The sequence below is a fragment of the Cupressus sempervirens genome, chromosome 2, assembly GCF_028749045.1.
Source record: "Cupressus sempervirens isolate cs-2001-9-10 chromosome 2, ASM2874904v1, whole genome shotgun sequence".
Classification (NCBI taxonomy): domain Eukaryota; kingdom Viridiplantae; phylum Streptophyta; class Pinopsida; order Cupressales; family Cupressaceae; genus Cupressus; species Cupressus sempervirens.
In genome coordinates, this window is record NC_143119.1 from 46,253,558 (window position 1) to 46,397,736 (window position 144,179).

At 34.1% G+C, this 144,179-nt stretch overlaps 1 pseudogene; it reads right to left on the minus strand.

The window, feature by feature from the left end:
- Window positions 1–11,146: 11,146 nt before the first annotated feature.
- Window positions 11,147–120,383, minus strand: LOC149570995 (poly [ADP-ribose] polymerase 2-like; annotated as a pseudogene).
- Between the last annotated feature and the right edge of the window lie 23,796 nt (window positions 120,384–144,179).

The window sequence follows — 144,179 nt, forward strand, 5'->3', positions numbered from 1 at the left end:
AATCTTCTGCAAATATTACATCCCTACTGAGTTCAATGTTTCTCTGACCAAGTATGTAAACTCTATATGCTTTAGCTATTTTGCTATACCTGAAAAAAGTACTTTTTCTCCTAAAGGGTTCTAACTTAGTTCTTTTTTCTTTTGGAACATGTATGTATACTGGGCACCCAAATATCTTAAGATGACTTATATTTGATTTAATCTTAGAAATAACTTCTTCAGGAGTCTTATCTCTAAAGTGGGAGTGAGGACTTCTATTTTGAATATAGACAACAGTGCAGGAGGCTTCTGTCAAAAGATAATATTCTAAATTTTGATCAAATATCATAGTTGTTGCTACTTCTATAATTGTTTTATTCTTCCTTTCTCATACCCAATTTTGCTGTGGGTTATAAGGAACAATATACTCCCTCTTAATTCCTACTTCTTTACACAAATCTAAAGTATATTCCCCTCCATTATCAGTTGTAAGATTTTGAATTGTGTGTCCTGATAGGTTTTTAGTTAAGGATTTGAATTCTTTAAATCTCTTAAAAATTTCTTCTGATTCTTTACATTTTAAGTAGTAAATCCATTTTTTCCTAGAGAAAACATCTATAAAAAGCATTTAGTACTAGAATCCTCTAAGAGAAGGAATAGACATCCTAGAGTGCATCCCTTGTTAGGATAAACCACGGACAGAAATAAAAAACTACATGGAAATATAACCAATAACAGAAAATAATAGAACACACAGAAATGAACACAAGGCACCAAGATTTAACGTGGTTCACCCAATCCCTGGGCTACGTCCACCAAACAGCAAGTCCGATCTTATTACAATCCAGTGATTACAACCTGATTACAATCTGTAATCCCTTACAGCTCAATACCGCCGCAAGAACCAATTTCGTATCACAACATTATGAAAAATACCCAACCCTAAGCCCTTTTTATACAAGTATTAAACCACTTTAGGGTTATAACATGTCAGCCATATGTCGGCCATAATATGTCAGCTACCATGTCGGCTACTTCCCAAAAAAAAAAATTCGGGCCGATGCCCTGAACCCCACTATTTATGAAGTATGTATAGTACTTTCCTGATCAGTCACCACAATCTAATAATCTCCCACTTGGGGACTGATCAAGCTCCACACTAAACAACAATATCCCACTTGGAGACTGATCCTGTAGCAATACCACTACCACATGGGGCTCCCACTAGATCAAACCATCCTAGACTCTACTGTTCTTTTATTCATGTTCAGTCTAAAAGACCAACCGAAGCTAAAGAGGAGTTCAGCTTCTCCCTAGTTACAACCTTTGTCAACATATCTGCTGGATTGTCATTGGTATGTATCTTCTCTAGCTTTAACTATCCATCCTCCAAAATTGACCGAATGAAATGGTACCGCAACTGTATGTGTTTGGTCTTAGAATGCAGAGCTGAATTCTTAGCAAGATGAATGGCACTCTGACTATCTGTGAATAAATAATTATCCTTCTAAGGATGTCCCAATTCTTCCAAGAAGAACTGAAGCCATATCATCTCTTTGGCTGCCTCTGTAGCAGCAACATACTCTGCCTCTGTAGTGGAGAGAGCATTAATCTTCTGTAACCTAGAAACCCAGCTCACGGTTGCCCCACCAACAGTAAAGACATAACCTATAGTACTCCGCCTAGTATCAATATCCCCAGCCAAATATGAGTCAACATAGCCCTGTAAATCAGTAGTAGAGCCCCCAAAGTGTAAACACTTATTGGATGTTCCTCTCAAATACCTAAGAATTCACTTAACAGCATTCCAATGCTCAAATCCTGGATGACTCATATACCTGCTAACGACTCCCACTGCATGTGCAATATCTGGCCTAGTGCATACCATAGTATACATCAAGCTTCCTATAGCTGAAGCATAGGGTACCTTGGACATCTTATCCTCCTCTTCTTGTGTCTTGAAACACATTTCCTTAGTCAATTTCAAATGACCAGGTAAAGGTGTGCTGACAGCTTTAGCATTCTCCATAGAGAAACGTTGCAACACCTTCACAACATAATTAGCTTGAGATAGCGTCGATGTTCTGTTCTTCCTATCTCTGCAAATCTTCATACCAAGGATTTGTTTTTCTGCCCCCAAATCCTTCATAGCAAATGCATGTGGTAATTGGCATTTCAGCCCCTTAATATGATCCATGTTAGACCCAGCTACAAGCATATCATCAACATATAAACATAAAATAATGTAGCTATCATCATCCAACCTCTTAAAATAAACATAGTAATCTGAATGATGCCTATTATATCCATGCTCATGCATAAAACTGTCAAATTTTAGATACCATTGCCGAGGTGCTTGCTTCAAGCCATATAAACTTTTCTTCAATTTGCACACTAAGTTCTCCTTACCTTTGACCTCAAAACCCTGTGGCTGAGCCATATATATTTCTTCATCCAAATCACCATGAAGAAAGGTTGTTTTAACATCCATCTGCTCTAAATGCAAATCTTCAGTAGCCACAAGACTTAAAATAGTACGAATAGAAGTCATTTTAACAACAGCAGAAAATATCTCATCAAAATCAATTCCCTTTTTCTTTGCAAATCCTTTTACAACTAACCGAGCCTTAAATCTTTTCTTACCTCCTTCCTCTTCTTTCAACCTGTAAACCCATTTATTCTGTAAAGCCTTTTTACCTGCAGGCAACTTGCACAAATCCCATGTCTTATTTTTCAACAAAGAGTCCATTTCATCTTTCATTGCAGACTCCCACTTAACCATGAGACTTTCCTGCAGAGGATAACTGAAAGACAACCTCGCTCTGATACCACTTGTTAGGATAAACCACAGACAGAAATAAAAAACTACATGCAAATATAACCAATAACAGAAAATAATAGAACACACAGAAATGAACACAAGGCACCAAGATTTAACGTGGTTCACCCAATCCTTGGGCTACGTCCACCAAACAGCAAGTTTGATCTTATTACAATTCAGTGATTACAACCTAATTACAATCTGTAATCCCTTACAGCTCAATACCACCGCAAGAACCAATTTTGTATCACAACATTATGAAAAATACCCAACCCTAAGCCCTTTTTATACAAGTATTAAACCGCTTTAGGGTTATAACATGTCGGTCATATGTCGGCTACCATGTCAGCTACTTCCCAAAAAAAAAAATTCGGGCCGATGCCCCGGACCCCACTATTTATGAAGTATGTACAGTACTTTCCTGATCAGTCACCACAATCTAACATCCTTTGCATATGTTCGAATGATTTTACTCAATTTAGTTAAACTAGTAACCATCTTTTCCATAGTCAATAAGGCTTTAAAGTTTAGATATCCTAACCTTTTATGCTACATTTTGTTTTTATCTGTAGTTTCATGAATTAAGGCTGGAATAAATTCTATATTTAATCTATATAAGCATCCCTTTCTTTGACCAATCAACTTTGATTTCTTAAATGAAGAGCTCTTAGACCAGTTCTTTTGATAAGACACAACCCCTTCTAGGTCGGCCCTCCATGAAACAATCCTATTCCACTACAAATTGACAAACTTTTCATTTAACTAATAGTTAATTAATAATCAACTACAATAATAAATTACAAGGCATATAAAAATGCCTAGCAAATTGCGGATCAGTATAGGGAGAAGTATTCATCATAAGGACATATGTAAGGTAACTTACATGCTTATTTGATCTATCTAATCTAGAATATCAGAACATCTATATGATCAAGTTATGAGGATTTAACAATTGAAAATGATAACAATTAAAAGAGGCCACTTTGGGCTAGGAAAATGTGAGAAGACAACGATGTTGAACCTGATGAAGTAATTAGAGAAAGCAAGAGTACAAGAAACTAGTCATGTTAGGTAGCTCTATTAATTGAACTTATCAAAACAAAACCTTCAAATGTTGAAGAAACTTTATCAAGAAAATCTTAGAAAAAAACAATGATTGAAGAATATAATTCAATACTAAAAATTGATTTATGGGATATTGTACCTAGACCTAAAAACAAATCAATTATTTCTTCTAAGTGGCTTTTCAAAATCAAGCATGCACCTTATGATAGCATTAAAAAATACAAAGCCAGATTTGTAGGACATGTTTTCTCATTGAAAGAAGGTATCGATCATGAAGAAACATTTCCCCAGTTGTTAGATACACATCTGTTAGGACTATCTTGGCAATCGCAACATCCAAAGAATGGAAAGTTCATCAAATGGATGTTAAAACAACATTCATAAATGGTGAAATTGAAGAAGAAGTTTATATTGAGCAAACAAAAGGGTTCTTCACTCATGACAGAAAATCTCATATGTGTGAGTTAAAAAAAGCATTGTATGGTCTTAAACAGGCTCCAAAAGCATGGTATGAAAGAATAGACAACTATCTAAGAAAGTTAGGGTACTCTAAGAATGAAGTTGATCCTACTTATACTTTAAGATAGATGGTGATGACATGATTATTCTTGTATTATATGTTAATGATTTTTTGATATCAGGTGAAGAACATCTTATAAAGAAGTACAAACAAGAATTAACAACAGAGTTTGATATGAAAGATCTAGGTCTTCTCCACTACTTCCTAGGACTAGTAGTCTAGCAAAAAGCGAGCTACATTTTTCTAAATCAGAGAAAATATACTATTGATATTTTGACAAAATTTGAAATTATGGATTGTAACCCAGTTACTGCTCCTATAGAAGTCAGAGTTCACAAGATGAAGTATGATATGATTAACTCTGAATCTACGAATCCAACTCACTATAGGAAGATTATTGGATCTTTATTGTATTTGGTGTATACTCGTCCAGGCATATGTTATGCTACTAACACCTTAAGCTAGTTAATGTGTGCACCAAAGAAGATACATATAATGATAGGAAAATATATCTTAAGATATCTAAAAGACACTATTGGCATGGGAATCAAATATGATTGTGTAGAAATCAATCTTCATGGATATTTAGATTTTGATTGGGTAGGCAGCTTTACTAAACGTAAAAGTGCTTTTGGGTATTGCTTCATTATTGTATTTGGGATGATTTCTTGGTTTTGCAGAAAACAATCTTGAGTTGCATTAAGCTCTACTAAAGTAGAATATATAGCCTCTTCCTTGGGAGCCAAAGAAGTTGTATGGTTATGAAAGTTACTAGTTGATTTTTCTAAAAGGGCTTTGAAGCCCACTGCGATTCATTGCAACAATTAGAGTTGTATCAAGTTTTTTGCTAATCAAATTTTTCACAATCGGTCTACGCATATTGAAATTTTGTGTCATTACATTAGAGATATGGAAGATCAAGGTGTTATCAAACTAGAGTACATCAGTATTAATGAGCAAACAACAGATGTTTTTACCAAGCCTCTTTCTAAAGTGAAGTTGGAATACTTTAAAAGAAAACTTGGTATGATTAAATTGTAATATTTAAATATTGAATTTAATTTTTAATTTATGTGTTTATGCTTCTATGGTTGTTTAATTACATCAGAAATGTAATGAAAGGTGATGATCTTTGATGGACATGTATATTCAAAAGGTAATCTTTGTAAGGTGACAATCTTGCAAATGATAGGCCTATTATTATGACAATTTGTTCTAGATATGTTGGAAGTCATTGATAACAAATGCATTATGATTACTCTAGATTTTTTTTAGACAATTAAATATCATAATATATGTTATGATAGTGTTCATAGCATGGTGATTTTAATTATTTGACAAGTCACTATTTTAGAGTGTTAAAGTCAAATAATGTGTTATATACAAACATTCTATATTCTGGTATCTATTAAGGAATCTATTACTTCTCCCTTGCTAACAAGGAATGTTGAAGTAAAGCATCAGTCAAAGTAATATTGAACATTTGAATCTAGTTTTATGAATTATATTTCAGGTAAGAATAACAAATATATATACCTTTATACATACACAATATACACATATGTGCTTATATGCATATGTGTGTGTGTGTGTAATTAATATTACTGCCACCCATTCATATCAGGATCCATTTTTTATTGAGTCTAGTACTATCACTGATTCATATCGAGTTCAATGTGTATTGGGCATGTGAGTGCCATCGGTCATTAACTTGCAATTGCATTATTACTAAAAGGAAATCAAGTAGTTATGCCCACATAGGGTCATGAACCTATGCAGCCTTTGGCCATGTAGGTGACATGACTCTTCATTGTATATATATATATATATATATATATATATATATATATATGATTGCATCGATGGGGACTAATCATATATCAATCACAAGTCAAAGATGCAGTCCCAGCAATCTCTATCTCTTGCAGGTTATTGAAGTCAAGTTTATCAATCCTTTATTCAAGTAGAAGATTCTCCTATCAAGTTGAAGATCTGCAATGCACAATTTGAGATCAAGCAAGTAATATGATTTATCATAGTCTAAAATTATAGTTTATTTCTATCAGAGATCCTATGCATTAACAGTGATTAATTAATAGAAGTGATTAGAGATGATTAAAGTCAAGAAGGCCATTATAATTGAATGTGTTTGTTGGGAGGAAACTCATCATCCCAATTAATAGTATATAAGAAGGCACTCATTGCCATTTTTCAAAGAGGAGGAAGACTAAGGAGATCAATAGTTAAAAATGTCAATGAAGCGTTGTAGATCAAATGGTCAATGAAGAAATGCAGTTGTGAGGTTGCGATGGCATGAAACAGTTAAGTTTAGCAGTTATTGCAATATCGTAGGTAAACAAGTATTGAAGATATCTTAAGTTCTAAACGTGCAAATGGTGATCATAGCAGTTAAGGAACAAGGGTCATCATAACATTGCATGGAGTTAAAGATAACTCGAAGTTAAGTCTACGAAGTTTTGAAAAGCTTTTTTTGCATCTTTGCTAGGTTAATGCTATGGTTAAGATTTGAGGCTGTGAGTTTGTGAACAAAGGAAATGTTACAGTTAAGGGCTAGGTGCACCTTCGTAAGGTTTCAGTGGTAGTTAAGTTAAATGGTTGTGAAGCTGTGAAACAATGATAGCAGTCATCAAGTGTAGTAGTCGCAACGTTGCACAATTAAGAAGGATGTCTGTCTGGCAGTTACAGAGAGGCAACACGATTAAGGATAAAGACATCACAGCATCGTATAATTAAACAACAGTTAGAGCTTCATCATTATGATGGCGTGAGGCAATTCTTTTTATGATTTTTGTAGGGTTGCAATGATTTGTGAGATAAAGTAATTTCCAGCTGCGAAGCAACAATAAGACATTAAATAAGGTAGTTGCAATTTCACATGGCCGAACAGTTAATGAGGGAAATGGGTTGCAAAGTCATGAACTAATGCAGGTTTAGGTCAACATAAGTGATAGAAGGCTGGGTGATTTGGAAGGATGTTTAAAGGTTATAATGCCACATGGCAGGATTGACTATTGAATTTTGTTGAATAATGACATAGCTGATTTGGCATGGTTGTCAACATGAAACAATAGTTCTTTGATGGCAAACAAGTCCTTTGAATGCATGCAACCTCCTTTTGGTGTTCTCTATGCCTGGTAAATGCAAAAGACACCTCATCCCCACCATGGTGATCTACCTACCTAGCTAGAGCAATTATGGCCATCATTTTTGTCTCTTCGAAGCTAGAATTTGCATGGAAGATGAGATTTTTTGCATGTGGATGCGCACCTGATCAAATCTTCTTGGATTAGTAATAATTATTCTCTACAACTTAAAGGCAGCAGTTGAGTTTTGGCCTTCGATAGACATTTTCTCAATTATGCTTAAGTTATAAAAATAAATTTTGCAAGCTTTTCAATAGTTAGTCTTTTTGTTGGTTCTATATCAGATGTATTGCATACTCTAGTATTATAATTCCCTTTGCCTCTAAGTGAATATAATTCTCGGTTGTATCTCTTTCTTCCATCAATATTTTGTGCAATATCTTCTTACCTTATGTTGATGTATTGCTTCCATTCTTTGATTGTATGATTGTATCTACTTGGCCTTTGAATGATATAGAGTGAAGCTCTTCCTTATAGCATTCTTTTGGTTTCTGATCTACATATGATGAGATTCAATCTCTGTATGTTGAGATTATGTTGATGAACTGTGCATTTCTAAGTAGAGATAAGATTGAACATACTATTTCCTATATCACCCCTCTAGATTAGATTACGTAGTTTTCTTTTCATGCATGCCCTTCTCCCTTTTTGTCTCAAGTAGTAAGGAAGCACCCTAATAGTAAGGAAGCCAACCTTCTCTGGAGACTCAATCTCATTGTTCAAGTCCTAGAACATGGAGATTGTTTACATGTTTCACAAGGTTGCCTTTAGGTCAAACTTCAGGTAAGGATGCAAACTTTTGTGACAATAGTTTTTGGCACGCCCTATGGGACTACATTCAAGCTTTAAGAAGTCTACTGGTTTGATGGTGCCAAGAAAGGACTTCAACTTATACTGAGTAAACAGTGTTGTTCTTAGCATTTAAGGCCTTCAACAGGCTCACATTCAAGCACTTGGTGACTCCATCTTTGTATCTTGGTTTCCAAACCAAAATTCCTATAATTCATGCCCAAGGCTCAAACAAGGCCATCTTCTAGAGGTACTTTTCATTATACTAAACTTTCATTTTCAAATCCTAGAAGAAAACTAAGTAGACTCTATATACCACCAGTTAGGAGTTTAGAAGTAGCACATACACTTTTTAAATCACTTTCTACTCCGTTTATTGGTAGATTACAACCTAAGGTACCATCTTTTCATTTGAATGGATTGTTATTCCATATGCCCCTCCATAGGAATCAAGTGTTTGCTACCTTTAATGGTGGTAGTCCTACGATTTTGACCCAAATACATGATATCCCAATGTTTTCTATTAAGAGCCTACCTAATTTTAATGGTGAATCTTCCATTTCTCCTACAAAGCATATTCAAGAACTTTCAAACATCTGCAATATACATGGTATTACAGAGGATGATGTTGCTGTTAGACTTTTAGCTTCATCATTAAAGGGAAAAATCTTATAGTGGTATAGGGGATTGTCACATAACTCTTATCACTAACTGGGATGAATTAGGGGAAAGATTATGCAAATATTTTGAAAATAAAAGTGATCACCTATCACTTTTAGAGAAACTAACTACCATTAAGAGAGCACCCCATGAGTAAATGACAGACTTTAATTATAGATTCCAAAAGACATGGGATAGAATACCTACTGTAGTAAAACCTTCCCCTGGTAATGCTTTCTAACATTACCTTAGAGCTTTCAATAGTGATATTGCTAATACCTTACAGGCCATGTGAGGGGATACCTTACCAGCTGCATATGAAATTTCCATAAGGGCAGAAAATATCTTAATTCTAGGAGGAAAGTTAGCTTCAAGGCCTCCAATGTCTTTCTTTCCTGACATGCCTACTCATAGGTCTAGAATAGCTCCTATTCCTACCACATCTACATGTCAACCTCTTATTGTTGCCCCCTCAACTCCCACATTGTCAAGTGGGATAGATAAGATCGAGGCCATGATGCAGATGATGATGCAAAATATAAACAAAAAGTTTCAAGATCATAGCTCTAATATAGAAAGGAAGCTGCAAGACCAAAGTTCCAATCTAGAAAAGAAGATGGAAGACAACTTCACAGTGGTGCAAAAGATGAGCAACAAGATGGTGGCCTTAGAAAGGAAACAAACTCAAAACAATAGGCCCTTTTGACCTCATTATCAAAACTCCACATATAATAGGCCACTAAATCAAGGTCAGGGTTATGTTCCACACAACCAAAATAGCACAAATACAACAAGGGCATTAGTTCCTCAAAACAAGTTTTCTTAAGAGTAAGACTTTTTTCCTTGCAATTATTCGTATGAATATTGTATGTGTTATAAGGCATAACCATCCCAAACATTAGTTACAGAAGATCAAGCAAAAGGACAACAATATAGTGCCACCCAACCTACAGATGGTCCTTATCAACAACAGGGTGATTGTTCTTTTATGAACCATTAGCTAGAGGAACATTGCCACGCCAACCATGATAAATATGTTGCTATGGCTCATAATACCAGAAGAAAAATAAGAGCTATTGAGAATGCTAAACCTCCACCAAATCAAGCTTCAACTTCAGAAGTTTCTCCTAAGGTCCAGTTACAAATGCACAATCAAGTGTTGCTCCCCAATAGAAGCAAGACATAAACATCAAGAAGACTACTGAACCTCATGCTGCTCAAATTCAGTCATCAGTTTCCAGGGCTCCAGTCAAAGCAGTTGGCACCCCTCTCAACTACGTAGATCAAATGAAGAGGACTAGTGTTAATATTCCTTTATTGGATGTTACCACTATGCCATCATAGTTGGAGCTACTACAACAAGAATTGAAAAGTATTGAGGTGTCAAATCAATCAGCCAAAGAGGATGGTGCAACAAGTCGGGTGCAGCTAACAAAGGAAGGAGATACAAGTAAGAAAAACATGCCTCCTTCCTTTTATGTCTCTTTGATTATAGGGGACAAACTAGTTCATAATTGCATGATTGATTTTGGAGCTAATAGTTCTGTGATGCCTAAATGTATTGCTAACCTCCTTGGTATTGAGTATAAGCCAGTTAAATGGTAGCTCTGTTAAAATAGTGGGAATCCTAAAAGATGTGGAAATGGCATTGCACGATGTTGTGAAGTTTTCACATCATCGCCCCAAAATTTTTGGTGACCCACTTTTTTTTATCGCCTTGGCAATAATTTTTTGAAGTTGTCCAAAAATTTCTGATTTCTAAAAAATTTACGCCTTGGACACCTTCGGATCAAGAGGGAGGAGGTTAAATTTATTTTTCACCTACTCATAGCTCAATTTTCCAGAACTGGCAATTTTATCCTTAGGCTGAACAAATTTTAAAGATGACATTTTTTTTGATGGTTAGAACAATATTCAACAGGATAAATCAAAAAACCCCACCTCAAAATCCCTATGAGGTAGAATAGTAGAAAGGATCACTATAATCTCCCCAACCAATCTGCAAATAGCACTATTACCCCGGATGAGAACATCTTCTGACACTTTATGCGAGTCCAGATGAACACCCACACTATCTAGCAAATACTCTATGAATGGTTCAATGCGGTAAAAATTATATGAGGAAGCATCAACATACTCCCTCGCACACTACAACTGATCCTTCTGTAAAGGTGGCACAACCAACTGTACTACATTATCATATGTGTGAGAAGAATCAATATGGAGACTCGACTCCACTGGTATCTCACACTCATCAGGACCAGGTACTCCCAAATCTTGAACATGTGTGTCAACCCCAACAACATGTTCCTCAGTAATAACTATAGGACTGTACTCACCACCAACCACCTCAATATATAAATGAACTGGGACTAGGGCTAGTGTAGACCGCAAATGCTCCAACTCCACGGTCACCTCCTCTAACTGGAACTGTGACTCCTGTAGATCTCACTGTGTGACCTCCAAAGCCTCAGTAGTTGTTGTGAGCTCCTGGGTAAGCTTACTCACCTCCTCCTCACGATCCAAGAGTGTCTCATAGGTTGTACTCCCCCACTCAACCAGGTGATCATGGTCGGCTACCAACTATAAGTAATCCTATCTCAAAACCCTAACAACTTCATGCAAGGCATGAAACTCTGCCAAATAAAGGTAACCACTGCTGGACTCATCTATCATAGAAGCACCCCAGTGAGTAACAGCCAACAACTGATGAGTGGTATCAAAATGCTCAAGAGCAGTAGTGATATCTCTCTTGCCAACTCTCAACTGGCCGATCACATGGTGACTCTACACTATGGGCCTCATATGAACCGTCTCGAATATGTTTTCCACACTATGAGAGAAAGCTAAACTAAACAAACTCCCATCTGAGTACACCTCCACACTCTGAACACAAGCATCAGACTCATCCTCATCTAACTCTGAAGAAGCTGTTGCTGCAACTATCTCATCATCACAATCTCCAGCTCCCTCATCCTTTGCAACTAACTGAGAGTCCAGATCCTGACAAATATCATCAGGGGTCACTGACAAAGTAACTCCCTCAACTAACAAGGTAGCCCTGGCTAAAAAAAACTCTTAGCACTCAGACTCTACCTCATCCTCATTCATCTTTAGCTGGTTCCTCAAACTATATAAACCATGTAGAGTATCTCTAGCTTCATCCTTGAAGTCCTCCTGAAGTATTGTGTGTCCAACATCTTCCTCCAAGCTGGTCTGATTTTTGTCCTCCCTAGATTCGGCTATATGTTGGTCACCAATTTCTGCAAACTCCTTGTAGAGGTTTCTAGATACCTCACTTGTAGAGACCTCTTGTTCCTCTTTCTCTTTGTTCTATGATGTAGTCCTCTTAAACATAGAAACCATCAATTCATTCTTCCTTTTCTGACTTTCATCCAACATTTTCAAATTTTTTTAAAGCTTCTTCATATCCTTGTCCCACTGCTTCTGGGTACTTGAAGTAAACATGATTAACTAATTGATTTAATGTCCAATCGACCCAGCAGGATGGCAGGTCAATAGCTTTGATACCACTATAATGTCCCTACTCAAATTTGATCTCAAAATGCTGATAAAGGCTCAAGAAATTTCATCAAACAACTCATATGCAAAGGTCATATGACTGATATAGTATTTTAGTTTTCTTTAATGACTCTTTCTTCAATTTGCATCAATGAGAATCTTTTGCAAGAAGACTCAAAATTGACTACACAATGACCTAACATGAATATGCAACTTATTTTGACAATATTCAATACATATATGTAACTAAAAACTACTTGCAATATGTTGTTACAACAAATAGTAATTATGAAAAACACTTTGGATGCAACCTATGATGGCATTAATGCACTTATAGCCAAGTGATATTAACACAAACACTTGGTATGCATAATTATAACATTATTTATGCCAAAAAGAGAACCTACAGCCAATTGACATTTTGTCAAACAATTGACATGCAAACTAATAAGCTAATCATGAATGATAAATACATATTCAATTACAACTATATCAGACCAGCAACTTATGTCTCCTTTGTTGCACATAAAATGTCAACTACAATGCTAGTATGAAATGGCCAAGACTCTTGGCTTACATCCGCAAGAATAATGCTTAAATTTGTTACAAACTTTCACCTATAACCTTACCTTCTAATATGCATCTAAATGATAAGAACAATGCATAAAATATCCAAAGAAACTTGATTGTAGATGGTTGTAGTAATTTTCTACAACAACAAATCTACCTGCTGAGAATGAAGCCCAAGATGCCTATTTATTCTTTTTTTCCACTTTCTCCAGAAACTTTCAGAACATTATTTTATTTATTAAGTGACTTTATAAAATATTTTATAGTTCAAGTCACTTTATTAAATTAATTAAATATAAAGTTACCTTTTAATATTTGTTTATTTGATAACTTTATAAATAATGAACTTAATACCACTTATTTATTTAATTAAAATAATTAATTAGTCATCCTCATAGCATATTCATTATTTTGGAAAACTTAATTAATTAAATTAATTAAATCAAATTACCTCCAAAAAAGGGGACATGACAAGGTATGACCTTAAACTTATTGGAAAGGACGCAACAACTTGATCACAAGGTACATTTTTGGAACTGCATGAGTTATTAAGAAAAATAATCTACGAAAACATAAAAAAATTTAATTTAAAATATTAAACATACCTCAAGAGATTTTTAATTAATCTTCATCATATTATTATAATAAATACTTACATACGTACATATAAATATAAAAATGAAATGACACCAATAAAATATAATAACGTAATTTAATAATGTCACCCCATTAATATACTTACATGAACATATATAAGTATATATTATAATAATAACATTTGAAACTATAGTCTTTCCAACTCTTCCTTCCAACCTTTTTTTTTTTCCCTCTCTTTTCTTTATCGATTTACACACTTGGTAATTCGTTATGATAAATGTTCTATAACCAACGAAAGCCAAGAAGGCACGGCTCTCCTTTAAACTGAAGTCATGTACGAAGTTCGACACCTTTTATATATACTCGTCTACCTTTTCATATTAACACATTCAACATTTGCATCTGCATTATCATTAACCTTCCATTAATATTGCATTCTTTTTTCTTTTAACATCTCCAGCATTTGATTCCACATAATTCCTTAAGAAAAAGTTTCTTTTTATTTAATTCTAGTCTTTGCATTCACTACAAGATTAATTCTACCGTAAGAACTCGGCCCTTGGAGTAAATTTGCATTGATATGTCTGCAACAAAAGAAGAGTAAATCCCAATTCAAATTTCAAGGACTCAAGCATATCCAGTGTTTACATCAGGTCATGTTATGACATGTCAGTATTATTTTATTACTTCCAAAGTAGCCAATTAGGCATCTAAGATTTTAGCATTTCAAATTTATTTATTTTCAAGATTCAATATGAGTTGCTTCTTACTCAATTTCATTATTATTAATCCTTTTTTCTTAAACTTCCATATGTCAATTGGATACAACTCATATGTAAGTGTCTTAAAGAACATTTAAAATCTAAACTAGAAACACTATTGAATGAGTAATACTCATTTCAAGAATATGCTTTATGATGTTGCAATTTGTGATAAAAGATATTAAGAGCAGGGTGCTCATAACATTTCCAAAATGGCTGGGATTCAATGTAGCCATGAAATGGTGAAGAAGTGTAAAAAAGGCAGAGTGCTCATAATCTTTCAAGCACCTGCGAATCACCGGCTATGAAGCCACCTATGGTGAAGAGGTGGAATGAACTTGCAAGGAAAAAGAAAAGATATTAGACATGAATAACTTAATTAATGAAATACTTAATAGCTCATGCCTATTCATAAAATGGAACCTATTGTCAAGTTGAGTGGTGGTGATCGGGTTGGTGAACCGCAAAGTAGTTTACAAGCATGTTTTCCATCTAATGATCACTTGATGTCAGTAGCGCAAGTTATGTAAGCATTTTCATTTCATAATTGAGCGGACATTCGAAACACCATGATGCTTAGGTGGTTGGACTGAAGAACATCCCAAGCTCGATCCCGAGGTAGGGAGGGTCATTCTAATTTAGTTGAATGTGTGGGGATAAGCATGGTCTTAGGTTGGGAGCTTAAGCATATGTCAATTCTTCTCCTTTCACCAATGTCGAGGCTTGCATAACCAGCTAAAGATCCTCTGATGATACTTGTATGTTCCTTTCTTTCTTGTTAAGCATTTACTTTACTGTTAATCAGTTGATCATATATACAGTTATGATAGTTAGTTGTTAATCTATTTATTTCAGCTGATCATGAATTATAGTTATGAATAGTTAGTCGTTGATCTAGTTACTCAATTGAATATGATTGCAGTTATTTTATGTTGATCATGTATACAGTTATGATAGTTAGTCGTTAACCTATTTATTTCAGCTAATCATGAATTATAGATATGAATAGGTAGTTGTTAATCTATTTATTTCAGCTGATCCTGAATTACAGTTATGAATAGTCCATCGTTGATCTTGAATATGATTACAGTTAATTTGAGTTAAATGTTGAAAGCAGTTAATATCATGGGAAAAGGATTCAGTTATCTACATATTATGATGGGATTTTTTACTTAAAACCATTTATGAATTAGATATGAAAATTAGTTTGTCACAAGAAGACTCATGCCGAATGAGAGAGCCAAATCTAAACAGCCTACACATATTATTATCACCTAAAGAAAATTAAAAAGCTGCAATTATAAGTATCTCAAGGTCATCAAAGTTTGAACATCAATATTTTTGTTATTATCGTGCAATCCTTTATCAATCCGATGAACTTTCCAAATGTTTGCCCCAAATATTAGACTTCATGGTAGTCTTCAACTTAAATTTGCTCAAACCTCCAAATCATCTCCATACCTAATAGTAAGACTCAGAATTGAATTAAATACATACATATACATATATATTAGTGTCCCTATCAAAGTAATGAGAATCAGAATTGGATCAAAATCAGCAAGGCTGAATCAAATCACGAATCGGCCATGAATTGATAAATTAATAAAACCCTAGAAATTTAGTGAGTAACTTATTTCATAAACCCTTTATCACTGATTTGATTCATCGATTCACAAAAATCATTGGGCTTGAATTGAATTTTCGAATCACGTGAATCGTTGTGATTCTTTTTATTGTGACTCTTTGTGTCTCTGTGTGTATAAATTATTTGTCCACCAGAGTTTAGGCTTAATTCATAAATTACCAAATGGACATTTATATCCACATTAATGCCCTTTGCAATGGAAACAAATAACTTCTTATATCTAGTCCCACACAAATATTTCCGATGGCATTTTCTCAAAAATTCATAGAAACAATAAATTTCAGCAAACTTACAATATCAGGCTTCGAAAAGCCAGCATAATTTTTTTCCTTTCCAGACCAAGTCAATTCAAATCTTTTTCTCTGTTGTTTTGTATTCTCCACTAAACTTAATCTCAGAGATTACTATTAGCTCCATCCGTGGAAGTATAGAAGACTATGAGTTTATTAGGATTAAACACGAAAATTGCCTTTTGTAAAGTCTTTTATCCACAATATTTCAAATAAGATCAATACAAGAATTTCATGACCCATCTCAATTTTGAAAATACCTTTATAAAGCCTTGACAAATTTTGCAAGATCTTCCATTTTTTACAATATCTTGAAGCTCCAAGATCTTCACAAATTGTCCTTTAAAGCACAAATGTAAACTCTAAAATAAATTCACCTATGGATGGAATTGGGTTTCTGTCCAATTTTGGAGTACTCCCAAGGGTTTCCATCCTCAAGCTTCCTAAAAAATTAGTAGCTCTCAAAGCTATTCTAATAGAATAATTAACCATATATAATAATAATGAGTCCCTCCCTTTTCTTTCAAAGCCAATTGTGGAACTCTTTACATTCCATCAACTTGTCTCTTGGCATTCCATTTCTCTATCTTTTAATTTGAATAAAGTGACTTTTTATTTTATAATTCTGCTTGACACAAAAAACCACCATAATTGCTCCATTTAATAATTAATTTTCATTATATTTGAACGCTTAGTTTTTAATTTTTAAATGATTTTTAATGTCTCAAAAAGGGAATATTACATGTATAGAAAGTCATTAAAATGTGTTACCAAACAGCTCCAAAACATTCTCTGAATGGCATGCAAAGCTCAACACACCACAACACGTTCCTCCTTGATCCCTTAAGTCTTAGCTTATATTTTGTCTAGGCTAAAAGAACTCAAATTTAGACATCGCAAAAACTTGAGTTGTCCAAAAATATACACACAACAATATCACAAATATGAGAACGAATCTTAAGCTGCAAAGAAAACCATCAAAAGATACCTAAATTGAAATACTACACAAACCATCTAACCATGTTCACCAAACCATACAACTTGAAATCCTAATGTGCAGCAATGCAAAGGCTTGCAATCCATCCCTGATAGCCAACCTCACTGGCAGTGTGAGGCCTCGCCCCGACCCTCCATAGCCCTAGTTGTTATTTTATCATTTTGATACTCATGACTCGAGATGGTCGAGACATTATCAGATACTTGAACATATCATATTATTTCATGTTGTGTGATGTTGTTTTCAGATATTGATGTTCGTCATTTAATGCTTTATGTATATGTATGTGATGAATTAAGTAAAATGTAGGATTAACACATTGATTTTGGAATCTTTATGATTAAGGATATAAGTAGGATGCAAGAAACCCTAATTTATGTATGTTTCAATTTATGTAAATTTTTGATATGTATGTATGTACATGTGATTTTTTGGGACTACTGATGTGCGCAATGAGTGTGCAGATGTTTTAGTCGAGGAAATTGACGGAGGAACAAAACTGATCTCCATGTCCTAATTTTGGAAACCTTGTTGTTCGTAATTGAAGTATTGTATTGTGAGATGTATGTATGTATCTCTTTCCGTGTTTAGTAAATGTGAATGTCTCGTCATTATGTTCTTTTGGTGTCGCTTGAAACTCGTGAATTGTTTATGTTCTTTGCGTGCTAGCTAGGGTTGTTGTGTAGCCTTTGGACCTAAGTTAATTTTAGTCAATGTCAGTTTGCTAGTTGGGTTCTTAGTCAAGTTTAGTCACCCTTAATCCAGATTAGTGCTTAATCTGCTTTTTAAGAGTTGTTAGTGGGTCCTAATTATTTCCTAGCCTTTGTGTGGCTCTAAACCTATTCATAAGGCTTTAAAACATGAGATAATTATACCCAAGGGGTATGGGTATGGGTTAGGGGTCTTTTCCAACCCCTAAGCCCCTTTTATTGACTTTTGAGGTCACTCAAAAAGTCTCTTTTTGCCTTTGTGCGAAAATTGACCATGGTTATCTTGAGTTACCTCACCTCACCTCCATTTAGGGTTTCACCATAGTGTAGGTTGAGTCAGGAGTTTCTAGAATTGTAAGTGGGTGGGTGTAGTTATTGCTCCTTTTGGGTGGTTGAGTTGGAGGCTTATTTAGAGGCCTTCATTAGACTAGTTGAGGTTGTTACCCAATCTCTACATTTAGAGAGGAATGCTTGAAGGTTGAAGGAAGGAAAGGGATACTCTACTCAAACTTGTTCATTGCCATTACATCTTTTTGAAGGTAAGAAATTCTCATCTCCCCTATTTAGTTTTTATGTTTTGTTTCATGTTCATGTTACCTTGTTGTTTTTTCACTGTTTGTATGGATGTGGGTATCTTGGAAAGATTTGATAACCATGTTATTTTGGTTGTTTTTCCTTTCTTGTTTATGTTTGAAATTTTGATTTTTCCTTGCATGGGTGTTTTGGTATTACTCACCCTTGGAGAGGGCAGAAGTGACCAATTTTGGGAAAGGTCTATTTAGTTGGACTCCAACCAGTGTAGAGTCTCTTCTTAGGATGAGAAGAGGGATAAAGGGAAGGGTGTTATGGGCCCCTACCCGTCAGCACAAACCTGGTATGAGTATGGCATGTTTAAATAGAAGAACGAAAGTTCTTGGTTATTAGCCCCGATTGGGCATCTGAATTGGTGTTGTGCTTGACTTCTCCTGTTGGAAGAATCCACCTTTCCCTAGTCTTGATTCATTGTGAATCCTATTGTGTAAACCATGTATGATTATGCTTGTTTGATTTTCTTTTTGTTCTACTTGGTTATCACCCGATCAGTTATTGGTTTCCTCCATGGTTCTTGAAAAGAGATTCAGAAAACATTACAAATTCCTTGATTTTGATCATGAGGAAAAATTTGATTTAATTGTTGTAATTTGGGATTGAGATCCTATTGTAAATTGTATTTTAAACCTTATTGTAAATGGAAACGAAGCCGAGTTTTCTTCCTGGTTCTTTCCCGGCTGAGCCCTTGAATCAGGTTGTTAATGAAATAAGTGATTTAGTAATTTTTGCTTCTCTTGGAGTTTTCGTATTTATTTCGTCATATGAATGTATATCAAAGACAAGATGAAATGAGGATGTTCAATTATGCAAGATTCAAATTGTAAATGTATGGTATCTCCTTTGGGTTTGATATGATTTATTCCATGGTTGTTGTGTTGAAAGTAAATTTGCAAGAAATTTGTGTGCTAGATACTCCCTTCAAATGAATAGAACATAATCATCCTGATCTCCTTATTTTCTCAATTGCCATAAGAGTAGTTTAGTCACTATGTTATTCAAATTATGTGCTCCATCAGTTACAATAGACAGATAAATGAATATGTAGATGGATATACAAGGTAATTTGGGTTTCATTGAAATGCATGGCCATTTGAGGTTCATGGAAATAATAAATCAGAAATTCATAAGAGAATGCATACACCTATTGTTGTAATATAGTTGCAAAGAAATATACAATGAGTTTCAAGAGAGAGAGAGAAGACAAATTGTCAAATATCCACCTACAGGATGCTGGAGTTTGTATGAGAGAATGTAATAATTCTTGATTTGAAATAGAGAATATTCTAAAAATCTGTTTGTGTTTAAATTAAAAAAAAATTAAAAGTAAATGATATCAAGTAAAATGCCTAAGTTATAAAACCTTTATAGCTTAAATATCTTAAGTATCCTATCCTTCACCAAATAATTTTTTTTTGCATTTACTACTTCCTTCTTGGCACGAGCTCTTTAGGAAGGATACAATTTGTTTTTGCTAAGTAGATTTTAGCTTGTTTAGGGTGACATCATCCTAGTTTCCTCATTAAATTTATAGCCCTTGCTATCCTAAGAAGAGACCTTTTGGGTTAATGCATTGTCAGAGAGAATTTGTTCAAAACTTTCTCCCACCCTTTTTAAACATTGGTCGCCACATCTCTGTTAGATTTGGGTCAGTGCTAGGTACTCTTGGGCAGAGCGCCTCTTACTGGACAGAGCATTTGGAAAAAGCGCATGGGGAAGTAGGTTTAGCTTAGTCTTGCTTCTTATGTTTTTTTTAATCCTTGCACTCCACCTGGGTCGCATGTTTGGGGAGGAAGCTTGTCATGTACTTTCTTGGGCAGAGCATTGTCCCAAGTGCAGCGCTTGGGAAGCGCTCCTGCCCTTTGGAGTTTGACATGGGGTGTAGGGGGGAATAGGGATAGGTTAGATGTTTAGGATAGTTTTTAATTTAGTATTAGTTTGTTAAGTTTTGTTTTTGTTTGTTAAAAATTTTAATTAGTTAGTTCAAAATGTTATTATTTTGTTAGTATAGTATTGCTAAAAGGATTAGTTTACTTTTAGAAATTAGTTTAATGCATCTATGTTATAAGTTAGTTAATAGTTTAGTTGGAAATGTATTTTAAGTTATTTGTATAATTTGTAGATTTATAATGTAATATGTAGTTAAGTTTCATAGATTTAGTTGATAGTTAAATTAGTATTATTAGTTAGAAAATGTTTTATTGAAGTTATTTGAATTCTTACATTTATTTTATGAAGAAAAGTTTTTTTTTTTTTTTTTTTTTTTTAATTGTTTAGATGGGTTACTTTTATTAAGTATTAAATTTAGTTAGTTTTTTTTTCAATTCTTCAATTTTAGATTTAGTTAGTTAGTTTTAAATTAAAATTAATTACTAGTTAGTTAATTCATTATATGACAAGTTAAGAGTCGCAATTATAACGTTTAATTTTATTATTGATATTAGAGTCTTAATATGTTCTAAATTAAAATTCATGCACGCAATCTTAGTATAAATTAGATAATGATAAAATAGTTGGTAGATGTATCATTAAGTCTGGCAAGTGATTAGTCGATAAATATTAATTTATTTAGTACGTTCGTTTATTGATTTAATATCAAAAGATTAGATTAGAAGTTTTGCGAGAAATGTTAATATTGATTGTTTAAATTTTGATCATAATTATGTAAATTGAGTTTTGATGACTATTAGTTATAATTAAATGTATGATTGATTCACTAAGAAAATTAAGATAGTATTCAATTGGAGTTAGTTTAGTTTTAAATCAATTTAATTGTTTTACTATCTTATAAAGTTTTAAATTAATGGTTGGTTAATTAATTGACTTTATTAAAATGATAATCAGAATGATTGCTTTAAAAATTATAGCTAATAATGTTTTAGTTTTGTTAAAGTATTGTTAAAAATTGTAGATAACGTGTCATGAAATATTTTTATTATCTTAATTTAAATTCATACGGTCATTATATTAGAAATGTCTTATTTGATTTTTTATAAAATTACGATTGGAATAAAATTAAGTATAGTTTATATAGGTGTATGGGTAGATGCGATATGTCTTTTAATGAGTTCTTGTTTTTGATAATTCAAATGAATTTAAGAGAAGTCAGCTTTAAATTATTTAAGGATAGATATTAGATTTAGATAGTTTAGGTTTTCAGATTTGTTTTAATTGTTTCTTATTGTTGAAGATTAATGTAGAGAACCTGTACTAAAACTTTTATCTATCATTTCAACTTAGAGCACTTTAATTTTTAAAAACACAAAAAAAAAAATATTTGTGTGTTTTTTCCCTCGTAGGTTTGGGCATGACATTTTGGTATCAGAGCCAGTGTTTCAACACTAGGAACCTTAAACCCTTATGCTTTTGAAACTTAAATCTAAACATTAAATTGTGTAGGATGCCTCTTGTTACTCGAAGCAACCCACGAGGCAGAGGTCGTAGGGAGAGAGGTGGTAGAGCGGGACAGGGGGATGGACCACCTCCACCACCACCACCACCACCTCCACCTCCGCCACCACCTAACCCGAATCAGGACATTATTGATGCACTTCAGACTTTGATCGGTGTAGTTCAGCAGAGGGTGGTATTGATAGTTCAGCCAATTCAGCATATTCCAGTAGTGGAAGCAGAGGGACTCGGAGGAGGCAGGCCTAGAGGCAGAGAAATGACTAGGAGTCCCCCACCGAGATAGTTAGAGGGTCTGGGTGAGCACGAGGAAGAGTCAATACACCAGAGAGGACCCCCATTTGATAGACCTCCTAACATGTAGGAGATGATATCAGGGAATTGATTCGACTTGGGCCACCATTATTTACGGGTTCCACTGAGGGAATAGTAGCAGAGGCATGGTTGCAGAGCCTACAGTGGTGCTTTGAATTACAACCCTATGGGAGTAATCTAAAGGCATGCCTAGTAGTTCATCAGTTGAGGGGGATGCCTCCAATTGGTGGCATTAGGAGGAGATCATAGGTGGAGTGATGATGGATACCCTCACATGGGAATCATTCTTAGAAATATTTTGAGAGAGGTACTTGTCAGAGCATTTTCGACAGAAACAGATAGAGGAGTTTCATTCTCTTTATCAGAGAGGTTTTATAGTGACTCATTATGAGAGTAGGTTTCTCGAGCTCCTTCCTTATGTGGAATACATGAAGGACGAGAAACTACGGGTACATTGTTTTATCATGGGTTTGAATTTCTCACTTTAGGGTCCAGTTCGGATGGCCTTCCCTACCACCTTCAGACAGGTTGTGGAGATAGCACTAGTGGCAGATGATACTTGAGGCAGACAGGAATCACAGGATCGGTCTCAGAACTGAAACTCTACCCGACAGAAACCCCCTTGGAAAGGGAATCAAAATTATACACCAGCATCCTCTAAGGGCCAACAGTCTCAGCAGCAGCAACAGGAAGCCTCACAGGGTTATCAGGGCTCTAAACCTAGGCAGTGGCAGTTACAGTAGGACCAGAAAGTACATACACCACAGTCACAAGCAGTACAGACTCAGCAGTCTTCCAGGGGTGGATACAGTGGGTCTAGCAGGTCAGGGGGCCCACAGTAATCAGGATCACAGGATACATGATCCTATACCCGAGGGCCATGCTATACGTGTGGTGGCATGGGTCATATAGCTAGAGAGTGTCCGTAGGGATAGTCATCTAGTGGTCAGAGAGGGGTTCTTTCAGAGCCGACAGTGGGAGACATGGGCAGGTCTCACAGAGTTTCTACAGCGGTTGACAACCGCCAGATTGAGCATCAGGGTACAGTTATTGAGGCTTCAGGTGGAGTTGGCCAGCCAGTTAGTGCTAGAGACTATCCTTATTATTTCCCAACAGACCCTAGCTTCTCGAGGTCAAGAGCTGGACCAAGTTAGGGTCTAGGGGGAATGTTGCGATGAGGTCATGATTTCTTGGGAGGATGCAGCATGGATGTGATCTCTATACCCTTGTCTTTTGATGAACTCCAGGAGGAAGTTCATGCCTAGTGGGGGAGGATATGAGGCCTCGCCCTGACCCTCTATAGCCCTAGTTGTTATTTTATCATTTTGATACTCACGACTCAAGATGGTCGAGACACTATCAGATACTTGAACATATCATATTATTTCATGTTGTGTGATGTTGTTTTTAGATATTGATGTCCGTCATTTAATGCTTTATGTATATGTATGTGATGAATTAAGTAAAATGTAGGATTAACACATTGATTTTGGAATCTTTATGATTAAGGATATAAGTAGGATGCAAGAAACCTTGATTTATGTATGTTTCAATTTATGTAAATTTTTGATACGTATGTATGTACATGTGATTTTTTGGGACTACTGATGTGCGCAATGAGTGTGCAGATGTTTTAGTCGAGGAAACTGACGGAGGAACAGAATTGATCTTCATGTCCTAATTTTGGAAACCTTGTTGTTCGTAATTGAAGTATTGTATTGTGAGATGTATGTATGTATCTCTTTCCGTGTTTAGTAAATGTGAATGTCTCATAATTATGTTCTTTTGGTGTCGCTTGACACTCATGAATTGTTTATGTTCTTTGTGTGCTAGCTAGGGTTGCTGTGTAGCCTTTGGACCTAAGTCAATTTTAGTCAATGTCAGTTTTCTAATTCGGTTCTTAGTCAAGTTTAGTCACCCTTAATCCGGATTAGTGCTTAATCTGCTTTTTAAGAGTTGTTAGTGGGTCCTAATTATTTCCTAGCCTTTGTGTGGCTCTAAACCTATTCATAAGGCTTTAAAACATGAGATAATTATACCCAAGGGGTATGGGTATGGGTTAGGGGTCTTTTCCAACCCCTAAGCCCCTTTTATTGACTTTTGAGGTCACTCAAAAAGTCTCTTTTTGCCTTTGTGCGAAAATTGACCATGGTTATCTTGAGTTACCTCACCTCACCTCCATTTAGGGTTTCACCATAGTGTAGGTTGAGTTAGGAGTTTCTAGAATTGTAAGTGGGTGGGTGTAGTTATTGCTCCTTTTGGGTGGTTGAGTTGGAGGCTTATTTAGAGGCCTTCATTAGACTAGTTGAGGTTGTTACCCAATCTCTACATTTAGAGAGGAATGCTTGAAGGTTGAAGGAAGGAAAGGGATACTCTACTCAAACTTGTTCATTGCCATTACCTCTTTGTGAAGGTAGGAAATTCTCATCTCCCCTATTCAATTTTTATGTTTTGTTTCATGTTCATGTTACCTTGTTGTTGTTTCACTGTTTGTATGGATGTGGGTATGTTGGGAAGATTTGATAACAATGTTATTTTGGTTGTTTTTCCTTTCTTGTTTATGTTTGAAATTTTGAGTTTTCCTTGCATAGGTGTTTTGGTATTACTCACCCTTGGAGATGGCAGAAGTGACCAATTTTGGGAAAGGTCTGTTTAGTTGGACTCCAACCAGTGTAGAGTCTCTTCTTAGGATGAGAAGAGGGATAAAGGGTAGGGTGTTATGGGCCCCTACCCATCAGCACAAACCTGGTATGAGTATGGCATGTTTAAATAGAAGAACAGAAGTTCTTGGTTATTAGCCCCGATTGGGCATCTGAATTGGTGTTGTGCTTGACTTCTCCTGTTGGAAGAATCCACCTTTCCCTAGTCTTGATTCATTGTGAATCCTATTGTGTAAACCATGTATGATTATGCTTGTTTGATTTTCTTTTTGTTCTACTTGGTTATCACCCGATCAGTTATTGGTTTCCTCCATGGTTCTTGAAAAGAGATTCAGAAAACATTACAAATTCCTTGATTTTGATCATGAGGAAAAATTTGATTTAATTGTTGTAATTTGGGATTGAGATCCTATTGTAAATTGTATTTTAAACCTTATTGTAAATGGAAATGAAGCCGGGTTTTCTTCCTGGTTCTTTCCCGGCTGAGCCCTTGAATCAGGTTGTTAATGAAATAAGTGATTGAGTAATTTTTGCTTCTCTTGGAGTTTTCGTATTTATTTCGTCATATGAATTTATATCAAAGACAAGATGAAATGAGGATGTTCAATTATGCAAGATTCAAATTGTAAATGTATGGTATCTCCTTTGGGTTTGATATGATTTAGTCCATGGTTGTTGTGTTGAAAGTAAATTTGCAAGAAATTTGTGTGCTAGATACTCCCTTCAAATGAATAGAACATCATCATCCTGATCTCCTTATTTTCTCAATTGCCATAAGAGTAGTTTAGTCACTATGTTATTCAAATTATGTGCTCCATCAGTTACAATAGACAGATAAATGAATATGTAGATGAATATACGAGGTAATTTGGGTTTCATTGAAATGCATGGAAATTTGAGATTCATGGAAATAATAAATTAGAAATTCATAAGAGAATGCATACACCTATTGTTGTAATATAGTTGCAAAGAAATATACAATGAGTTTCAAGAGAGAGGGAGAAGACAAATTGTCAAATATCCACCTACAGGATGCTGGAGTTTGTATGAGAGAATGTAATAATTCTTGATTTGAAACAGAGAATATTCTATAAATTTGTTTGTGTTTAAATTAAAAAAAATTAAAAGTAAATGATATCAAGTAAAATGCCTAAGTTATAAAACCTTTATAGCTTAAATATATTAAGTATCCTATCCTTCACCAAATAAACTTTTTTTGCATTTATTACTTCCTTCTTGGCACGAGCTCTTTAGGAAGGATACGATTTGTTTTTGCTAAGTAGATTTTAGCTTGTTTAGGGTGACATCATCCTAGCTTCCTCATTAAATTCGTAGCCCTTGCTATCCTAAGAAGTGACCTTTTGGGTTAATGCATTGTCAGAGAGAATTTGTTCAAAACTTTCTCCCACCCTTTTTAAACATTGGTCGCCACATCTCTGTTAGATTTGGGTTAGTGCTAGGTACTCTTGGGCAGAGCGCCTCTTACTGGATAGAGTGTTTGGAAAAAGTGCATGGGGAAGTAGGTTTAGCTTAGTCTTGCTTCTTATGTTTTTTTTAATCCTTGCACTCCACCTGGGTCACATGTTTGGGGAGGAAGCTTGCCATGTACTTTCTTGGGCAGAGCGCTGTCCCAAGTGTAGCGCTTGGGAAGCGCTCCTGCCCTTTGGAGTTTGACATGGGGTGTAGGGGGGAATAGGGATAGGTTAGATGTTTAGGATAGTTTTTAATTTAGTATTAGTTTGTTAAGTTTTGTTTTGGTTTGTTAAAATTTTTAATTAGTTAGATCAAAATGTTATTATTTTGTTAGTATAGTATTGCTAAAAGGATTAGTTTATTTTTAGAAATTAGTTTAATGCATCTATGTTATAAGTTAGTTAATAGTTTAGTTGGAAATGTATTTTAAGTTATTTGTATAATTTGTAGATTTATAATGTAATATGTAGTTAAGTTTCATAGATTTAGTTGATAGTTAAATTAGTATTATTAGTTAGAAAATGTTTTATTGAAGTTATTTGAATTGTTACATTTATTTTATGAAGAAAAGTTTTTTTTTTTTTTTTTTTTAAAATTGTTTAGATGGGTTACTTTTATTAAGTATTAAATTTAGTTAGTTTGTTTTTCAATTCTTCAATTTTAGATTTAGTTAGTTAGTTTTAAATTAAAATTAATTACTAGTTAGTTAATTCATTATATGACAAGTTAAGAGTCGCAATTATAACGTTTAATTTTATTATTGATATTAGTGTCTTAATATGTTCTAAATTAAAATTCATGCACGCAATCTTAGTATAAATTAGATAATGATAAAATAGTTGGTAGATGTATCATTAAGTCTGGCAAGTGATTAGTCGATAAATATTAATTTATTTAGTACGTTCGTTTATTGATTTAATATCAAAAGATTAGATTAGAAGTTTTGCGAGAAATGTTAATATTGATTGTTTAAATTTTGATCATAATTATGTAAATTGAGTTTTGATGACTATTAGTTATAATTAAATGTATGATTGATTAACTAATAAAATTAAGATAGTATTCAATTGGAGTTAGTTTAGTTTTAAATCAATTTAATTGTTTTACTATCTTATAAAGTTTTAAATTAATGGTTGTTTAATTAATTGACTTTATTAAAATGATAATCAAAATGATTGCTTTAAAAATTATAGCTAATAATGTTTTAGTTTTGTTAAAGTATTGTTAAAAATTGTAGATAAAGTGTCATGAAATATTTTTATTATCTTAATTTAAATTCATACGGTCATTATATTAGAAATGTTTTATTTGATTTTTTATAAAATTACGATTGGAATAAAATTAAGTATAGTTTATATAGGTGTATGGGTAGATGCGATATGTCTTTTAATGAGTTCTTGTTTTCGATAATTCGAATGAATTTAAGAGAAGTCAGTTTTAAATTATTTAAGGATAGATATTAGATTTAGATAGTTTAGGTTTTCAAATTTGTTTTACTTATTTCTTATTGTTGAAGGTTAATGTAGAGAACCTGTACTAAAACTTTTATCTATCATTTCAACTTAGAGCACTTTAATTTTTAAAAACACACAAAAAAAAGATTTGTCTGTTTTTGCCCTCATAGGTTTGGGCATGACAGGCAGCAAAGAGCACATCATTATTTCTTCAAAAGGAAAATTGAGAAACTAGAAGCATGATAGTGCAATATTCATAGCCCAAAACCAATATGATTAGAACCACAGGTAGCTATCATCTAATGGGGAGGAATGCAAAGCATTCTTCAATAAGATCTTCAAATAATCTTTCTACATATTCCATCTTCCAAATATAACTAATACTATTTTAGAATCATCATCTGAGCACTCAATGCCAAAAACTTATTGGCCTTGAAGCACTCATCACAGCAAATCAATCATCTGATACTCTTTTCTGCATTTTTTTCTTCAAATCTTCATCAATCAATGACCCTTCAAATCTTATTCATTTATCAATACCTATATTCCATGATGTTTTGAGGACGATAGGGGATGAATTTTTGGACTGTTTCCCAAGGGACCAAAAATAGGGTGCAGCAAGGGACCGCAATATGTGTGTGTGTGTGTGTAATGTCCCCTTTTTGGGACATCAAAAAAGCTAAAGACATATTATATATAATATTAAAATTGACTTGCAGAACATGGACCCAAAATATAAAAGGTCAATTTAATATTATAAAGTGGGCTAAAAAGGACAGAGAGAGATAAGACGAAAGGCCAAGATGGGAGTTGAAGAGTCACAGCTGTGAAGATAAAAGGAGATGAGACTCATTCATTTGGCTATGCTTGGTTTATTAATAAGACTTCAGTTTCTCTCTTGCGAGAGTATTCAGAAAGCTTCAACTTTCAGCTAGCATGAGGGTGTAGCCCCTCGTGCTGGCAGACAGTGGATGCAACCCCTTTTGTCTGTGGAGACATCACTTTAGGTGTCTCGTATGCGCTTACAAGTTCTTCTCTAAGTGTTCCAATCTAACTATAAAATCTTTGTTCAAAGATTGGATTTGAATGTTGGTTATTGTATTGCTGTTGTATAATGCAGTAACGTTGTTTTAAGGACTTTTATGAGAGCTTTCTAGTCCTATATTGTAGGTCTGTAATGCATTTTTATATGCTTGAATCTTGTGTATCATTTTGAGAAAGAACGGTCTAATATCTTTTGGGGTTTCTGCTAGCTTTTATTACGTTTTTGCAATACATCTACATTTGTTTAGTTTTGAACATACTTTGAGGAAAGACAAGTAAATATCTGGTTTGGGATATATATATATATATATTTATTTATTTATTTATTTATTTATTTAATTTATTTTTTTTATTTTTTATTTTTTGAAATGTATTAAAATATTTTATATAGCATATAGCATATAATGACAACAATTATGGTGAAATTTAAAAATGTCTTGTCTAAGAGACAAATTAAGCTTGCAACTCTAACATTTGAAACATAGAATGAATGAATGAACTTGATGCTAGCTTAGACCCATTACTTAATGTCAAAGACCACATCAATTTTTTTCCACTTTTTTTCCATAAAAAAATTAACTTGTGTTGGTTTTCAATGTATTCCATAGCATTTTGGGGATGGGGAGGTGGCGGTGGCTCCAGCAAGGAAGGGCGGTGGGGGGGAGTAAGGGATAAAAATTAATTACTTTACTATTATTGTTAATGTAGTTTCAGTTGGTCTCAAACACAATTAGTGCAAGCATCCATAACCTTTGTAGTCAATATTGCACATAGTCACTGATTCGCTACAAACCCACTACATGACAGACATTATCAAAGAACCCAAAATCTTATATTTTTATTCGTGTAGAGGATTGAATGCTTCACAAAAATGTAGTTCACTTATTATATTTTAAACTATAATATTTTTATCGTGGTTAATTTGTTTCTTGTCTCGTGTTCTTAATTTAGACATCAATAATGATGAAGTGCACTACACTATATCTTCCATTCAATGAATTTCAATTTTCTTACATCATTTATTCAATTTGGTCATTATTGTTTAATCAAAAACAATAAAAAATAAACAATTTGAAAATTAAAAGAAAACCAACACAACAAAAGGTGATCTCTATCAACCTACCATTTCCACCTTCCACTTCAATTTAAGAGGTGTGTCAATAAAAAAGTCATTTTTCATCATGTAAAGGTATTAGTACAAATACCATATGAACTACAGTATATACTTAAAATTTGCAAACATCAAATTTGAATACTTGCACATTTTCTTGAAGCCAAAATCATGAGGAATCACTGTATAAAATTCACTGTGAGATGACGAAATGTAATTAAAAATATGTTATTATATTGTGTTTGCAACTAATGATAATAGAAATATGCTCACAATATAAATTAACTAATAAAACTCATCTTATGGGGAATAAACTTTCAAACGAAGAACATGAAACATGATATCCAATAGACGAACAAAAGTACAAGACCATAAAATTGCTTAGGAAACCTTTTAATAAGTATTAGGAATAACAAAAATCTGAGGCAAGAGCCAACAATGCAATGGTACTAGTCAATTTGAGCTTAACACATAATGATACTTAATTTCAAGAAATAATAAAAAGTAATGTAGGCTTTGGCTCATTTCCTATTAAAAAAACAAAAAACAACAAAAATTTGGCTTTAATATTTCTGAAAACTATTTTATGAGACAAAGAAATAATGACATATGACGCACATAAATCAAAGGCTCATAACATATTACAAGATTTTTGTAACAACATATAACATGGCATATGTCAAAATAATTGAACATTCAAATCTATAGCTTTCAAATCAAATCTAAATTTTGTGACCACTAGTGAAACAAGAAGACTTCTAGCTATAAGCATGTCAATACTTATTACGCTCTAAGAATTTATCAGTCATATAATAAGCACATATTCAATTTGAAGCTTAGGCCCAAATGGGCATAAGTAATTTCACATCTACAAGCTTTGAAATAATAGTTGAACTATACATTGAAGCAAACTTGTGTTAGGAACAATGATCTTGTCATCCTCAATTTTGTATTCAAAAAATTGGGACAAACGTATAGAAAATTCCGTTGAATAAATTTTCTAAGTAGTTTCTTTAGTTGTTTTTTCTTGATCTTGAGTTTGGCTTTTAGTTTTCTTTATCTTAGGTTGACTTCATTTTCAATTCCACTCATTTCAATCTATCTTAGTCCCCAAATGAAATTGTCTAACCAAAGCTACTAAGGAATTAAGCATTTTGCAAGTGGCATTTTTTGGCATGACTTCATATTCTTGTTCTTCAACTAAAATCGCTCACATGTAGACTTTTTATTGATAATTGTGTGAAATAAGAAGTTTAATTTATATGTAAGATCAGTTTAGAACCACTTATTAAAATTTCACATGATTTGGATGAGGATTTAACATAGTTCTTAATGAATTTCTAATGTAAAGGTGGACCTTTTCAACACATTATATATCTCTTTATTAAAATTAAAATTACCATGTATATTTAAAACATGAGAGACCTATGCACAAGGGTGGAGCTTTTTGTATCTATTGCATGACTGTAAAACATGTTTTAGCATGTGTTATCTTTTATAAGTCCATTATAAGTCAATAATGGCAATTTTTAATGCATTTACATTTATTAAAAACAAAGTTGCGAACACATGTAAAATGGTCAAAACAACTTGTCATCACTTTAGCTGGCCAAAGTAAATAAACATGACTACATGTATCAAAATACTTTGGAATGCATGTTTATGGAGTCTAAAAGCACATTATGACTTCTTGCATATGTAAAAGTCATAGTAAAACACATTATTACTCATAAGGTGGAGATTTTTAGTCATTTCACATGTGATAATTCCTTGTTCTATATGTCAAAGAAAAGCCATAACCCGGAGCAGTGATTTTTATCACTTTTGTATCCATATAAACACATGTATATACATATTAAAAGCTTGTTATGCATTTAAAAGGTAAGTAATGACTTATTAAATTGTGAGCCTACAACACAACGGTAAATTGTGAGCCTCTTATCTAGGAGGTTGTGGAATCGAGTCTACTCAAACTTAACAAATAATAGTAATTAATCTTGGCTTCGGCCTCTTACAGAGAAAAAAAAATACTTTAAGAATTTTTTCAATATATAAACTTATTCATGCATATAAATGCATAAGAAAAGCTCGTTTTAGTGCATAAAGTGATTTATAATGTTGCTTATCACATGCAAATGCACATAAAAAGCACATTTTGGGTAGTATAAGGTAAAAGATTATAGGACCCCTCCTCGCATGTACTTATCTAAACATGAATTTCTCAAGTAATTCTCTTTATAGGAGAATAGAATGGATAGAAGAGTGGGATGAGATGATGGAATAAACAATTATTATGGTTTAATACATACTCTCATAAGGATTGTTAGAATCTCGAAGATTAAATTATCATCAAATTGTAAAGTGTTCATAAGATAATATTAGAAGTTAGGGTAAACAATTATACAAGTGATTGCAGGAGAATATTGTGTGATTAAATGTTAAATACAACATTGTGTTGAGTTTGACCAACTATGTGGAAACATGAATTAGAGGCTATAGGGTCAAGGCACCTTTGTATACACTATATCTATATATGTATATTCTATAATTGAAGGAGCTAGAGTATTAGGATGGAGCTAGGACCCCCTACAGATGTGATAATATTTATCCACTCAAGTGATCTTTTGATAATGCTAGAAGCTATTGTTTATGTGTTGATGATATCCATTCGGGTGATTATTGTGATGTTGTAGATTGAACTAATGGTAAATAGAGATTAGTATGTGAATTATATTTTGAGATAAGATTGGTGTTGCTAAGGTGTTATATGAAGTTTTAAACAAAAATATAATGTAATGCTTATAGGCTTTAAATATGGATGAACTATGTTTTTAACTAGAAAATGAAATAGTGAATTATTGTACCTTAATAATATAAAAGTATTGTGTTAGAAAAAATTATAATTCTAGGTTGAGATGAGTTTACCAATTGTGCAAAAACATTATTTAATCATAATATAGCATGTTGACCTAGAGCATGTTTGTATACCATAGGTGTTACGAAATTAAAGGACTTGGATATTAATAACCATGAGAATGAATTCAAGGTTCTATTATTCAAGTGTTTAAATGGAACTGGGTATTAGTCAGATTCTTGTGATGATTTACCTTCTAATGACTTTACTTATGATGCTAATTAGGATTTACCTTATGCCCAATTTAGGATTAATTATATATGCATTTGGTTTTTCATTCTAATGATGGAAGTTGAATTGCAATTAAATTCAGAATGTTAGATGAATTATGGTTAAAAGTTTAAGAATTGAATTGATGGATATATCATGAGTTTCAATTACACAAGTGCTTTATATGATCATTGTTTAAAAATGAAAAGTTTATTGAAGTGAAATTAGAAATGTGTAATGATGAAGTAAATTATGAAAGCTAAATTGATATGTGTGTGTGTGTGACTTTTCTTGAGCTACTGATATTTGAATTGAGTGTGCAGGGAATTAACCATGGTACTAAATTAGAGAACTAGGGGCTAAACCTATGTAAAAACAGTGAAGCCAAAATTGAATCTATTGAAGAGATTTGAACCTCGTTATTATGTATTTTAAATTGTAAGCATAAATTAAGTGTGTATTATATTAGATTCATTGTGTAATTAGTGACATGTCACTTGTAATGTATAATGTGTTTTTATGGTGTCATTTGACACTTGTAATGTCCATGTGTAAATAACATGTCAATTAGGGTTTGGCAAGAGACACTTAACTTAAAATTCAACCTAATAGAGTGCCTAAGCTAATCCCACTTAAAAAGAGTTATTATGTGAAGTCTCATCAAGTAGAATTTCCAATTCAAACTTTAGTTGCAATTTTGAGGGCTAAAAAAGTGGTCCTAGGGTGTCCTTTTAGAGGAATTTAAATACCCATATGGTAGTACTATGAGTTAGGAACCTAATTTTTACTACTAGAAGGCTTATACAACTTTAGTGGCCCTCCAAATAAAATACTTTTCAAAAGTTGTGAAACTTGCCCACTCACCTGCCCAAGCTTAGATTTATAAGAGGAAATAAGAAGGGCAAGGACTAAGAGTTAGCTTGCACTTATTGCTAGTAGGTGGATAGGAATTTGGAGGTCTTTTTTAGAGGGCTTTGGACAACTTAGTGGGTGTTCACTCACTCTCTAGTTTTAAAGAAATTAGGGTTTTGGAGATCAGAAGCAAAAAAAGGGGCTCTTCTCAACTATTCATTTCCATTACTTTGAGCAACATTTGTGGCTCATGCCAAGAGAAACTATTTAATTTTGTTGTAGATTAGTATGTGAATGGATTCATGAACATGTATTATATGCATTTCTCCTGTATTTTATTATTGTTTTAGTTAAGGGATGGGTACGGAGACTATTGATTCCTTGTTTTTCTTGCATTTTGAGGGTGTTTTGTTCTTGGGTGTGAAGGACATTACTCGCCCTTGGGAGGGAAGAAGTGGCCTTAGGTGAAGGGGTTAGTTGGTTCCTCTATTGTGCAAAGTTTCTTCTCAAGGAGAAGAGGAAAAAGAAGCATGAAATATGATCTATTGCTTGCCATTGATGTTTTAATATATTTTGTCAATGATAAGGAGATGGATGTCCATGAAGAAATTGTGATTTGTATATGCCTTGTGAAGACATGAGTTTGATTATGTTATCATTAGCATCTCCTCCTTGGTTGGCCCACCTTCACCCTCTTTCATGGGTTTCTTAGGTGATCTGATTGTGAAGCCTTGGCTAACGGTGTATTTGTTGTTATTGTGATGTTTTATGCATTGTGCATTGGTTCTGTGTGTCTCCCATTAGGCCTTGGTTCTCCAAGCTTGGGGATGGTCTCTTACTAACTTATGTTGGGAGGTGAGCACTCCATGGTTATGCTCAAGTTTTGTTATAGGTTTGTGAATTCAAGTTGGAGAAAGCTTGGAAGTTTTTGGATCTCCTATTGTGGTCTTGTGAAGGAAAAGTTCATGTTGCATTGTGATCAAATTTTGTATATGTCAGTTATCCATTTCTCATCATTGTCTCATTGCATGATTTTTGTTGAGTGATGGAAATTCCATTCTAATTTCATCCTCATTGTATTTTATGTATCATAAAAGTTCAAATAAAATAGTATTCATGTTGAAATCATTTGGCTTGCAACACCATGTAAATCTCTCTATCGTTGCAGTAGTAAAGAGGGAAAGCAGTAATGCTTCATTCCGAAACTTGAATGATAATGTATTGGATCTTTAAGGATTTCATGTCATTATAGACAATAGTTCTTGAAATAACTAAAGTTGCATTTGAAATGGTTGAAATTTGATGTATAAAAGATATATAGTTGCATTCAAATGAATACCATGTAGTTGAATTAATTGCAAAGTTGCATTATAGTGATTGGTAGATGTATTTGAATAATTGCACTATGGAAGAGATAAATATTTGGTTTAAATTAATATTCTTGTAGTAATGTAACTATTAGAATGAAGAAAGGCTAATCAATTAAACCTATGTTCATTATTGATCTTAATAAAAGTAGACAATTGAAATAAATGAAACTATAAAATTATTCCATAAAGTCAACCTAGTGGACAATGAAAAATATAATCAAATACAAAAGGAAATTTCCAAAGACAAGCAAAAACACCACCTACAAGATTTTGGCTTTTGTATAGGAAAACCATTTAATTCCATTGTTCAAGAAAAAGGTCACTCACAGAGAATATACTTTTGAAATATTTTCCCATCAAAACAAACCCCATAGTTTAATATTATTCAAAAGAAAATCCAAGAGAAAACAAAAACATATTATAATTTTAGCATGTTACACTTTTAAAGAAAGTAAATCAAAGAAAATAATATAAAATAAATTTGTGATGAATGTTTGTGTGGAAGGGTGAGACCCCACATGGGCCCCACCTCTCCCACTTCCCAACATTCCTTTTCTTATCTTTCCCTCACACCACCTTTTACAACTTATAGTAAAGTTTGATATATATATATATATATATATATATATAAAGATGTCATTGGTGTACCCTTTCTTGGGTGGGCCCCCTCCTTATTGTTCTTCCCCCTTTGCTAAATGCAGTCTCCCTCTTAAAGAGCCACCCACTTGGAGAGTACACATGCCAAGGTTGCAGGTGCACCCACTTTTGGTTATAGGTGCAGTAGCCGAGAGAAAATAGATGAAGTCATAAATGCAAGGTTCCCAGTGGCCAAGCAGAATTGCCTACTTGGCCATTCTTTTCTGATTGGCCAAACCCAATAAATGCACCTTGAGTAGCCACCCAAAGGGTGGGGGGGAAAAGGTAGATGGGGGATGGTGAGAGGGGAATATAGTAGGGTAGGTTAGTCGGTTCATAGGGTATATAGGATACGTAGGGGGAGGGAAAATAAATAAGTAGGGGTTTAGGAATTTTTTTTATTGATAGTTATATATTTTATTTTATATATATATATGATTTATTATATATGTTGGGTGGATATTTTGAAACCAACAATTTTGTGAAAAATCTAGTCGCAAAATAAGATGACCAGTCACTGCATGTGAGACAGACTCTCCTACCGTAAAGGGAAGGCCCCTCCTTCTCACCGTTCCTTGGATCAACTCAAAGTAAGCAACAAGTTGAGAGATTTGTCAAGGATGTTACTAATACTCTTTCCTGTTAACTTTCAAGAAAGAATCCACTTACTCACAAAATGAGTAATGGGCAAGATAAGATATCTAACTACACTTTTATCTAGTAGTTGGAAATGGTGATACCAATAAACTAACACTAACTTAAAGGCTAGTTGAAAGCATACAAGTTTGGCTCTAGGTCTCATTTTGATCCATTCCATAAGAAAAGCCTCTACCATTGGGGCACAAAGACTTCCAGAAGTGTATGGTCTCTATTCTATAAGAAAAACCTCTACCATCGGGGCACAAAGACTTCCAGAAGTAGGAAAATGATAACTATTTTTCGTGAATTAGAGATGGTAATACAAGCTACAACCAAAGCTTCTAGTTTATGTATCACCATAATCACTCCTAGTCAAAGCTTCGGCTCCTATTGCTTCTTAACTTGCTATGCTCTTATTATTCAACACACAATAATAACATGAGTCAAAGATGATAGGCACAAATTACAGTCAAAGATTCTAATTTTCTCTATCACAATTGCCTCTAATCAAAGCTTCGAATCCAATTGCTTCTTTTTATTCACTTTACTCCCAAATTTGTACTACACAATCGAAATTATGTTTGCACAAGTGTAGCAGAGCTTTTTCTTTTGTATACAACAAAAGTTGATTTTCACAATGACGAGGCACTCCTTTATATAGGCAAAGGAGTTGACAAAAAGGAGGAAAAAGTGAGAGCAACTCAACCAACTTTATCCCGGTCTAATTAACAAGAGAAATTATTGGATTACATGTCATTACACATGCAAATTGTATTACATGTAATTACACAATTTACTGCAATACATCCTCTCCAACTACAAACATGAACGAAGAAGAAAGAAGACAGAAAAGAAGGAAACAATCCTAGGGATTTTTTTGAAGCGCTTGTACTTGGTGATGTTATCCCAGATGATCATAGAATTGGAAGTTCTTATATTTTGTGTCATTGCATTCACCTTGATAACCATGTTGTTGCTTCTTTTGATAGTCTTTGACTCTCTTTGATGAATTATCCATTGTCATTTGAAAACTTGATGTGATCAAGCTTTTTCTCATTCGAGTTGTCATGAATTCTCCTTTATCGATTGGCACATTATGGAGTCTCTAACACTTCAAAGACCTTCTCGATGATGTCCGGATGTAAACTTGGAACAAATTTCCACCAACGCTTTTAACTTCTTCTAAGAAAAGTGCTTAGCGCATTCCTACATGAACTCAAGTTCTCAGATAACCATTGGAAAAATGAAGACCAATGAATTACCGCTTCTTTGATTTGAAACATGCCTTCTTTACTAGATGTCTTTATTTTTTTAGAAATTTTGACATATATTGACTTGCTGCAACATGAAAGTTTCAATGAGATTGACTCCATCATTGGAAGATATGGATTCTAACACCATGATAATATTGGCAAAATGGATCTATGAGGAACAGTATATTCGGAGTACTGATTAGATACTCATAGAACATATGCAATGAATTGGATGTGAAATAGAAAGTACATGTGAAGGGCTAAAATGAGACATGAAAATGCCAAATACATGGTCTCCTAAGGCAATAGCATGCATTAAAACTCAAAAATAGCCCCTATTGATCCAAACATATGGGCTGGAAATGCCATTTTTTGAGCTTTTTAAACAAAAAGTGCATTTTTCATGCAAAAAATCTGGGTCGTTTTTGCAAAAATGTGGCTCAAAAATGCATATATATTGATCATTTTTTTCTTCTGAATGCAAAAACAACTTTCCCAAATGCATATAAATGTACCCAAATGCAAAAATGTGGCTCCAAAATACAGCAAAGTGAATGAAAAACCCAATTTTTTGGGTGTTTTTAGCAAAAACGTGATTCATAGAAGGCATGAAATGAAGCATTTTTCACATCTAAAGGAAAAAATGTGTTCTTGAATAGCAAATATATAGATGAAAACCTCAAAAAAACTTCTATTTGAGCCAAAAAGTGATCAAACTTCCCCAAATCTATGCATTTTTCACAAAAACGTGGCTCAAAAATGTCATCAAATGACCCATTTTTTGCATGAGATTCAACACCTAGGGCATCATAATGCCAAGAGATACAAAAATGACCCTCTTCTTGGGGATTTCAAGCCATATCATGGGCATATCTGCTCATTTTTAGTGAAAAACATGTTCTTGGAGAGGAAAAACATGAAGTTTTTTGCCCTTCTTTCTTCAAATTCAGCTTCATCATTTGTAAATGTATGAAACATATGCAAAACACATTCTCCAAGTGCCATTACATATTTAAAATCATGTTTCAAGGCAAAAACACATTCTCCAAGTGCAATTACATATTTTTAAAACATGCAAAACTCACTCTAGGAAGGTCATTGCACATTTTAAAAACTCAAATATGGATTGTTCACTCTAGGAGGGTGACTGCATATTTTAAGTCAAAGGCATTTACATGCTTTTAGTTCAAAAACTCATTCTCTAAGAGCATTTGCATATTTACATGCAAATGGGTTTGAAGGACATGTTTGCACAACTTAAGTGATCCATTAAGCACATGTTTATTTAATTTTTGAAGAAATGTCACTTAATTGAGTCATAAATAATATTTACACTATATATTTTAATATATAATGTGCAAATATCATTCAAAAAGTAATATTTATTAAGATGTTTTGAATTAAAACTCAAAAATTAAATCAAATTATATAATTAATATAGTCACTTAAGTGAAAAACTAAAAAGCAACTGAACTTAAAAATATAACATAAAGTGCACTATAGTTACTTTAATAAAAAATTAAAATGATAAAGTAACTTAAAAACATAACATAAAGTGAATTTATGTTATATTTTTCAAAAAGTGAATGTTAACTTTAAAATATAACATGGTATTTTAATTCATGCAATTGCACCTAGAGAGTCCACAATTCGGGCACAAAAATGATCATATCTTTTGATTGCCAACTCTGATTAAGCCCTAAGATATACGAATCGAAGGAAAAATCGAAAGAAAACACTTGAGCAAAACCAAAAGACCAAAAGCCAACAAACACACACTCAAAAACAAGAAAAAGAATGTTGAAGGCTAAAAAAATCAAGCATAGGCTCAACAAACAAAAAAACAAAAAAGACTTAACAAAAGCCTTCAATAAAAGGATCCATTATATAAATTAGTATTGATTGGTTGATCAATACTAACCAATTAAATAATGAATTAAACTCAGACAAATGTGAAACTAGTTTGAAAAAGTTTCATACTCTTATTTAAATTTTGTGGTGACAAAATGCAAGACAACAACTGACTCTATCTGGGGAATGTTACTCGTTCATTCTTGGAAATAAAGAGTGACATAGAATCCAGTTCTCTAAGTGCCTTCATCCACTCTATTAGGCAATAAAGTCAGGTGACAAAAGAAAAAATAATCTAATGTATCTAAAGCAAGACAAATCTAATAAAACAAAAATGTGCAAGCACTCTTATTGAAAACAAAGAAAAACCCTACTTAATTAAAACTAGCCAAAAATGAAAAAATTTAGATGAAACCATTTACTGGCTCAACAAAATAGCTTCATTTTTTTCAGTATCTTGCAGTACCTTGCATGCTCACATGCAACTTCATATTGATGGAACACAAATAACTAGAGCAATGATGTCAAAGCCTGATGTAACACCTCTTGGAAGAGATGGACGAATTCACCTTTTTGAGATGAATCATCTGTACTATTGCTCGAAGAAAGGTCCATGAATTGAAACTGGTCCTCCAAAATTGAACAATCTTCTTTGTGTATTTTTGAATGGTATTTCCATGTTCAGATACATGTGGAATCTCTAGCTTTCTATTAAGCCTTCAACCAAGCAATCAGAGCTGAAGCTTTGCCTGGGAGCGATTATAGTAATGCATCGACTAGAAGCTTTGACTGTAGCTTGTGTTACCATCTCAAATTCATGAAAATAGTTAGAATTTACCTACTTATGATAGTCTTTGCACCCCAATGGTAGTGTTTTTTTCTTCAAAATTAGACAAATAAGACTTGAAGCCAAACCAATATGCTTTCAATCAGCCTTTGAGTTGGTGTTAGTTTATCGATATCACTATTTCCAGCTACTAGATAGAAGTGTAGTTAGAGATTTCATCTTGACCATTACTCACACCGTAGGTAAGTGGATTATTTCCTAAAAGTTAATGAGGAAAGAATATTGGTAACACCCCTTACAAAATCTCTCAATTTCTTGCTTGCCTTGAGTTGATCCAAAGAACGGCGAGAAGGGGGAGCCTTCCCTTTAATGTAGGAGAGACTTTCTCTCACACACTATGGCTGGTCTACCTATTTTGTGAGTGGATTTTCACAAAACTATCGGTTGTAAAATATCCACCCAACAATATATCAAGATATATATATATAACATATGTATTATATGTTATTTAACATATATACTATTTTGTATCTGTATATTGATTTAAATAATTATTTATATATATAGATATTATATATTAATATATAATATATTACTTATACTATTTTGTATGTGGACTTAATACCTTAGTTATTTACATAATGCATAATGTATGAGTTAATATATATTTAATACTTTATATATTATGTACTTAACTTATAAGATCAATTATATATTAAGTGTCACCTTATATATAGGACTTGTTGGTCTTAGCAACCTAACTTTTCATAATTATCTAATGTGTCAATTGTATCAGCAATACATGTGAACTCAATTATTAATAATGCAAATTGTCACATAGGTCTTCCAAGAGTTTCAAGGTGGTGCCAGATTGATAAAGAAATGTTCATTTAAATGAATATTAAAGCAAATGGAAACCTTAGCCTCGTGGTAGCTTCGTTAAAGAAATTTCATTATAGGTAATGTTTAATTGGAATTTGATATTATTGAACCTTAAGGTAAATTGGAAAACTTAAAGCATGATGTTTAATTCATGAAACAAAAATGTAAACCTTCAACCATGCCTCAATCTAACCATCAAAATATCAAATGTCAACTGAAAACCTAAAACCTAAACACACTATAACGTAGTCATACAATATGGAAACTTGTAAAACATTCAATTAGTCATAACGTAGTTGCAACTCACTCTAGTATGTGTGTAATTAACTCAATTTTAGCCTTTTAAAAAAAAGATTGGTGTTTTTTTGCCTTGAATTTTGGGCATGACAAAGAGCATCATAAATCTATGTTGGAGGCTAAAAAGACCGTCCTTGGTTGTGGCATCTCAAGCACATTCCTTTATACACAAAAATGCATTTCTAAAACCCGTAAAGGGGTTCCTAGGGAAAAAATGCAAATTGTAATGCATGCATTTGGGTCTTCACGTACATTAATTGGTTGGGTACACAAAAATGCCTCTATTTTCAATTGCATTCTAGGGCATGTTTTGAGCATTCGAGAACTCATTTTTCTTCTCTAGCAGCAAAAACATGATGATATTACAAGTAAAAGAGAATACAAAACACTTTCCTAAGCTTCATGTAATGTCCCCTTTTTCTAGCCATTATTCTCTGATGCGTCATTAGCCCTTTTCACCATGGTTTCGTGGGCTAATTAGGAATTTGTAAGATTAGTGTGCATTTCGACATAGGCATCTTCAATTTCAAATAAATTGAGTCGAGATACAAGCTATTTTATAGTAAGTCAGCATGGTTTCTAGATACTTACTATTTATTGTAAGTCGGCAAGGGTCCATATTTCTGGTATTGCAGTATTGGACATAAAGCATCTTGTTGAGAGCATTCTGACAAGCTGTTAATAGATGGATCTCTTAGTTCGACATGGCATTTATTTTAAAGGCAAAAGACTTAATAGTATATTTATTATATGAATTTATTATTAAAAGGAAACATTAATTGAAAGTGGAATAAGAAAAAAAAGAAATAAGAAGAGTCAAGCAGAGGAAAATGACGAGACACAAAATTGGCTACAAGAGGACCTTTAGAGGTTCATTCTCTTCATGCTTGGTTTATGGTTTTCGCTTATCATTTTCTCTCTTGAAGTGATATTTGGGAACCATTCAGCTTTCAACCAGCCTGAGGATGGAAAACCTCAAGCCAGGATACAATGGAGAGAACCTCATTATTCGTTGGAGACATCACACCAAGTGTCTTGTCCCTTCACTCTATCTTTATTATCTAGTCTGACTATTACTATTGTATTTAAGATGGGAATAAGTTATGTTATTGTATTGCTGAATTTATAATGCAATAACAAATGTGAAGTTGTTTAAATATGGGTATTTGTTGGTTTATGAATATTCTAAAGTTTTTGTTGCATTAAACCATCTATTTATAATTTTTAACTATAAAAATTTGAGTGGTATATTACCACTGTAACATGGAGACACATACCCCCCATTTTGCCCCATGTCTTGAAGACGGGGATGCACATGGGACTTTGGGACTCCATCTTCAGCGGCATCACCAAATTCCACCACCTGTGTCAAGGATGGGGGACGTCCCGGTGTTGACTATTTGTTGATTCAACTATTTATGTTCAACCTTCGATGTTCCACTTCAATGCAATGTTCAAAAATTTACTCTTTTACATCTTTATATCTTACATTGCAATACATATTTTCATAACTAGCATTTTAAGTACCATATGTATAGTATATACAACCTCTTATCCCCTACCATCGTCCCCTTGCCATCCCCAAATTAAGGCCCCTCTATCCCCTTGTCAAAAAAACTTGTTACCCCATTCTGTCGTTCCCCTATCCTACAAGGTGGTGTCACCATGGATATTACACTTCAGCAGTTTTTAAAAAACTCATCTATGGCATGCGTTGTGGTTTTTAAAACTGTTTTTAATCTTCTACATCAAAAATGCTTGAATTTCTAAATGTTTTTTGAGTTTTAAGTCATGTATGCTAGAAGATTTCCAATGCCATGCATACACATCTTTTTGATATCAATGTATGAACATAATCAGTATATATATATAAACTTACCTACCAATGTTAATGTTGCAATTAAATGAGGTCAAAATTTTATATTTTGTTCTAGAATATAAAATTGTTGGAGTGCAGTTGGAGATAGAAAATGGTATTTTACTCATGAATACAATTGTGTCTCATTGTGCATCTTTTAGATTATGCAATATATCATGTTCTATGTTGAAGATTTCAAATTTCAATAAATAATAAACCTGCAAACCTGAATCTGAAAATAGAAGCAAAGTGTTTCAGTATATTCAAAAATAAGCGCCTTTGAGAAATGAAAAAGGGTTGGAAATTTTGGAAGGAGATCATACAACTCTCTTCATTCATTTAGGAAATAATCAATACCTACTAAGATACCGAATATCATTTCTATTCTGACATTCAATTGCAATGCTAATTCTCTTCAATACTTCATAACCCTGTTGCAAAGTGTTCAATCAAATTAAAGACAATTTTTTCATTTTAAAAAACAAGCAATATATAATAACTTTAAATATTTCCAAAACTAATAAAAAAGGTATCCCACCGATAAAAGCTCAAGTTTAGAGTCTCACAAGTTGAAAACAAAACTGCTAGCTTTGGATGCCAATACAAAATCAGGCATCAATATTCCTTAAATATAAGCTTACCACCCAAGATCCCTAGGAACACTATGGTATTTATGAAGAAAAGTATGTAGCATATATTGCTTAGTTGTGGATAACATATGCAACATATATTGCTTAGTTGCGGATAACTCAAATCAAGAATGTCAGGAAAATTTGTGGCCATGTACTATCTACTTGTGCACCCAGCAGTGTAAAATCATGTCTGTGCTTACATATATACATGTATATATGTGTATATCCATATCCATATGCATACACACACACACACGTGTGTGTGTCTATATATATATATATATATATATATATATAGTCCTTAAAAATGTTATAACAATTACCTTCAAGATGGTTGACTTTCTTAGCATGCCAAGAGGTAGTTTATCAGCATTATAACCTGAATATACATAAAATTGGACTGTTTACTTGGCTTTTATATTGTAACTAGGGAAAACAAAGTGAGCACATCATTAACGACTCATTGACAAAATTTATTATGACAATTATCATTTTCAACTAGGGAAAATAGACTAAATATTTTTACAAATCCATTCACATAATTTAAATCAATAAATAAGGGTTACCAAATTTGTAATTCTAAACTGAAATCCAGAATCGATTTAGAATCACAAATAATAAAATATTAATTCCCACAATCTGTTAGAGAAAGTTCCACATTCCACTTTTGTAGTTCTCAACTTACAAGCAAATATGCATCTAGCCATCAAAGATGTTTTTTTTAAGTTCTTTAAAACCAATAAAATTTAATTGTATTTTTGTAAATATTTAATTTATTTAGAATCGGGAAAAATATATCCATGAAGCACAAGAGTAAAAGAATTTACCTATTTCCATCATTTGTTGTTTTATCATGTCAACATTACAAATGACAGATATAAACTATGCAATACGGTAATCTAGCTTGCTTTTTCGAGGTTCATATTTGCACAAAGAATCATTTGCATTCATTTCAACCTGTTGAAGAGTGACAATTCAGAGTTAATACAAAACAATTGAAATCTTTGACATAAGAATTTAACAAATCCAAATAGCATGCTACTAAGCCTGGCAACAAAATCACAATTCTGTAGATCAATCCACCTACATTTTTTGTATCATCTCCTTCATAATCCATTTCCAACCATGTGTACTTTCTTGGGTAAGAAAAAAAATTGTGTTGATCAGACCAAGAGTTCTTGGTCTTGTCTACGAATTTCATTTCAAATTCTGAAATTGCATCATTCTGTGAGCCAAATGGACCAAAGAGCTTATCTTGACCTCTAATACCAACTCTGCCCCATCGATTGTATACCATATATTTTCCACCACTGTCATCTTCTGCAAATTTTCAAGTAAAGCAATATTGACAGAATCTATTGAACTCTTCAACCAATAACATCTATTGAACACTTCAACCAATAGCTAAAGACATTAAAAAATGTGACCATCATCTATTTTCAAGAAAAAATCATAAGCTATGTTCTTTAAAACTTCACAGGTAATACTATATAGTATGATTTTTTATGGTTTTAAGGATTGAATTGTTCCCATGGATGGGGCCTGTATAACTACTTGTATAAATGCTGCACAGGTTGACTTCACATAAAAAGGTAATGTGTGGGTACATATATCATTTTGTCCAAGCCCTTTCCACGAATAAAGCACTTCAAAAAGTAAAATATCTAGGTTGAAACTGCTAGGATTAAGGGGATATTGTATGGATTATGAGAGTGGTTGGCACTTGGATTGGATGTTTATGTGTTGCACTAACGACTTCTTTGTCATTGATGTCAACACATATGTGTTTGAGTTTAAGGCAGACATCGTTTCTATAAATTGCAGAGGTCGATTTGATGAGCGAGGATAGGATATGATAGATTAAATATGCTCACTTTGATTCCTATTCGAAAATATGTTCAGATGTTATATCTGTGCTCCCATAGACTAATATGAAGGATTGGACTAGTTACAGTTGATTTATTAAAGACTGGTAGCAGGTCAGTGTGTAGGAAATAGGTTGTTGATATTTCAGGTGTATCTGATGAGCGAGATGGAATCAAGGTGAGCAAGCTTAGATCATGGTTGAAGACATGTTCATGATGCTATATTCATGTTACCAGATTCTAGAGACTTCTCTATGGAGGTCGCCAAAGTGTAACATGTGATATGTTCACTAACAGTCAACTCTTGTATAGAGATTTATTTTGGAAGTTGTGAAGTGTGTTGTAGCATGTGGAACTTTATTGTAATATCTTAATGAGGTCCTACATAATTAATTATACATCTGGGAAGCCCAAAAGGCTGACTAAATTAGTTATAGGACAAGGTATAAAGGAAAGATTGTTTCCTTGGGTTGTATGTATCACATTGTGTTGTATTGATGCAGATGTAGTCTAAGGATGTGAATTTTATTAGAGCAAAGTAGAAGATTATGTTGATGCCGACTTGAAAACTGTATTGGTAATTATGTTGCACGTTGGTTAGTGGCTTTGGATATTGGAAATTAATTAGAATTTTTATTCTGAAATCTGTTTTGTAAAACAGTGGTGAATCAATTTGGATAGTGGGTTCAACTATCTTCCTTATTGCTCCTAATAGGGCTAGAATCTTCTAACAGGAACTATATGTATTGATTGTATTGTATTTGGTTACTAACAAAGTCACATCCTTTCACAAGGAACTTCGCTATTAGTAGATCATATTATAGGTTCTATTCCCACCGAGGTTTTCTATTTGATCAAGAGTTTCCATAGTTGACAAATCATTGTGTATGTTCTATATCTTAGCATTGTGGACATTATTGGTTATTGTACTTGATTTATTAAGTTGGATTTAACTTATAGTTGGCATACAACTAATTCACCCTCCCTCCCTTTCAATTATATTGATGGACTTTACTTTCAAAAAATTGGTATCAAAGCATCAAGTCCTTGATCAAGAAGCTTTGCAGCTTAAGGAGATCCATGGGATTCAGAAAGGAAAGTCTGAAGCTTGATGGATGTCGTCGATAAAATTGTCTATCAGCTAACAGGGCCCTTCGGGAAGGTTCTTGTTGTGTGTGTATCAACTGACAGGTCCCTTCGGGAAAGTTCTTTTTAGGTAGCCTATGGGCCCTTCGGTAATTTTCATGTAGCCGACGGACCCCTTTTGGAAGGTTCTTCGGAAAGCATTTATACACCCTTTTAGGTCATTGTAAATCATCTATATATAATTTCTTTGGCATATGCGAACAATATAAGGAGTTCTTCTATTCTTGTCTATTATCTGTATTCGTTGATTTCTTTACCCACTATGGTAAACATTTGGCGCCATTTCCCAATGGACTTGGTACACAGGCAGGCGGATAAATACTAATGTCGAATCAATTAAACGAGTTGAGAGCATGGACAACTACACCTAGGACCCATCCTGTTGTTTAGTATTAACATTTTGATGTAATTGGGTTATTTGTTATTTGATTTTTGTTGTATTGTCGTCTGGAGATGACTTTTTTTTTTGGGGGGGGGGGTGATGTTGTTGATAAAATTGTCTATCAGCCGATAGGGCCCTTCGGGAAGGTTCTTGTTGTGCATGTGTCAGCCGATGGGTCCCTTCGGGAAGGTTCTTTTTAGGTAGCCGACGGTCCCTTCAGTAATTTTCATGTAGCCGAAGGACCCCTTCAGGAAGGTTCTTCGAAAAGTATTTATACACCCTTTTGGGTCATTGTAAATCATCTGTATGTGACATCTTTGGCATATGCGAATAATATGAGGAGTTTTGTTGTTCCTATCTATTATCTGTATGCGTTGATTTCTTTACCCAGTACAATTAGCTAATGGGTCCCTTCAGGAAGGTTCTTTTTAGGTAGCTAACGGGCCCTTCGTTAATTGTCATGTAGCTGATGGACCCCTTTGGAAAGTATTTATACACCCTTTTGGGTCAAATTCTTCAGCTTAATTCCTTTGGGACAACCTTTATGTCTCAATGCAAACAAGCCCAATTGTCGCCACGTCAAAAAAATTGATCCAACATGGTTCATGAGAGGATTTAATTTCTCAGTTATTCATATACAAGGAAATGTTTATTTCAAAAAAATAGAGCACTAGAATGCTTGATTGGAAGAGTGTGTACAGGCAGAGCAAAATTTTTCAGCTGTGTAAAGCGGCCCTTTGCATGTGAATATCTAATAACTAAAAGATAGATGTGTAGAAAAGGAGTTGGGGAAAACAGAAACCAGTTTCATACATATGAAATCTATAAGATTGTGATCAAAATATTAAATATTAACAAACTAACAAAAAAATCTCTATAAGGACACATGATGCTAGACCTAACATAAACTGCCCAGCACAAATTTGGCTAAAGTGAACCACAAGGAGTGCAATTGAGGCAAGAATTATTGAAAAGTCTATACCAATCTACTCTGGCATATCACTAACTTCCAATAGCTATTAGCTTAAAACTTATAGTGAAAAAGTGACTTTCATTATCATTTTCAAACTCAAAATGAAGAAAAACTTAAAACTATTTATTGAGGATGGCAGTAAGAAAAACATCACTTATCATTGTCCAATTAAAATAAAAAAACCCTAAAATTTCTTCAGGACAAAACAAACTAAGATAGATGTAAAAGTAAAAATTAAAAATTCTTTTGATTTTTTCAAGCATCTTAAATGGATAAAGAGCACACCTAAAACTTGAATAACATAAAACTTGTTATTATTTTCAGTAACATTCATCTGATTCAGCATTGCATCATAAATATTGTCCCCCTGAATATATCAGTACATCAAGGATATGGTTATTATTTCAGATTATGGCAACTAGACATAATGTATCAAAAATAAACCCTTAAATTTCCCATAAAAACACTAATTGACTCGAACACCCAACAAAAGAATTTTAATGATTGTATGAAAGATCTCCAACAGGAATTCTAAGACAAATAGCTAACTGCATTTGGATTTTTAATTTGACCAGCGTATGATGAGAAAATCTAGTTTTCCTGTGGTGTTTGTTATTTATGATTTTTTAATTTTTTTTTCTTGTTTTCTGATTTCTTTGAATTTTTTCTGATCTTCAAATATAATGCTTAAGAAAATAAGAGGAAATGCTTATAAAAAATTAACTACAACTAACAAGTTGCATGGACACGAAAAAAATATGATTTGATTACAGTTGAACAATAACTAGCAATCTATACTAGGGTTGCACGGCTCAGTATAGAGGAATCAGCAACAATGGAAATACTAAACAGTAGAGATTTGATCTGGAACTCACTGTGAAGCCCAAACCCTTTCTGGGAAATTGATTTTCTTTAAGTTCTGATGATGGTAGAAATTGAATGGGACTAGGAATCGAATTTTAATTATGCATTAAAAGCTACGTTACAAGCTAGGAGAATTGCTCATGTTTTCCAAAGTATCATACAGTTTTATGTGCACTCATCCAGGTAGCATACTCTTTATGAATATTTGTTTTTATTTTTAACAGGCATACTCTTTTATGAATATTAGTTGAATCTTAACCTTTCTACACCAAAAGAGCATACATAATTCTCCTTTGTTCAAAATAAAAAATTACACTCCTTGTGAATATCCCACACCCTACAGCTTCCTTGTGAATATTGCATTTTGCAGGCAATAATCCTCAAGAGGACCAATATTAGATGTTCCATAAGGTCTCTAACAACTTCTTTCCATGTTTAGGCACTGCAACATAGTTATGAAAAAAAATATTAAGAGAATTCAAATATCTTCATAGTTATAGCTACCACTTTCAAAAGTCAACAGGCAACAACAATAAATAGTCTGAATATTTTTAGATTTCCTTCTTAGATAATGGTAAGAAACATCTATGTAGATGACAGCTGCTCCATTGATATGAGCCTATTTTAGTCAGAAATGTCAACAAGAACCTTTATAAACAATTCCAATGAGGAAACTCTTGTAGGGAAAGCTCAATAGTAATTGATGCATTCAGTATATGGCTAACATTACACTTTCAAGGAAAACTACACTACAGACACACACACACACACACACACACACACACACACACACACACACACACACACACACACACACACACACACACACACACATATGCAAATCTATGCAAATCAGCCTTACAGGACTGGACAAATCTTGTGAGGCAGCCTTCCAAAGGCTTGTGGCCTCTTTAGGCCAAAAAGAGTGCAAAAATAAAAATTTTAAATGTTTTTTTTTTTTTTTTTGGGTATGCATGCTAAGTCTAAGACTTAGAAAGGTCATTCTATCACTTCACACAAAAAAAAGAGAAAAAGGGCTTGAGAGAAGACTATTGGGGTTTTACAAAATAGATTAGCAAATCACTTGGCTCTCATATATCAATTGTTGATTGCTTGTGCCAGTTTGTAACTTGCATCTAACCATGGAGGACTTAGAGAAGCATTTGGAGGAGGCTTCTACAAACATGAGTTGCATTTCCATTTTAAGAGAAAATTTGAAGAAGTTACATTTCTTTGTGTTGTTTTGTAATTTTTTTATATTTATGAATCTTTATTTATTTACGTTTGTTTTAGATTTTAAATTTGTTCCATTTTCTGTTGATGAAAAACTTGAAAAGTAAGAAGCCCTAGTATTTTTATATTTGATTTTCTACATTGTAGATGCTTTTTTTATTACTTATTATATATTGCAGCTGTAGCAACATCATGTCTTAGCCCAAGAGTAGTGGATCTGGGCCTAAATCTAACCCTGATGCAAACCCTATTGTAATATCAAGGGATAAGGCTTGGAAACATGTCATCCCTAGCCACAAAAAGGAGTTGTTACATAATGGCACTGTATGTTAACATATTATTGGGGAGGCATTAATAGTTTGAAATATCACCTTCAAAATAAACTGAGGTGTGATGCTAAACAATGCAAAGCAGCACCCCAAGATTGAAATATCTCTTTTAGAGGCATCTCAAGAGAAAAAAGAATTAAGAAAAAAGAAACACAAAGAAATAGCATACTTAGCTAGTCAGGGGTCTTCAACTTATCGTTCTCCTATTCCATCTACTACTATTGTTGCTACTTCTACGGGTGTGAGCACTAGGCCTCAGGTTTGTAAGCAAAAATCCACTAGATTCTATCTTTCTTCTACGCACAACTCTAGGTGCACATCCATTGCTTAAGGCCATGGGTTGAAGTAAGGAGAAGCATGAGCAAGGAAAAAAGGAACTTGGAGAATTCTATCTTTACAACCACCTTCCATTTAATGCAATAATTTATTATTTTAAATTTTAATTTCCATGTCTTACTTCTCTTGCTATCAAGACTCAAGAATATGCTTATTTTGTTTATTTAATTTGATTTAAAATTTATTAGTAATATAATAATAACTTAATAAGTATAATTATTTATTTACTTAATTGTTTTAAGTCTCCTTATTGGAAAATTGTGATAGATGTTACAGTTTGTGGTCCAGGGTTGAAAACCCCTAATAATGAGGAGTTAAAAGGTCATATTTTTAACCCGATAGGTGGCTGATGTAAAAGTTTGAAACTGAGGAGTAGTGTGAGGTGTGGAGGATGAAAGATTTCATCATCATGACCAATAGTTGGACTGACAGAAGAAATAGAACATTACCAAATCTTCTTGTCTTCTCATCAAGCAATCGTAGATATTCAAACTTGTACTTAGAAAGTTAGAAGTTAGTAGTAGTACTATAGTACTCACTAGTAGTCAAGTATTGATTAAGTTTTTAACCCATAAGACTTACGTTATGAATCATGATTGATCATTGTAGTAAATTGCTTTATTTTTTTTCAAGTTCCATAGTGTTTTTGAAATCAATTGATGCCTTAGGGACAACAAAAAGAGTAGAGTATCTTTGTGAGGTAATGAAGTGTCAAAGGAGGTGGATGAGGAGAATGTGGTGCAAATAGTCTTAGACAATGCAGAAAATTATGTTACTGCAGGTAAATTTCTTACGAAGAGGCGCCGCCACTTGTTTTGGACCCCTTGTGTTGCTCATTGCATTGACCTCGTGTTGGAGAATCTTGGTAAATTTCCTTTGATAAAAACATGTGCAGAGCAAGGAAGGAATATTTGTAAATTCATATCTAATCATACTTGGGTCCTCAACCTTATGACACAATACACAAAGTAAAAAGAGTTGTCTCGTTCAAGGGTCACTAGATTTGCAAAAGAAAATTATCACGTTGCAATCCTTGCTTAAGTTAAAGGTCGGTTTGAAAGGCATGTTTCTATGTAAGGAGTGGATAAGATCATCATATGAAAAGACCAATGCAGGGGTTGAGAGAGTTGATCAGGTTTTTTATGAAAGTGGCTTTTGGCAACCATCCAAGGAGATTGTGGAGGTAATTTTCCTTCTTGTCCTCATTTCCATTTCATTTCATCATTTTTGTTAAACATTTTCTTATGTTCATTGTTCATTTTTAAAAGAAAAACATAAAATTTAAAGGTTAATGTTTCACCTATAACAATGATTACAGTTCATAGAGCCTCTTATTGTTCTCCTATGTATTGTTGATGGAGAGAAGCTCTTAATGAAATACATTTATTGAGGTCATAGATAGGGTGAAAGAGACCATTCAATCTTTTATGTAGGGAATTGAGATAAACATGGTCCCATATGGGTTTTCATTGATAGGCAATGGCACAATCTACCTTACACGCCTATACATGCAGCTATCCACTTCCTTAACCATGCTTTCCAATTCAACCCAAGTTTCAAGGTTGATGATGAGGTGTGGAGTGGGCTCTATGATGTTATAGAGAAAATGCCAACCGATGAAACAGTTATAATCTGTAAGATATAAATGTATAAGAAAGTACAAGGAGACTTATTTGCACTAGGGCTATACAAAAAAAATTGAAAAAAACTGATGCCTAGCAAAAATCTATTATTCTAAATTGTAATTTCTAATTTTATTACCACTTTAGATTGTTAAAGTTAAAGATATAGTATTGATTTAAAATTTTATTGTTTTAGATGCATGGTGGAAGATGTTTAAACTAAGGTGCCAAATCTACAGATTATAGTAATTTGTATCTTGAGTCATCCATCTAGTGCTTCAAGAAGAGAATGCAATTAGAGTTTTTTTGTGCATATACACTCCAAGAAGTGCAACAGATTGGTAGTGAAGAAGTTGAATGATCTTGTTTTTGATCACTACAGCCTTCACCTTCACCAAAAACAAATCTGGGGCACTAACACATCACCTATTGTAGTAGAGAAGGTTGGTCCACAAGTAGGTTTAAATGCTAAGATTGATGATCTTGTCTTCAATGATGAAGACTTGGAGTGAGTAGATCAAATGGATCAAGAGGCAGATGTAGTAGGGCTGGTAATGGAGGAGGCTAAAGCATGACGACACGCAGAGCACGACCTTGAAGTTGAGAGTGATGTATCCAACATTGATGATGAGGATTATGAGAATGACAATGACAATGAGGAGGATGAGCATGTCATTGAGGTTCAACCTCAAACATAAGGAGAGATGATGGCTTTAGAGTCTTCTATGACCTATCTTATGCGTACTTGTAGGACATAGGTTACTATGAGACTTTATTTTAATATATGTTTTGAGCTTTAGATTCCATGAATTTCATACTTTATGAATGTTGTAGACATTTGACAGTGACACTATATTTCTATTATGTTATTTAGTTTAACATTAACTAATTTCCTTCAAAAATTTGCAGTTATACTTCTGTGATCTATGCAAAGTTGTGTATGGGTGCAAAATAGCTTCTATTTATCTCAATTATTGTGCATTAGATGTTAATTAACTAAATGATACATGAAAAAACTATAAATTGTTTAAAATATTTGAATTTCTTGGGTTTTTCGATTGGCCAAATTAGAGTCAGAGCTTAATCTCGTCTAGCCGAGTATGAGGCTTGTAACGCTGATGCAAACATTACAAATACAGTTATAGATATTTAATATGCAATTATGAGGAAATGTATTTTGAATGTAATTTTGTGAATAATGCATTTGGAGAAAAAGGGTATTGTTCACTTACTATCTGTAAAACATGGTATTGTGACTTTATATCCTCTGGAAGCCACCTATCCAAAACAGCCCTCCCTTTCTTAGTCGCTACAACCAAATTTTCCTTTAAACTTTCTTGAACTCCTCCGCCTGCAAGCATGTATCAAAGGACAAGTTAGAACATAGAATACACAAGTATTACTGCCATCGTTCACAATAATTTGTCAAAAAAATATTGCAATATTTCCCTTTGTTATTAGTTCCCTATAAGATAATATCAACTCAAACTAGGAGGATTATTTCATAAATGTAAGTGGTATTTCCAAGGAAAGGATAATGATTAGTGAAAATACTCATTCAAATCAAAACTATTAAGAACGAAAACAAATATAATGATATGCTCTAAACACATAATAGTTCATACCAACCTAGGTAACAAAGGAAACCAAAGAGATTTTTCTTTAAGCTCAATATGACAACTAGGGAAGTATATAGTTGCAACGAAAGCTAATCTAATGAAAAAGTAAGATTATTGTTAACCAAAATTAAAATCAGTGACTTGCATGGCATCATTTATAGAGAAATTATTATAGTGATAATATAATTATGCCCAAACTGTAAATGTTGAAAAATGGATCCATATACCTAATAAATTGTTTGATTTATATGAATGAAGCTCCTCGCTATCTACTTATTCATATATTTATGACAAGTTTATTAATGATCAAATTAAAGATTATTTAAATTTAATTATAAATTTGGGTGCACCTTCATCATTCATCAACATCCACAAAGGCCATAAAAGCACTATGTGTTGTTTTGTGATAATCACCCACCCCTAAACCATGTGAATTTCAACATGTAAACAATGTAACAATAGTCCATTGAAAAGTTAAAAATAGATATTTAAATCTTGTTCAAGTCACTAAATGAATCATGTATATTATATATTAAATATTCAACAATTTAACAAGCATGTCGACAAAAATCTAAAGTTCAAATCCTATGTCATACGGTTCCAATTCGAGTTCAAGTTCAACGACGATTGAGTTCGAATCAATTTTGACAAGGGGGAAATTTGAAAAAAATGTCATCATCAAAATTGCCTTATATTATTTTGTTTTTTTAATATTATACAAAATAAATTATAATTATTAAAAATAAAATAATGTTATTGTAAACTTAAGCTATTTAATTAAGTTATAATAAATTATATATTTGAATTTATTAAATTTTAGATATTAATAATAGATTAAATATTTTGCTTCCAAAAATTGTGTTCCATATTTTGTAATAATTCCATATAAGCATGAAGCCTAATGAAGGAGGATTGGATAAATTCAAAATCCCTCTCAAAACCCTTACAACACTTCTCAAAGAAATTCAAAACAACTTGAAACTACACACAACTTCCCACATCAACAACTGAATCTGAGATACACTTTTAAATTAGCCTCAAAGGACTGAGTACAGCGTGAAATCCTCTTTTAGAATCTGAAGTTTACATCCATTATGCATTCATACATTCAAGATTCCAATGTGCTCATAGGCAGTACCAAATTGCAAGCAAAAACTGTTGAAATAAGTTGTAACCTAAAGAAACATACACAAACAAAGTCTCAAACTATTTGTTGCTCTAGACATGCAAAAATCGAGAAAAATACCTTGTATCCAACCTCAAGAAACCAATTCCCAACTCGGTTCAATCTCTCCTTTCTCTTCTCCACAAATTGCCAAACTAGCCAAGCTAGAAAGTCAATGAAAAGCAATCTTCCCTAGTTCCCCAATGGCAATAGATTTCATTTTTTTTATATCTCACAAGATGGAATGACCATCTACTGTAGATTCCCTCTAAAAAATTGATAAAAATCAAAATATTTATTTCTTTTTGCCTTGTGCATTATTCCATTTTGTGTCCTCAACCCAAAAGTTACAAATCTTCACCAAAATAGAAAAATCAACTCTACAAAGTTACAAGAATATTTTTTAAATGCATTACTTATACAAGTTTCCTATGTTCATATGCTTTTTTCAACCACCAGCCATTTTACAGATCACTTCTTAAAAATGGCAAAATTTAACAATTTTCTACTTTGTTAAATTGGCCACGTTTTGACCAAAAACACCCAGAAAATTGCATTTCCAGCCCATGTGTTTGCATTTGGAGGAGGTGTTTTTGAGTTTGAATGTATGTAAATATATTCAAAAACCACATTTTTTGCCAAAGAAAGAAAAAATGCCTCCATTTAGTCAATTTCTAGGGCACATTTTTGCATCCAAATGCTCAAATACATATATTTTGCAAAGACGTTTTGCATGTATGTAAGTTTGGAGACCACATTTTGGAGATTGCAAGTCAAAATGCACATGTTATTAAGATTCCCAAATCCGATTTCCACCAAAAACGTGGGAAGAAAGAAGATTGGAACAAACATTTTGATCTTGCATTGAAAGTTTGAACTTTTCAAAGGTTGTTAGTTGTTGCATGCATTTGCACTTAGAGAACTAGATTTTGGAGAAGACTTGTTCATTTCAACTTCTCTTTCCTCAATGTTTGGCTCATTGAGCTCCAAGTAAGTAGAAGATTTCAAATTTGCGTATATTTCTTGCTTGTTTTGCTCTTATGTTGCATTTTTTGGCTTATTTTTGTCCATTTGTTCAAAAGCATGTCATAGATGTTGCAATTTTTCTTTAAATAAATTAAAATTTTCTTATTGCAATTTCTTTAAAATCCTCCCACACTCCAAAAAAATGAAATTACATGTAAAGAAACATTAGAAGTTTGTCAAAGTTTGAGCCAAAGAAAGGTTTGCTTTTGTTTTGCTTGCTTGTTTTGGTTTCCTTTTTTTTAAGAGAGTTGAAGAATCCTACTCAAGAATACAAGTGCATCCACATCCTTTCACCTTTCATCTATTCATGTTATTACACATCACATCCATCTTCCTACATATGCAATTACATCCTCTGAACTCGATTACGTGTACCTCAGGTAATTACTACATATAATTACCACATATAATTATGTCTAGAGAACCCGATTTTGGTAAAAGGTCACACTTTTAAACATCAAAGTCTTCATTTGAACACATCCATATGCATCCCAACTTGCATTCTTGTCCATGCCCACAAAAACCCATCTTCGTCCACATGCAATCCACCCTCTAGAATATGATTTTGGCCCTTTTCGCTCAAATACATATGCTTTCCAATTCATTTCCAGGCATCATATGTGTTACATGAGTATCTAATCAATACTCGAAACACCTTGTTCATTCATAGACCCGTCATCCACACTCAAAATCTCAAATCTTTAATAGATTCAATCTAATTGAAACAATCATGTTGCAGCAAGTAAAGATATGCCAAAATTACTACAAAGAATAAAGTTATCTAGTAAAGAAGGCAGGCTTTAAATCAAAAGAAGTAGTAATTCATTTGGTCTCCATTTTTTGATGGTTCTCCAAGAACCTGAGTTCGTGCAAGAATGTGCCAAGCACTTTGCTTAAAAAACCAAAAAACAAAGAGTTAAAGGTGCTAATGGAAATTTGTTTCGAGTTTACATCCAGACATCATCGAGAAAGTTTTAAAAGTGTCAGAGACTCCAAAATGTGTCAATCTACAAAGGAGAATTCACAACAACTCGAACAAGAAAAAGCTTGATCACATTAGGTTTTCAAATGACAACTAGAAACTCATCAAAGAGAATGCAACGATGCAAAATACATGAAGCCCCAATCTTGTGATCATCACGAAGAACAAGGCTTTTGTTGATATTCTACTGGATTGATTCATTCATAATCAATAGCTTCAATATTTTCTTCAAGTTTTTTCCAACTTTGTAGTTGCAAAAGATGAATTGCATGTAATTCGATTGCATGTCCTCATGAGATGTAATCCAATCATTCTTCTCACCTAATTTTACTGGGTCAAAGTGGTTGAGTTGCTGGCACTTTTTCCTCCTTTCTCTCACTTCTTTTACTATTAGAGAAGTGTCTCTCTCATTGTAAAAATTATCTTTTGTTGTATGCAACAAAGCTTTGATGAACTTGTGCAAGTGTAACTTTGATTGTGCAATTCCAATTTAGAAGAAAAGTGAATAAAAGAAGCAATTAGATTTGAAGCTTTGACCAGAAGCAATTATGATAGAGCAAATTAGAAGTTTTGACTATAATGTGTGTTTATTATCTTTGATTTATGTTATTATGTGTGTTCAAAAATAGAGCATAGTAGTTAAGAAGCAATAAGAGCCAAAGCTTAAAATGGGAGTGATTGTGGTGATACATAGACTAGAAGCTTCGACTGTGGCTTGTATTACCATCTTAAATTCCTGAAAAATAGTTAGAATTCACTTAGATATGGAAGTCTTTACACCCCAATGGTAGAGGTTTTTCTTATAGAATAGATTAAAACTATAAATAAGTTATGTAATAGAAATCATCTACTTCTAGAAGTCTTTGCGCCTCGATGGTAGTGATTTTTTTAATACATTACACAAATAGGACTTAGAGCCAAACCGGTACACTTTTAATTAGCCTTTGAGTTGGTGTTGGTTTATTGGTATCACGATTTTTAGCTATTAGATAGAAGTGTAGTTTAAAGATCTAATCTTGCTCATTACTCACTCTACGGATAAGGGGATTCTTTCTTGAAATTTAAGAGGAAAGAATATTAGTAACATCCCTTACAAAAATCTCTCAACTTCTTACTTCCCTTGAATTTATCCAAGTAATGGTGAGAAGGGAGAGGCTTCCCTTTAAGGTAGGAGAGACTTTGTCTCATATGTTGTGGCTGGTCTACCTATTTTGTGATTAAATTTAAACAAACTTTCAGTTGCAAAATATCCACCCAACAGTACTTTAAGGTCTTTCTTGGCACTCTATAGTTGATAGTATTGATACATAAGATTTCCACCATGTATGGGTACTAACAAATTAAACTCTAATTAGCTAATCAAAGTGCATAAGTGTAGATTCATCAACTAATTAGCCGATACAATATTATATGGGAGACTTTGGACGATGGCGTGATATCTCATAATAGAACAAAATTTGGTGGAAAATTTATGGCGCTAAAAAACAAATAAATTGGGGAAGAGTCTAATTTTTTGTCAAGCAATCTTGGATACTATGAGGGTTTGCAATACAAGACAAACACTAGCACAAAGAATCTAGTTGAGAACGTCGTTGATTTGGAGAAGAGTAATGACTAAAGTTTGGTAGAGGGAAAATAGTTTGGATTGTATGAGCATGGCTATCAAAAAACACATTGAACAAACTTCATTGATAGCATCCACAGGACAGTAGTGGGAATTCCAATTACTAAACATTACGGTTGATCATGGTCATCGTGATCGTGGGCTAACTTCTCAAAGAATGTTTGCAAGAAATCCACCATGTTGCCTCTTCCTTTATTCATTCATTTGAGAATACAGCAAAGCTTTGACAAATTTTTCTAGAGTTATCACTTTCAAAAACCAATGGCACTTTAACAAATTAATTAGGTGGGAAAGATTATCATGATATTTGATGTATTGTCAAACGCTAGAAATAAATTGATTGTGTATCGGATAAACTCAATATTTAGCAGACTTTTGTCAAGAATGTGATGAAAAGAATCCAATGGAAAAATGGTATTATAAAAGTAATGTCTAGGACTTTGGTAGAATCCTGATGTCTCACAGCTGAAATATTAGTAAATTTTTAGAATATTTGCAAGTGCCTACCGCTTATCACAGCAAGGCTATTGGACAGTAAATAAGTCGACTTATGTTCATGATTACCAAAAAATGATTTAGGCAGAGTTTAAACATTTTTGGGTCATTCAGTCTCAGTGTGACACTAAGGAAAATTATAGAGTATATTACTTTTCTTACCTCTACAGAGGGATGCATTCAATTACCAAACTAGTTGGGTTAGGCACTTTCCCTTGATTCAACTAAATAGAAAAAATTCTTCTGGGTTGGTAACACATCGATCTATCTCTCTATCTAGGATTAGGCATTTTGAAGCAGCACAATCTTGCTATTAAAATGCTTTCAGTGAATCAAAATCTATGTAAAAAATTAGTAAGCGAGAACCTTGAATAGAAGGTAAAAATGAATCACTTGGAAGAAGCAGCAAAACCTCAAGCTGCACAACAAAAGGAAGACCTTTAGGAAGGGATTTGTTGCAACAGAAATGCTCCTTGATTTTTTATTCAAATGGCTATTCCTTTATGGCACTCTTTAACAAGAAATGAACAATCCAAAAATAGAAAATTAAATAGATCAATCTGGAATCTGAAAGGTCATTTGACAATCATTTTTGCATCTTTTAAAAGGTATCAAGGTAAACTTTAAGAAACCCCATTCCAAAAAAAGATATAAATTATTGGCGAATCTTTCATTATTTTGAAAAACTAGATTATTTTTATCGATGAATCTGTCAATTTTTTTAATTTTAAATATTATTTACAGTGGCGATTATTTTGGAATCATAATTTTTGAGTAGAAAATATTAGTGAATCTCAATAATAATAGGAAGTTCGCTAATCATCATGGAATATTACAAATCAAAATTGAACATGTTTTAACTCATGGAAATTATGAGGATAATTAAATTATAATTTAAATCAATAGAGAAAACTAAAAATAGGTAATATATCCCTAAAGTAACTAATAATTATGATAATTATTGGTGAATTAATTCTAATTTCTTTGGTAATATATAATATTTAGGTGAATCAAATCTAATCATGTATCGAATATTGTGGCAAATCTTTGAGTTTAAATTTTTTTAATAAAATAAATTTTTGAGCAATTTTAAATATTTTAAAACTAAACTTAATAAAAATGTAGCGATTTAGGTTGCATTATATCTTAAATTATTAGCCAAATTACTAGCAAAATTTTTTTGAAATTCACAAAATTACAAATATTCACCACTAAAAAACACCCTAAAAGGAATCCAATCACCGAGAAGAGTTGTTTTGCCACAAAATTTCTCTGATTTTTACATCTAGATGGCCATTCCTGCATACTTTATAGCTATTTTTTCTAGGAAATGAAGAGTCGCAAATGAAAAATTAAAAGAATTCATGGACTTTAAATATATCTTCATAGGCATTCCCCAAGAAGGTTGCGGGAATCTTTCATGACAACAATATTTAAGTTTTCCAAAAAATTTACAATCTTCAAATGTCAATCCATTCAACAAAGTTTTTTAGGGTAAGGCCTTATCCAAAAAAATTCCATGTCCTTCCAGCGTATTGTACACATCCTAAACTTTTATACATTTTCTAAGAGAGTCATTTCAAGCTACAATCTTGACAATATGCCCCCCAAAATTTGACCTAATGATCATTAGGTATTCTATACCAATAGCATCCTAAATTCTAACTAGATCGTCAGCTTCATCCACCTCTTTATCATCTCATTCCAAATTCTACTTTCTACTACATGCCCCTACCTTGTGTCAAAACCTTAAAGCACCACAAATAAGATTTCTCAAAACAAAACTATTCTTCAGATAGGATCATTTTCCATGTATTAACTCCTTCAAACCATTGGATGGCTTAAACATCACAAACATACTTTAGCTTAGCTTAATTCCTAAGCTAAAAATGTTGTGTTGTAGGTTGTTGACTAACATTTATTTGCAATGTTATGAATACAATGGGTTACCAAAAAAATTGACAAAAAGTGAATAATAAAGATTGAACCATCTTAAAATGTCAAACTTTCATATTCTATTTACAATTCTTAAACAACTTGCTTTCCAATTGTACACATCCTCTCAAAACAAAATGCATAAGCATCTTTTGTTGCACATTTTTTTCAGTTCCAATTCTTTCATTAGAGGCATATTGATATGTTTTGGACAATGGAATCTTGTATTAACAAGTTGATTATGAAGGGTATTGCAAAATCAAACATTATTATTATTAAAATCCATATAATTTTTTAAAAGATTCTATGTCAAATATGCAAACTCTAATTTTAAAAAAAAAATTAATCACAAATGTTTTGAATACAAAATTCAAAGAAAAAATGCACAATTAAGTACAATAATCATAGTTCACATGAACAAAGATGAAATTTGATAATGATTGAGTATAATTGAATCTTATTAGGTAGAAAAAATTATTTTCTAATAAAGAGGCATCCAACTCATCTATCACGGAGAAAGCGCTAAATATAATCTTGATGAACCATTTCTCTAAATGAAAAGGTCATCTACAATTTAATCACTTATTGTGTCTCAAAAAATTGTCACTACTACCATCTAATATATCATTTAAATTACATATTACTATTGACTTAACTATTGCACATCCTTTTGGTGCAAGTGCTAGTAGATATTAATATAGATATAGTCATGTGAGATTATTTAGTATAAATATATATATTATGTCCATTGGGGGTTTGATGTTGTAATACCCTGCCTGCAGATCCTTGGAACAAGGATTCAATACAAGAAAAGATTTTTTAAAAAAATTATATAAGTATGGATGTACAAAACACTCAACATACAAGGATCACAAAGATTGCAATAGAAGACTTAACCACAATCCTGCCCACTAGCAAATCTCCAAATGCTACTACCAACCTAACACACTCAAACAAAGAAAACAATACCAAAGACGAGAACAAAAAAAAACATCTCAGATATGTCGAAGCATGGAAAATTAAGTAAACCCAAAGGGTACTTAAAACACCAAATTGCTTTCCCCAAAAACCAGTGGAGGTGCCCCTTGTTTTTTGCATGAGGAAACATAGCTGACAAATTTCTGCATGAGAAAGTGCTCCTATGTGGGAGGATGTACAACAAGCCATGCAAGGATCTTCTCTTTCACATGAGGACTTGCTTGGCCCAACAACCAAAATGTCATGCCCAAAATTACTAGTAAAAAAATACACTAATTTTTTTTTGAAATAAACTATTGAGTTAAAGATATACTACATTAGATTAATCTAATATCAACATGTACTAACACAATTTATTAGTCTTTATACCTTCAATCCCATAACATATTATAATAGATTTCATTCCTAACATATACACGTAACTTTTAATAACATCATAATCCCTCAACAATTTCATTTACTAAGATAATTACTATCACTTATCTTTAATAATACTCCATCCATTACATTACTCAAAAATTAACTACTAATAGGTATACTTATTTAACTAGTTCTAAAATTAAACTTGAATTATTCTAATTATCCTAATCCCAAAGGCCCCCTTATCCTAAAGCAATAATAAAATACAACTATCTTATTTGATATTTCTATTATTATTCCATGCATCTAAAATTGTCTAATAGATTTCAACTAAATACATCCTCATTACTCTCCTACCAGCAACTCTATCCTTTCATAGGGCTTGCGTTTTATTATTTTCTCCATGATTTGAAGGGGAATATCTATCAATGCAATCTGCCCACTTATTCTCAGCTTGAATGCCCTCCAATGACAAGGTCGATTCACACTAAGCCCTAAAACTACACTTTCCTTAAGTCCCTCTCCTAACTGCCTTGAAAAGCGTATCCTCTGCCTTCAGCGCTGGAGGTGCCCAGGTATAAGGGCCTTATAACGATATCATACCCCTCCCTTTTTCCCATGTTCTTGACTGAGATTTTCTTTTGAGAAACAAGCACCTAGGGATGTGTTGCTTTGACATGGTAGGGGGGGTAAAAGCTATTGTTGTGTCTTTTAAACCTTCCTAGCACCTAGCAACGGCTTCCAAGGCGTAGAGTGGGGACCACCTGTCTATCAAATTTCAAGCCCCCTATTTTTTTTTTAATGAACTCCCTCTACTTTTCCACTTTCCTACCCTCCACTTGGCTTCTAATATTCCCTTAGTTCCTGTGTGGGACAGGGAGGAGTGATTGGTGCGGTCACCTCACAACTTGGGCAGAGCGTTTTACGTCTATGTTATGGAAGGAGAGACCAATTCAATGCAGGAGATGATGGTGTGAATGAGGAGTGAAATGATAGCGTCTACTTCACTCTTCCCATCATTCAACGGATTTCTTGGTTGTACAAGGGCACCTCATTTCTTGGGAAGCTCATGTTAAAACTTTTTGAAGTTTCCTGCTTTTCTTGCTATGGTGAATTATAGTTAAGCTCTATTATTAGTTTTGTTAAGATTATTTGATCCTATCACTTCATATATATTTATATATCTTTTTGTCATGTCAAAGTCAATGTTACGGGTACTAGGAGATAGTCTTTTCTAAGGTTATTATAAATTTTTGATATTCTATGCGTTATCACATGCATAGATTTTCCTCTCTTTTTTTCTTTTTTCTTTTTTTAAGGTGTTTGCATCTTTATTTTAAGATTAGAAGTCAAAGATTCTAGAAGATATCCTCTGTGATTATTTTATTAACCTGTATTCTGGAGTAAACTAATTCTACCTTTCCATATATTTTCCAGAGAATGAAATACAAACTTTATTGTTCACCCATAGTTGCATCTTAGTTATTATTATTTTTATTTATTTTGACTCTTACTTAAGGTTTTTATGACATGCAAACTAAGCATAGTATTGAGTATTAGTGCTAATATCAATAGATGATTGAGGGCATCAAATATAATACTCTATTGAATTATAATACTCTATTGAGGATCCATTTGTATTTTAAAACTTGAGAGTCAAATCTACTATCTTTTGTTTACATGAGCAACCATAAGTGAATGCATCTTACAACTATTATTCAATATATAATTATGACTGTTTCTAAACATGAAACTCTCTCATATATGACTGAGAAGATAATCAAGTATTCTATTTGAAACTAAGAACATAAAGATAGAGTCTTATAATGCAAATAGTTATGAGAACCTTCAAATTACTTTCTTTTCTCCCATGAACCCATACTCCACAGTAGTATATACAAAATGGTGGTTTGCTTTTACAGCCCAATACAAAACAAAAGAACAGAAACTATACTTTTACAAATACAATATTTGATGCCATGAAAGATAATATCTCCTTCATGAAAAATGACATATCCCTTCTTCTCTACTATACAATCATTCATTGCAACCATATGAACAATATGGAGAGTTCTCCATTACAATTACAAGCAAAATGACAAGTTTTATCTTCATGAAACGTCCATAAGATGATCATACCAAGCTTGTTTTCGTTGCTCCTTTGAGCACAAAATCTGCATATACAACAAAAAAAAGAAACCACAACGACCATGGGTGCTTTCCACCCAACCATAGGCCTCCAAAGAGACCACCCCCGTGCTAGGGGAACAAGGCTCAAATTGGGTTTCACACATACATCACAAAATCTTGCATGAAGACACAACACAAAACACAATCAACACCCTCCCATGGCTTGCACAATGATTCACCATTGGAATCATAAAACGTTGGGTGAAGGTGGGCTCTTCAAGGAGGAGATATTCATAAATATCATATTGCCAATACATTTTGCCTCTCAAGGCCACCACAACATAAACAACATATTATGACTGCATTGTCTCTCAACATCTTCAAAACAACCATCTTCTCCTCATCCACCAAACCTCCTTGTAACTCCCAAACAACAAGATTCATGGCCATGAAGGAGCCCATGCTCCATAATAACAACCTCATCATGAGGTAAAAACAAAATTTTCTTTCTCACCTGCAATGTCAAGCCCAACTTATGCCCTTCACCCAAGGCTTCTCTGCCCTCCCAAGGGTGAGTGAAGTCTTCACACCCATAATAACAATCAACACTCACATTCAAACAAGAACAACAACAAAACAAATGAAGAACAACAAAACAAAACCAAGAAAGGATCTCCAAAAGCACAAAAAGCATTCTCTTTCCATTCCACAAAAACAAAACCAAGAAGGTGAACCAAGAAATTTACAAGAACATCACACATTCTCACATTGTCACAATACATGATCAATGCTCATAATGCAACAAGAACACCAAACTTTCACACAATACCCAAAAATCCATATCACAAGATTTACAATGCAAATGCATACTCTATAAATGAACTCTCACACTTGCAAATTTGTTTAACCATGCTAAAAGAAAGAAATGAGAAAGAAACAAGTTTTGAGACACCAACCTTTGTCCAAGCTATGGTAAGGATAGTTGTAGTAGAGCTCCCTTAATCTCCCTCCAAAACCTAACAGTCTCTAAAATTAGAGAGTGGGTAGACACTCCACTAGTTTGGCCAAGACCCTCTAATAAAGCCTTCTCACTAACTTATTTTAGAAAAAACACTAAGCCACTACTTCTTAAAAACTTGTCTCCTCCAAATTTTCTATTTTTGACTAAGTGGGAACATGGATATGACAACTCCAAATTCGAATTGATGGAAGAATGCATGGGTAAAGGGGCTCCCTAGGCTATCTAAGCACTCACAAGATCAAAAATAGGTCCCTGACATGATGTACTATCATATGGGTAACTTATTTTCACCTAAAAGACACTTAGGGACCACCTAATGACCCCTAAAAACCCTAGCCAAGTCCAAATTCGAATTTCCTTTGATTCAGACTCCTCATGGCATTTTTTTCTATGTGAGGTTAACTTGGGTACAACATTCGGGTTAGGTTTAGATTAGGTTACTTCTTGTCAAACCTTGAATGACATGGGATCTCTACATGGACAACACAAGTGTCAAATGACACACACAAAACAACACATTACATTAAAAGTGACTTAACTCCAATAATGCATGAACTAAGCTATTACACACATATAAATTCACATATACAAAATAAAACACATTACAATGAGGTTTGAATCTTTTCCACTGATTCAACCTTGGCTATGTCATGTTTGTAGTAGTTTGAGCCTTAATTCCCCTTTAAACCCATGGTCAAATTCTTGCACACTAAACTCAAGCATCAGTAGTACAAGAAAATCATGTAAAAAAAATAAGTACATAAGTGAAATAATCATTATCTCATTCAACATTAGACTTGCATATATTTCATCATCTCAAATTAACTTTCCCTTTCTTAAACATTTCAAATATAACCTTCAAAATATTAAAATATCAAAACTTACATATCACATTCGACATTTGAGTTTCCATACTTCATTCTTTTTAATTAAATTACTTTTTCTAGTAATTTCCATGTAAAATGCTCAAAATACTATAACATCAAACTTTACTCATCATAACATGGTCAATTTAATATTCTGAATAGCTTCATAGTCTATTTTTATCATTGTGACAAGATGTTGAATCCACAACTATTGAATTCCTAGGTATGCGGGTTAGGTCTCAATGCATAACAAAATTTATTTATTTATTTAACTCTAATTTCCACTTAAACATTACATTCTTACATTATAAGCATTTCTACCATTCAATTTCTATTAAAGAAATGTCAATAGCTTAAAACATAAATAGAATCATTAAATGCATCAATTAGGTCATAATATTTAGAAGTAATTGCGGATCATCAAAATGCAGATAACATAACCCTACAGTCTTAGAAGTGTATCAATACATAGGATTAAAAATCACCGTAATACAATTATCTCATTGGTACTATGATGGATTGGGTGAGGCCTCACACAAAACACCCCAAACTGGTGTTGGGTTTCATGCGAGGATGCACTATAAGCCACACGAGGAAACCCAACACACCATGCGACCTTTTGCATTCTCGCGCGAAAAAATGCAATTTTGCAAGAGGATACAAAATAGCAAGCCAAAAAAATATGAAATAAAAAGTTAGAAAGAAGATTTCCTCCATACTGGGGAGTACTAGATCCATGTAGATAGAGGAATGAACACTCGAGTTCATAAACAACAAGATGCCATGAAACAAGAAAGAGGAACATCTATCCATCTAAACCATAACAACATATAAAAGAACATGTGGAAAGAAACATCGCAATTAACATACATTATTCATAAACCTATTGTGAGGTTTTCACACCATCGCCCAAAAATTTTGGGGACCCCCCCCCCCCTTTTTTCTAATCGCCTCAGAAAATTTTGGATTGCCCAAAATTTTTGAGTTTTGAAAATTTCATGCCTTGGCACCTTCAGGAAAAATGTGTTGAGGCTTAGCTTATTTTCACCCGGCTCTACTTGATTTTCCAAAGGAACTAATTTCATCTTTAGATCGGACAAAATTTTAAAGAGCAATATTTGGCAGGATAAAATTGCAAATTTGTACTTAGATGTTTTCTTTTGAAAATTTGGATATAAATACATAAATTTAAAAAATCTTTCAAAAGAAAAAATTTTGCTAGACTTAAGTTTTGGAAAATCTCAAATTTTTCTTTGGTGAAAATTTTAATTTTGTTGAAATGGGGCTAAATTGCAAAAAATCAATTTTTGGTTCTAGATGCAATTTTATTTTATTTTTATTGGCATAGCAAAATCGATTTAGAGAGAAATTGCAAAAAATTGGCTTTAATAGATTAAAATTGCCTTGAAAGCTTTTTGCCTTTAACGAAATTGGTAATTTAATGTTGGAAAAAATGGCTTTTCGTTAGCCAAAATCAAAATTTAATGACCTATTAATTACTAAACCCTCATTAAATGGAAATATTTAACACCCTCAAGGCATTATTTAATTTATTTTTGCAATTTGGAGCTAAATGGCAATTTAAAAGTGCAATTTTCCTTTTGGAAAAATTAAATTTTGAGCTAGGTATTTAATTATGAGCCATGACTTTGATTTAATTTTATTTTATTTTATTTTTTTGTCTCCTCCAGAACCAAGTCGGCTAGCTTAGAGGAAGTAAGAAATTGGGTATAAGAGGAGGCCTCTCTCCCATTTTTTCCGCACAATTCATTTCTCCTCTCCATGCTTTGGCAAATTTCTTCTAAGGAGCAAATTTTTGGTGTTTGAAGATTAAGTTTCAAGGCAGATTTTCTCATTGCTTTGGAGAATTTCTCTTGGGAGCAGATTTTTTGGTACTTGGTGATTTTGTGGAAGGCAGTTTTCTTACATTTGTTGGGCGATTTTGCTTGCTTTTAGCCATTTTTGGTGCTTGGCGATTTCTCAAGAGGGCAGTTTTTTGCAGTATTTGGTGATTTTTTCTCCTTTAGTGGGTTGTGATTTGTGCCCTAGGTGATATTTGTGGGAAAATTGGAGACTTCCCATGCTTGGACAAAGTGATTTGAGGGCAGAACTTTCCACTCTTAGCATTTTTTTGAGGCAGATCTGATTTATGTGACATGGGCGATTTATGAGAAGGTCTGATTTTTTTCTCCATTTGGGACTGCATTCTTTATATCAGACTTAAGTGATTTTGTTGGGTGAAGGGATGCGTATGGAAGTCTGATTTTTTCTTTGTGGGTAAGTTTTGGGTAGCTTTAAAGGTTTAAATTTTTGATTTGCAAAGGGATTTGAAGTTCTCGAGGTCTTGTCCTAGGTTCTGAAAAGTCACTGTAAGATTATTAGTTAAGGAGAATTTTTATCATCTAGAGTTGCAAGGGGTCCTTAAGCTGACATCCTTCTTTCGTTCTAGTCTAAGGATTGCTCCTCTTGGTTCTACTTGCCCAAAACACTAAGAAAGACAAAGAGGATATGATGCCCAAAACTCCCTTCTTTTCAAAAATGAAGAGTATAAACGACACCACTATCAGTACAATGGACATGATACGGATGAGGAACAAACTAAAGGAAGGACAATCTCCCTTAGCAAAGAGGATGTCAAAAAGATAGATTTTGGATCGAGGTTGGATGAGTTGGGAAAGGTTGCCATCAAGAAGAAGCATTTGGGCACCCTTTCCTCTCTCAATGGTTTTATTGGATTTGCAAAGGAATATGAGAAGGATCACGAAAGGATACTACAAGTAGCAAGCAGCATGGCGAAGTAAGTGAAACTCAAGGCGAAGCACAAACCTTGTCCTCCTACAGAAGAAGTTAATGAGAGGCTAGCTAAGTTCATTGCCTTAGCTAAGAAAATGAAAGAAAAGGGAAGAGTCATATTAGAAGATCATTTGATGTAAGCTCGAGTCACAATTTCCCTTTCTTCTAGAATAGGACAAGTGTCTATTTTTGATTGGCCACCATTTTGGTGCTTTCTCATTGGTTGCCACTTTTTGGCACTTTTTTCATTGGTCCATTGATGAGGTGGCACCTTCTCATTGGTTGATGGTGTGGCAACCCTAATTAGGGTTTTGAGGATCCAATCTGGACCATTGATCTTGTTTTGATCTCCACTGTCGGTTGCATTTTTGGCCCCTATATAAGGCCATTTACTCTCATTTGTAAAGTTTTGGAGAAATTGTTGCAAAGATAATACCAAAATTGCTCTCTTTTTCATTGTTGTGATTTGCATGTTGATTAAGAACATTGGGTGTTATTGCATGTTTTCTACTTCCACTTAGTTAGATTTCCTTTCAAGTTGTTAAAGTTGGTTTCATTTCAAGTTGCTAAGTAGGAGTGAAGTAGATGGATAGTTGTATGGTAGCATTGGTAAATGTTTGATAGGGATCAATACTAGGCCACTAGCATCCTAGTGGTTGGTTGGGAAGCTTTGTGTAGTAAGCTAGTTTATTATTCCTTCGAATCATTTCACCTGTGGAAGTGAGGCCGCTAGTTAGCTCTCATTAGGTTCGATCCCTGTCCATTTACTAACCTTCCATTCATAGGAGTAGGAGTAGAATAGTGAGTAACTGGGTAGTCAAAGTTTAGGGAAAGAAGTTAGAGTAGGTCGAGTATTAGAACACATCCATTCACCTTCCAACACCATCACTTTCCCATCAACATCACCATTGGTAGACACATCCTCCATCATCATTACCATCAATATTATCTACCACCCACACATTTCACAAACTAAGCCACCATCACCTTCATCCCACCAAAGTCAAAGTCGTCTTTGAAACAATAGCATAAGGCTGCCTACGTGATTATCAACAAATCACATCGATAAAACTGAGCGCGTATCCAGAAGATTAAGGAACATTGGAGTTATTCTCATATCCCATGAGCAATAACTTTTCAAGAGAGGAATTGTATGTTTGATACTCCATATCAAATGTTCAATTGCTAATATGTTATGTAAGTGATACAAAAATTGCATCAACAAAACCAAACATCATATGAAGTAAATAGGAACATATAAGCACCAACACAACTAAAACTAATGCTCAGTTCCTCCCAACCATAATAGAATCATGAGACCTTGAAGGTCCTAGCCATACCCTACGCATAACATTCCAAACTGCCAACTAGATAATCAGAGTTGTCTTATGAGGACGTCAATACTAAAGCATAATAACATCATAAAAATAGGAAATCTAACATGCTAATCCAATAAGCAATAGATAATCCACTAAGCAAATCACATCATCTAATCAAATACTAAACATCATAAGGGAATGCGTCAAATAAACTAACATCATCCAAACATGATATCCAAACATTCCAATGAAAGCATAAATCACAAGGAAGCATACTCTGAGACCCGAAGTGCCAAGTGAAAACATCTAGCAATGGTCACACTAGGACAATAGACCATCTTTGTACACCAATCCCTAGTAGTAGTGAAGGTAGCTATACCTCCCAACCACATGAAACCTGTAGGTCCACTCCCACCGTGCTGATGGAGATAGTGATCGAACCACAAACACAAAAAAGCACAACGTCCATGGCTAACACTCATGCCAGACAGTACTGATGACTAAAACCAAGATCATGAGACAATGCAAGTACTACAAGTCCTGGTCAAACACTCAATCAACTACTATGTAGGTGCTGACATCATGGAGAGTCACTTAGCATCAGAAAACCCCAGCTGGTACTCACAGCTCTCCACTTCCCAATAGAAAGAGCACATTCAGAATCCTTTTTATTATCTTAAGTTTTATTACCACTCACATTTTATTTAGTTATCACTTGATTAGAAAAAATTTCATGCCAACCCTCGAGAAATAGACACTGGGCTACAGACTTAGAAGACCCCTCTATAAGCTACCCTACCCTACCCATGCTCATCCAACGATGAGTGCCTATAGGCATGCACATTCTCAATGCAACTCAAAATGATCATAACTCCTGGAAGTACCACAGAAGATCAAGCTTCAAAATTCACCCAACAAATGCATGCACACGTGTTTGTGTGTGGTGCACCACCATCACGAAGATCATATCACAAGGACTCAATCAAAACACAAGCAAAATATCACTCAACTGAAAAAAACTTGGGAGGATGGATTCTACATGAATCCCAAAGAATAATAAAACCATACATCATGACTCACTCAACTAGCCTCAATCTAAAAGTATGGATTCTACACGAATCCCAATGATGCAACAAGACAAAACATCATTTACTCACTCAACCAGCCTCAATCTGAGAGTATGGATTCTACATGAATCCTAGTGTCCACAAAATAAAAAGCGACCAAAAGAAGCAATAACATTAGGTATAAAATCACTCAACCAAACACAAAGTTGAGAGTGCAGATGCAACATGTATCCCAATGCAACATAAAAGTGCAGCAATGATCTAACTGGCATCCCAACGAATGATCCAGGCCCATGACCAACATCATGCCAAGAAAACTTAAGAAAATAGGGCAACACGCAAAGAGAGATAAAAACCCCAAAACTCAAAAACTTTGAAAATAAAAACAATTTGGTCTTAGGGTAAGCCACAAAAATCCAATAAAATCTGGGTTTGGAGTCCATATGCAAAAATAGCCAGCATAATAGTTGGAAAACCCAAATCCTCATCCTGAAAAATAGAAAAATGCTCATACCCACCCAACCGAGTAGAGCTAGCATACAAAAATAGAGGGGAGTGCTAGTTCTCAACCTCCTAACAAATGACTAACAAAAAAAGAAGTAGAAATAGAGCTGAAACAATAAAACAGGAGAGCCCTAGCCCATAGCCAAAAGGGCAAAATAGGAATCTGAACCATAAAATAAAAATCCCACAAAATTAGCCAAAAATTGCAGCAATCTAAGGACTCCCCAAGTTGGATCCAACAAGACCAATCTCACGACGATCCCACGCCCATAGCTCCTATAGAGAACAAAATAATAATTCCTCATGAAGAGGATTTTGGGTTTTACTCTCAAACTTTCTAATTCAAAAGTGAAAAGTAAGAAATTAAATTCCTTTTTAAATACTTATTCACTTTTTGAGTGAATAATGGATTAAGGCAAATAACCAAGAGAACTAGCGAACTCCTGAATCAACCCAAACGAAAGCAGGCTATTCCAAGTAATCAGAATTCATCTATGGCAAAGCTACCAGAAATTAAAATAAAATAAAATAAAGCCTAAAAACTCCAAAAATCACAAAATTTCCTTAACAACCTTTGCAATAATGCGAACCTCTAAATACACAAACACGCTCACAGATCTAGTCACATAATCTAAATAAGTCCAAATTTATCAAATCACTAGAAGGTTTAATTTAAACATTTAAATAAGATACGTCGACCATAGAGGGACGACATTGGTAAATATAAACAACAAAATCACTAACTCCATGTGCCACTGCCAGGGATATAAATTTTGCACACTAAAATACACGATCAAGTGTAATTGCATATAATAACTTAGCCGAAGCAATAAATGCATTAAATCACCTAATTTAACTATTTTTCAATTATACTGAAATAATCTATTTACATCACTCAAGCTCGCATATAGCATAATAAAGCAAGAATGAAGTAAATAACCATAGCATTAAATCCATCACATAACATAATCAAAGATATATCCAAATATCGAATAACTAGAAATCATCATAAAACATACTGTCATCTCAAAATGGCATCATCATGCAATATGATCAACTGAACAACATAGCAGTCTAACATCTATGATACCGAAATCAAAGTATAACATTTGACTCTCAGATCATCTCAAATGTAAAACATAACATGATTAATAGGTATCTCTCAGATCATAATATAACAAGGTAAATATCCACAACATATAACCAATGAATCCAACATGGACAATTCATTTCTAATTATTTAAGCATTTAATAATAGTTGTTTAAACAACATAAAAAGGCACTTAAAACACATAAGCTAACACAGTCATAAACATGACTAACCACGGCTACAAGAACCTAGTCCAATGTAGTAAGATAATAATACATCGTACAATCTCTACACACATCTTAGAGTAATCATGGAACAACATCATGGTACCACATCAATCCTGGTTATCACTGGTGCAAACCTCAGTGAACCATCTAACACATCAATCTCATAATTAGCCATAAGCATAATCAAAGCAACTGATATAGAAACATAAATCCAATCACCTCAAGGGTGTAGACCACTCATGGTCCCAATCACGATCCCTCACCAAGCAAGATCATCAAGATTGCATCCATCAGGATGACTTACAAAAATCAAATGGGAGAGGCACTACAGATGTGATCTCTGATAGAGATTCCAAATATCGTATAAGAGGTTTATATGATGGTATGTATTCTAATAGGTTGAATTCTTGAATTGTTAGAAGAACTATGGAATTCTTCTGCTCGATGCATATAATATAAAATTGTTCCCTCCCCTATTCTAAATGGTGTGTTTAATAATTGTATGTTGTACAGAACATTGATTGCAACACTTGTTTGATGATCTCTACGTTACCCCAAGGCAAAAAGGCTACCGCCCAATCTAGATGTATTCCTTTGTGTTTATTTGTCTATGTATATATGTTGTGATGTCCACAAAAGATATCCACATTTATCAACTCAATATGAATCTTATCGTGTAAGCTTGAGATTTGTATATAAAAGAATGAATGTGACGGATGATCTCTCGTAATTCATTTTACCCTAATTCTATTCTTTCCAAGTCAATGAATTGTAAACATCAATCCAATTATGTGCTTAAAGGTGATTGTTGGTAGTTATAGCCGAGTTGAAGACACCACCAATGGTACACGTGTTTTGGGTAAGGTTATTATGGATTGAAGGTCTAATCTATGTGCAAAGGAAAAATGTTGAAGTTAAAAGAGTTAATAATTTGCATAAAAATCTCTAGCCTCCAAGCATATGTTCCCTTAATTATTTCGTGTTTGATAATTATATGATTTATTTGCCCATGTCCTTTCATTCACAGTCTTTAATTGTATTATATATTATTATGTGGTTAATTTAGTTATTATTATTATTATTATGTTATTCTTGAAATATTATTATTCCTTATATTATTTTTTTTATTTTTTAATATTATTATCAATCATTACTAAACCTCCTTCTATAAAGTTTGAGATTGATTTAAAATGATATATATTGAAGTCTATAAATTTAATTTATTTTTGTAATTATTATTATTATATTTTCTTATTTTATTTATTTGTTTATTTAATCTTATATTTAAACTCTATTGTCAATTAAATCCATTTCAGGAAAGGCGATAATCTTCTCTTCAAATCAGCCTTCTCTCACAATCAATAATTAAAATGATATATATTAAAGTCTATAATATTATTTTATTGTTGTATTTATTATTATTATTTTATTTATTTGTTTTTTTAATCTTATATTTAAACTCTATTATCAATAAAATCCATTTCAGAAAATGGGAAATCACAACCTTCTCTTCGAATCAACCTTCTCTTTGTAAGAAATGTTCATTTTTCTGATGTGTTTTCTTACCAACTCATGCAACCCCTTCATATGTTCAGCAAAGTCCTTACCATTTGCATTCTTCTTCACACTTTTTTCAATTTGTTTTAAATCTGAAATACCCACAGCATTGCTGCCGTAAACAATCTAAAATGGAGATTTATCTATACTCCTATTGACTGAGTTGTTGTAGGAAAACTCAGCTTGTGGCAGTACAAAATCCCACATCTTTGGCTTGTCAGCAACCAAGCACCTCACCAAATTTCTCAAGTTTCCACTTCCCACCTATGTTTGGTCATTTGTTTGAGGTTGGTGAGCTGAGAAAAACTTCAAATCAGGCTCGAGCTTCTTCCATAAGGTCCTCCAGAAGTAGTCCACAAACTTGGTATCTTTATCAAAAAAACATTTTTTAGAAGTCCATGAAATCTCACTTCCATAAAGAATAAATCTATGCCAATCACCCCATCATTAGTTTCATTACAAGGAAAAAAATGTGCCATTTTTTAGAAACTTTCAACCACAACAAATATTGAGTCATGTCTTATTTGTATTCTAGGCAAACCAAGTACAAAATCCATGCTTATGTGTTTCCATGGTCTTCTTGGTATTGGAAGTGGCTAATATAAATAGGTGTTTTGACTTACACCCTTTGCAACTTGGCGCAAACTACAACTCTAAACATATATTCTCACCTCTTGCTACATTTGTGGCCAATAGTACTTCTCACCTACTAAAGACAATGTTTTATCCATGCCAAAATAGGCTTCCAAGCCATTGGTAGCACATTGAAATCGATTAGAAGAGGATTTGAGTGGATTTTAAGTGGTTTTTGAAGAGAAATCACATTGCCATGTAGATTTTCTAATTTCGTTTCTATGCTTTTAAAACAATCTATTTAATTTTTTTTGCATCTAGTTGAATACAAAATCATTCCTAAGTAGTTAGAAATGATTTTAATAATTAGAGCAAGATTCAATACTATTGAGTATTTTTGACAAGTTTTGTTGAATCTTTCACTATTTTTTGAAGAATATCTAGTTTTTTTTTTAAGCTTAAACCCTGTAACTTTAAACGATGTCTAATAATATTGAAACTAACTTAGATAGTTCATTTAATTGTTTAACTAAAATACTTATTTTGTCTTTTCATTTTCTATGTGGAGGTTAGAAATTAACCATTGATTCAACATGGCAGATTCAAATAATGAGGGGCCACTAGAACCATGCCCTTCTGGATTTATAGGCACCCATCCTAAAGGTGCTAAACATAAGACATGGAGGTATGCCTATGAATGAGTAGAGCCTGGGAAGGTGATTTGCTAATGTTTAAGAAAGTAATTTCTGGGAACATTATCTGCCTCAAAAACCACCTTGCAAGCATTAACATGATACTATGAAATATGATAAAACCACAAAATAGATAAGAAGATTTGTTAATGCCATAATTACATAAGGGGTAGAGAAAAAATTGCAAAGGCGGAGAGAAAATTTAGCTATGAGGGCATCCATAGCTAAATCTTAAGGTGTTTCAATTGACATTGAAGAAGAAGAAGAGGCAGTTCAAAGCATAGTGGCCTCTCGTCGTGTTAATATACTTATGGTCCAAGATTACTGAGAGGAGGGGTGAATCAATAATCTATCAAATTCAAACTTTAACAAATCTGATCAACAAAGATCAACCAAAACTAGATCTAAACTCTTAAGCGTTGATCTCATGCATCTAATGTAAACTTGTAAAACTAAAGTAAGATAGCTTATAAAACATTCACACAAGTAACACAAAGACACCAATATTTTTCACATGGAAACCCTTGGTCAAAGGGAAAAAAACATAATGAGAATTAGTACCCATAAATATTTGCACTCATCTGAAATGAGCCTTGTTAAAACATAGCCCTACTAGGAGCTTACAAAAATGGTAGACCCTATTAAGAGTCATCTGATTGAGGTATTTGCCTATAGCTTTATTAGACACTTTACCCTATTAGGAGTAACCTCATAGGAGGATTTCTAACTCAAGCTAATGAGCAACCCGATTAATGGAATTAATCTTTAGACCTATTAGGATCCTACTCACCTTGTTAAGAGTGACCCAATTAAGGGATTTAGACTTGAGAATCTGTTAGGATTCAACAAAGAAACTGATCTAGGGATAAATTTTCTTAATTGCTTATGCAAATCCAATTCAACTCAACATCTACTTTTGTTTGGAGGAATTCAACTACTAGATTGACCACACACACCATCCACAAAAATCACACTTGCAACTACAAAATTATGTCATATAACTACACATTTAAATTTGTAGGTCAGCGGCCACCTTGACAAAAATGTTTTACACTTGAATTTCACCCGAGTCCAACCAAAACATATCACCAAGCCCTAATCCATCATTTACTAGATCCTCTTGATCACAAATTGGAGCAGCACATTGATTCAACAAAAAAAATTTGTCCTTCTGCACTTTTCCCAATGAACATGCATGACTTCAAGAAATTCAATCACAAAAACCAATTTATAACCAATTCAACATAACCCATTAGTGTCATTGATAAGTCCTGATATTTGCACCCAACCAAACTCACTGAAAAGAACTAGAAATTTCAAGTAACATTGAACCACTCATAGGCAGTAGGATTTTCCTATGAAACTGAGTGGATCTTTGAGTTATAGGCTGGCTCCTTGGGATAATCACCTAAGCTCATGCAACTAAAATGAACAGAAAACTTGGTAGGAAAAGGGAGAAATATGTAGAAATAAACCTAGAACTGAACTTTATATAATAGGTGATGCACCAAAAGCTTACGAATACTAAGGACATAATTGTTAACAACACAGTCAAAACTTTCCCTATTGATCAACACTTAAATCCTATACTAAATTGCATTAATATTTCATAACAAGGTCTTGATAATGAGAGTTAAGGAACATGAAAACATTCACAAAATAGTCTCAAAATAGAAGACACAAAGTACAACTTACGAGTAAAAGCACAAACTGCAACTAGGTGATAACCGAGACAGAGTGATAAGGAATCTTGAAAACTCACTTAACACTTAATCAATCAAATAGTACTCACACAGTAACAGAAATGATTAAGTCTGGATTAGAAAAATATCACTAAAATACTCAATACAGATATCAAATATCCTCTAAAAACCAATTATAAAAAATACAGAAAAATGCTTTAAGACACAAAACTGTCAACAAAATCCCTCTACATAATCAGATCTCCCCTTACAATAACAGTCCAAGAGATTAAGTAACAATCCTCTTGGGTTGAATCCATGAAACAAGGCTCCAAAAAAGGAGTCAAATCTTATCAAAAATGACGACTTACTACCCCATAACCTCACTAAGTCATAAGGGAACCTATGACTCATTCCTAACTACCCTTAATGTTCTCCAACAAATCATAGAGACCCTCAAGATGCCTAGTCAAAGTCAAAATTCGACCCTACACTTAGCTCCTACAATCCCTCCTCATGATTTAAAATGATTTGGAATACAAAGTCTACACCTCATATTTCTCCTCCTTTCCCTATTTAGACACCTATCAATTTTATCATAAGTACTAATCCCAATTAAAAGAATAATTCATAAGAAAGAATTAACACATATAATAAAAATATAAAATAGCTTATAAAAGCACTATTGTATATTTTTATTTCACATATGATATGCCTTCATGAAAAGTGTTAATAACACTTAAGTCAAATCCCATAACCCGTGACCGTATAGAAGGAAAATATATTGGGAAATAGAATCCCACCAAATGCATTGAATCTCAAATTTTATACAATATGATGAAGGGCATTATCTCTTCATCTGATTACCCTAAGATCATTCATTTCATCCTTCATTTACCATGAACATTCTGGAGAGAAGACAATGAAAAAAATGTAGGGTTTCAACTCCATTTGAAGCCACCATGAGATCTGTTTGATCCATTTCATGCTGTCATTTTTTGTGTTGGAAGCTTCTATAGCTTAGAGTCGTCATGAAAGGAAATTTGGATTTGTCAATCCTCATGTGCTGGCACGTTTTCTTGTTGTGACTGGAGTTGCAGTCACCATATTTTGTTATCTGCTGTTTGAAGATGAAGCTATTGTTGTTATTCATCTGCCATGATGGAATGGCGGCTTTTAACACTCAACTTCTTTACTTATGCTGACTATTTGGAAACTTTTGATATCAAAGCCATCATTTTTTGTCTCCTGGCACGATTTCTTGTAAGTATATAGCATACCATATTTGTATCTATTTAAAATGAAGATGAAGCCCTTGCTTGTTGTTGTATCTTCATGGGATTTCATTTCCTTCAATTGCATCTTCTTGTGGGTTTTTTGTGTTATTGAAAACATGAATATCAAAACTTTTCCTGGGTTTTTTTAATTTTTTGCAATTTTTTGTTGGCATCATCTAGAAGGATTCAAATTTCTGCAGTTTCCTTGCAATTACTCCAAATTGTATAAGTAATAAAAATGCTTCTTTTATGTTTGTAGGACATTCCATGTTATTCTTCATTAGGAGGCTTTGATGTGAGCTGTGATTCTGGGCATATTTTTTGTTTGATTTGAGCCCATCATTGAAAGTTTTACTCCACCTTCTTGCTTTTTCAGATATGGAGTTGGTTTCATGCCTAGAGGTAGTTTGAAAAACATTTTTATTTGCAAAGGTTTTTTAAAACATATTACTGTAAAGATCCTTGTTAAAATACTGCTAAACTTACCAAGGCTGAAGTAAGGAATTTTTTTCAAGCACTTAGCATGCAATCTGTACTGTACTGTTGTAGAACGAAACTGAATATGTTCTATGAAAATTCCATCAAACACTTGGCATGTAATCAACTAAACTGCTGATAGTAAATAACTGATTGAAAATTTCTTAATGTGGAACCCACACAAAACAATGATGTTGAACAATACCAATGGATATGCATTCAATATAGATGTCACTTACCTCAAAGAATTTACAATTAATTTGACACTTGAACTATTACAAATATGCAACACTAAGAGTCCTTACTGAATGGACTGATTATGATTTTACAGTAGGCTTTGACTGAATACAAATGACTGAATTATTGCAAAATCATTACACAGTGACTGAACTTTTAAACCCTTATATTTGAATATAACATTTGCAATTTTTTCAACCAAATGCAATCAAAATGGAACCTGATTACTGCCAAAAATGCTATGGTTGAATACTGAAACTGGAACAAAAATGCTACACCCAAAAAATTGCTCTAGATTAGACCCTATATGACCAGCAAGTATAGTCGTACCTATGCAAACTATACGGCCCTTGGCAAAAATAATTGCTAGAGTGTTAGATGCCAAAAATGCCAAGTAAAAGGGTACCTAGGGTGGTAGAATGACCTCCCAAAATTGTAAAATCAGACTCCTAGCCGGTTGGAAGTTATGAGCAAAAATTTCTTCCGTTGTTGCATAACAGGACCTGTCAAAAATGCCTCAGAAATGCCTTTATTTATATCAAAGAACTGGTCCTCTTGATGTATTAATAAGCACTAGTCTTCTTGCAATAAAAACCTTCAAACCCTCAATCAAATCTCTGTCCAAACTAAATATACCAATGAAGATCAACATGAAATGGATGAGTACCACTTCCAATGTGCAACCCTTCAGAAGGTCTTTCACTTCCTCAGTTATGCAATCTCTTGAGAAGTATCGTTCTCAAGGATTATGCCGAATATTTGCAGACTATCAAGCTCCACAAATGTTCAAAGAAGATGTAGTTGAGTTATCAAATCCCACATATGCAAATGAGAGGCCAAGCCCTCTATTTATTCACTTTTCTAAGAAGTTACTAAGAACTTCTAGAAACATTCATTATAAAATCTCATTATAATGCAGTTTTATAATTAAATAACTTTATAAAATAAAAAGTGCAACTTAACTTAGAATTATAACATGTAGGCCCCATATAAATAAAATAATATCTCCAAGAGCATTATAAGCCATCCAATCACCAAATAAATGCCAAAATGACTCTCTCATCAATCCCATCTGCCTACGAGAGTCTGTAATAGGAAAATCCACGGACAATGCTATTTCATACTAAAGAGGGGACATTACAATTACTTTAACTCCTGCTATTCATAAAATCTTCCATCCTTTGCTTGATACCATGACATTTCTTTGCCTTTTCTGCTTCTAAGAATCATGATTCCTCATTCTGGGGTTGGCATATTGTAATATGACATGATTTTAGCTTGGAATCTTACTACCATAGTTGCACATCTGTTGGGTATCTATGTTATCTATCTCTGAACTTTCATTCCAGCTATGACTATCACTTACTACTATTGGAATTTGTTACAATTTCTGAGCATTTTTTGGATATTAAAGCCTCCATTACTAATCTTTGCTATGAATGCCATTGATATTATACCGTCTATTTTTACTTTATATTTTTGTTTGGCACTTGACACCCGCACCATATTTGTTAACTCATATCATGGATGATGAAATGCTAGCTGGAAATCACAAGCTATAAGTTGTTTTATTCATACATTCCATGGTATTTGATAGAAAAACCATCGTTCTTAAATGAATTCACTCTTTGTTTGCTATATTAGATAAGTATTTTGCACGTTTCTTGTTGGATATTCGAGCCATGAGTTGTAAACCACCATGTATGAAAGAAAGCTTGCTGATTTCCTTTTATAGGGTTAAACACCTGATTGTTGTAGATGAGTTTTCCATTTGATTTTTATGCATACAGGTTATTACATATTCTATAAAATATTTCCTCTTTGATTTTTGTTGTCATTTTGCAATGTGATAATAAAAGGTTTCATGCATGATGTGATGCAGTGTAAGGCAAGAGAATCCCCAAAGGAGATGTCCTAGCCCCCAGCTATATAACCACACAACAAAAATGAAACAACAAAAAAAAACAATAATGGAAGATCTAATACCAAATTACAACAATTCATTCATAAAATATAACTGATTACATGCAGTATGCCCATCTATAAGGCCTTCCGGGTTAGGGCCAAATACATACAACAATTACAAAATTAGTTCTACAGATCCAACATATAGCCAATCTCAATTATTCTAAATACAAAATTGGATAAGAACACCAAGAAGAATCCACTCTTGTACCCTCAGGTCCACCAAGAGATCTCTAGTTCCTAAGTTGCAGCTCTAGCTCTTCCGCAAATTCACATCTATCCTACATTCCATCCCAACTCCGCCCCCCCCCCCCCCCCCCCCCCCCCATCACTAAAAGACTCCACAAGACCCCTAATTATACCAATCTAAGGCAAAAATTGGCTTAGAACACAAATTAAATACCCATACATAAATTAAATACCACAAGTCAGCCTGCAACAGCAATTAAGTGTCCAAAAATAGATATCCGAGAAAAATTGCAATATCTCCTAGCTCTGATTGAACTAGAACTTGCACTTGGAACCGTAGGTATTATTTTAGGTCCTCTACAACCCCTTAAATTTTCAAAGGCTGATTCCCCAAGGAAAAGTGTGCATCCACTCCAAAAGTCAAGTACAGAAGGCTATCGCATAGAACTGCCAGAAATTGATAGTCTGTGAGAATTGTCATATCTGCCAACTTATGAGGAATTAAAATTTGTGCACTGAAAAAAACAAATTAATCTAGGTCCTCTTCAATTCCTGAAGTGTGTAGCCTCTAACTCATTATGTAAAATTAGTTATACAGCTCGCAACAGACACCCAGAAACCTAAAAAACACAATTCCAACAGCAAGGTAAAAACAGTTCAAACTTCAACTCAATCCATCCAATCTCTATGCAATCATGAGGAAAGGTTACCAAATGTATCACCAACACATCCCTAACCATGAAAACATAACTCTACCAAAATCCAAGCTCAAAGCTCCTCAATACTTAACTAAATCCCTCAAAACATGCAGGATTGCAAGCAAACATAGGATGCACCTACATCAGACATGTCGGGTTCAAAAATATGTTCTAGTAACTGGAAGAACATCTTTTGGGATTCAGCACATAAATCCCAAACTGGTTCTTCACATACATGTCCTCCAAGTCTTCAACTTGCACACCCTTGCCCTTGTTTTTCTTCTTCTTCTTCAAATCCACCATGGGTGTTCAATAGGTCTACTTTTCATGCTGATCTCCAACCTTCTCAGATTCTGTCAACTCAACTTGGCTGGAAATACTCAGGTTCCTCCTACCAAGCTCTTCATTCTACAAAGGAATCAGGGAAAACTTCTTTCCACCTTTCTCAATAGTAAACATGTTCTTGACACAATCACGCACAACCCTACAATCATACTGCCAAGGTCAACCAAGTAACACATGACAACTATTCATATGCATAATATCACACAACACTTGATCCTTATACTACCCAATCCGGAAATCAACAAGGCACTGCTCCCTCACTTCCAAAGCATACTCACCTTGCAACCAGCTAGGATAAGGATGTCTCACTCTCTTCAAACCAAGTTTATGAACCATCTCTTCAGTAACAAGGTTATCAATACTACCACCATCCACAATCACCTTTCAGATTTTGTCACCAGACTTACAACAAGTCTTGAACAAGAATTTGATGTCCTCTCACCAACTAGTACTCGTCAAGCCAGTAAACTCTCTCCTTGCTCAGGTTGACTGACCTAGACTGCAACCTCATTCACAACAGCAGTTGTCCTACCAACTGGGCATTCAAAAGATCTATGCCATTCTTGACCACACCTGAAACAATGACCTTTGAACCCATCTCCACCTGTCCTTCTTTTTTGTTCAATAGGTTTTGGTTCACCTTCTGCTTAAATATCCTGCTTCTTCCCTCGGGAACTACCTTGATTCTTCCTCTTTAGCTTCTCTGCTCTCAAAGCATATTGATAAGCATCCTCAACTGATGAAATATTCAACATACCAACATCATCCTGAATATTAAATCTCAAACCATTAATTTACTGCACTACCTTCTCCTTTGACAATTCTCTATGCCCAAACCGAATAGTCAACTTGTAGAACTCCTCTGTATAATCTTTCACAGTTATATCCTTTTGTTTTAGATTTTGTAACATTTTAAACAACTCATGTTCATAATCAACAGAAATGAACTTAGCCTTCAACTTAGTCACCATCAACCTCCATCTAGTGATCTTCATTTCACCTTCCTCTTCTCTATCTCTTTGTAATTCTTTCCATCAAAGAGCAGCATGTCCCTTCAGCTTAGTTTGTGCCAACCTTACTCTGAGTGGATCCTCAATATCTTCAAGCTCAAAGTAGTCTTCCAATTCACCAATCCAATCAATCAAGTCTTCAAGATTCAAAGTACCAAAGAAATTAGAAACCTCCATCTTATAGTTTAGCTTCAACTGAGATCTAGGTCGAGAAAACTGACCAGCCCTAATTCCAATAGTTCTCTCCACATGATCAATTCTATCCTCACTAGTCGATCCAGCAACTTCTTCATAACTACCTTCAATACTCACATGCCTAGGTAGGCCACCTAAAGCACGTAGAATTTTAGCAACCATGTCACTCTTCATTAATGTTATCTGAGATCTGAAATAGACTTTAACCTCCTCCATCTCAGATCTGAAATCTGCTTTAACCTTCTCTGAGATTTTTTCTTCTACAACATCACTAAGATTAGCAATTGCCCTAGGGTCCAATCTTCTTGGAGGCATCTTGCAAAATTTTAGCGAACCCTAAGCAACAAATCCACTAATCTAGAAGATCAATCAGCCACAAGATCAACCTTCTTTGCAAATCCTAGTGTAAACTGCCTCAACTTCGGCAATCTATCAACACACTTAGGAACAACCTTCACTCTAATACCATCTAACACAGTGCAAGGCAAGAGTATCCCCAAAGGATATGTCCTAGCCCCAAGCTATATAACCACATAGCAGAAACACAATAGAAAAAATAAACAATAATGCAAGATCTAATACCAAATTACAACAATTCGTTCATAAAATATAACTGATTACATGCAATATGCCTAGTTGTAAGGCCTTTCGAGTTAGAGCCAAATACATACAGCAATTACAAAATCAGTTCTATAGATCTAACAAGATCCAACTTACAACCAATCTCAGCTAATCCAGATACACAATTGGATAAGAACACCAAGAAGAATCCATACTTGTACCCTCAGGTCCACCAAGAGATCCTCTAGTTCCTAAGCCACAGCTCTAGCTCTTCCTCATATTCGCATCTATCCTACATTCCATCCCAACTCCCCCCCCCCCCCGCCCCCCCGCTCCTCCCCCCCCCCCCATCACTAAAAGACTCCACAATACCCCTACTTATACCAATCTAAACCACAAGTCAGCCTAGAACACAAATTAAATACCGATACATAAATTAAATGCCACAAGTCGGCCTACAACAACAATTAAGTGTCCAAAAATTGATATCTGAGAAAAATCATGATATCTCCTAGCTCCAATTGAATTAGAACTTGCGCTTCCACCCGTAGGTAGTACTTTAGGTCCTCTACAACCCCTTAAATGCACAAAGGCTGATTCCCCAAGGAAAAGTGCACATCCACTCCGAAAGTCAAGCACAGAAAACTATCACGCAGAATTTCCAAAAATCAATACTCCAGGATAATTGCCATATCTCCGAACTTATGAGGAATTAGAACTTCTGCACTGAACATAAGGAAATAATCTAGGTCCTCTTCAATCACTAAAGTGAAAAGCCTCTAACTTATTATGGAAAATTAGTTACACGGCTTGCAACAAGCACCTAGAAACTAGAAAAACACAGTTCCAGCAGCAAGGTAAAAACAGCTCAAACTTCAACTCAATCCATCCAATCTTTACACAATCATGAGAAAAGGTTACCAAATGTATCTCCACCACATCCCTAACCATGAAAACATAACTCCACCAAAATCCAAGCTTGAAACTCCTCAATACTTAACCAAATCCCTCCAAACATGCAGGATTGCAAGCAAGCCTAGGATGCTCCTGCATCATGATGAATACATGTCCCTTTAATATTATGCTTCCTTGTCTTATTTGTCTTGATCAGCTTCATGGGTTCTATTTCTAATGGATATGCCAAGCTCAATAACCCTCATGTGAGCCTACTATTATATCCACGTACCCATTAGAAATAGAATGTTGCACATAGAACAAAGACGTTAGTAGTAAAGCATTTCAGTCTAATAGTTTTCCTTCCTTGCTCATATATATTTTATTTTATGAAAATGAATGAGATGAATGAGACACTTGCATTGCTTAGATCCATTGGATCTAACAAATTGCCTTATGAATGCAGGACTCGGATGTGTGGATGGAGCACGGCTCAAGGCAAAGATGGACAGAAGACACCCAATCATTATAAGAAATGACTGGTGCCCATAACTTTCTACTCTTTTGCTTTCTTTTCTATCATTTACTTTTGTAGAGTAAAATGTATATCAGTAAATAGGGGACTACTCTCATGGTCACTTGTGTGAGAGAATTTTATTTTCAGCATTACCAGCATTCTTTGATTATTATAGTTCTTTTGTAAATATCAATTGTATATTCAAAATGAATAATACAAGAACATTGGTCATTCTTTTGGCACATAATGGACATGATCTCAATTTGCATGAACCAAATAAAAAATTTAAACTGTCTATGAATTTGTATGAAACCTTTGAAATCAGAGCTAAATTACAGCATGTGTAGAAATTTAGTAATAGTCACATCATTACTTAACTTTAAAACATGAAAGATCTACTGAAGTAGGTGAAGCCATTGCTTGTTAAGGATCAAATTTGAACTATTCTAAATGTTCCTGCACTTTCTACTAAACATACTTCAATTGATCCAAAACATGTCTTTCTATAAACCAAATCATGCATGATTGGAACATTGGTCTCATAACTTCGCATAGACCATATATCTTGAATTATATTATCTAGATCATCACAGATTTAAAAAACCAATCAAATCCTTCACTGTTTGTCACTAATTATTCAACCCAATTACACTATCACACTTCAATCCAACATAGTTTGCTCCATACATGTGCGCAGTACATGAAATCATCCATACATATTCTTGAGAATCGTTGAACCTCTCATACCAACCACACACTCCAATTCAACATAGAGCAATCACACACTAGATTTCTACTATACAAATACTAGAACAATGCTCCCAATAAACTGTCTATAAAAATCTTCAAGTTGACATCAAAGATAACCAATGTAACACCAATGTTAGGGTATGTCGGTATGTTGGGACGAGTTTTTTAGATAGGGGGATAATGGGCCTCATTTTCGGGACAATAAGGGATCGGCCAGGGGATGGCGACAAGGGGAGGATGGGGCAAGGAGTGGTGTTGTATAGTATACACATAGAACTTAAAATGCTAGTTATAAAATGATGTACCAATATAACATACCAAATTATAATAATTAAACATAGAAAAATTGGAACATTAAATAGAACCACTAAACATTCAACATAGTAACATATTACATACCCAATAGTAACATTCAAAAATTGAAGTTCAAATAGAAATTCAAGAACTCATCCCAATGGTGGCATGGTTGCAGTGACAGAGGTGGGGTTACTTGGGTACTTTAGTACCCGGTGTGGTGACATCTCGCGGACGGGTACTTTGAGGTTTGGGAGGGGGGTGCGAGTCTATGTGTTTCATTGATGACAACGTAATAATTGATCAATTAACCATCAAGCATGCACTATATCATCTCTCAACACAATTTGCATCAGTTATGTCAACAAGTCATAGCCCGCCTATCCACAAAATGAGCATCGTCTCTTTTGCCACTTTCACTTCCTCTAGTAGAGACTAAATTGCTACATCATCATTAAGGACACAACCTATAGGGAGTTATTTTGTGTCTAGGAACACACCTGGAGCACAACTATCATTAGAGACTCCTAGATGGGATAAGGAGGTACATGAGAAGATAGACATTGTTGATGTTGATTTTTGGTATTTGAACATTTCGTTCAATGTGGCAGAAATCTTCATTGGCTTAATTTGGTGACCATAATGATAGTTTCAAGAAAAGGGTACAAGGCCCCTTCCCACAAGGATTTGGGTAGGAGATCAGTAAATAGTCCAATTGATTTCTTTCTTTTTTTGTTTTTCTCATTCATTAGACTAAATTTGTATACTAATACTTGTTTTCACTTTTTTTTGTAGGTTGCTAACAAATGCAGTTGATAGGGAAAAAGATTTGGTTGAGGAGCAAAAAAGAGTGGAATAAATTTGGCTGCACCATTCTTTATAACGAGTCGACATATGGTAAAAATTGAACCATTATTAAGTTTTTGGTTGCTCGGAAGGACATTGTAATGTTTTTGAAATCAATCGATGCCCCCAATAAGGTAAAAAGTACACAAAATTGGCATTAATGTTTGAGACTATTGTCATAAAGGTGGAAAAAGAGAATTTGGAGCAAATCATCACAAATAATGCAATGGCACATGTGGTAGCAGGCAAAATCCTCTAAAAAAGGCACCTCGCTCTTTTTTGGACACTTTGTGCAGCACATGTCCTTGACCTTCTTTTTGACAACAAAGGTAAACTTGCTTAGATGACTCCAGTTTTGGAAGTTGGAAGACTCCAATTGTGGAAGAGGCAAGTTGGATCACAAAATATACCTACAATCACCACTGGGTTCTACATTTGACGAGAGAGCATCCTCATGGATGAAATTTGGCGAGATCCAATGTCACAAGGTTTTTAATGATTTTCCTGACATTGCAAATGATGCATTGACTTATTTGAAATGAATATTTGTGAATTAACCATGGTGAGACTCACCCTATTCAAAGAAGGTTCAAAGAAGGTTGAAGGAGAGGTTGTTGTGACCATAGTCTTCGACAAACCATTTTTCAAAAAATGCCATAGAGATTGTGAAGCTACCTTCAAAACTTGAATTTTTAATTATTCTTGGTTCAAGTCTCTCATTATTTATTTGTACCTTACTAACTTCATTAATTAATTTTTTTGTAATTTGCATTTTTCAATTGTAGGTGTTTGAGTCTTTGATAAAAGTTCTAAGCTTGGGAGAGGGCAATCAAACCCCAATGAGGTATCTTTATGAGGCCATTGTAGGACCAAGGAATCTATAAAAAATTGCTACAAGGGCGATAGACTCAGATTTGATCCTATTTGAAAAATTATTGATGGGAGGTGGAACGATCAACTCCACCAACCCATTCATGCAACAAGATACTTCCTCAATTCCTAATTCAAGTTTCATGATTCTTATTCAGATCCTAATGGAGAGGTCATGAAGGGCCTCTTTTTATGCATTCAAAGGATGATACTTGATGATGCGGTAAGACCCCACATTGTGGCCAAAACAAACTATGTAGAAGCAAGGGATAAATTGTTCTCATCAAAGTTGGCAAAGAGATCAAGAGGTAGAAAAAACCTAGGTCAAACATTTGCCATTTGGATTTTGAAGTCTCAAGCTATGTTACCAAATTCTTCCTTGGCAACTGTTGTGAAGTTTTCACATCATTGCCCCAAAATTTTTGGTGACCCACTTTTTCTTGGTCACCTTGGCAAAAAATTTCAAAGTTGTCCCAAAAAAAATTAGATTTAGAAAATTTTACATCTTAGATGCCTTCAAGGACATGGCAAGATTTATTTGTTTTCACCCAATATTTACTTGATTTTTCATGGCATGCAATTTTATCCTTAGGCCAAACAAATTTCAAAGACGACATTTTTCGATAGTTAGAACAATACTTGGCTGGATAAAATTTACAAATGTCTGGACTTAGATTTTGAAAATTGGATGTAATTGTATAATCTTGACCATTTTCAAAATAAAGTTTTTTAGATTTAATTGTTTCGAAATTTTTTAAATTTTTTTTGGTAAAAAAAGATAACTTTGTGATAGTGAAATTAAATTTAAAAAATCGATTTTGAAAGCTAGAAAAATGGTTTATTTTGAAAAAGAAAATTAAAATTGCATTGCAAAATCAAAAATGGATTAAATTAACATTATATTTTTAAAATAGATTAATAAAACATTCTGCTTTTTCGAAGATGCCGAACTTCAAAAAACTAGCGAAGAATCGTGGGAAGAAATTTTTGCAAAAACAATTGAAAAGGAGTATATTTCTTCAGGGGAAGCAATGGCAAGGGCCGTACCCAACTGAAGGCCGAAATTAGCATCAAAGAACACCTCAAAACAACCATGCCGAAAAATTCAAAATCAAAATAGGAAATAGTTTTGAGGTCCTAAATAAATACGAAGAAGAGCCTCCCAACCAAACAAATAATAGAGGGAAGAAAATTAATCAATGCATAGATTCATGTCTGATAGTCTCCTTCAAAAACCCAGAGGTACTTTACTCCAATAATCGGCACTTGTTTTTCATGCTTGAGCATCTAGATAACCAATTTTAGATCTTTAATTTAACAAAATACGCACTCATGGAGCCTTCCACTAAACCCTTTAGCCAGCAATATCCGGCAACACCTCAGATGGCAAGAATGTCCACCAAAAATGATTCGCCTCTATCCTACATCCCTCCACACCGGCGAATTCATAACCAAAAAGTGGCATCAAACCCTAAAGTGACCACTGGATTGTGTAAAAACTTGGAAGATCTGACAATGATATCGATAAAAGAAATTGATAATACGTGGGAGAAATGTCTCAAGGGAGGAGTATTCACAATTTGGAATGGTCCACAGCATGATCTCCCTCTTTTATCTGACTAGCTGGAGGAAATATGGGAGGAGCAGGTAAGTTTATCACATTTTTCGGATAAGGTGCTATATGTTTAATGTTTAGATGAATCTATAAAAAAGGAGTTTATTTTAGTTTCTAAATGCTTTTTCAATGGTTATTGTGTTAAATTCATAGAATGGTCTCAGAATTTTAGTGAAGCAAAGATAGATTGTAAGATGCCTTCATGGTTTATTCTGCCCTCTCTTCCTCTAGAACTATGTCAAGAGGATATTATTAAAGCCATAGGGTCTGTAGTTGGAGAGGTGGAGGGTATTGATGCATCCTTTTATTGTTGTAACAGTTTCAAGATACTAATTAATGTTAGGTTTAATCACCCATTTGAATTTAAAAAGGAATTCATAACTAGTAAGGCTAAGTATGATATCCTTTTTTAGATGTATAAAGGGAGATTAGTTGACATTTTAAAATTCACTAAAGCTCATAAGATCATGCCCAAGATACTTCCCCTGACCTTGGATGTTAGAAGCAAGTTCCCTTGGCTAAGAATCATGAAAAACAAAAGACTTCAAGAACAAAACTCACTTACAAAGCAGTAAGATGCACAAATAGATCAGAAGGAAGGGAGGGAACTCAAAGATATAGAAGAGAGTTCCCCAGAAAGAAGAAGGCTTAAATCTATCATAGTACTTAAGCCTATGGAACAGTCAGAGAAGGAGGCTAATGAGATACTCATAAAAAGACAGAAAAGAAAAAAGGGAAAGGAAATGGATAAGAAAAAAAGGGATGCAGGTAAAACTAAGAATGGCAAAGATGGCAACTTACAAATACAACATAATTCTGGGAATATGGCAGACATTGTTTCAGATAGAAATGTGACTCCTATTAGAGATATCATAAAAAAGGGTCTGGCGCAAGAAGAAACTTTAAATACAACTCAACCAAATCTTAAAGATGGTTACAAAATGAGGAATCAGTCAGAGGATATGCAATCGCAGAAGAAGATGCTAGGATCTAAAGGGGAGGAAAAAGATAACTGCTCTTTGATCCCAAAACAAATAGGGGAAGAAAACCAAATCAAGGAAACTTCAAGTCAAAAAGGAGAGATTAAGTTCAAAGATAAGGAACTTAGTGATACTCAAGCCAAAGTCTCAGAAATAATTGAGAATTCTGATATAGGTGAAATAGAAATTGATCTTCTCTTTTCATCTTCGACAGAAAGATTGAAAGAAGGCACTATGCGGAATGATAATCACGTTGCTCTGCAGCAAACAACAAATAAGAATATTGAGGTAGATCCATCAACTCCTAGCAATAAGAGATCTGAAGGAGCCTCCAAATTTTGACAAACACCCAGTCATCTGTCCACTTCACCCTTTACTCCAGAGGAAAACAAGACAGAGATGCAGGGGAAGGACATAAACTCAGATAGCTTACTTTTGGAAGAGGTTCAAAACTTCTTAAACAAGGACTCAAAATCCCCTCTAGAAGCAGAAGTGCCAGAGAATGTTTATAAGCAGCTCGAGCAGCTATCTGAAGAACTGGTTCAAGTCTTCAATTATGATAATATAAACAATAGTACTGCACACTAGAAAGAGGAATTGATCAAAAAAATCATCAAACTGGGGGGGAAAGATTATACAGCTAATGATCTTCGAAGAGATTTACTACAAATTTAGATGGAGGAAAATTTTATGGAACTGAATAACCTAAGCGAAAATAAATCAAAAATTATTAAAGGGAAGTATAGGACATCAGAAGGAAATGTGGTAGAACATAAGCTAGAGGCATTGGATGAAGAAAATATAGGAACTGAGATATGCAAAGAAATAGAGAAAGAGGAGTTCCAAACAATAGGAGACACTGTAACTTCATCAGTGCATGATTTGGATGATAATCTGCAAGAGCTATTTTTATATATGAATCAGGCAGGACTAAGCTCTCCTAATTTTGGCAAGATGAAAGGAAAAAGAGGAAGGAAAACTCTAAAGGAATTATGAGAGACTGAAGGACTAAGCAGGGATCAGAAGAAAATTGATGAGCTTCTAAATATGGGGAAGGGGAAGTGCCTTCCCAGGGCATCATGAGGATCACAACATGGAATGCTAGGGGTCTAAATGCCCCTAGCAAAAAAAGACTAATCAAACAATACCTAAATAATTTTAACTCAGAAATAATTTTAATACAAGAAACTAAATTAAACAAGTTAGAAGGTTCCAAACTTAAAAGGAACCTAGGTTTCTGGGATTCAATATTTGTAGAGGCAATGGGTGCATCGGGTGGTCTAGGTATCATATGGAACCCCAAAAAAATAGAATTGAAGTATTTAGTTAGTGGCTTTAATTGGATGTGTGTCAGCATATAGAGTTTAAAATCTGACATAAAATTTATCTTAATTAATGTATATGGACCTACTTGTCCAATAAAGAAAAAAGAGGTGTGGGACGAATTAGGTATGATGTTGCATAATCACCAAAATAGCCATGTCATAATGGGTGGTGATTTCAGCACCATTATCAGCCTAAATGAAAAAATAGGAGGAATATAGCATCTCACATCTACTTCGTTGAAATTTAAATCTTGGATAGATAAACAAAGTTTGGTAGAAATTCCATTAAGTAATGGTACATTTACTTGGAATAATAGAAGGAAGGACCATGCTTTCATTGCGGAAAAGCTAGATAGGTTTTTTATAGTAGGGAAAATTACGGATTATAATAAAAATCTCGTATCATCCATCCTGCCATTTGCATCCTCAAACCATTTTCCAGTATGTATGGAAATATCAGAACCATCTAAACCACCCAAAAACCCATTCAACTGTGAAAAAATGTGGTTTCAAGATCCAAATTTTTTTGAACAAATTAGGATATAGTGGGCACAAGCAAACTTTGAGGGCTCCAAAATGTTCATTTTTGTCTCTAAGCTCAAAATATTAAAAGAAAACATTTAAAGATGGAATAGAGAACATTCTAATAATATCTTCAAAGAAAAATTGAAGGTGGAAGGAAAATTAAAAAATTTAAACTAGGAAATCATTAGATCTAGTATGGATTATGACAAATACCATTTAGAAAAAGAACTTTTGAAAAAACAAGAAGACATACTTTCAAAAGAGGAAACCTTTTGGAGACAAAAATCTACGGAGAAATGGTTGGACGAGGGAGATCAGAACACAAAAAATTTTCATAACTCAACCATTTACAATAGAGCCCGATCTAGAATCACCAGTATCACTAACATGTCAAGTTTTTGTATAGAAAATCCACAAAAGATAGTAGATATGTTAGTCTCCCATTTTAAGAATTTACTCAACAATTATGAAGGATCAAATAGGAAAGCCCAATCCAATACACTCAAATTCATTTCGAAACTCATAACCCCTGAAGATAATAAAAATCTCAACTGCCCAATCTGAAATGTCCCTTTTCTGATTTTACATGATATTTCATGCCTCTAATCAGATCTTTAAGATCAAACAACTAATATCACAAAGATCCACCAAATTTCTCAAGAAACCCCAAATCGGGTATGCCAGAAATAGTGCCAAAAGCTTCACAACTTCACAAATTATTAATAAATCTGAAAGTGGAAATTTTTACATAAATTTGAGCAGCATAACAGCCTAAAAAATAAAATTTCTAGATCCATATAGCCTTTACACAACAATTCACAAATGTAGGACAAAAACTATGCTCATCGGGCTCCTGAAATTAACACCAAAATGCTCGGAAACACCACAAAAACACTAATAATCTATCTCAGAAGTTTAATAACGTCCCAATACATATATTCAGCTCTATTTTAACATCTTAAAGTCTTAAATACAACAGCAACCCAAACTGATATGAAATACTCAACTGAAAACACCAAACTCATACAAAAAACACACCCGAAAATCCACAAATCTGCACTGTTCAGCACAAAGAAAAACTCTGTATGAGCATGCACATGGAATGGCTTCAAACTCCCATCCTTAGCCTTCCTAGAAACCTACAAACTCCCATTCTTGGGTCTCCTTGGAAACCTGTAAACTCCCGTTCTTGGGTCTCCTTCTCCACAGGTTTGGCAGCCTCTGAAGAATAACAAAGAAATGAGCAAAATCAAGTTCTGGAATTAGCCCAAAATGCCTCCAAACCCCTTAAAAGAGGGCATAACCGTAACTCACATCCAAGAGAGTTTAATGAAACACATTTTAATAATAATTTCATTTATTAGTCCAACGATTTCCAAAGATTAACCCCCTTTTTCTGAAACTTCACTTTCTTGGGCCTACCTATCTTAGCAAAGATTATTATTTTTTTATTGTTTGAAAAGGGGACATGACAAGTCCTCCCCTCCCAAAAATTTCTTGTCCTCAAGCAATGGCTAAACAATAAACCAATCAATCCACATGGATCCCAAATGTAGTCATGAACTATACTACTACCAATTAACACAGGCTCCTGCAATATCCTCTGCAATATGACCAAGAGGAATCCATAATCAAACTGACAATTATAGCTCAACCAAACTCCAAAGTCACCACTACCATAGTCAAAAACCCATGAGACACAAACTCTTAGAACATCAGAACCCAAGTAAAGTGGACAAATCAAACTACCAACACAGTAAATACCATCAACGCATCCCACTGGCCTATACGGAATGTACAATCCAACTCTGCAACAATGGTGAATGCTCTCAAATGAAACTGTACCAAGTATGGAGAATCCACACACTGTACAACTCCTGCAGTCAACACAACTCTGCAAATCATTGGCCACTATCTCATAACCATAACTCCCATGCACTGCTGATGGTGAAAAGACATTACAAGATAAAGAGTAAGAAATGGAATCCAAACCAAATTTGCCTGCCATCAACTCCTCAAAAAAAGGATCAAATGCTAACTGATGTACATACCCTGCAATATAATGTTGATTAAAAAAACCAACCTCAGTCAACAGCTCACCATGAACAAGTGATACAACCCACTATGATTGATCACTAGCTAAGTCAGGAGATGTCATAGCCAAAGGAGTAGAATCAATAACAACACGCACTAAAGCATCACTCCCAAACTCCTACTCTAAGTCACATATTATCAAGCTATCAACTGCAGAACCTATCACCATGTCATGCCCATCACAAATCTCATCTTGAGGCATCAAATTGTCCCATAACTGATGATAAGCACTAGGAACCAAAGTACATCTCTGTATCATTATCTCATCAACATGGTCATAAAAGGTAAATTGATGAGCGTACCTCACAGTGTAATGCCAATAGAATGCGCCAATCTCAATCAGTGGCTTAGACTGTAATCCAGATGAAACTAACTGCAATTGATCATTAACCATGTTGGAACTGACTACTACCTCTGAAGATATAACCAAGGGAGTAGTATTACTAGCAGGAACCGTGCCAACTGCCCACTCACCAACATCACACATGATCTTTGATACATCTCTAGTCTCTGTGCCATCAATACTAGAGGCCACCACCATGTCAGGCATACAACAATCTGCTACAACACCCAACTCAACTGAACCTGACTCTAGTGGGAATGAACCTGATATGCCAATGTTAGTATCAAGAATGGATGCATCCCCATCTCCACTATCTCTGACAATCTCGGCCATGGACATCCTCGGATCACCAAACACCACATATTGTGACTGTATAGAATCAGGTAAAGACTGTAGTCACTCTAACTCCATGGTCACCTTAGCCAAATGAAACTGTGACTCCTTGAAAGCCAACTGTGTACTCTCAAGAATCTCATAAGTCACCTTAAGCTGCTCAATAAGCTCACTCACCTCATCATACTTAGCCAACAATGCATCATATGTTGTACTGCCCCACTTCATAAGATAATCTTTGTCGGCTACCAACTGCATATAATCCTGTCTCAGAATCTGGATAGCCTCCCATAAAGAGTGGAACTCTATCAAGGAAAGATAACTGCCTCCCTACTCATCACTAGTAGGAGAACCCCATCCATAAACTACTAATAACTGACGAGCAGCATTGAAATGCTGGCAAGTGATAGTAATTTCTCGGTCACTAACTCTCAACTGATTAGACACATGATGGCACTGGCTTGATTGTCTCCTACAAACCTCCTCTGATGCACTGTCTAAAGGAGTATCCTCAAAGTTACTAGTCTCTAGAGTATTACCATCCATATCCTGTGAATCAAATCTAAAACTCATATCAACATACAGAGTATCAAAAACATTAGCATTGCTGTCCAACTCCTCTATACCCAAGGAAACTAAGTCTTCAAAACTGCCCATTGCATCCTCCTGGATATCATCAATGCCAATATGATCCTGGGACTCATTTATACACACTGCCAAATATGAAATATCATCAACACATTCCAGCAAGTATGGTCGACTGGATATATGAACAAAGCCCAACATCGGTGTATAAAAACTAATACCAACATCAGACAAGATATTGGCACAAGAAAAGACAACACTGTGTAATCTGCTAATCAAATCCATGATAGCACCCAAACAAATACTGCTACCAAAAAGTGTTAAATATCTCCAGTCAACTAAATCCTAAATGCCAATATAACAATCTCGTGTCCATATCCGTAAACTAGAATCAACTGGTAACTCAAGAAAACTCCTCACCTGAGTAATATGACCAATACCAACTAACTCCACATACCTGTCATGATGAGATAATGAAGTCACAATACTATCTTTGTTCACCTTCAGCTGGCTGGACAAATCATGTGAAGTACTACCAGCCTCAACCTCATGTGATGAAGCATCTAACTGTGCCTGGTACTCTTTCTCAACAAAGTCATGAATGCTCAATGTATGCTCATCTCTACCAGGTATCTCACCATCCTGCACAACAACATCCTCATAATCATCATCTGAACCCACTACACTGTAGTCACTGCCTATTGTAACTATACCATCCTGAATACCTGTGGCATCACCCTTTGACGACCTGTAAACAATTGTCTCAATTTGACTATCAAGTTGACCGTTACTATCAATCTATGTAATATCCTTTCCCACCACCTCCTGTGGCAGAGTAGAATCTGAGACCTCTACCTGGCTATCAGTTAGTTTCTCAAACTCCTCATGCAAGTTCTTGGGAATTGTGTCATCTGTCCTATGAGAAAATTTGCCAAATAGAAATCCAGTCAACTTATCCCCCTTAGCTGGGTCGGACAACATGTCATTCATTATACAGTGGTGCTTAACCAACTGTTCAGACATATCATGGCTTATTTTCATAAGTTTATCTCGAATGTCTAAATAACCATCCTTTCTACTATTTTGACTCTGGATATCAATTGTCCAAGATCGTGTCCTCTGAGACTCTGTACTATACCTGTCCATTTTGGATAAAGTAGAATGTAACCCCAATAGGATATAACTTCTTCAAACACCAAGAACTAACATGCAAATGATTAGAAGTAGCATGCAACCATAGATTTTGACATGCAACTGATTAGAAGCAACATGCAACCACCAAAATCACCAAGAACTAACATGCAAATGATTAGAAGTAGCATGCAACCATAAATTTTGACATGCAGCTGATTAGAAGCAACATGCAATCATAAATTATGACATGCAAGATCTGGGTAGTTGTCAAAACTGACATGCAAGATCTGGGTAGTTGTCAAAACTGACATGCAAACTTCTAGAACCACCAAATTCACCAAGAACTAACATGCAAATGATTAGAAGTAGCATGCAACCATAAATTATGACATGCAAGATTTGGGTAGTTCTCAAAATTGAAATGCAAGATCTGGGTAGTTGTCAAAACTGACATGCAAACTTCTACAAACCCTCAGGCTGGCAAGATCATGGCTCTAATACCACTGAAATGTCCCTTTTCTGATTTTACATGATATTTCATGCCTCTAATCAGATCTTTAAGATCAAACAACTAATATCACAAAGATCCACCAAATTTCTCAAGAAACCCCAAATCGGGTATGCCAGAAATAGTGCCAAAAGCTTCACAACTTCACAAATTATTAATAAATCTGAAAGTGGAAATTTTTACATAAATTTGAGCAGCATAACAGCCTAAAAAAATGAAATTTCCAGATCCATATAGCCTTTACACAACAATTCACAAATGTAGGACAAAAACTATGCTCATCGGGCTCCCGAAATTAACACCAAAATGCCCGGAAACACTACAAAAACACTAATAATCTATCTCAGAAGTTTAATCACATCCCAATACATATATTTAGCTCTATTTTAACATCTTAAAGTCTTAAATACAGCAGCAACCCAAACTGATATGAAATACTCAACTGAAAACACCAAACTCATACAAAAAACACACCCGAAAACCCACAAATCTGCACTGTTCAGCACAAAGGAAAACTCTGTATGAGCATGCACATGGAATGGCTTCAAACTCCCATCCTTAGCCTTCCTAGAAACCTGCAAACTCCTGTTCTTGGGTCTCCCTGGAAACCTGTAAACTCCCGTTCTTGGGTCTCCTTCTCCACAGGTTTGGCAGCCTCTAAACAATAACAAAGAAATGAGCAAAATCAAGTTCTAGAATTAGCCCAAAATGCCTCCAAACCACTTAAAAGAGGGCATAACCGTAACTCACGTCTAAGAGAGGTTAATGAAATATATTTTAATAATAATTTCATTTATTAGTCCAACGGTTTCCAAAGATTAACCCCCTTTTTCTGAAACTTCACTTTCTGTCTTAGCAAAGATTATTATTTTTTTATTATTTGAAAAGGGGACATGACACAATCACCCTTGAAGAATTTCAACTTGCAGTCTTTAATATGAACCCTGACAAATCACCAGGGCCTGATTGGTTTTCAGGGATTTTTTAAAAAAATGTTGGGATATTTTAGGAACAGACCTATGGAAAGCCATTGAAGCATCACGAAATGGTGGATCTTTGTTGGTAGAAATTAATTTTTCTTTTATTACATTGATTCCTAAAAAGGATGGGCCGAAACATCTCGTTGACTTTTGCCCTATAGCTCTATGTAATACAATTTACAAAATCTTCTCAAAAATTATGGCTACCAGACTCAAGGAATACTTACCAAAACTAATCTCGGAAGAACAAACAAGTTTTGGCCCAGGGAGATCTATTTTGGATGGCATTCTTATTATTCAGGAAACTACTCATTCAGCAACCAGAGATAAGGATCCATGTATGCTAATGAAACTAGATATACAGAAGGCTTACAATATGGTTGACTAGCGCTTCCTCTGTAAAGTGTTAGAAGCATTCGGCTTCTCTCATCAATGGATTAACCTAATCTTTAAGTTTATCTCTACGCCTAAAATATATGTTCTCATCAATGGGACCCCGAAAGGCTTTTTCGAGATATCTAGGGGTATTAGACAAGGAGACCCTCTCTCTCCTTCACTATTTATCATTATGGCTGAAGTTTTTGGAAGGGCTATTTCGGATGCATATTTAAAATGAAGGATTTCAGGTATCACTATAACTAGAAATGTTCCTAACATTACTCATCAACAGTACGTGGATGACACCATCCTACCAGGTAAAAGCTCAGTTCAAGAGGCTTTGGGCTATAAAAATATTTTGCAAACCTATATGGATGCATCAGGACAAAAATTGAACAAAGAGAAATTTGAGATTTTCTTTTTGAATACCAGTCTAGACAAGGAGAATTTGATTTGTAGGATCATGGGATTTACAAAGGGTTTGTTTCCTTGCAAATAACTAGGAATCTCTCTAGAGAAAGGCTCGAAACATTGCAAAGTTTGGAAGGACACAATTGAAAAGGTAGATAAATGAATTGGAAGTTGGAAAAACAAATGGCTATCGAAGGCTGGTAAAATTACAAAGATCAGGTCAATCCTCTTAGCCATCCCAATCTTCCCTATGGCTTGTTTACCTCTTTCTAATTGGATGTCTTTGTCATTCGAGTCCAAACTTAGGAACTTTTTATGGAAAGATAAAGAAGAAGATAAGAAACTGGCCCTTATAAAATGGGATAATATATGCAAGTCGAAAGAGTATGGGGGCTTAGGTATTAAAAAGCCCCAATGGAAAAATGAGGTATTGGGAGAAAAATTAATTTGGAGATTATATAAGGAATCTGATAAAAAATGAGCTAAAATCTTATTTAACAAATATCTCAACCCGTTAGACCCAGAATCCTTGTTTAGAATGGATAGACTCCCTAAAGGATTGGAATGTTGGAACTTTATGACTAAATGTCAGAGTCTTATAAGTAAATTTCTAACTTGGGATGTAGGGTCAGGTGACAAGGCATTCTTTTGGGAAGATTCATGGGACAGACTTCCTCCGATTGAATCCTCCCCCACTAATGATATTCTTAAGCAAAGGTTGACCTCTCTGTGGGGTGGTAAAGTTAAGGACTATACAATTAAAGAAGTTTCGGACAGGGTCCTGAAATGGAAGTGGCGCTCCTTGGACAATTTAGAATTTGACCCAAACCTAATAAAGGCTTATGAGAAGATCATTTCCAGCAGAAATATCAAACAAGCCGCAAAGTCGGACAATCTTATTTGGGTTGGATCTAAGGATGACTCATATAGTGTGAAACAAGGATATAAGGCTATCATTCAATCTAAAAAATGGCCTAAGATTGAAATTTCACTTAATCTATGTTGGGATGCAGCATGTCTTCCTAAGGCTGGCTTCTTTTTATGGCTTGTCCTACAAAAGAGGGTCTGGACTGCGGATAGGTTATTAAGATTCGGTATTATAGGCCCTCATTGCTGTGTTTTATGTAAGCAAAGTGATGAAAATGTAGATCACCTATTCCTCAATTGTCCTTATGCGCTCAATTGTTGGGAATGGCTTAGGGCTCATCTTAGCTGGGCTACCCCTTTGCAAAACTTTGTTAAAGGGTTGCTCGGCTCATGACCTACGAATTTGATAGGTGGGGTTTATAACAAGCTCTAGAATATTTTCCCCTTGATTATGGTTTGGGAATTATGGAAGGAGAGAAATCACCGCATATTTCAAGAAAAAGCATTGAACACCAAAAGGTTTATATTAAAATTAGAAGCTTCTATAGTGGAAGTACTTAATGCTGATCTTAGGAAATCATCTAAAGAAGAAGGCTCATTCTCAATGTGGGATGGGTTCATGAAGAAAAATTGGCCCACCATTATCAACCCTCCACTGGTTCACTCTTCTCACAATAAGGAGGCAAGAGCGAACTGCAAGTGGGTTCACCCCCCCTCTAGGGTGGCATAAATTGAATTTTGATGGTGCAGCCTAGGGCAATCCAGGGATAGCCAGAATTGGTTGCATTATCAACGATAAGAATGGAAAATGGTTAGCAAAGTTGGCTTTTCCATTGCCTTCGTCTTCTAACAATATGGCTAAATTAGAGGCTCTAGAGCAAGGATTACAACTTTGTGAGAAAATAGGCTTGTCCAAGATCAGAATTGAAGACGATTCTCAAATTGTTCTTAATGCGGTTATAAAGAAAATGACTCCAAATTGCATGCTAAATTCAAAGCTCCAAGAAGTCCTCATGTTATTAGATAAATTCGAGGAAATCCATATTACTCACATTTTTAGAGAAGAGAATTTTAAAGCTAACGGGTTAGCTAATAAGGGTGCGGATGGGGTCTCAATTTTAACATATAATTTGTAATATATAGATTAGAACTTCTCCCCCAATACTTAGCCATCCTAGTAGCTAGAGACCATCCAGGTTTAATTACAATTAGAAATGGTTATAATAAAATAGATATATAAGGAGTCTAATTAATTTGGTATCTCGTGTGCATAAGGTATTGAATTAATTAGGTATCTCATGCGTATTTCTTTGCAGTCTTATCCTAATGGATCTTTTCTTACTGCAGCTTTTGTACAAAGTTGTTCATTAAAAGGCACTTGAAGGATCCCACTACTGGTAACGATTTCCATAACATAAAGGATCTCATGCTAATTGAGTACGATGAGGTAAGGGATTCTACATGTAAAGTTTATTAAGAAGTGATATGTTAATCCATTATGATGACAATATTTATCGACTACTTTGTTAGAGGACAGATAATGAGGACATTAGATGCAGAGACAAAGTAGGATTTATACTAGGTTAGTTGTTGGTGAAGTCATTTCAATAGAAGCTCTTAAATTGATATCCCTAAACACCCTATTCTCAACTTGGATGGAGACAAATATCCATGTTTTTCACTCAACTGAAAACAAGATAATGGCCTTTTTGGGGAAGGTCAAACCCAAGAGATGGAATCATCTCCTAAGGGCGTTAGATGATATGACTCGCTTTGTGGTGATCAAAGCTATAGGAGAAGATGTTTTTGACTATAGTGTGACCTGGAGAACCAACAATTCCATAATTGGCTCCTTGATAGGGGTAATGATAAGGGATAAAATCTGAAAAGAAGATATAGTGAGACTCTGTTTTGATCTCTTTAACCCGGTATGGAGGAAAGGAGTTGAGAAAGTATAGCATTGATGATAAATTTAGAATACCATTACCTGAAAGGTATATGGGGTTACCTCTGGGCTCTACAGAGTTGGAGACAGCCCCTCGTCAGCAATCCCTCATAGTTAGGGAAAGCCTGGCCTTCTATAGGGAATGGCCATGAATGGAGGCTAGTGTTAATTTTCTTCTACGATGGAGAAGGATAGGTGTAGAGGAAACTAACAAGTGAGTCTTAGATTACCTTAAACTATTCAATGTTCGGGAGTGAAATTTGATGACCTCAGTGAGCTAGAATTCTGTACCGTTAACACGAAAAAGATGAGTAGAAACAAGGTCTCATTCGAACTGCCTCCCTATATGGCTGTGGACGAATCTGATGATGTTCCAGAGGTGATCATGGTTTCGTGGAGGAAACAGGAAAGGAACAGGGATGAAGAGAACTGAATGTTGAATTAGGGTTTGAACTTTTTTTCATAAGAATACAGTGTGTAAGCTCTTGGGTTTGTGTTTCGAGCCCAATTTTGCTATATTAGATAGGAAAGGTATCAAGTATTCTGAAACTCTAATCTCATATAGATACATTAAGGATAAATTAAGTATTGACTGTTTCGACCCGCTAGGGGTTTTCTTGCTAGTAGCATCAGATGTATTAAGAGAATGCTTAAATGTAGTTAAAGGTAACAGAACTTGGTGTTTATATATATATGGAATGGTGAGTTTTGTCGTATATGCAAATGCTTTTATGGATGATTCCCTGAAACTTCCTTTTGTTTGGTCAAAGATTGTTTTGGGACTTGCCGTATTAATTTTGGAGCCTAGAATTTTTAATGTCTGGTATGATGAAGTAGGATTTATGCTTATTCAAGAGTTAGAAGGTTTGTAGCTAGAGGAAGATACGTTGAAGTATGGTATTCGGATTTGAATACAAAGTTAAATCCTTATAGCATTGAATGGGGTATGTTTGTTTCAAGTCTTGTATTTTGCTTCTGTAGTTCTATTCTAGGATCCAAACTATAGATTGGTATGTATCCTCACAAACGCAATATAGATGTCTGTCATTATCTGATATTTCTTTAGCAAATGGATAATTGTTGCTGTCTCGGCTATGGTTATGTTTATATTTTTTCTCATTTGTGTCGACCATCATAAGTCTATTTAATGTTCATGTTCGACTTGAAATTTATTCAAAAGTATTAAATCAGATATTTGACCCAAGATCTATTAAATAATGGATCTCATTTGTCTGGTAAAGGATTTGTAAGCTTTGACAATACTCTTTTCAGAATGTTTAGGAGGAATCCTTTCAAAGCATTACAAAGATGGACATTTGCTTGATGACCGGTTCATTACTTTATGATTTTAGGCTGGCCTTTTATTGTAGCTTCCAGAGTCATTTCCAAGTTGTAGGATCCCTGAATTCTGAGTGGGATTCTAACATCATTTTTACTATCTTGGATGACTGGTAGTTTCGTGAGGTGGTTTCTTTGGTTAGAATCTCTGTAATTTTAAATGGAAGGTGTAGTAAGGAGCGGTTTGAAGGGTTAGCTGGATCATTTCCATCTAGTTCGTTTGTTTTAACATATCTCTATCCTGTCTGGGTTTGATTATGTAAGTTCTTATCTATGGTAATGGTTTAAAGACATAGAGGAAGGTTATGTTGGAAGAATAATTATGTGCTTAATTTAGGTGGTATAGGAGATTATGGTTATATTGGAATCATCTACAGGTATGACATCAAAATTCTATGTTACTTATTTTCTAACATAGGTTTTATTTAGCCAAAATTTTGGGCTGTATTTTGTCTTTGATAGGTGGAATATGGCTAGAATAGTTTGTTGTTTCTCAAATAGGATTCCAAAATATGATAGAATTATGGTCCCGCTGTAATTACTGGCTGTGTCAATTTGAGATCCGATTCAACAATTATTTGTTAGGAATATATTTAGAACCTTTTTTTTAATTCTAACTTCCTATGGTGTTTAGCTAGCTGGATAGATTATTTTGGTAGAGATGTAATGTTGCAGGGTGCGGTCAAGGTTGATCCACTTGAAGATAGAAGTATCGCTATGGAAATTGGATGTAACAAATTCGGTCCTCTTTTATGTAGCAGCAACTTTATGGAGAATGGATGAAATAAATTGTCAAAGGTGTATCCATACATTGATCTTAATGTAATTATAATAAAATAGTATGTAGGTCACTGGGGTATGCCCCTTTCATGAGATGTAATAATATAGGACTTCGGTCCCGGGCTAGACTGGAGGTTTTCTTCTCCGTTCTTTCCTACCAGTGCCTATTTGAACGAAGAAAGCTGTTGTTAATTTTTGCTATTAATAAAATTTATCATGGCCTTGGCCGTTTATTGATCAACCAAAAAAAAAAAAAGGATTAAATTGCAAAATTTTGCATTAAATTAGAAAAAATTGCCTTGAAGATTTTAAAAACATTAAAAATGATTGATAAATCAAAATTGAAAAATCGATGTTAGCTTGCCAAATCTGATTTTAAATGATATTTTAATTACCTAAAACATTATTAAATGAAAAGTTTTAACATCTCCAAGGCTTTCTTAATTTTATTTTGCAATTTTTGGTTCTAACCGGCAATTAAATGTGCAAATTTCACTATAGGCAAAATTAATTTTGGCTTGGCATTTAAATTTGGACCACCAATAATGATCTAATTTAATTTTTTGTCTCCTCCAGGGCTAGTCGGCCAGGTTGAGGGAGTAAAGGAAGTGTGGTATAAGAGGGCTCCCCCTCTTTCATTTCTCATTCCATCTCAGCTTTCATGTGTTTGGCAATTTTCCCTTGGAAGAGCAGCTCTCTCACTAGGCAATTTTTCTCTTGGAGGACAATTTTAGAGTTGGCAATTTTTTTTTTCCTTGGAGTAGATTTGTCATTGTTTGGCATCAATTTCCTACTTACATAAAGGGCTGCCATTTCTGCCCTAGGCAACTTGTGGTAGATCTAAAACTTCTTCATGTGTGTGGCAATTTTTCAAGGACTGATTTTCTTGCAAAGGGCTGCGATTTTTTTTGCACCAGATTTGAGTGATTTTACTTGGAGGAGGAAACACATGATCAAAAGTCTGATTTTTTGCAAAGTGTGGGCAGTTTCAATAAGATCAAAATTCTAATTTTTTGCAAGGAGGTTTGATTTCCTAAAGTTTGATCTGAACTTCAAAGAAGGCCCAGCTATTGATAAAGGTAAAATTTAATTCATTTTAGAGCTAAAGATTGGTCTAAACTGGATTTTACTCCTTGTTCTTGCTTGGTTTCGTTTCCCTTATATTCTTCTTGCATTCATCATCCACCACTTCATCATCCCATCTATATGTTGTAGTTTGGAGAGATAAGTGTAGATTCCATGATAGGACATTTGGCAAAGCAAAAATAAGCTAGACCACCCTAGGAATGAAGTTGGGAGATATAAGTGTAGTCCATCCTAAGGTAACGAAGAGGTAGAAATAAGTTAGAATCCATTGATAGATAGTCCATATCACATAGAATGAAGGGGCAGAAATAAGTGTTTAGGATGGTAGATGTTAGTGCAAGCAAAAACCCTTAGGGAACGAATACCAAAAGAGACAAGGAAGACATGATGCCTAAGACCACCTTCTTCTCGAAAGTGAGGCGAATAAGTGATACCAATATCAGCACAATAAACATGATACAGCTAAAGGACAAACTAAAGGAAGGACAATCCCCCATGGCAAAAAAGATTTACAAAAGTGGAATTGTACACGTGGCAGCCTTCCCTCCTACCTTGCCTTGTCCAAAATTGGTCATGGAATGTGCATCGAAGTTTGATTTGGTTAGTAAATCCATCATTTTTTATGAAGGGAAGAGAGTGTTGGCCAACATCGGCAGACAAGTGATCGAAGAAGCATTTAACATCCCTCAGTACAAAAGTATGATAGTAGTAATGATGGATCAGGCAGCCAAGTCATTTTAGGATAACCAAGAGGCTTATTTCATTCATCTAAAGCAAGATTGGCTACACGAGGGCAAGAAAGGAGTTACCAGATCATCAAGGCTCACCGTGTCAGATTTCATATCAGAATATGGTGATCTCGTTGTGCTTCTCAACCGGATCATTGGCCTAGCTCAAGGTATGCAATTCAAAAATTGGATGTACTTCTTTATTGATGAAATTAAAAAAAGAAAAAGAAGATTTGATTGGGCTAGGATCATAAGAAAGAATCTAGAATTGCAACTTAGGACCGTGCAAAATCAAAAGCAATTCTATATGGGGGTCCTATCTGTTATATCTGATTGCGAGATTATATGAAAATCTTGGGATTAAGGCCTTAGGAGTAATTGGTGATGGGCTGAGGCAATGTGTGGTGCATGAATGCTATCCACAGCTTCATTTGCAAAACAACAAAGACTATAAAATGTTTTGTGATGCCTTTGCCATGAAGATAGTAAGGATATTACAAAGGATACCTGCTAAAAGGCTCTCATCAGAAGAAAAAGCAAAGATTAAGAAATATGGGAGTTGGTTCATCCAGTTTTCGCAATTCACATACATTACAGCAGTAGGAAGCAAAATTTGTTCCAAGAGACTTCCAAGGTACCCACCTGACAAAGTAGTTTTGATGGAATTGGCTAGACAACTTGAGCATTATGACAGAATAATGAAACTTAAGGGTGAGACAGGGATTACCTTCTCATTCGGAATTGGCAATGATAGTTGCCCCAATCTTGTCACCTTTGTAGCTACGAAGAAAGAATTGGAATGGTACCATCTAGGATAGTACAAAGCAAGGCAAGAATTTGATCCTAACGGTCTTATCAAGGTATCTCATGAAAATGCGTTTAAACATGTTCCTAATATAAAAGATTGTTGAGCTAATGCCGAGGATGACTTTCATGTGAGAAAGCTAGCTTTCTCAAGATTGTCAGTGAACATGATGAAAGATATTAGATGGAGAGGCCTTGATATTCCCGATCAACAGGAGGATGATGGAAATGTGCTAAGAGAAGAATATGATAGAGTGGAGGGAATGAAGTTAAATCCAATGGATTGGAACAATCATCAAGATCCTTCCTTGGAGGTAGTTACAAGGATAGTTGATCTGCACACCGAGTCATGGTACAATGGAAAGTTAAGAAAATTACAAAGTTAGAGAATACACCTTACTTATGAGAAGATAAAGCCAAAGGAAGGTCCAGTAGAGTGATTCAGACAGAAGGGTGAAGTAGCCGGCAGCAAAAAATAGTTAGAAGCAAGAAGAGAGCCTTGGAGGTTAAGAAAAGTAAGGAACAACAGGAACCTCCAGCAAAGAGACAAAATGCAGCACCGTCAAGGGAAAGCATAATTGAGGCTAGAGGACGAGAAGATAACACAAGTGAAAAAGGGGTCATGGTAGAGGTGAGCTCTGATTCAGAATCAAGTGGTTATAGTGACAGCATCGAGTACTCTCCTCTCTTAGAGAAAAAATGTGGGGACGACATGGCAGTTACTAGTGGAGAAGAAGATGGGCCAATTGATATTGAGGAAATAAGTTAGGCGCCCAAGGTCGTTGGTGATGCTTTTCTAGTTGAACCAAATCCAAATTTAGGGAGATGCACTGCACCACTGTGGTTAAGGCAAATACTTATGCCAATAGGCGAGGTAGTAAATGCCTGAACCATTGAGGACATCCAAGGATTAATGGAAAAGGGTGATAGCGAGAACTAAAAAAAAATGGCAAAAACAATGGCAAAGGTGATTAGGAGCAACAGTGATGGTCACCAAAAGGTTCAAATTGCTATACCAATGATTAGCAAGGCATTGGATGAGATTGCAACTCAGGAATATGGAATAGTAGAGCATAACTTGAGAAGAAACACGGATGACATGGAATGTGAGGAGATCCAGGAGGGCATAGTTTCAATCAGAGAAAGGCTGAGAAAGGCAAATGAAAGGATCATAAAGTTGGAAGCTGAGAACAAATATTGGAGAGATTGCCAGCCTATCCAACAGTTGCACCAGGAAGCCCTTCCTTAAGACAACGGGAGCAACATAGAAGAGATACCGGCCCAGCTACATGAACTCAAGGATTGGATCCATGATACAATCCAAGACAGGCAAAATTTATTACCTTCTTTTATCTCAACATTCAAGTCATTAGTGGCTACAAGAGATAAATTTAGATTGTTTGAAGAGGAGTGGAAGGATTTCCTTCTAGTCAAGTATTTAGCTATTCCCAAGTTACAGGCATTCATTGAGCTACTAGAGAAATATTTGGAAAGAGCCAAGTTGGTTAATGAAGGAGTTTTGAGTATAGTAGAGTCTTGGTTTGTTGCCTTGACTACCAGATTGAGAATATTTGAGGAAATATAGAATGCGATTGCACAACATAGCCCAGGCGTGGACACTTCCATTTCAACCATGATGAGCGATGTTGGGGTGGCACTTGATTTTGAAGATATCAAAGAGGATAGCATCAATGAGACAGAGTTGGGATCAAGGTTGGATGAGTTGAGGAAGGTTGCCATCAAAAAGAAATATTTGGGCACCCTTGCCTCCCTCAATGCCTTTATCAAATATGCAAGAGAGTATGAGGAGGACCATGAGAAGACACTACAAGCAACAAGCAGCATGATGAATTCAGCTAAGCTCAAGATGAAACATACACCTTGTCCTCCCATGAAGGAAGTCAACAAAAGGCTAGCCAAGTTCATTTCCTTGGCTAAAAAGATGAAAGAAAAGGGTAGATTTATATTAGAAGACCATTTGATATAAGCCCAAGTGGCAATTTCTCTTTCTTCTTGGATAGGACAAGTGTCTTATTCTGATTGGCAACCATTTTGGTGCCTTCTCATTGGTTGCCATTTTCCCTTCTTTCATTGGTCCCTTGATGAGGTGGCATCTTCTCATTGGCTGATGGGGTGGCAACCCTAATTAGAGTCTCTAGGATCCAATCTGGATTATTGATTTTGCCTCTTTATCTCTACCGTCAATTGTAAATTTTGGCCTCTACATAAGGCCATTTTCTCTCATTTGTAAAGGGTCAGAGAAAATTGTTTCTAAGATAATGCCAAAATTTCTTTTCTTTATCATTGGTGTGACTTGCATCATGATTAAGAAGTTTTGGTGTTGTTGCATGGTTTCTACTTTCAATAGTTAGAACTAGATTTCATTTCAAAGTTGTTAAAGTTTCATTTCAAGAAATTGCCAAGTAAGATTAAGAGTAGATGAACATTTGCATGGTAGTATTAGTGGATGTTTGATAGGGATCTATAAGTAGGCCACTAGCATCCTAGCAACTTGTTAGGAAGCCTTGTGTGGTGAACTGGTCCTTTTCACTTGAATCAATGCATCTATGGAGGTAGAGCCACTGGTTAACTTTCATCAGATTCAATCCCCATCCATTTGCTAATCTTTCCATTCATAGGAGTAGAAGTAGAATAGCAAAAAGTTTAGTGATTGGAGCTTTGAAGAAGGAAGTAAAGAAAAACATCATTGGTATACACACCTCCCATTACCATCACCATCTCCATCAACATCATTTGGAACTCATATCAAACCATCATCATCACCACCATCTCATCAAAAGTCCAAGTTATCCATAAAGAAATAGCGTAAGGCCGCTTACGTGATTACCAACAAATCACATTGATATACTTTGCTAGTATCCACAAGTGTGAGGAACATTGGAGTTTTTGCTTATGTCTTCATAAGTATTATCTTTTCAAGAGAGGAATTGAGGACTCGATATTCCATATCCAGTGTTTAATTGCTATATGTTAAGTAGTGGTACAAAACTAACATCAACATCAACCTCAAAGTTTAATCCAATCCTTGCAAAAGTTTGTCAAATACTTTTAAAGTCTGTCCAAATTATATCAAATGAATTTGGCACAACTCTTTCCATTTTTATCATGAATATACAAATCTACAACAAGAACCAGGCTGAATTTGGCCGAAAATGGATTTTTTTACATTTTAAAAAATTTGTGGGGTCTATTTTAGTCAATCCAACCATCCAACCCTAAAAAAGACCACTTAAAAGGCCAAAAAGGTAAAACATATGTATTTGGAGTAGAACATTAATATATATGGTGGTGTGTTTTGCTATGTTGCTTTATTATTAGCATAGTGGTGTATGCACTTATTTGCTACTACATGTATATACATCTATATCATAAACATATACATATACATACACAAAAAATGCATATATATATATATATATTTATTTATATATATATACATACATATATATATATATACATACATATACATATATATATATACATATATATACATACATATATATACATATATATACATATACATATATACATATACATATATATACATATATACATATATATATATATACATATACATATATATACATATATACATATATATCTATATACATATATATACATATATACATATATATATAGATATATATATATATATATATATATACATATATATACATATATATATATATTATATGTATATATATGTATATGTATATATATATATGTATATATGTATATATATCTATATATATATATATGAATGAACCCTAAACAAAATTGAACAAATTTAGAACTTGAATCTCAAACCCACATCCAAGCTGCAATCCAAACAGACAACTTAGATCTGAAGTAATTGATAAATTATAGTTTTTTTTTTCTCTTTGTTTTCTAACTTCTCAATATTTTATTTTCCAAATTCTAGTGGCAACATCGGGGTGGAAATACCCCTCCCCCGTCCATCTCAAAATATTTGCCCTCATAAGCTAATGCCAACCTTGTAGCTTATCCCATTGTGCACACAATTGGAGCTTATGTGTGGCTATCCACACAAAGAACAAAAAAAAGTAACCCAAAATGTCTTAATGACCTTGTATTTGTGCAATATAATCTTCGGTTGTGCATAAGAAAGGCCCAAGGAGCAGCAACAAGTCTCATCGATTTGGACGATATAGACCCTTACAATGAGAGTAGCCACCATTGTTTACAGAGAATGACATCGCCAATTTGGAGAGGTGGGTTATGGAGGAGGGCGGTGGATTTGGTTTCACATGGGATGACATTGAGGACAATGAGGAGGATGAGTCATCACCAATTCTAGGAGGAGCTAAATCCAAGATGGAGAACAAGCCGCATACATCACCAGAGATACCGAGTGAGGAGGAATAGTCACGCCCATAGTAAGCTTCTAGGACTAGACCCTCTCCATTATTTGTTACTAGAGTTGGGAAGAGGAAGATATAACTATAATGATGTATTTACTTTTAATTATATAGAAACTATTTACTACTTTGTTTCCACGCCTCTTGTTGTCAACATTCCTCATGAGAATGCGATTTGTACCCACTTTGCATTAATATATCTAAACTCAACTTATTTCTTTTATTTCTCATTAATTTATAGTTACTAATTCATTGGATGCATCTTATGATTAAATTTTGGAAATAAAATGTATTTCTAATCAAATTTATGCAATTTCTTTCAGATCCAAAGTTCTTTACCAAGCTTTTCACAAAAATTGATCAAGTTTTTCCCAATTGTTTTCAAGCATTGGCGAGTTCTTGCCTTTTGTGAGTTTTCCAACTATATAACAATTGTCTCAAACATCAAAACCGTGGTCTCTCAATATAAATATCCAAATCAATACATCTCAAACATGTATCCAAAAGTCTCAAAGATCAAAATATATCAATCTACAAGTAGAACCTACGAAACTAAGCCTCATTCTAGCTATCAAATATCCAAAGTCTTAGAGTCATTTTTCGCTATCTCCCTCTCTCAGAAATGGATCCTCCAATGAATGTTTAAATTTTAAATTGAGTGGCCTTAAAAGTATATATATATATATACATGTTATATTATATATTTAAATTTAAACATTATTTCTTGACTCCTTTTGTTTCAATAGTTAAATATTTGAAAACTACCATATTAAATTTATAATTATAATATTTTTTATTTAATAATAAAAACTTAAGATATGCTTAAAATAATTAATATTCAAAAACTTAAATTAAATATGAGATTATTAGATAAGTAGGAGATAATTTCCACAGCAAGTCAAATTGTGATATTGCTATCGATTTAACTGTGTGATTTTTGAGCCAAACTCATGAGAGATGGATTCATGTTGAATCACTACTCATGAAATATGGGTCAATGAGTTTGACTCAAAAATCTCACATTTAAATCTTGATAGAAATATCACAATGAGATTATTGGTTTAATATATTTAAGATTATGATATAATATATGAAATTTTATAAATATTTAATTACAAATTTCATGGTTAAATATTTAATCGTTAATTTTATCATCCACAGGCATGAGTTCGAACCTTGTCACCCCCCACATTATTGATTTGGGAAAAAGATGTATATAAATGGAAAGCCAACTATTTGACTTTTAGAAAATTTCTAGTCTAGATAATGAAAATTACACTACTATATATTAGGTGCATTGAGCACAAAGATACGAAAAATAAAAAGATAAATTTATTAATGTCCAAAAAAAGGGGCCAAGGGACTACTTGAAACAAAGAAGTAACATAGCATATAGCTGGAACACCAAACTGTATCCGAAAAAAAGATAGAACAGAAAGCAAAGAACTAGAGTAAGAAGAACCCACTAAACCAAACAACCCATCTAGCTACTCTAAGCAAACCAGGAAAAAGTCTAAAACCTACAAATAAGCCCTAGGAGAGAAAATCCCATGCCAACTTCTAGGGGCCCTAAAAGCACTAGAAGGATATTGATAACTAGAAGGTCTACGAGGTCTCACATCCCTAAGAGACCCAAATATCCATCACCTAATTGCTACCCCATATGGGGGGAACCATTATGAAGAATGAGGTGACAAGTTGATCAAAATGCAACCTCAAGGGGAAAAGTTGTTGCTAAAGTAAGGTCCCAGAGCCTCCATGTCCCCTAAAGATAGATTACAAGGCATGTATAGTCTTTATATCTGAAAAAGGTTGGGAAAGACTAACCCAACCTAAATAAGGAATAGAGACTCCCTCTGATCTCATAGTACATGGGGCACAAAAAAATGAAGTTTATGTCTTAACCTCCCCTTAATGACAAAGTTGGAAAATTGTATCCTCCCTAGCCAAATAATGGTCAATTTGGATACAAAGTCTATGTGAAGCCACTCCAAAAGAGCCAAGCATGTTACGATGTGCATGAGACCAGCCATGAGATGGGTACGATAGCAAACAATGATCGTGTCCAATAACTCAAGAAAGTGCTCTACATAGAATATCATCCTTGAGTGAGGCCCCTCAAGATGATAGTGCAAGAAGTAAGAATATGTCATTTATAGATGTCCATCTTGATATGGATGTCCAACTCTTGTTGGGGTGGCAACAGATGAGATAGGGCATCTAGGAAATAGTGGAAAGGGGGAAGGTAATCGATAGCAATCCCAATAGAGCCAAGAAGAGTCGAGGAGTGAGTGAACTAACAAGCCCAATCAGTGGAATCAGAACATGCAATACCCTCAAAAGAGCAATAGGCTAGGTATGAATATTTTTAATGTCCCTCGAAGGAGTCGGCGAAGCATCGCGGATGAACTTAACAAGGTTGTGTAGAGTAGACTCAATATATTTGATAATACACCTAAGGAAAAGAGTTTGGACATGCTCCACTAAAGCCCAATCTTACTCCATTAAGGACAACCCCCAAACAATTGAAGTATAGAGCGCAATCAGTCTAATCAAAATGTCCATAAGAGTTAGGTTAGACATGTTGTCCTAGAACTGATGTTTGAAGCATTGTCTTTAAACAAGTGTCAAGGAGCCATAAACCTTTTTTATATGAGGTTGACCTGCCAATTTGAAAACTTGACTCCCAAATAAGTGTATGAAGAAGCAATCCCAATCTCCTCGCCCTAAAATAAGAAGTAGCGGTGAGAGGTCTTGAGAAAACTAAAGACATCACCTTAGTCTTACTCAAATTCGTCATCAATTGTTTGAAATCGCAGAAAGAAGCGAGGCCATCAAGGACTCTTTGTGAGCCTTACAAAGAGGCTATTAGGACCACATCATCTATGAAGACCAAGATAGAAATAAAAACCTAGTATAAGAAACAATCGTCCCAAGGGAGGGAGTGCACTTGAAGGAACTGCTCTAGCCCATCAATGTAGAATCCAAACAAAGTAGGAGACAGAGGGCAGCCCTACTTCAACCCAATTATACTATGAATGAAATCTAGCATCCCCTGAGAGATCTTGATGCAACCAACCACTGTCTTTTAAAGTCTTATGATGGCAATCAAGAGAGTCTTTGAAATTACAAATGCTGCGCAGCAATATAATCAATACTAAGAAAGAATCAATATATAATCTTCGCATGTGTACAGGAGATATAGCTAATTTACTTTTACAAGTAAAAGAAAAATGAGATGGCAAGACCACTGACCCATGCACAATGCATTACCCTTAGGTATTGGAACTCCCTAGAATACAATAACAAATCAAATGGAACAAACAAAAAACCTAGTGAGACCATGAAATGGGCAGCTTTACAATATATATTCAAATAATTAATCATGTCCTCAGCATATCTGTACCAGAGGTCATTTTGTATTTGCTACTTATTTGAAGAGCTTATGAATAGATTAAAATCAAGCCTATCTTCTTCTATACATAGATATGTCATCTTAGCACTCTATATATCTTGCATTACAGTCTCATATTTTCTAAGCTAATTTTGGACAGATCAGCACTTACAAGAACACACAATGAATATTCAGGAACACTACTAACCATCAGCTAAGTCTGTCTAACCACAATTGAGATTTTTGTGCCACTCGTCCACAAAAACATCCAACCATTACTGTGTTTCCATAGATAACAATGCTTAAAATAGGGGCACATCAATCCTTCATTTATATATGGAAGTATGTGATGGTTGAAACTTTAATGTTGCCCTTCCTGATTTAGAGTTCTGAGGTCTATACTCAATTAAAAATAATTCAATTTTGCAGTAGCAAACATGACAAGTCTTTGTCTAGGTTCTTTACTACTCCATTACAGATAGCAAAAACACTTCAAAGATCATATAAATATCCAACACGCAACTCTTACCTGACCAATAGAAATTTGATGTCATCATCAAAACAAACATCCTTGAAACAATAATCATACGTAAAAAATAGCTAATAAGATCATTATAGAGATTTAAAACTTGTTTTTGAACTAAATTCATTAATTCAGCTTTTAAAAATTTGCCCTTACCTTTCACATCTTGTGAAGTGCTTGAATCATCTGTTGTGGTTATAAATGGCATTTTGTCCATATCTTTACCAAGTCTTCCAACAAGAACCTTTTTAGTTTTAGAAGTTGATAATCCATGCATAGAAAACTCCTGTCGAAGCTCCTCAATAGTCATCTCATTGATATCTCTGTTTTCTTTGTGCTTGGAAGAATCTAGTTCATCTTTGTTACATCCCAATTTTTGCCCTAATTTCTCTTTAGTTAAAAATATACATTGAACCAGAATAAATTTTCATGTTCATGTGAAGTTAGTTGTTGTTCCATCATGGTAGTTATAGCCATTGTGTTCATGTGAAATGAATATAGTTTATAGCCGTTGTGTTCATATGAAATGAATATAGTTTATAGCCATTGTGTTCATGTGAAATGAATATAGTTTATAGCCGTTGTGTTCATATGAAATGAATATAGTTTATAGCTGTTATGCTCATATGAAATGAATATAGTTTTTAACCGTTGTTCAATCAGTTATTATTTATGATGAAATTCCTAACGATATTATTTAAGCAAATTATGAATTATGAAATTGATGTTTTTTGGCGAGAATGATTTTTTTGAAGGTTGCAAGATAAAGACTCGAGAAGGAGGGGAAGCATTACGAAATAAGGTCATCCGGAATGGGATTATCATGTGACCTAGTTATTATGAATATCAGGTTTGATCAAAAAGACGCCATGGCAAAGTTGTTAAGCTTGACAATTAAAGTTCAAAGTGGAAAGTTACATGAGCTAAAATAATACAAGATTATTAATTTAAATAAAAAGAATTCTTACCTTTATTTATTAAATAAGTAATATCATTTAATATTATATCATTATTTTGATAAGAATCACAATTAAATTATTGCAAAGTGGCACTATTATATTGGGATCTATAATGCAATAATGTCACTTTGAATATATCTAACTATAATCTAACCAAAATAATAATATAACATTAAATTATATTAATAAAAAATTTCATCCCTTATCCCAACGTTTCGTATTTCCAATCGATGGGAATCTCAATCGTTTTTCAATCTTCTAATGGCAGGAGATGAAAGGTCGACCAATATCTTTTATATACTGCCTTTGTCATTTTCAAAGGATAGTAACAAATGTTCGCGCCTGTTCATGCTCTCGCCATGGTCTTAGCTATTGTCTATCAATAATCTGAGTTGGTGATAAGTGAAAGTCTCTCTCTCTGCCATCAGTTATCCATTCTAGATTTCCTTTTTAGATCCCTCGATCTTCCTGCCAAACATTCACCGCCTATAACCTCGTTTTGATTAACCACGAAATCATTTATCTGAGCAGACGTGAAGCCAATCTTACACATTTTCTGAGAGTCAAGATTCAGCTTACATTGAAGACTTCACAAGCAGGGTGCTCAGTAAACTGAAGACAAGTAAGGTTGTATTAAAAACGTTATTATTTTCCTTTGCTCACGATTTTCTATCTTTTTATGTCTTCTTTCCTTCTGAGTCGGGCTGAAACAGAGTGAAGGAGTTATGTGTAAAGATGGAGTCATAATATTACACTTGTGCTCATCATAATTGTAGAAAAACCAACAAAGTTTGTAAATATTTGTTTAACAATGATAGTATTAAGACTTCTGATCTCATTTTTGTCTGATATTACCACTTCAATCAACAATACTTTGAATATAGAACTATACAATTATCAGCCCGTGTCATGAATCTGTAGAATTGTGTCATGAACTGTTCTGCCTCAATCAACAAAAATCAGTAATAATGATCAACTCTAAAAACCAAGGAAAGTCTAAGAATGCAGAATCATAAACTTATGAATAAGATATAACGAGTTTAGGCACCGAGGAATCACAGATCTAAAGATCTGTTAATGGTGTGAGGTGTAGATGAACCTGACACAAGAAAAACAAGAAAGATATCAATAATTAATTTTAATCAAAATAATCTAATTAGCTCATGTAAATCCACTTTGATAATTAATTGTCAAGCTGAGCGGTGGAGATCGGGTTATAAAAACCCACCTCTAAAATCCCTGGCCAGGGCGATAAAAGGGCATTCATGCCACAACAAAATGATCGTGTTGTTGTCCTAATACTTCAGCTATTCAATCGAATAGTTGTTGGGACCTCAAACCACCTAAGTACTCCAATGACTGGATCAATGAACATCACAAGACCTCAGGGTAGGGAGGGCCATTCTATTTAATTAGAACTTGTGGGGATAAGTAAAAAGGTCTGCAGTTGGGAAGTTAAGCCTATGTTAATGCTTAGATCCCCTCACCAAAGTCAGAGCTTGGTCAATTAATTGGAAGAGTCTCTCAAGAAAATTAGTACGTATCTTTGTTCATTTAAGTTTCTTTATATATGTATATAACTGAAAGATTCTTTCCATGTATTTAGATGTAACATAAATTGATTAGATGGAGTTTTTCTTAAAATAATTTAGAATAGGGTTAAAATTCAGTATTCTCAAACATTAGAATAAATTTGATATTCAGTAATTAAAATAGATTCAGAACTTTAGATATATCTCATCTAATAATTAGAAGATTAAATTCAGCTGATTTGTACTTGTAGAATAACCTGATGTTACAATCTTCTTCTTTCAATGTGGAAGTCAATTTTTTTCTAGTTATCCCCTGTAATCTCTTGTTGTCAGCACCTTGGTTTGTCTTGCCCCCAACATCTTCAAGTTTATGTTTTTTAGGAACAACTCCATCTTTGTTCTCTTTATCTAGGGAGCAAATACTTGAGTCCCTTTTAGTTGTAGCCCTTGTACCAACTTTGTTATATATATCTTCGTACTGTTTGTATGGGTCTGTGTCATTTGCTTTTGTAACAATAGCAATATTAATATTGGAACTGGACATGTTGTCATCCTTTAAGTCATTTTGAATAGCTTCATTAAGTCTGATTACCTGCAAATTGATTAGGTGATTTTTAATGTCAAAATAAATTCTGTCTAAATGTGTCTTCACTTTCTAGAGTTTCTTATCCAAGTCTAGATTAATCTATATAATATATTGTGAAAAAAAAAATGACCTATAGCTTGGGTAACTATATCTTACAACCAACTAGATAGATGACCTAATAACTGCATCAGCTCCACTAATTTGTAATTATAATTGATGAAAATACTTACCAAATCAAGCTTATATCCGGAAGTATCAAGACCGCGTTTAGCCAGCTCATGACGAAGGTCTTGCACTTTAAGCTTTTGCATCAACATATGGTCCATCTAGAAAAGAATTAAAAAGGAGTATGAGGAACAGTCTACGGGCATTCACTTCCTCCAAATACATACGCGAAGATTCTACAATTGGAATATCAACACAGACATTGTCCATAGCGGCTAAATTTAAAAAGTTAACAAATATGTTATGATATGATCAAAATGGAAGAAATGCTCCAATTGTCTTTCTAAAACCAGTGAAATCATAAACTCTTTACAACTGTATGTAAATGTAAAGTTTTGCAGATGAAATGACTCAGAGGAATGAACACATGAAGACTGATAATTAATAAGTTCCATAGTAACATAACATAACCAAATCAACCTCGATTTTGTCTAGATATGAAAACTTTGACTCTAGTGCAAGAAAACTTTTTTGGAAAAGAAAAATAGGAACTGATTTTGTCTGTTAAAACAATTGAATAAATTTTCAAAAGTTGTCTGCAGTATACTTGCACATGGTCCAACACTGAACTATAGGCTTCCTTACATGTTGAATGAAACCATGGATCACTTTACTATGGCTAAACCCAAGACTACAAAAACACATGGAAAAGGATGGAGTTGAATCCATATCACATGTTTCCAAAATACTCCATCTTCAATACTCCCCAACACCACTGTGTCCTTGGCATTAATTTCACCAACTCTATGTCATGCATTATGGGTTACAGATCACCTTAGCACGATTAGGGGTTTTATAACATCCACTTTTCCTAGGTCTTAACTAACAACTAACATATCGAAGAAATACTGTTATTACTTCTTTTCATAGGAAGATAGTTATATCAATTATGTTCATGTGAATGAGATTAGCAATTATAAATACTTAAATGGAAAACTCATAACCAACATCTGAAAATACCATCAATAAATGTACTATGGAAATTAAAATCTACAGACCATGGAATTTGAACCGAAAAATCAATGTAGGGGTACTTTTGCAATCACCCAGATTAGTCCACAAATATCTCTTAGGATAAATTGACAATTACCATCAAATACCACTATATCAAAATCAAATCACAATTACCATCAAATACCACTATATCATTTAGGGCATCACATACCACTGTATCAATTAAGGCATCAATTACCATTAGATCATTTAGGGCATCAGATACCATTGTATCATTTGAGGTGTCAATACTACTATATCATTTAGGGCTTCAGATACCACTATTTCATTTAGGGCATCAATTACCATTGGATCATTCTTTTTCTTTCTGTTGCTAACTATGGCAATAACATAAGATTAGAAGATATGTTCATATTCACTATTCATATAAAAGAAAGACTGAAATAACAATCCTATAGATATATTCTATATTCAATTGGAAATTCATCCAAACTATTGGTCACCAATTACATTGATGAGAAAGGTTGCTTACATCAGAAGAAATAACTGAATTCAACAATATAACTTAATCCATCATACCTTCTATTTGTATAAATATCATAAAAGTAAAAATACCAGTTACCAATTAATGTTTGAATGCTCAACTTATCGTTATCAAATGCACGTCTTGACATCTTGTGGAGAGGGGAAACATTGTCAGGGGCTTAACCACCCAACCTTGGACCAAAACTTATCCCCACACAATCTCTAACGAGAAAGGCCCTCCCTACTCAAAATGGACATGGAACACCTTACTGGCCACTGAGCATCCTATTATCTAATCACACCACTCAACTTGACAGCAGGAGAATACAATAAACATAATCATGCATGAGCTTTTAAATGATTCCTTTTAAAAACAAACATTGTTATATCACGTCTAATTTTGTTTCATGTTATGCAGATTCCTTTCGCTCACCTCTTCACCCTTTTCCTTGGCTATATAGTCGAGTGAGTCCTACGTGTTCAAATCTCAAAGCAATCAACTCTGTCTGCTAATCCTCAACTGATTTATGAATATTATATGGTTCCAACTTATCATAATCTGTGATTTGAATAATGTGTTCTTGCAGAAAAATATCTTTTAAATTTTAATCTCCGATGGCATAACAAATCAAGATTTCATAACATGGTTACTTGGCATTTACTTGCCATAAACAACTCTAATTAGAGAAGGTCAATCATATGATGTTAAGTAAAATGATTTGCACCATGTTGTAAATTATAGCTTACTATTGTATAATTAGAATACAATAACAACTAATAAAGGAAAACATATTACATTACTTGGGTTCCAGTTATCCACATAATCTAATATAATATGGAAGAAAGATGATGTCTTGCTAGACGCTTACTCATTCTGCCTCACTCCTTGTAGGAGAGATCCTGAACACAATTACCAGTATAAAGATTGCTCACGTTTAATTACAAAACATCAGTATAACCAAGAAATCATGTAAAGGAATACTACATATCAGTGTTAAGATAAATGTGATTGGATTTATGGAAGAAGACGGGTAATAAAATGGGAGTCGAGTGCTTGAAATATATGAATGTCTTCCACCTCCCTTGACTTCATTATATATAATGAGATAATAAGTCTATTTGGCTTCTAAGAAGCTGTAACATAAAAGAAATGTCTTGGCTCTTGGATGCCAAATAAATGTCCCAAGTGTTTAATCGGTAAACAAGAAAAGAATAAAAAGGATGGAAAAAGATTTGAAGGTTATAATTCGAAAATAATTATGGTTTATATCTATCTACATACATGTAGATATATTGGCGAGGTGGCATCATCATATGATAAACAAAATAATATTATGGTGTCACTTTATATTTATATCTGTGTATGTACATAGGTATATATTGTTATTAGTGAACATATATTAAAATAATATGGTGAAAGATCATTCAATACCTTTAAGGTACCTATAATTTTTTAATTAAAATAATTAATATTTTAAATAATTATTTAATAGCTCATGCGGTTCCATCGATTGTATCTTGATGTTCAAGTCGCTAGGTCCTCAACTATGGTGATTCACAATTCATACCAATTTGCCTAGCGATGGCGATGCTCCTGTGCTCAATTCTTTTTTGACAATGATTTCACCCCTTTAAAGTGCTTCCTATAGGAAAATTCTCCACAATTAAATCATATTACCATAACAAGTTATTTAATCATAAATAATCATAATGGCTAACCACCTTTTCAATTCCATGAATTTGTGATAAATTATCAACTAGCATGTTATCTTCATATGAAATTATAATGACTAACCATCTTACCATTTCACAAGGTTATAACAAATTTATCTGTCAACTAACTTCATGTGAACCTCAACGGCTATATGAACATTTTAAATTAGGTCAAAAACTGGGATGTAACAGGTTTGAACCTAAATCGCCCATTGCATATCCTCCTCATCGATGAAATTTAAAGATTGAAGTTCCACTTCATAAGTATAGAATTGAGCCTATGCCACATACATACCCAAGGTAACCCATCTCTGACATTACAAAGTACCCTTCGTTACTACCCAACTCCACTATCCTTGGCCTCAATTTCATCAACTATGTGGCATCTTTTCTAAGTTGTGCAATGCCCTATTGGCAGGATTTGAACCTAGTATTATTGGCCATGGGCCCACATCCCTCACAAAGTTTGTGGCATGGCATTACCACCTCCCGTGGCTCTATAAAACTATTTGTTGTATCGGACATTGACAATTCAATATTTTGGTGTAATAGCAACCCGAGCTACTAACAAGTGGTATCAAAGCTTGCTCACTTGTTTGATTCCATTCAAGATGTAGTGAGTGATGCTCGGAGGAGGATTGTTGGCAGTGGACAAACATTCTTTACAAGATTCACAACATGGCTTAGCCACCTCCTATGGTTCTATAAGACTATTAATTGTCTTGGGCATTAACAAGTCAATCTTTTGGTGCAACAACAACCCTAGCTTGTAAGTTTGTAACACATACATCATCCTCTCAATGAAATTTCTAGATTGAAGGCAATAACAATTATTATTGAAAACATGGGTAGAAATTAATTCTCAAAACTTTGAATCTTAGAATGGCTTTCTATGCTTTACCTCCAACCGTGAGTTTGACGAGTCACATATTTCATTAGAGCTTTGTTACTAGAAATAGAATCTGTGTACCCTCAATTTGCATAGCTGAAACAGAGCTCAAGAAGCCAAGCAAGATTTCAAACTTACGTCGACCAGAATGTGACCAAGCTTTCTACGACCAATTTCCAATATTTCTGTAGCTGAATAACCTATATCATTATAAGGAACGTTTCCTAACTCGGTTTGTCTGAAATTGTATCACAAGAGAAATAAGTGTTTTCGTCGGCTATTTGTTAAGGTTTTTCATGCCCAATCTCAGTTGTCGGCTTCCCATGGAAAAGTACAGACCCATGTGTCGAAACACTACAATTGAAATTATTTGATCCTGCCGTAGACGATCAAAATGAAACACCAAATTTTCTACATAAACTATAGTATCAGTTGGATATTTAATATTTCCCAGATAGCAAACAAGAAATCGGACTCACCGATTTTGTCGAAGCTGCAGAAGCTCCAAGTGCTAAGTCTGGAGAATGAAACGAGTGGAGCGTCGAATGATCATAAAACAATATGTACTCGCCAGATAAGAGATAGCCGCTCTGTTTCGAAGAGTTGAGTTCAAGGTCAGATCAATTTGGCGAGAGCAACAAATACAAAACGCCGGTTCCCCCTCGAAGCCACAGCTTATGAAGCACTATATTGGTCGTTTATCTCTTTTCAATTATATAGACTTCTTTAAATATAATATAATAATCTTTTTTCTGTTTTTACTTTTTTAAAGAGGATTCCCAAGCAACCGAGTGAAGGCACCAGGCCTGCGTATATAGAATTCTATAAGTATAATATAATACTCTTTTTTCTGTTTTTACTTTTTTAAAGAGGATTCCCAAGCAACATAGTGAAGGCACCAGGCCTCCCAATACCAACCTGAAACTCCTTTGGCTTAGAGCTAAGAGTCTGTTTGGCAATGGGAATTAGATCGAATAGGCATTTGTAAATATCTAAAAAATTTAATCATTTGTTTAGGTGCGTCAAATAGGAATTGAAAATAGGGATATGTATTCCAATTTTAACCTCAAAATGAGCAATTTCTATTCCACCTAAATATGTAGAATAGGTGGAATAGAAAATGCCCATTTCTATTCCCATTTTCTTTTTGCCAATTTGATAAAAAATTCAAATCCATTATCATGACAGAGATCATAGTTTGCATAAGCCTGCAATTTCATATGAACTCCATTCATTTTCGATTGCAAAAATAGTTGAGGCGTGAATTTTCACAAAAGTTGTGTGGTCACAAATTTCGAATGAACATCATTCTTAGCGATGAAGATAATAGAGTTAACAAGTGTTTGTGGTCAAAAAAATGAGAAGCAATCGAATCTAACCTCTTGCTTGTGAATGATTATGATTACGGTTCCCTTGAAATATAGTAGAACAACGATTATTTTTGCAAATTTATTTTCAATATAGTGAGAGTGTGGAGCAAGAAGGAAATAGTCTCTTCACTATTGAGTATAGATAAAGTTTACTAGAAATTTTTTTTTTATAGCATTCCAGATTTGTACATGAAGGGAAATTTTGTGAAAATCAAATTGTCAATTGCAAAAAAATCGATTACAAACAACTAGGAACTCTATTATCAACAAAATGACAATCCAAGGAAACTAACATTGCAAAAATAGCCATGAAAGATGAAGGGGCCATCTGCCAAAGCAATATGTTACGTAATCTTCCGCCAAAGCAAAATGGATCAAAATCTATGGAAACAAAAATTAGACAAATACAAGGGTCACCTAATATTCATTGTCATCGTCGTACAAATAAATAAAGAGAAGGGAGCTAATGACATTTAAATGGTTAATTTAGATCAATTAAAAAAATGCATTCTCATTTTCCTTGGACCCAACATTTTTAACATTTTCAAGCTTGATTAGATCAGGTAGATCTATGCCCAGATCTTAAAAAAACAAAAACAAAAAAAACCTACAATTCCAATTTTAGTTTGGTCCAACTAAACAGATTGAGAATAACAAATTCAAAATAAGAAAACCTCAAGTCAATTTGCACCTTAAAAGATTACACGTCTTGACTTAATATTGTGGGTTTGTCATATGAGGATGCCCTCATTTCCAATTTTATTTGTATTTTATAAAGTATGCAATTTTATCTCCTAACTTTTTCTTTTAGAAGTTAGATTATATACATGACTTATTACAATTCTAGAACCCTTACCATTTTGCCAAGAGAATACAATTACAATGATGATTACAATATTGATCACAATCTTTAATGTTTTTGGATGAACCTTCAAAATATATTTGTATAATCCATTACCAAATTAACCCATCATTGATGTTTTGGCTTCAAAGCTTTGCTCATTCCCTATTTTCATACCTGCAATGTAATAACAAACATACGCTTTTCATTCCCTCATTATTTTATCACTTCTTCACCTTTAGTTGTCAGCATAAATCAAGTCTTCCATCTTTAAACAACAGTGATTATTTATTCATTCTAAATCATAGTAATTACCTTCTAATTAATGATTAGAGGCCAAGTGTAACTAACTCTAGTATTAGTTAATTATTCAGTTTCACCACATTATATGAGTTTTCATTTATCCAGTCTTGCAATATTAAACCATAATAGTTATATCAAATCATAGTCATGCCTAGCTGACAAATATATAGAAAGACAACAAGCATAGGCTTTGTCATAAGTTTAGGCAAAAGTCTAACAAGATATATTTCCATTCTGCCTTATTAGCTTATAAAAATCTAGCCATTTTTTAATCAAGCCTACTTGCCCAAGCATTATGTATCTATATCTAGAGTCAAGATCACTCCTAATTATAAATTAGAAATAATGGATAATTATCCATGTAAAGCTTGATTATTAAAGTGATACATTACATCACATTTCAATCATTGCTAATTATAACATCTCAAGAGAATATTTTTGAAAATATAAAACCATAATAGTCCAGTATAACTTGAGAAAACATGTATTTTTCAAAATTATAAGAAAACAACAAAGAAAGGACCTTAATGGATATCAATAAATATGGCTGCAAAGCATTATGTGTGTGTGTGTGTGTGTGTGTGTTGGACTAACCACTAAAGTACCCCTTCAATATTTGTGACATTGTCAAAATGCCTCATATGTTCTATAAGTCTAGTGATTGTATTAGGCATTGACAGATCGATCTTTCAGTGCAACGACAACCCTAGCTTGTAACAAGTGGTATTACAGCTTTGCTATAGATTTGAATCTCCTAGGATAACTAAGGGAGAATTGTTGGACTAACTGCCAATGTTCCCTTTCGAGATTCGTGATATGGCTTAACCAACTTTTGTGTTCTACAATTCATGTGGTTTTATTGGACATTAACAAGATGATCATTTGGTGCAACAATAACCCTACCTTATAACATGTATGTGTGTGCACGCATGTGCATTCGTATGTGTATGCATATGTGTATGTGTATGTGCATGTGTGTGTGTGTGTGTATATATATGTATGTATGTATGTACATATATATACACATGTATATGTTTATGTTTGTATACATACATACACACATATAGAGAGGGGGGGGAGGGGAGTGTGTGTATATATGTATATACCTACCTCGTGGAAATAGAGAGAAAGCATCATAATCTTCAACATCGTAAAGTTGAGGTTAGTCTAGCCACCAAATGAACAACCTACCTAAGAGAAATCATGGACTAACCAACTATATTGTTGGCATATTTTATTAAAATCTTGGTAACCATATTATCTAGAAGTGTCTATAAAAGGACAAAAATGAAGTCATATATAATAAGTTTATAAACATGGTGTCTTAAGCCAAAAAAACCTAGATATTATTGCCTTAGTTAATGACTACTCCTTTACACTACCTCACTTGACTAGAGGAATATTTTACCATTATTTTTTGTACCTCCCCTTGTATCTTTCTTTTTCTCTTACCTTTCTTGTGTCGTTTAGAGCCACACCCTACCCCTTCAGGCCTCTCTCCAAAGTATTCCTCATCTTCAAAGATGGTAGTGTTGGAAATATCCAAAACCTCCTTGTACCCTTCAATGTCCTCCTGTCTTAGGTATTGTCCAAACAAGTTTAAGTGGCCTGCCCTCTTGACATGGTGAAGCTAAAGTAGGAAGTTTAAATTCCTTTTGATTATTGGAATTTAGTTTTCAAACTACCCTCATTCTGCTATTGTCAAAATAGCAACTCTAGGAATTGAGTGGTTTCTCCACATAATATGACATAATGCCTAGCTTTGGGTATTCTAATATTATCATGTATATTCAACATAACTATATCCAAGGTATCTAGATAGAATATTTTAAATATACTCTTATAGAGATCCTCAACAACCTATCTATCATGCTTAGATAGATGGCCAGTGCTAGAAATACGGATGAAACATTAGTATTAGCCCTAGTTCTATCCCAATTCAGAATGTAGTCATCACCAAACATGTTCATTATATATCCTATAAATAATTTATGAGTGAATTAACAATACCATCTAGTCACTCTTCCCTCACAATGTCAATGATAGTCATTTATCAATTTCTACAAGTGAGCTTTATAGGGGTATCCATTGTGTACCAATAAGCAATGTCTCAAAAATTTAGAATGCTAAAGGTTACCAACTGTAGTTTAATACTGAGTGTCAGAAAGAGGCTTATCAATTTCTAAAAGTGAGCTTGATAGGGGTATCCATTGTATACCAATAAGCAATGTCTCCAAAATTTAGAATGTTAAAGAATCCAAGTTGTAGTTTAATATTAAGTGCTAGAAAGAGGTCAGGTTATTAAATACTTGTTAACTTCCACTCAAATTACTATATAAATGTTCCATTACTTCACATATGACACCCTTGTTTTCCTTAATATGAATTTCTAATTTTGTTCAAAAGCTAAATTATATTAAAGATATGTAACTGGATTTGGTAATTCATGTGTGGGAGTTTTTTATTACTTTGATGTCATCAATGTAGAGATATGGATTTTATAAGTTTGTAATGCATTTCATTTAATGGGTAAAGCTTAGGACTAAATTTAGCCAAGATATTAATTATTATGCTATATCTAGTTTCTTTACTAGTTTACCAAGTTGCTATTCTATTTCAATGAATTACAAGGATATCATTTTATGATAAAGCATTTCAAGGTTCATAATGCATTTCATTTAATAAGTAAACCTTAGGACTAAATTTGGCCAAAATTTTAATGATTATGCCATTTTTGATGAATTACGAGGATATCATTTTATGATAAAACATTTCAAGGTTCATAAGCATTTCATTTATTGAGTAAATCTTAGGACTTAATTTAGGCAAAGTTTTAATGGTTATACCTATTTCGATGAATTACAAGGATACCATTTTATGATAAAACATTTTAAGGTTTTATGATAAGAGTATACATATAAGACATGTTCATAAATATTTATATACATATAAAAATAAGAGGATTGAACACTATATATGTGTAAATCTCTCTCTCTCTCTCTCTCTCTCTCTCTCTCTCTCAGACACACACGCTGTCAACATATATTTGTGTGTGTGTGTGTGTGTGTGCATATACATGTATATGTACACACACACACACATATATGTATGTATGTATGTATAGATGTATGTATATCTATATATACATATACATACATATATATACACATACACGCATATGTGTGTGTGTATTAGACCCAACTAATGATGCCATTGAGAATGCTATGAATATATGTGAAAGAGTCATATCAATTGTTATGTTGTCATTGATGTTAAAGTCTTAGTTGATTAGACATTATACTAATTTAGCAGAGTGACATATCATTTGATGGATGAAGAGGATTTGAAGAAAGTATGATGATGATAGTCATGATTGGTTTTCAATGGGCACTTGAATGAGTTGTACATTGAAAATGTAAAGTTGGTTTAATTATTTTACAATCATGTGCGACCAAAGGTTGGCCTATCACAAAATTAAACCTAAAATTCAATCCTAAACCTTAGTCAAACATTTTGATAGCCAAGACTAGTGTCGATATATTGACCAAAAAAAATGTTGGAAATTATTGACATAAGGAGGGATGAATAACTAGGGCCAAAGGGCACACCCAGCTCTCCAAACCACAATGCAAGAGTTAACACAATAGAAGCACAACACAAAGAACAAAAATTAAAGGAGGAAAAAGAGCAAACACTTTTATTTATTCACCAAATAATTAGCATACATGCCTAGCTGTAAGGCCTTATAGGTTATGGTTAAATACAAAGTACATTCAAATCAATGATCTAGCTTCAAATTTAGATTTCTAGACATATATACTTCCAACTTTCACATCCTCTAAGTTCTATCCTAAAATTCAATCCTAAACCTTCGGCTTATACTTGTGCGACCAAAGGTCGGCCTATCAAAAAATTAAACCTTACATTAAATGCATGCACAACCACAAGTTGCCTCACATCAAATATTAACTACCAATATTGAAATTAAATATGTGCAAGGTCGACCCAAACTAGAACTAGACACAAACAACTCAGTAAAAGAAGGACCAAGACAAATACATGCACTTGGCACCAATAGGAACACTCGGCATCAACAGTAACACTTGGCATCAATAGATTCACTTGGCACATAAAAGAACACCCTATCAACACTAGATTGCTAAAGAAACTTGGCATCCACTAGAGCTACAGTAACTAGACATCCACTAGAGCTACAGTAACTCGACATCCACTAGAGCTTCAGTAACTCGATATCCACTAGAGCTATAGTAATTCATAATCCATTAGAGCTACAATAACTCAGCATCCAACATGCAGAATGAACAAAGATGAGCAAGATAACAAGGCAACTGATGATGCTCCTACATCAGAAAACTAGGGTTTAAAGAAATGATTCCCCTGAATCATTGAGATGTCACAATCTGAGTTGAATCCAACTCAGATCGAGAAATCCATGAAGCATCTTCAATAGGTCTGTTCTTCCACTTCACCAAATATTCACAGTAATATTTTCCTCTTGTGCTCTTGCCAACTCTTTGATCTAATATCTGTTCAACTTCTTCAATCTACTTCTTAGGATAATCTTCTGATACAACAACCTCATCATCTGACTAATGATACTTATACAAATCAGCAATATTGAGTGTAGGAGATATATCCATGTCATCAATAACTCAACTTCATGCATTACCACTCTCAAACTTCTTCAACATCTTACAAGGTCCAAACTTCTTCATTGTCATCTTACTATATGTTCCAATAGGCTATATTTCTTTCTTCAAATGAACCATCACCTCACCACCAACTACAAAATCATGATGTCTTTTAGATTAATCAAAATTCTCCTTATACTGTTGATTACTCTATTCCATCCTCAACTTCACTTCTTTATGCAAAGATTCCATAAGATCAACAAATTCTTCCCCTGCAGCACTTCTCTTTTCTTCACCAGCAATGTCTCTTAAATCTGATACACCTCTAGGCTACATTACAGTAACAATCTCAAAAGGTGTTTTCCTTGTACTCCTATTCATAGAATTATTATATACAAACTCAGCTTGTGCCAACACTACTTCTCAATTACTTGGCTTATCTCCCACTAAACATCTCAGCAAATTACCCAAGCTTCTATTCACATCCTTTGTCTTTCCATCTATCTGTGGATGGAAGGTGGAACTAAATTTTTACTCGGTACCCATCTTCTTCCACAAAGTCTTCCAAAAAATGACCAATAAACTTACTATCTCTGTCATAAATGATACTTCTGGGTAATCCATGCAATCACACAATCTCTTTAAAGAAAAGTTCAGCAACATGCTTAGCATTTGATGTCTTCTTGCATGGTATGAAATGAGCCATCTTAGAAAATATATCTGCCACAACAAATATAGAATCATACCCTTTCACTGTCTTAGGTAATTTAAGAACAAAATCCATACTGATGTCACTCCAAGGTTTCTTAGGAGTAGTAATAGATGTATAAAAACCATTATTTTGACTCACTCCTTTTGCAACTTGTCAAACCCCACAACTCTTTACAAATTTATGAACATCCTTATACATCTATGGCCAATAATACTTATCCTTTAGCATACTCAATGTCTTATCAATTCCAAAATGTCTAGTCAATCCACCACTATATTTTTCCTTAATCAAATTCAAACTCATAGAACTTCCAAGAATACACAACTGAATACCGTTGAACAACATATTTTCTTGAATTAAATACTTAGCATACTTACTTATGTGATTTGTTAGATTTGGTGCTCTACACTCTCTCCACACCTCATAAAAATTAGGGTCAATGTCATATCTTCAAAACCAAGAACTTCAACCTTCATCTCAGTCAATAAAGAACATCTTCTACTCAATGCATCAACAACTCTGTTAGTAACTCCACTCTTATGCTTAATGAAAAATTTGAAACTCTTCAAGTACTCAAACCACTTCATACGTCTCTGGTTCAATTTATGTTGACTTCCCAAGTACCGTAAAGCTTTATGATCAATATACAACACAAACTCCTTAGGAATAAAATAATGTCTCCACTTCTTTAATGCTTGAACAATAGCATAAAACTCTTGATCATACACAAAATACTTCCTTTTAGCATCATCCAACTTTTTACTAAAGAAAGCAACATGTTTACCTTCTTGACTTAATACAACTCCTGTTGCACTACCACTTGCATCACATTCAACTTGAAATACCTTATTGAAATTAGGTAAAGCCAATAAAGGTGACTCAACAGCCTTTTTTTTGGAAGTCTCAAAATTCTTATAAGCTTCATGTTTCCACTTAAATTCCTCTTTATCTCCTCTCATTGTCTTGGTCATAGCATTACAAATAGAATTGAAATTTCTTATGAACTCTCTGTAGAAACTAGACAAAGCATGAAATGATCTTACCTCATCCACATTCTCAAGTGTAGGTCATTCCAAAATTTCTTATACCTTCTTAGGATCCATCTTCAAACCATTATCTAAAATCACAAATCCCAAATACACAATCTCCTTGCATAAAAGAACACTTCTTCAAATCAATCATCAACTTCTCCTTTTTCAATCTTTGCAATACCTATCTAACATGCTCAAGATGTTCTTCCTTAGTCTTATCGAGTATCTAAATTTCATCCATATAAACAATCACAAACTTACCAAAAATATTTTCATAACTTCATTCATTGACCTCATGAAAGTACTAGGTACATTAATCAAACCAAAAGGCATAACCAACCATTCAAAAAAATAATCTTTTGTCTTGAAAGAAGTATTACATTCATCACCTTCTCTAATTTAGTTGTGATGATAACCACTCTCTAAATCAATCTTTGTAAAATAATTTTCTCCACTTAAACAATCCATTATGTCATCCATCCTCGGCATAGGAAACCTATATTTCATTGTGATCTTGTTAATAGCTCTGGAATTAGTATATATTCTCCATTCTCCATTCTTTTTAGGTGCAAATATAGTAGGTACAACACATGGACTCAAGCTTTCTTTGATCAAACCTGTCTGCAATAACTCATGCACTTGTCTATTAAGTTCTTCATTCTTTGTAGGTGTCAATCTATGTGGTGCTTTGTTCCACAAACTAGCTCCAAGAATCAGATCCATACAATAAATTATACTTCTCATTAGAGGTAAACCATCAGGTATATCCTCTGCAACAATCTCTTTATACTTATTCAATAATTCTATAGTTTCTTCTAGTACTTGGTCAATACTGCTAGTTGTCACTCGATCACCACTGACTGGCACTTGGTTAACACTATTTTTTGGCATCAGTTACTATTGACACAACTCAGTCTCCTTGGAATTATAGTAAAACAAACTTGATTCTTTTTCATTTCCTTTTAAAATTGTTTCCCATTAACCATGCAAATTTTTATAGTAGTACAATTAACCTCATCTGGACTTTCAATCAAAGGCAACAATATTTGCTTCTTCCCATTTACCCAAACAGTATATTGATTAAATCTTCCATCATGTATAGCATATCTATCATATTTCCAAGGTTTACCCAACATAATATGACAACAATTCGTAGGCATAATATGACACAAAACTTCATCAAAGTAATGTCCAATCTTGAACTTCACAAGGCATTGCTCACTTACCAATATCTTATGCTCATCTTTGATCCATGCAACATGATAGGGTTTAGGATGCTTTAGCCTTTGCAATTGAAACTTTGTAACCAACTCTTTTGATGCCAGATTTGTAGAACTTTCACTATCAATGATCACTTTGCAACATTTTTCAGCCATCTTACATCCTGTCTTGAAAAGACTTCTCCTTAAAATAGGTTCCTCATCACTTCCCTTATTACATATGGTTCTTTTCATAGTCAAATTTCCTCCAACCTCAAGTCCACTTGGTGAAACCTTGTCATCTCCTTGAATCACAACATTTATGTTACCTTGCCCACTTTCAAAGGATCTCCATTCAAAAGATCTGTGTCCCTCTTTACCACATCTGAAACAATTACCATGAAAACTACCTCTAGAATAAGAATTACCTCTTCCTGGATAAGAATTACCACCTTTCCATTTGGTCTTGCCTTTGTCATCATTCTTCCATTCAAACTTTTCCTTATCTTGTATATAATTATCATATTTGCCACCTTCACCATAGGATCTACCTTTGCCTCTCTGGAATCTACCACCTCTACCTCTTTTTCTTCGTTCATGCTTCTTTGTCAAGATCTCCTCAACTTTCAAGGCATATTGGTATGCTTCTTCCACACTTTCCAACTTTACAAAACTTATTTCATCTTGAATTCTAGATGTTAATCCATTTATGTATCTTGCAATTTTTTCAACATCATCATCCACATGTTAGATTTGATGTCCAACCTCTAGAATTCCTTAGTAAACTCCTTCACACTCATGTCTCTTTGCCTCAAATTTTGCATCTTTCTCAACAAACTAACTTGCGAATTAGTAGGAAGGAACTTGTTTACCATCTTTGGCCAAGTCTTGATCTTTTCCTTTCCTCTCCTTTGTTTGTCAGTTTGCAAATGCTCCCACCACAGTGAGGCATGACCCTTTAACCTTGTAACATAAATTTTCACCATCTTATTATCAAGAGTATTTTCATACTCAATGAACTTCTCCATATCAAAGATCTAATCCAACACAATATTGGTGTCCAATTTTCCATCATAACAAATAACTTCTACAATAGGCTTTGAATTTTCCTGAGACAACACTCTCACCAACCTTGCTTCATCTTGGTATTCTTTAGGTTATGGATTAGGGTTTGGTGCTAATGCTTCATCAATACTTACATTATCAAGATGTGCTCCTCTCCTTTGGGTGATCTCTATAGCATCTAATCTGGCTACAATTTGTCTCAATGTGTCCAACATTGCATTATCAACATTTCCTCTACCTTGAACCATCTTTATAAATCAGGTTCCTACACGATCATAACCTTCTACAAGTTATAGGTCAAATTCGCAAATTTGTAACCTTACAACCCAATTCACTCAGGGTTATACATGATCCAATCACTACAAGGACAAACCTTGAGTCTAGTACCACTTGATGTAGGAAGGGATGAATAACTAGGGCCAAAGGGCACACCCAACTATCCAAACCCCCATGCAAGATTTAACACAACACAAAGAACAACAACCAGAGGAGGAATAAGAGCAAACACTTTATTGATTCACCAAATAATTAGCATACATGCCCAACTGTAAGGACTTTTGTGTTATGACCAGATACAAAATACATTCAAATTTGCAATCCAACTTCAAATTCAGATTGCTAGACACAAATGCTTCCAACTTTCACATCCTCCAAGTTCTATCATAAAACTCAATCCTAGAACTCCTTAAATTCTTATGCGGCCACAAGTCAGCCTATCACAAAATTAAACCTTACATTAAATGCATGCACAACCACAAGTTGACTCACATCAAATATTGACTACCAATATCAAAATTAAATATGTGCAAGGTTAGCCCAAACCAGAACTAGACACAGACAACTCGGTCAAAGAAGGACCAAGACAAATACTGGCACTCGGCACCAACAAGAACACTTAGCATCAATAGTAACACTCGACACCAACAAATTCACTCGGCACATGAAACAACACCTAGTCAACACTAAATTGCTACAGAAACTTGGAATCCACTAGAGCTACAGTAACTCGATATCTACTAGAGCTACAGTAACTTGACATCTAACATGTAGAATGAACAATGATGAGTAGGACAACAAGGCAAAATAGGATGCTTCTGCATCATATAATCAGGGTTGAAAGAAATGATTCCCCTGAATCATTGAGATGTCACAACTTGAGCTGAATCCAACTTAGATTGAGAAATCCACGAAGCATCTTCAATAGGTATGTTCTTCCACTTCACCAAATATTCATAGTAATATTTTCCTCTTGTTCTCTTGCCAACTCTCTAATGCAGAAGAAGTCACATCCTATGTTGAAAGGAGTGTTTCTCTTGAACTTAGTCCTTTTGCAGTTTTAGACCACTACTTTTCTAGAAGGTTTCAGCATCCCGATAATAAGTTTGACCGAATACCTTATTGAATCTTGGCTTAAGAGCTAGTGACAGTAGATTTGTTTCCTTTTTAAAGGAATTGTGCTCTTTCTTTTGGCTTAAGAGCTTGTGATAGTCGGTTGGTTTGTTTCCTTTTTAAATAAATTATGCTCTTTCTTTATTTTGTTGACTTTCTTTTGCTCATGTCATTTTTAGGGATAAGGTGCATATATATGCAAGTTGTAAACTCCGAGGAGGCTCTAGAAGAGCAAATTGTGAGACTTTTTAAGAAAGCCAATGATCAAGAGAAAGTTACCATTATTGATCTTTTGGTGGTGGATTATTGGTCGATTGGGTATGTGAATGATGGGAAACTAATTTTTGAGCTTTTTCATCCTATTGTGCAAGTTTTTGGTCACCTAGTGCCTATTAATGGTATGATTCATAAAATGTTGGTGGAAGATATTTATGAGACAATATCTATTGCAATGTAATTGATTGATACAAGATTATTAGGTGGCATGATTATGAGTTTATTTTGTATGGAAGAGGCAAGTAAGAAAAAATTGATGAAAAAAGCTTGGAAGGTGTTTCAGAAATGTGTGGTGGAGGAGTTCAACATGAGAAATTTTAAGGTTTTTTATTCTTCGAACAAGAACCTGTTGTCATTAGAAGTGTTAGAAAGGCTTATCTCTATTGGCTTGAGATAGGTTATTTGTTTCATTAAGATAGTAGGATGGGTTTGCTTGTTGAAGTGGTTTTGTATTGGAGAATATGCTCCTTATTTTGATGTAATCCTTTTCTAAGTAATATAAATATTCGACTAAGGAAAAACAATAATATCTTTGTGATATGATTATATAGATTAATTTTAACTTAAAATATTTTGGACATAATATGGATATATGGTACAGACAAGTTTCTAGAAAAAACAATAGTCACGAGCCATAGATGAAGCATTGGAAAAACTTTTACATTAACATTATATTTCGTCTATTTTCTAACATTATGTCTTGTTTGGTGCAACTACTTGAACAAGTATTGCAATATGCCTTTATTTTATTAATCAGTAAGTAAGATGTGCAATCAACTTCTAACCATTGTGATAATTTGAAATATGCTTGTTTTATTTAAGGCTGGTGAAATAAAAAAAAGTAATTAATAGCAAGACATTTAGACTTCCTATGTGAATATAGTATATATTTTTATTGAATTAGATACAATGACATTGAAATATAGCCACCTTTATACTGCACCCCAACGAACAAAAACTTATACTTACAGATGATCCATAGTAAAAACTAGATTTTGAATGAGGAATAGGTGGCCACTGTATTGGCCTTTGGCATACTTTAGATAATCGAATATAAAGTTGGGTGGTATTGTAGAAGATGAAATTCACCACAAAAAAAAAACATCTCTATAAAAATCTAATAGGAAAAATTAAGCACTATCAGCAAATCGAATCCAAACCACACCATGGTCAACTAAACATGAATGAATAGTCATATATCAAATAAACTAAACCTATATGAATAGTCTCTACTATAGTATTGTTATTGATACATTCCTTCATGGTCTTGAGTAAAATTGCTTGATACTTGAGTCGCCAATGCTTCAATGGCTCAGTCATCCTCAATCTATTCCAATGGCATTCACCAGCATACTTCGCCTTCATTTGCATGGACATTTCATATCCCTAATTTAGGAACTTCATTTACTTTCCTATAGTATGATTACTAATCACAAGAATATCAAAATGAACTAGTTGTTGCACCAACCAGAAATGTTGAAAACTCTCTTATTGCTCTTAATAGATCATGTGCATTGAGATATGGAACAAACAAACAAATGAAAACTATATCCCATGTTGGGAATGCTCAAAAATCTAATACAATGCATTCATAATGGGTTGATCTAGCTGGAAAGATCCCACAACCTCAATCTCAGATAATATTAATAAGATCTGCCTACAACATAATACTATGAAGCATTACAAATGTAGCATATTTCTTAAATGCCATACAAAAACAAAATAAGAATCAAAACTTCACAAACATTTCCTGCACATTAAGCTACTAATCATCCAAGACCATATTGATGTTGATAACTTTCAGTCTAGCACATAAAACATATAAATAGATTCAAGTATTATTATGAACTCACCAGTTGATATCTATGAAGTAAACATTATACCGACAAGGCGTGATTGAATTTTCACTAAACTTAGAAGATTAATATACCTTAATATTGACAATCAAATACTTTCTCCCCCTTGGTGGACAAGTGTGATATACAATCTCTTGCGACAATCTCTTGGGTAAGTATCATGTTGGAGACTTCAAAGTTCAAGCAGCCCCATTATCTACAATAATGACAATAATGCATGTGAGTGTCAATAACGACATGATATAAAAAAAAAGTTGTAACTAAAATGCTTTTAATGAGTTTAGTTTGAGCTTCACTTGGTTTCAAGAATCCTTTCATATTATCTACTTAACAAGGCCAAGCACATGAAGATGGAAGCTCAATCCCGCCCCGCCGCCCCCCCCCCCCCCCCCCCCCCCCCAAAACATAATCACTCTAAATTCCCCATTAACAACTAAGTAAATGTTTCATTCATTCATTTTAGAAGTATATCATTGAATCATTATAATCACATAACATACATATAAACATTCATCAATAATTTGTGAGCACGACAATCATTATAATCACATAACAATATTCAATAATATGACATTAAATTCATCAATATTCATAAAAATCAATCAACATTCATCATCAATAAGAAAAATTCATAAAAATCCATTAATAAGCAACATTCATAAATATCCATCAACACATTAATCATCAAACAAGGTTTTTAACATTCATTTCTTCATTTCTTTTTTCTTTTTTTGAAGATAAAGACTAATAGGCACATTCTAACTATCTTCAGCATCCTATGGCTCTTGTGGCTGTGATCTTACAATACAAGGCTTCCTCTTCTTTCACTAAGGACAAGACTGATGTGCCCCTACAATAAGAAATAAATTGGTTTAATCCTAAACTTTTTTTTAATGTTCTAAGTATTTCATTAATCTAAAGAACATCATAGGGATTTTTATTTACCTGATAGTGCCACATCATCTTCCATCACATTTTATTTAACCCCAACCTCAACATGCTGAACACTGACATCATGTTGTGCATACTCAAAAAATATCACATAAGGTTTACACTAAATGCAATTTAAGATGTTAAATTTTATTAATAATTACATGATTAATTTTCAATAGAAGTTGAATATGTACCTGCATCATTGTGATGCACATAAAGTTCTTCGTCATGTGTAAGATCCATGCTTCTATCATCATGAGTAAGATCTATGATGGGAGTAGTAGGCTGCAGTTAAAAGTCATGCACACATTATTATCATTGTTCAAAATTAACATGATATATATTATTTGTCACGAAGTTCTCAATTTTTGTTATTATTCATTTGGCCTATTTACATGTGTGTCAACTACTACATCAGAATCTTCTACACCTATTTGGGCACTAGAATTTGTGTGGTGGCGAGCAACCACTGCTTTGTAGCCTTGGTTGAAGCCAATTTCTTTGTCTTCTTTTGTGGGTGCTAGATTAAATTCAATGCCCTACATTTTTTTGCTTAATATCATCAATACTTGATGTATTGCTTATTTTTAATTTTATATTAAAGTTTTGATATGAAATTTCATTTAATGCTGCTTACAAGGCGTGAGCAAATTTTCATATATTGACCAGAGCCAAGTTGGTGTTGACCAACCTTCTCTTTTCGAGCTTGTGTTGCCTTTGATGTGTCCTGCAACCTGTATATGTAAATTTTAAAATATATTATAAAAATGTTAGATTATATAAATCCACAATAATAGGTTAGATTATATAAACCTGCAAATGAATTAAACATGTTTGATATGCGAATTGTAATAGGTGATCTTCTGTCAAACTGTGATGTGTGATGAGACACAAAGGTGACTTTTCTTGTGCTACACAACATCATGAGCATTAGCGATCCAATTGAAAACATTAACTTCCAATGAAGACATTAATATGTGAATCTAACCATTGTTTATACAGAGATAGCAATCATAGAGTTAGGATTCTTTTGTTTTAGTGATATTAGATGAAGCTGTGGTGTAATTTTTTTTGACAATATTTGATAATGATTTATGCCATTAAAGCATCTTCCTACTGAAATGCTCATGTAAAAACAAGAGGCATGGTCTATTGAATTTACGCAAGGCTGAGTAGTCTTGGTTTGAAATTTGAAGCCCAAGATAGCCTCCAACAACCCATTTGCATTTTACAACTCCAAGTAGGTGTGGTGGGTGGATGTGAGAAAAGGTATAGATAAAATCTAGAGTTGATGAGAAGTACCACTCTTTGCATAAATACAATACATAAATTGAAGAGTTTTAAATGTTGCTTGTAGAAGAAAGTTAAGGTTGTGTTGATAAAAGGGAATCCATAGTGGGACATTTGAAGTTTCCAGTTTTTGAGTTTTCCAACCGCGATGCATGTACGATGAGTTAGTGCAAAGTTTGATGTGTATGGATTAGAGAGATGATTATTTTTTGAACATTGATGAAGGAAATTTTAAGTTTGTCCTAAAACAAATATGTTACTGGCTTCCATCACTTCACATTGGGATGAGTTAATAGTATGTTGAAAAGAGAAAGACAAAACATGATAAGAAATACCTTCAAAATGATTTGTAGTTGTGGTAGAAAATGTGTCACACTGAAGTTTTCTCTAACCTCCTCCCATTGTATTTGCATATGTTCATCATGGCACTTGTTTTAGGAAAATTCACTAACCTTCTTAAAAAATAACATGTAATGGCAAAAGACATCACTCCTCACTGTTAAACAACAAATATTGTGCAAATTCAGAATGAAGAATACATTGATTGTATGATTCTCACTATATGAGGATTAGGGAAGGTATTAATTATTTTCTTGGTTGTCTTGATTATTATCTTATGGGTTTGAATCATAACTATCACTCCTTTTGAAGAATTGACCATGAATCAACATGTTAACTATTGTTGCAAGCAAAAGCAGTGAATCAACATTCTTGAGAAAAAATGTGACTAAAGTTTATGAGACATGTACCTATTTTTTCCTTGTGGTGGGTTGATTCCTTTATCCCTTAGTCTCTTCTCTATTAAATCTTCAGTGATTTCATTCCACTTTAGCTGTGGCACCATAGGAGGATGCTTGTACTTTGGGTTGAGCTTTATAGCCCTTTTGTACTGGTCTCTCACAATCTTTAGATGTTTGCAAACTTTTTTAAGAAGTTGGGCTCTATTCAAAATAATTTGACCAAAGAACTCCTCCATAGTTTTTATGAGATGATCTTTTAATTTAGGGGCTTGGCTAGTCCAACTTTTAACAAAAAAACAAAATTGTTAGATAAAAAAAATTAGTTCAAGGATGAAAGGAAAAATGTAGCAACCAATTATATCAAGCTACATACCTTTTAGGTAATGTGGGCCCAAGTATCTTCAATGTTATATTATAAAAAGTTTTATAAAAAAGTTTCATCATCATCATCATCATCTCCTCCTTCATCTTCTTCTTTAATCACATTATACTTTACTGGTCTTCCTCTTGGATCGTGTCTAACAACAAATGACCAACGTAGTTTATGTGGAATGCCAACATAAAACACTTCCTCACATTGGCTTGGAAGAACATAGGGCTCATTTCCAACTGGCTCAAATGACCTTTTATTAATCATTGTAAATCCATTATCAATTCAATAACAGTTCTCTCAGGATCATTTTGATTCAATTGTAGCCTGCACCATTTGACACCAAACACTTGTTTGAAGGAATTGAAGTCGCACTCAATTATATCATCCAAAATGCCATAGTATCTATTTTGCGATTGTTGAGGATGCATGTCATTTCTAGATGAAATATTGGTGACCTTGAACATTGTAGTTATCCTAGAATTGCAAGTTCTCTTAGTCTTGTCTACATTTTTTATGCGAAATTTATGATCGTTGTAGTACATAGCTTTGTGGTGCTCGACCTATTATTTTTCAAACATGTCAAAATTATGCATCCATGCTTGAGTTGAAATTAATCAAATGCGTCGTGATAGATTAATCTATACACACTTTTCCACCTCTTAAACCATTTGCTAGATCAATTACCATTAGTGTAACATTGGGATCTCCATTATGATGAGCTTCTTTAACCAATGAAGCAACACCTTCCCATTTTAATGAGTGACCATTTTGTTGAGATTGTTCAATCCATAGCATCATCCAATCAAGATTGTTTACAATACACTAATGAAGTGCATCCTAATCATGAGCAACTGTATAAAATAAATAGACCAGTTAGAAACAACTTACATTGATGATGGATAAGAATTAACGAACTACTATAACATCTTACGATTACCTCTCGCTTTCCTCAATCTACCTTTCCTCGTTAAGTACTCCCCTTCGAATCTGTTCATGGAGTTGGGATCCCAATGTGATCTACATGGACCTAAGATATTAACTAATGTAAACCATGGTCTGGTAGACCATATATCCCTTTACCATGGAACCCTCAGGATGTGCTCTCTGTTGAACCAGACCCTTCAAAAATTTTAATTGCTTCTCAACCATCCACATTGACCTAGTCATTGCAGGTCCACACACTTTTATTTCCTTAACTAGATGCATGAGGTAATATGCTTATGCATTGAAAAATGTTGAAGGTAGACACTTTTGCATGTCACACAAAAGTTGAGGAATTTTTCTCTTCCATTGCTTTATGTATTTTTTATCAATTTCTTTAGATGACAACCACCTAGAAGATATCCATCACACAAAAATATATTAACGAGACTAATAACACTTCTATACAAAAAATCTAACAAATAACACTTCTAACCTCATGTATTTCCCAAGATCATATGTAACATGTTTGACACTTATGTTGTCAAAGTTGTGTGGGAGAGATAGAGGTAGAATGTATTGTAGTAATAATAAAATGATCTTTTCAATATATTATAAAATTAAATAATCAAAAGTACACGATTTTTTCAATCATGACTTACCTTGATGAAGGTACGTGAATCATGCATTTTCAACCTTGACCCAAAATCACCTTTCTTTGATATAAGATTGCTTATGTTTGCAACAAATTATGTGTGAATTTTTTTTTATGGCTTCATATATGGCATCAGGTTGTTGTTGTGTTAATAACCAAGGAATGGTGCTCATATTAATCTAGTTTCCATCTCTATCTAATTCAACAAAA